Source organism: Semicossyphus pulcher, unplaced genomic scaffold, assembly GCF_022749685.1.
Source record: "Semicossyphus pulcher isolate SPU_LCO1_2020_fin unplaced genomic scaffold, fSemPul1.0.p SCAF_12, whole genome shotgun sequence".
NCBI classification, from domain to species: domain Eukaryota; kingdom Metazoa; phylum Chordata; class Actinopteri; order Labriformes; family Labridae; genus Semicossyphus; species Semicossyphus pulcher.
In genome coordinates this window covers 19,090,967-19,204,695 of record NW_027211626.1, presented here as the reverse complement: position 1 = coordinate 19,204,695, position 113,729 = coordinate 19,090,967, and the positions used below count along the sequence as shown (strand labels likewise).

The following is a 113,729-nucleotide window of genomic DNA, read 5'->3' as shown; positions in this document are numbered from 1 at the left end:
AAAACAAAGGTCAAAATTTATAAATAAATGTGTGTAATGTTTTTTTACTTTTAGCCACATAGTGCCGCTCACCAAGCCAATAAATATTCAACACCGACATAATTATTTCCCATGAAAGTGCTTAAATAAGCAAAACCATACAAACATTTTTCCCCACATAAGACCAGACCTTAAAATAGACGCTTCCTCTGCTGGGCGTGTGCGTCCAGTATGGAGTACACTCGAGTTTCCAGGCCAGGCGGGGGGTCACGGGGCACAAGGGTGACAGAGAGGAGGACACCTGCCCCAGGAACATATGGGCAACCATGTTATGATGAGATGGGATGCGACAGTCAGTAAGATCCCTGGAGATCCACCTGAGCTCGGGTCAAGCTATAGCTGTGGAGGCATCTGTGGGCAGGAAAGACCTCAGAGTCAGCTGATGCTACACAGACTTTAGACTTTAACCGAATGGACACACATTAAGTCTTGTATGTAAAGATACTGAATATGTCATCCCAATATGCTATCTATAGTTTTAACCCCTTTTAGCTGGGATGGGAGGAAAATTCATGATGTGAGGGTTTTAAAATGAAAAAGTGTAAATGAACACACTCTTAAAAATTTGCATGTATTTATTTATTTTCTTTAAAAGGGAAGCTGTTATTTTTCCCGTCCTTCAAAATGCCCCTTAACCAGCCACTATCAAATTAAAAGCTGGTCTTCAAGCAGACAAATGTAGCTTCAACATGAAAACGGAAAGTGGACCACAACAGCATCCATTACACAAAGCATGATGATATCAGGCGTTTTGCAGTTTAGAAATGTGTGTGGCTGTGTAAGGACCAGTTTCACTTTCAAAACACATTTCTGCATTCACTGTTTTTTACTACTGAAGAGAATAGTTTGAAGGTTAAATCTAGAGAAGGCAATATGATTGGATGTCCTACACCTGCATGCACTCTGCCCACCACTCCTTGTCAATTGGTATAATACTCTACAAGCTAAAGCTAGCGAGCTAGTGTCACGCGGGTCTATACGCGTCATGTGCCACTAGCTAGCTAACTTCTCCGCTAAAATGCCTAGCTTATTCACCTTGTTGCCCCAGTTTGAAGATTTGGTGTGTGGCTAGTTAGAATTGGGTTTAGCTCAGCGCCAGAGTCGCTATTTTTGTTGTTATAGTGATTATTTCCCTGGGTAGAGGGACACAGGCAATGAGGGCTTCATCTTAAACGGCTAATGCTAACATTGTTGCTGTTTAGCTAGTAGCAGTACCCTCCTTGAAGACTGCTCAACAGCAGTATCAGAAAACGAATACATTCCACTTTGCTGCTCTGCATTGCTACTCAATTAGTCTCTTTTGTCACCAAGCATGATTTTGGACCTGCACCGTCTTTACTAACCGTTAAATACTAGCACTTTAATGTAATCATAGGTTTCCAGTTATACTGTCAGGTAAATTAATGCACAGTAGAAAAATCATTGCGTTTTATGATAAGCAGCATGCTAGCTCAACAGTGTATCTGTAAGTTTCTAAGCAGCCCACGTAGCAGTTCATAAGCACTGATGACTGACCCTGTTGGCGGGACCAGTTGAACTTAATCTCCTTCCCCTCCAGCTCAGGATGACTCCTATAGAACTGAAAGATTCACACATGAACTCCACAGCATAATGTCGCCCAGATGTACCCTCCTGTTGCGGTGGAGTAAGTGCTTGTTCATGTGGCGTTACAAGAGCGAGGATGTTAGATGAAGGCAGATTTGCACTCACGGCCTGTTTGATATGCAATGAAGAGTGAACCTGCTACCCCACACGTTACATCTCAGATCATTAGTCGTCACTTTTGTCTATTTCTTATTCACTCAGGCTCCTCAGTGTGTGTGTGGAAGTGAAGCATGAAGACCGTGGGAAGACGATCAGCAGAGGGATTTTTCTTTTGCCACTGTTTGTGTGGGCATGTGGGTGTGTGATGGGAGAACTGACAGCAGAGATCAGAATGATCGTGACTTTCAATAACTGAGCCCTGAATTGCTGCGTGACGCCTGTATGTCCCTGCTTATGCAAGTGATTCAATAATTGCAGGGTTTTTTTGTTTATCAGATAAGTGGGTGTAGGAAAATGCTTGTAATTTAAACCTACGTACCCTCCCAAAGCACCTTAAGAACTAAATAAACTGACAGCTTTTCAAACTCTGGCTGCTGTGATTCAAATGTTTATTAAAAATAGAAATGTTTACTGGTTAAGTTGTCAACTACATTGATGTATCATAGTGATTCATTCCAAATTGGAGGCCCTGAATCACATAGAAATATTGACATTTCAAAAAAGCTCAAAATTGTATTCATAGATTTATTTATTTTTATTTTTTGGGGGGCTTCTTTGGGGTTACAGCTAGCTGTAAATGTAGCATGTTTATATAATCTGTACATTCACATCTGTACATACATCAAATTTCAGCATGTAAGAAATTCATTAAGAAGTAAATTCTGGATCATGTTTTAGGCGATCTGATGTAAGTCCAAAGTTGATTCTTCTTTTAGCTCTGTTATGGTCTCCACCAACTCCTGAGAAAAATACCTGGCTCTGACGCTGCTGAATGCTCTACTATGTTCCCGACAACAATGCTCCAATCCATAAATGCTTACTTAAAGTGGAAACAAGAAACTTTTCAAATGGTGTTGCTGTTGTTGGCACTTGTTTTTCCTTACAGCCAGGTTACTACCAACAACACAACATGACTATTGCTAGCTGCCTGGCTACTTTCCAAACCAAGAAACAACCCCAACTAGGAACCCCTATCTAACTGTGATATTAAAGGCATGCACTATGCAGGTTTTGGATAGATGTCTAATAAATGTCACTTCAATATCCATCTCCCACAGGGATTCACCTGATGAAGAGAGCTCCAGGACTTAAGAGGATTCCACTTTTGTCTTACCTTGGTTGATTGTTATCACTCTTCTTTTCCTTTTCTGACATCGGTCCTCTTTTTCTTTGTGCTAGTAGAGTTTCCACAGTTACTTTAGTTGTTCCACTGTTCTGCTGCCTTTAGATATCTACAGTTAGCTACCAGTTAAACCAAAAGTGATATCCTCTTCCTGTTTTCGTTGCGCAACAGATGGAGTCTTCCCAACATAATTCACCTGGTTTAAAAATAAAGATAAACTTCATGTACTATATGTTGATATTTCTAGAATGGTAAAATGGCTACATTTAAACTGCAGTTTAAACAGAAGCACTTTACGAGGTTTTGCCTTTTGTCATTCACGCCCACCTAATCCTGCTCTACTGCACTGTGTCTGACAAGGAAAGCCAAGATGTCAAACAGAGCTTTGTCCTAGGAGACTACTGCGTGTGTGCTTTCAATGTTAACTTCATAGTTTGGCACAAACTATGACCGAACCAAGTAGTTTGTGCTCCTAAACCTAAAGTACGTGGTTGATGTTGCGAGGCAGTTGTAGTTTGGTAAGGATCAGGCACAGGCGCTACTACCATCATGGTTTGGGTTAAAACGATGAGTCAACTTGGACTTTTAATGGAGCACAAAGAGTGGTTTCCAATTGGTAGGTTTGGCCTGTCTGGCATCTTAAAGCCATAAAAAAGCAAGAATAATCATAAATAATTTACATGTTGATTAGGATTACATTAACATTATGGTAGGCATTAAGCTGAGCTCACATGTAGTGAGGGTGAAGAGGGTTAGTTGCTGAGGGAATTAATGTAATCAATGAGCGCCCAAACAGGTACATCATGACGGACATGTGCGCGCATGCAGGTATGAATATAGATCAGTGGTTATTGATCCTGGTCGTCAGGATTCAGAGCCCTGCTGGTTTTTCTCCCAGTGATCCATCAGGGATTAATTAACACCTGCGATGTGAAGGGAAAACGTGCTAGTATAAGAGCATGGTTGTTGATGTACATTAGAATGACTTAAACTTTAACTGTTTGTTGAAAATAAGATACCATGGACTCACAAGTAAACGCAATTAATGGCTTATATTTGTACTTATGAATTTAAGCTATTCTAACACTAAAGACCTATGCGTTTTGAATAGACAGTTACCCATCATTTATGTGAAAAACATTTGAAACAATAAGCTTTGTTCACTTTAAGTAACCAGAGTAACTCAATCAACCCGAGTTCAACACGGGTTACCTGACCACAGACCTGCCGGTCTGAGACTAATCACTGGAGATAGAATACAAAGGCCCAAACACAATTCCACACCCACAGACTTTGAGGCTAAGTGCTTGGGTCTGTCCCACTGTCTCAATGTACTGGCCACTGATGTGGACTTTTAAACACCATTTAGCAGCCTTTCGGTGAGTCTATATGCTATGTAACCTAAATGAGAAAGGCTGGAGCTTAGGGACATTGGATGATTGATCTGAGGCATCAGCAGACACTGCAGAAAAGGATTTTATTCAGGTAAATCGTTGCACCTTTAAGAAAAACTCACTTTAGATGCACTTGATCTGGTTGGTGGCAGAGCAAACTTCCTGTTTATAAGTCCTGACTGAGGAGAGATTGACTTCACCTGTGTATTATCGACTCCAGCCAACACAGGTGTGCATATTGCTTCTCCCAGAGCTCAGAGGGATCATGGCAGACCTGAAAGATTAAACTGTTAGTTTAGTTCACAACAGAATCTGTGTTGTTTAAGAAGCTTCCTTTCTAGGCAAGAGGAGATGTCACAATGGTGCGTCCCTTTCCTCCTTTTTACACTACTTGTGGCCCTCATGAACTCGCACAATCAAGCTGAGGCCATGTCTACACGTGCACGGGAGTTTTTCCCTCCTTCTTTTCCACACAAGCAAGGCTATAAAAAATCCCCGTCCCAATGAAAACACAAAAACACAAGAGAAATGCTGTCATGAGAATGCCGCACCAACAGGCGGCGATATAACCCGGTCATGCAAAGAAAAAAAAGAAAATTGCAGCCTGTCAAAAGTCTGAAAAAATATATTGCTGGAAGTAGTGCATCCCGACGCCTCTGTTCCTCAATATAGTGGACGAGTAACTGTACATATATGTGTAAACATGTAAAAAGTTCTGTTAGCAAGGTTAGAAGCATTGCTGTTTTTGTCACACGTCTCCGTGGAAACGGAGTTTCTAAAAGTCTTCACCCTGGCTGATGTTTTACAAAAGATTCGTTTTCAGTAAAACGCTGTTTGTTTGTAGACGAAAGGCCAAAACGCAGAGAAAAAGTTACATTTTGAAAAATACCTGTGTATGTGAAGGTTGTGAATGGCCTCAGAGGGATCATGGCAGACTTTAAAGACTCCTGCAGTGGAACCACAGTTGTAAAAAGCTGCAAAGTGTGTCGTCATGTGTCAAATTTTCATGTCCAGACTTTGCCAGGAAATTTGTCCAGGGGATCATCTAGAAAGCGCCTCATGATTAGTCCTCGAAATGCTATTAAGATATCTAAAAGGGAAAAAAATGTAATTTAGTTCAGACTATTTGAATAAATAAGTAGAACAGTATTCAGTTAAGATTAAGCGTATTCCTCTTCACGTCAAGTGAGACAAGTTCCTCTTCACGTCTGTGTATTAAAAGGTCATCAGCACTCAGTGGTTTTCTTACTAATGCCTTTTGATTGTCATTGACCTACTTACACTGTAATGAGAGCTGACAGTCTCTCCCCTGTTAGTCGGACAGTGAGGTTCTCCACAGAGGATTTTTGCTCTGACAGTGACCTGAAGACTTCAGTATGAGTGTCCTTATTCTTTAAAGAATTTAACCTCAAGTCCGAGATTTCCTTACCTTCCAATAGTAAAGCTACAAAGAGCCTAGCTTGAGCAACAATTTACTCATTTAAATGCCATATATTTTGCTTTCTAATACAAAGAACTTTCAGAGAGTTTTCAGACAACTTCAAACAAAAAAAAATAAGTGAATAAATCCACTTAAAAGCCTGAACCTGCTCATACAGCGTCCAGGTGAGACGGTGCCTGTGTGCAGGCTAATGGGAGCTTCACATAAAAGCAGCTCTGCACATCTCTACTATCTGCATGATAGACACTCACTCATCCTCCCCTTCTATCATTTGGCTCTTTAGAGTGGAAATAATAGCCAAAATAAATAGCAGAGGTGTGTGAAACGACTCATTTTGTTCATCATCCTGGAATGAGACGCTGTCTGGCTAATACCATTCAGCTATATTTAGTCTCCAAGTGCTGCAGGCTGTGCTGCAGACACTTAGTGAGAATATATAGCATGCAGCATTTCATGTTTTTGGTGTCCACATAATTAACGTAACTGCATTCTTTTGTTTAGTATTTACAGACACGATGTTAAGAAATGTTTTCTGATTATCCTTCACATTATCCGAATGAAAAAAAAAGTTTGCTCAGTATAATTACATACAAATTAGAAAATTAGGTGAACACTGCAGGGCACCAGATCCTGATGTTTTCTAATTCTACACACAGTGGCTTTAATATTGAAAAAACAAACACATTTCACTCTTCATTTAAATGTTCCTGTTCTCAGTGCTGAGCTCGGTGAACTGACAGATTTGAGGTGCTTGTGAGGTTTTATTGCTTTATTGTCTGTGAATTGTGTGCTAAGACATAAACAGACAACAATCAGTGTGCCATTGTTTGTGTGTACGGTTTTATAGCTCACAAAGTCTGTCAGACTACTGAGTTTTAAAGGAGGTAATTAACACATTTCTGGAGGCTAGGTTATAGCTCCCAGTGTTTAAGCTAAACTAAACATGATCTACCTCCAGCTCTGTATTAGGGCTGCACAATATCGTGTTTTTATCTACATCCTAATATGAACATGCTCAGTACACACACCGCAAAAGACGTTACATACAAAAAAACATGCTCTTTATGTTTTCCTACTTTCCTAAAGATTCCATGTATCCATGACGACAAAGGACTCTAACTGACTTTGCATAGATATTATTTTATCATTGTAGCACTCTGTCAACACCTCGTGATGCGGTGTCAAGAGGTCATGGTCATTTATGAAGAAATGTGACAACATGGTTGCACATATCTGTGCGCCCGATCACAACTGATAACAGCCATCTAATGTGTTGATGACACCTGAATATGCTGTACAGTGTTTTGCTCCCCTATTTTTCGATGTAAAAATAGACAGAGCCTCATTCAATCAAGGTTGTGTCTGTCGTGTTACCCAGGATGCACTGCTCCCGTGGGACCAATGTAAACTTGATATAACTGATCGAAGTTATAGTCATAATAAGTAGGATTGTCCCAGAAAAATAAAATATAGACTTTTACAAATATAATATAATGTAAATCATCACTTATGGGCCTCAAGACATGTGTGTTGGTGAGTGTGTGTGCATACCCTTGTGAGACCCGTCCCTCGGTTTCGCTTTGATCAGGACATTTTCAGGAGGGGCGCTGTTATGGTTCCCTGAGCCAATCACAGCGTATAGGTGACTGTGGGAGTTGTGCAAATTAGCAACTGGGCCCCATTCAGACCGGCAAACATGGCGAAAGAGTGATGCTGTTGGCCTTCTTTCTGTTGGATAGGTAGGTGCCCCAAAACTGGGTAGGACAAGCTAACCGGCGGTTAGCATGCTAGAGCAAAGGTAACCGGCGGTTAGCATGCTAGAGCAAAGGTAATCGGCCGTTAGCATGCTAGTGCAAAAGTAATCGGCGGTTAGCATGCTAGCACAAAGGTAACCGGCGGTTAGCATGCTAGGTTACTGCGATGCTGTCAGTGGCTCAGCGGGGTGGGCGTGTTGTCGCACAAGAGAGTGAGCTTCTGGTGACAAAGAGCCCAGGAGGAGGCGCCCAGTTTGAATGTGTTGTTGACAAAATATAAGGAAAAATCCTACTTAGTATACTTTTAAAGTTTATTCATCATCATAATATCCAGCGCTGTAGTGCAATGCATATAAAGCATATTATACATTATTGATACTTAAAGCATTATTTCAGTTTAATGCTGCATTTTGTGTACATGATGCATCTATACAAGGATAAATTAGAATATATATACACAGGTCTGTCTGTCTTTCCCCTGCTTTAAGTCTCATGTCCCTTGTTTATGTCTATAGCTCAAAAGGCTCTTCATCATATGGTGTTTTTGTTTTTCACTTGCTGTTCAAAAGTTTTCTGAAATCTTCCTTACATTTCTCGTGCGCCCACACACAGAGGGTCAGCGATGGACAAATCTCAGTGGGAGCTCAAAACTTTTAGCTCTTCAACTACAACATCTAAAAACATAATACCATGCAACACACTCTGATGTTTTCCATTTGGACGTCGTGGCTCCGAGGATGCGTCCTGACAGTTTTAGATGTCAGCTTCATAGCGGTGCAGAGACGCGCTCCACGGTCAGCAGCTCGGCATAATCCTCCTCAAACCGCAGGACATCGCCAGGCACGACTGTCGGAGCTCTACCACAGTGATTCTTCTAACGCAGCGAAATCATCTGTGTTCACTGAGGCGTAAAAGAAAAAAAAACAACACAATGCCAGTGTTTCTTATAGGTCCAACATGTCAGAGTTCATTTAGCTGCCTCAGACACATATCAGCTTTTTAAAGGAACAAACAACTGTCTGATCAGCACTAGCCGCAGAAGAATCCAAGCGTATTATCACTGCGTAGTTATTGACATGATGACCTCAGCAGCAACACTTCCTTATCTCTACACAGCACGTCTTCTAAAGATTAATTACATTCTGGTGCTATTTTTCAGCTGGAAGCTACTGTGTTTAACTGTGCTAACACTGCAGCACACATCAAGGATGTTGAAAAAATCCAGACATCACAGGGCATGTTCACAAAATGTAGTAATGTGGATTATTTAGTCTGTAATGACCCTTTTATCTTAAATGAGCATGATTTTTTTTACCCCTCAGATTCTCAAGAGCTTCCAGAGTTTTTGCCTCAGGCATTAAAAGAGTGCTTTTTTTGTACAAGGCAGACTTTATTTAGACGTTTAAAGTGAGTGTACATCATGCATGTTGCAGTCAAGGCTTTGGTGGTGGTTTTTTTGTCAGGTTCATTTAAACACTTATTGTTTGACAGCTTTTATTCAACTCAGTCTCAGACTCATGCACTTGTACTTGTGCAAAATGTTAATTGTTCGTTATTACTGATGCCTTATCTTGTTGCCATCTACAAAAATGCTTCACGTTTCGGTTTTAATTTAGAGGACCCAGATGCAGACATACAAAAAAGATTTTTTCCGAACAAAAAGAAAAATGTAATGAACAAAGAGTCAAAACAAAAGGCTTACTTTGTAAAACCAGCAACCAATAATCCAAAGGAAATCAAGGGGAATCAAAAAGGTGCAAACAAGAGTTAAGCCACGATGAAAAACATTGACACGAGGAGCAAGGCTGGAAGTCTGACGAAATGTTTCACAAAGATAGACGGTTGATAGAAGGTTGATAAAAGATGAACTGGCACAGAAGGGAAGGAAAACAGAGACTAAAGCTGTGTCTGAATTCAGGGGCTGCATCCTTGAGCGGAAGGTTGCATCATTCGTAGCCTGCGTAGACCGCTAAGGTTGAACCGAAATGAGACGGTCTGGTCTACGGAGGATTTCCTGTTTGCGTCACCAGCTTTTCTCTTAGCCTTGCGTCTCCTGTCACCCAGCAACAGGTAGCTATCATAACTAACGCCACGTAACTTAACATGTTATTTTTAAGATAATCTGTTTCAAGGCCCCTTTGGTTATTTTTAACATTTGTATCGCTGGTTATTCGATTGAGTTGAAACCCCATGGATCCTTTGTGGCGCGGGAAAAGGAGGACGCATTATCTGAAGGACCCCATATATGAAGGAGCCTTCGAAATGGGACAGGCTTGAATGCGCCGCTGTGACAAATACGGCCTTCGACGATGCAGCCCATGAACTGGAACACAGCTTATATATACCGGGTAATCAGACACAGGAGAGACTAACAAGACACAGGTGAAAACAATAAGTGCGAGGCACACAATCAAAAAGGCGGGAAAATGTATTGGAGGAAGGAAGTGAGCAACACAAGGCTTGTAAATTACAAAATAAAACAGGAAATGATTACTGAGCAACGAAAAACATAACTAAAAAACTAACTCATGACAGCTTCATATTTTCTAAACGTATCATGTCAAATTCTTATCTGTAAAATAACTGCTTACTATAGCCGTGACTATTTTCTAAAATGTTACTTTCTTTATTCTCCCATCAGAATTACCAGCTGTATTTGAGACGTCTGTAGGCGTTCCCTATTGTTCATCATCTTCTCCAGACACTCTTTTTCTAAGTCTGATTGTTTTTCCAGCCTTAAGATTGCAAACATATGGATACGAACGTGTGCACTATGCATTTGCACATTGCCATCATTGTGTCATTTGGACAAACACCATAACACCTACACAATACGCGTTATTATAGCGTGACAGCAATGAACCCACACACATTCCAACACACGCATCATCACCTGAAAGATAATTAGACACATGCACACAGTCTGTTTATGTTAAATATGAGGTGTTTATACAATGGGCAATCTACTGTTATTTTCAATCTTATAAGCTCCACTTCCCCTTCACTTTCTCTTCCTGCGCTTCATCTTTAAGAATGTTTTTTTTAAATCCGTTCTCCTTGTGGCAGAGGAGCAAATCAAAACAAGAAAAAAGTCTTTATTCTTTTGCTGCTAATCATTTTTCATTTATTCTGACACATCATTAATCTTTTGTCAAACTCACGAATAACGCCTCTGATCTCTGTTCTTATCTCTTTTAAAACAAGCTTCTGTTTTGAAAGAACATCTACGAGAAGTGATGAGTGATTTTTCTCCACCAGTCACAGTCAAGACCAGGGGGTATACTATGAAGCATCGAGGTAACTTTAGGGTTAGCTTCCGGTTTTCAGTACTACTAAGGTGTTTCACTTCTTACCGAGGTAGATCACCGTGGTAACTAATGCTGAACACCTAACCTGGATTAAGTTCTTCATATCTTTCTAATATCATAGTTTGTAAAACATGCCGATCAGCTGAGGGCAGAGTTGTCCCTATGTGTGATTGGTCATACACTGCAGACTCCGCCCCTTTTATGTGAACACGCTTCATAGTAACCATGGGTTGACTTACCGAGTTGATCACCAGCGCCGTGTGACCGCTTAGCGCAATCTCCTTTGTTAGGTCAAGTGATACCAGATAACAAAAAGACACCCTGTTGAATATGGAATTAGATTTGTGCCAAAATAATCAAACAAAACTTTTAGCTTAACAAAACTTTAGCTAACATTAATTCAATAAAAACTTACTAACCACAACAGAACAAAACTAGTAAGACGCGTTAATGATCATGCAGGACTCTCTCGTTGGTTCGTTTACGTGTCTCCGTTGGCGCCAGAACTTGGTGCACTGCTGAACAACTTCCGGGGCACTGAGTGAGCTCTCCAGCTATGGAGCTGTCACTCAAAAACTCATTAGCCAATGGGGATGCACCCCTTAAAGAATCCGCCCGACCGAGAGGTTTGTGCCAAAACTCCAAACAAAAAATCAGGGAGCGCAAACGAGACAGCTGGGAGCGCAACCATAAAGCCAGCAGTGAGAAAGAAACAAAGGGAATGTAAACAAAATGATATGTTATGAAAAGAGTAAAAGACCAATACTTTACACGATTACACAGATAATTTGTTTGCAAGTGATAAGTTTTAATTTTGAGATCACTTTTTTTTTGCTTGGGTGAGTTTTATTCTCGTTCAAATTCGTATTTCTGTTTGATATTTAAAAAGTTTTGTTTGATTATTTTGGCACAAATCTAATTCCATAGTTGAACACGCTTCGTAGTATCGGCCCAGGCCAGGACTCAGGCATAAAGAAGTAAAACAAACAGATGTATACATGCAGGAAAAAGGCCGAAGCAAGAACGTTTGCTCTGTATTGATGAAATATTGTATGTAGAGTGGAATCCAAATCAATGTTCTTGTATGTTCATCTAAAAAACTTTTAAAAAACGTTTGACTCATAACTTCATCTGATTTATTCTAAACTCACTTCTGGTGAGATAAAGCTCTCACCTCAAAATGTTTCAGAGGGACCAGAAATAGGTTCATCATCAACACATGGGGTGAGGTGAAGGTGTAACAACACCAGGAGAAAGTCTGTCAGGGTAACAATGAAAGACATACAGTATGCCCGCACCTTAATGGTATAATGGTGGGTAAATTTAGAATATGCATTTTAATTGACACTGTATGAAAATATGTGTTAGATTTAACAATAAGCTTAACTGAACCTGTGAGCGCTCAGTGTTGATACTAATCTATACAGCTCTGAAAGAGATTGACTCCAATCTGCTATTACTGTTGGTTACCTTTGTTTTTTGCAGACAAGTTTGAACCATATTTACAAACAGTATTATTACCTTTAAAAGTGTATATTGTGAACATGTGTCAAAAAGTTATTTACCAGCAGATGTGAACAAACACCAGAATGTATCTGGAGTCATGTTTCTGGCCACTTAATGTTTGAAAGTCCAATATTCACTCTCCTTTTGGCTCTGTTTTTGGTCTCCACCGACACCTGAAGCTATGGTAGCATTCTTTTTGTCTTCTAAACGTTTTACTGTATTCAACAGATATTGGCTAACTTTGTCTGACTGCTACTTTGTTCTGGCCAAGTAGAGTAAAGTAGGTTTATTGGCGCCTTTTCCTCTGAAAACAGTCACCTGCTACTTAAAACAATGATAAAAAATGTGGGTCAGTAAAGCAAAATAATATTTAGAAGATGCTGAAATGCTCTGAAAAGCAGAGCCAGACTGCAGATCTGAGTGACAATTCAGTTTTTTGTCTATTATTAAGACTGATCTCCTTTCAAATACACAAAGTCCTTTGATCCATTGTTAACCCAAACAAGACTAGGTCAAAACTTAGTATGTGACCACATCAGGTCAAGGTGCACTTTTCACTGCGGACGCAGGTGACGACAGCAGACGAGCAGCGGAGGAGCAACCCCGCCAACTCCCCGAACAAAGTATCCAGAGCCGTATATTCTGTGGAAGATTAATGAATGAAACAAGCAGAATCACCACGGAGAAGCAAAAACAATTTAAATTGTTTGCCTATAAATTGAGGCCCCCTTTACCTTGAAGATTAACAAAAAGTAACCATTAAAAGAATGACATTACACTGCTTCAGTGTGCAGAGAAACATTCAATTCCAGGTAACTCCTTCCTTCTCCACCGTGTGGTGCTATTCTCCTCCATCTTCAGTCATGTTCAAACAACCTCTGTTCTACAAACCTCCTGCTGTGTGTTTCACACTGAAGTGAATCCCCCTGCTGATGTTGAAATTTTTTCTCTCTGCATATCAGGACTCAAAAGATGCTTAGCTCGATCTGAAGTCAGCACGGTGTCCTTTCCATTACAAAGCAGGAGAATCAGGAGCTGGGCCTGTAAGGACAGGTCTCTGGAGTGGACACGCAGCTTTCCTGTAGAGATGACAGATCGTTTTGGCTCAACACTCCCCCCGTGTAGCAGCGACTCACTTTGATGTTGTGTTTATGTCACTGCAAGAGAGCACAAAAAGCATAAAAGTGAGTGTGTGTGCACATTCGTTGGAAAGGAGCAGGAACACAAATGGCACAAAGGCAGGATTTAACTCTGTTGTCTTGCATTTTGGGGGCTACAATTTCTTCCCTGACATATAAGCATGACATTTAATGTGACATTTAATCAGTAACCCTTAGCCTCAACCTAACATGAGCTAAATTCAAACAGGAGCCAGCAACCTGGATAGCTATAAATGGCGACTGACCTGAAACAACTCTAATTCTTCACAAGGCATTGCATTCCCATGAAGTTTATTCAAGAACACACATCAGCAGTTTCTTCTTGTCCACACAGTCACTAGCTGCGTAATATCTATTTATCTTATTCATCAGAATGTGACTGCAGCTAACAGACTGAGGGAGTGGAAGAGGCAGGAGGATCATGCCAGGACTCCAGATGCAGCAGGAAGACGTATGCAAATGCTGTGAACAGGATCCTTTCATTAGAGCGGACCAACATAATTTACTGCTTTACTGACATCTAGTGGTGACCAGTATGAACTGCAGGCAGGGACACCAGTTTCTTTACCTCCAGATGTCTAAGTTTTACAAGTAACATGCGTTGAACAGGGGATATTACAGTGGAAACAGTGTAGTATTTTGCTGATTCACTTGGCCACACAATAATGTTCAAGCACAGAGGTTACTGTCTGTAGAGGAGAGCAACAGCCTGCTTCCTCTGGCCTGTTTAATGCAGTGGAGATCTTGAGTATGCTCACTGATGTAGGCTGGGCCTCATCTGCTGTAAGGGGTTGAACTCTATGTGGTTTACCTTTTTAAAAACTTGTTTTTCATAGTGTCTTTTTTGTTGCTGTATGTATAGAAAGTTTCTTGTTGCGTGTGGTTGGAAGTGTTTGTATGTACACTTTATGCTGCACCAGAATTGAATTTGAACTGGTTATAGCTGACTTTGTGACGAGCTTGACAGTCTGAAGGAGGTAGGGTATAACATGTTCAGGTTCCCGGACCATTATAATGTATATAGGCCTTTCTTAAACCAGCCCCCACACCCTCCCCCTACACATTTCCACTCTGGCCACATTGAGTGACATCCCAAACCACTGATTGTGAGTGGGTTGTTCGACCATCCAACAGCGAGTCTGCACCAATGACTGTATATATAGATGGAAGATGTGCCTCCATCTGCTCTCATTGTATGAAATTGATGTCAAATTAGCCCCTGCGATAGGCGCTGCCATCTTGTGATGGTAATGTCATTTGGAGCCCAAGCTGCGCAGTAGAGATCGGCAGGTGGAGCAGCTGTAGCTACTTCCGCTAACCAAAACACACAACTTACAGATAAAAACAGTAAGGATCCTGTACGACTACATATTTAACAGCAGAACAGCTTCTTGTGTTGGTCTGAAGCAGACGTTCACAGATGTGGAAACTTCAATGACTGTAGTGATTGTTTTAGTTACATTTTTTCTACTCTACTAATCCCGAACAGATCGGCTGCAGGAATTTTGTTCATCATGGGAGATGCTCTGGGAATGGAAATCTGTGTGATTAATTACCCATACACATTTAAACTGCTTATAAAAATAAAGACATTATTAGCAGAATAAAAAAATTTACATCTAAAAGTTTATATTCAGGATGTCACAAATCCCTTTCTAGTCTAGAAAACGGTACACGATTTCATGTGATTGTCAAGTGCTGTATATTTACTGGGTCTTAGAAACAAAGGAGCTAATTAACATAAGAGATGTTTAAAAAAAAAAAAAGAAGCTTAGGAGGACGTTTTTGTTTTCATTATGGAGAGGGATGTTAATTAAGTCTGTTCTTAGTCTTATTCAGCCCACTATTATGTTTGTGACATTAAACCATGGCTACATGAAGTTTCTGTTTCTAACGGAGTGAGGGGAGTTCATCCCAAAGCTTGCTGCTGTATCCAATCCCCAAGGACAGGCTGAACAACACGTTTTCAGATTGGCAGGGTTTGAGACGTCAGCAACCAAATGAGCCAAACCCGTTAATGGACAGGGTGACACTATGCATATCATTTATGTGCAACCTATGGCAACCACTTTGGTGATGTGTGAGACATCACCAGTGAGGTCTCAATGTCATCTCAAAAAGTTTATGAATCGGACCCATGCTAGGCTTACAGGTTCAATTCCCCGACTAGAAGAGAGAACTGGAAAGCTCTAAAGCTCAGAGGCGAGCTGTTTGGAGCTTCTGCTCTGGCTGCTGGAGGTCAGTTGGTCTACAGGGGAATCCCCCGACAAATGCCTTGAGGTCAGTTGGTATGGAGGGGAATCCCCACACTGACAGGTTGAGGTAGACTGCCTTGAGGTCAGTTGGTCTACTGGAAACCCCCACACTTACTGCTTAGGTCAGTTGGTCTGCAGGGGAATCCCCACACTGACAGCTTGAGGTCAGTTGGCCTACAGGGGAATCCCCACACTGACTGGAGATTGCAGGGGAATCCCCCAACGACTGCCTTGAGGTCAGTTGGTCTGCAGGGGAATCCCCAGACTGACTGCTTGAGTCTGCAGGGGAATCCCCACACTGACTGCTTGGGGTCGGTTGGTCTGCAGGGGAATCCCCCGATGATTGCTTTGAGGTCAGTTGGTCTGCAGGGAATCCCCCGATGATTGCTTTGAGGTCAGTTGGTCTGCAGGGGAATCCCCCGATGACTGCCTTGAGGTCAGATGGTCTGCAGGGGAATCCCCCAACGACTGCCTTGAGGTCAGTTGGTCTGCAGGGGAATCCCCCGATGACTGGCTTGAGGTCAGTTGGTCTGCAGGGGAATCCCCACACTGACTGGAGTCTGCAGGGGAATCCCCCAATGACTGCTTGAGGTCAGTTGGTCTGCAGGGGAATCCCCACACTGACTGGAGTCTGCAGGGGAATCCCCCAATGACTGCTTGAGGTCAGTTGGCCTACAGGGGAAATCCCCACACTGACTGCTTGAGGTCAGTTGGTCTGCAGGGGAAACCCCTCACTGACTGGAGTCTGCAGGGGAATCCCCCGACGACTGCCTTGAGGTCAGTTGGTCTGCAGGGGAATCCCCACTCTGACTGCTTGAGGTCAGTTGGTCTGCAGGGGAATCCCCGACGACTGCCTTGAGGTCAGTTGGTCTGCAGGGGAATCCCCCGATGACTGGCTTGAGGTCAGTTGGTCTGCAGGGGAAACCCCTCACTGACTGGAGTCTGCAGGGGAATCCCCCGATGATTGCTTTGAGGTCAGTTGGTCTGCAGGGGAATCCCCCAACGACTGCTTGAGGTCAGTTGGCCTACAGGGGAATCCCCACACTGTCTGGCTTGAGGTCAGTTGGTCTGCAGGGGAATCCCCACACTGTCTGGCTTGAAGTCAGTTGGTCTACAGGGGAATCCCCCGATGATTGCTTTGAGGTCAGTTGGTCTACAGGGGAATCCCCCGATGATTGCTTTGAGGTCAGTTGGTCTGCAGGGGAATCCCCCGATGATTGCTTTGAGGTCAGTTGGTCTACAGGGGAATCCCCCGATGATTGCTTTGAGGTCAGTTGGTCTGCAGGGGAATCCCCCGATGACTGCCTTGAGGTCAGATGGTCTGCAGGGGAATCCCCACTCTGACTGCCTGAGGTCAGTTGGTCTGCAGGGGAAACCCCTCACTGACTGGAGTCTGCAGGGGAATCCCCCGACGACTGCCTTGAAGTCAGTTGGTCTGCAGGGGAATCCCCCGATGACTGGCTTGAGGTCAGTTGGTCTGCAGGGGAATCCCCACACTGACTGGAGTCTGCAGGGGAATCCCCCGATGACTGCCTTGAGGTCAGATGGTCTGCAGGGGAATCCCCCAACGACTGCTTGAGGTCAGTTGGCCTACAGGGGAACCCCCACACTGACTGCTTTGAGGTCAGTTGGTCTGCAGGGGAATCCCCCAACGACTGCTTGAGGTCAGTTGGCCTACAGGGGAATCCCCACACTGTCTGGCTTGAGGTCAGTTGGTCTGCAGGGGAATCCCCCGATGACTGCCTTGAGGTCAGATGGTCTGCAGGGGAATCCCCCAACGACTGCCTTGAGGTCAGTTGGTCTGCAGGGGAATCCCCCGATGACTGGCTTGAGGTCAGTTGGTCTGCAGGGGAATCCCCACACTGACTGGAGTCTGCAGGGGAATCCCCCAATGACTGCTTGAGGTCAGTTGGTCTGCAGGGGAATCCCCACACTGACTGGAGTCTGCAGGGGAATCCCCCAATGACTGCTTGAGGTCAGTTGGCCTACAGGGGAAATCCCCACACTGACTGCTTGAGGTCAGTTGGTCTGCAGGGGAAACCCCTCACTGACTGGAGTCTGCAGGGGAATCCCCCGACGACTGCCTTGAGGTCAGTTGGTCTGCAGGGGAATCCCCACTCTGACTGCTTGAGGTCAGTTGGTCTGCAGGGGAATCCCCGACGACTGCCTTGAGGTCAGTTGGTCTGCAGGGGAATCCCCCGATGACTGGCTTGAGGTCAGTTGGTCTGCAGGGGAAACCCCTCACTGACTGGAGTCTGCAGGGGAATCCCCCGATGATTGCTTTGAGGTCAGTTGGTCTGCAGGGGAATCCCCCAACGACTGCTTGAGGTCAGTTGGCCTACAGGGGAATCCCCACACTGTCTGGCTTGAGGTCAGTTGGTCTGCAGGGGAATCCCCACACTGTCTGGCTTGAAGTCAGTTGGTCTACAGGGGAATCCCCCGATGATTGCTTTGAGGTCAGTTGGTCTACAGGGGAATCCCCCGATGATTGCTTTGAGGTCAGTTGGTCTGCAGGGGAATCCCCCGATGATTGCTTTGAGGTCAGTTGGTCTACAGGGGAATCCCCCGATGATTGCTTTGAGGTCAGTTGGTCTGCAGGGGAATCCCCCGATGACTGCCTTGAGGTCAGATGGTCTGCAGGGGAATCCCCACTCTGACTGCCTGAGGTCAGTTGGTCTGCAGGGGAAACCCCTCACTGACTGGAGTCTGCAGGGGAATCCCCCGACGACTGCCTTGAAGTCAGTTGGTCTGCAGGGGAATCCCCCGATGACTGGCTTGAGGTCAGTTGGTCTGCAGGGGAATCCCCACACTGACTGGAGTCTGCAGGGGAATCCCCCGATGACTGCCTTGAGGTCAGATGGTCTGCAGGGGAATCCCCCAACGACTGCTTGAGGTCAGTTGGCCTACAGGGGAACCCCCACACTGACTGCCTTGAGGTCAGTTGGTCTGCAGGGGAATCCCCACACTGACTGCTTGAGGTCAGTTGGTCTGCAGGGGAATCCCCACACTGACTGGCTTGAGGTCAGTTGGTCTACAGGGGAATCCCCCGATGACTGCCTTGAGGTCAGTTGGTCTACAGGGGAATCCCCACACTGACTGGCTTGAGGTCAGTTGGTCTGCAGGGGAATCCCCACACTGACTGGAGTCTGCAGGGGAATCCCCCGATGACTGGCTTGAGGTCAGTTGGTCTGCAGGGGAAACCCCTCACTGACTGGAGTCTGCAGGGGAATCCCCCGATGATTGCTTTGAGGTCAGTTGGTCTGCAGGGGAATCCCCCAACGACTGCTTGAGGTCAGTTGGCCTACAGGGGAATCCCCACACTGTCTGGCTTGAGGTCAGTTGGTCTGCAGGGGAATCCCCACACTGTCTGGCTTGAAGTCAGTTGGTCTACAGGGGAATCCCCCGATGATTGCTTTGAGGTCAGTTGGTCTGCAGGGGAATCCCCCGATGATTGCTTTGAGGTCAGTTGGTCTACAGGGGAATCCCCCGATGATTGCTTTGAGGTCAGTTGGTCTGCAGGGGAATCCCCCGATGACTGCCTTGAGGTCAGATGGTCTGCAGGGGAATCCCCACTCTGACTGCCTGAGGTCAGTTGGTCTGCAGGGGAAACCCCTCACTGACTGGAGTCTGCAGGGGAATCCCCCGACGACTGCCTTGAGGTCAGTTGGTCTGCAGGGGAATCCCCCGATGACTGGCTTGAGGTCAGTTGGTCTGCAGGGGAAACCCCTCACTGACTGGAGTCTGCAGGGGAATCCCCCGATGATTGCTTTGAGGTCAGTTGGTCTGCAGGGGAATCCCCCAACGACTGCTTGAGGTCAGTTGGCCTACAGGGGAATCCCCACACTGTCTGGCTTGAGGTCAGTTGGTCTGCAGGGGAATCCCCACACTGTCTGGCTTGAAGTCAGTTGGTCTACAGGGGAATCCCCCGATGATTGCTTTGAGGTCAGTTGGTCTACAGGGGAATCCCCCGATGATTGCTTTGAGGTCAGTTGGTCTGCAGGGGAATCCCCCGATGATTGCTTTGAGGTCAGTTGGTCTACAGGGGAATCCCCCGATGATTGCTTTGAGGTCAGTTGGTCTGCAGGGGAATCCCCCGATGACTGCCTTGAGGTCAGATGGTCTGCAGGGGAATCCCCACTCTGACTGCCTGAGGTCAGTTGGTCTGCAGGGGAAACCCCTCACTGACTGGAGTCTGCAGGGGAATCCCCCGACGACTGCCTTGAAGTCAGTTGGTCTGCAGGGGAATCCCCCGATGACTGGCTTGAGGTCAGTTGGTCTGCAGGGGAATCCCCACACTGACTGGAGTCTGCAGGGGAATCCCCCGATGACTGCCTTGAGGTCAGATGGTCTGCAGGGGAATCCCCCAACGACTGCTTGAGGTCAGTTGGCCTACAGGGGAACCCCCACACTGACTGCTTTGAGGTCAGTTGGTCTGCAGGGGAATCCCCCAACGACTGCTTGAGGTCAGTTGGCCTACAGGGGAATCCCCACACTGTCTGGCTTGAGGTCAGTTGGTCTGCAGGGGAATCCCCCGATGACTGCCTTGAGGTCAGATGGTCTGCAGGGGAATCCCCCAACGACTGCCTTGAGGTCAGTTGGTCTGCAGGGGAATCCCCCGATGACTGGCTTGAGGTCAGTTGGTCTGCAGGGGAATCCCCACACTGACTGGAGTCTGCAGGGGAATCCCCCAATGACTGCTTGAGGTCAGTTGGTCTGCAGGGGAATCCCCACACTGACTGGAGTCTGCAGGGGAATCCCCCAATGACTGCTTGAGGTCAGTTGGCCTACAGGGGAAATCCCCACACTGACTGCTTGAGGTCAGTTGGTCTGCAGGGGAAACCCCTCACTGACTGGAGTCTGCAGGGGAATCCCCCGACGACTGCCTTGAGGTCAGTTGGTCTGCAGGGGAATCCCCACTCTGACTGCTTGAGGTCAGTTGGTCTGCAGGGGAATCCCCGACGACTGCCTTGAGGTCAGTTGGTCTGCAGGGGAATCCCCCGATGACTGGCTTGAGGTCAGTTGGTCTGCAGGGGAAACCCCTCACTGACTGGAGTCTGCAGGGGAATCCCCCGATGATTGCTTTGAGGTCAGTTGGTCTGCAGGGGAATCCCCCAACGACTGCTTGAGGTCAGTTGGCCTACAGGGGAATCCCCACACTGTCTGGCTTGAGGTCAGTTGGTCTGCAGGGGAATCCCCACACTGTCTGGCTTGAAGTCAGTTGGTCTACAGGGGAATCCCCCGATGATTGCTTTGAGGTCAGTTGGTCTACAGGGGAATCCCCCGATGATTGCTTTGAGGTCAGTTGGTCTGCAGGGGAATCCCCCGATGATTGCTTTGAGGTCAGTTGGTCTACAGGGGAATCCCCCGATGATTGCTTTGAGGTCAGTTGGTCTGCAGGGGAATCCCCCGATGACTGCCTTGAGGTCAGATGGTCTGCAGGGGAATCCCCACTCTGACTGCCTGAGGTCAGTTGGTCTGCAGGGGAAACCCCTCACTGACTGGAGTCTGCAGGGGAATCCCCCGACGACTGCCTTGAAGTCAGTTGGTCTGCAGGGGAATCCCCCGATGACTGGCTTGAGGTCAGTTGGTCTGCAGGGGAATCCCCACACTGACTGGAGTCTGCAGGGGAATCCCCCGATGACTGCCTTGAGGTCAGATGGTCTGCAGGGGAATCCCCCAACGACTGCTTGAGGTCAGTTGGCCTACAGGGGAACCCCCACACTGACTGCCTTGAGGTCAGTTGGTCTGCAGGGGAATCCCCACACTGACTGCTTGAGGTCAGTTGGTCTGCAGGGGAATCCCCACACTGACTGGCTTGAGGTCAGTTGGTCTACAGGGGAATCCCCCGATGACTGCCTTGAGGTCAGTTGGTCTACAGGGGAATCCCCACACTGACTGGCTTGAGGTCAGTTGGTCTGCAGGGGAATCCCCACACTGACTGGAGTCTGCAGGGGAATCCCCCGATGACTGGCTTGAGGTCAGTTGGTCTGCAGGGGAAACCCCTCACTGACTGGAGTCTGCAGGGGAATCCCCCGATGATTGCTTTGAGGTCAGTTGGTCTGCAGGGGAATCCCCCAACGACTGCTTGAGGTCAGTTGGCCTACAGGGGAATCCCCACACTGTCTGGCTTGAGGTCAGTTGGTCTGCAGGGGAATCCCCACACTGTCTGGCTTGAAGTCAGTTGGTCTACAGGGGAATCCCCCGATGATTGCTTTGAGGTCAGTTGGTCTGCAGGGGAATCCCCCGATGATTGCTTTGAGGTCAGTTGGTCTACAGGGGAATCCCCCGATGATTGCTTTGAGGTCAGTTGGTCTGCAGGGGAATCCCCCGATGACTGCCTTGAGGTCAGATGGTCTGCAGGGGAATCCCCACTCTGACTGCCTGAGGTCAGTTGGTCTGCAGGGGAAACCCCTCACTGACTGGAGTCTGCAGGGGAATCCCCCGACGACTGCCTTGAAGTCAGTTGGTCTGCAGGGGAATCCCCCGATGACTGGCTTGAGGTCAGTTGGTCTGCAGGGGAATCCCCACACTGACTGGAGTCTGCAGGGGAATCCCCCGATGACTGCCTTGAGGTCAGATGGTCTGCAGGGGAATCCCCCAACGACTGCTTGAGGTCAGTTGGCCTACAGGGGAACCCCCACACTGACTGCCTTGAGGTCAGTTGGTCTGCAGGGGAATCCCCACACTGACTGCTTGAGGTCAGTTGGTCTGCAGGGGAATCCCCACACTGACTGGCTTGAGGTCAGTTGGTCTACAGGGGAATCCCCCGATGACTGCCTTGAGGTCAGTTGGTCTACAGGGGAATCCCCACACTGACTGGCTTGAGGTCAGTTGGTCTGCAGGGGAATCCCCACACTGACTGGAGTCTGCAGGGGAATCCCCCGATGACTGGCTTGAGGTCAGTTGGTCTGCAGGGGAATCCCCACACTGACTGGAGTCTGCAGGGGAATCCCCCAACGACTGCTTGAGGTCAGTTGGTCTGCAGGGGAAACCCCTCACTGACTGGAGTCTGCAGGGGAATCCCCCGATGATTGCTTTGAGGTCAGTTGGTCTGCAGGGGAATCCCCCAACGACTGCTTGAGGTCAGTTGGCCTACAGGGGAATCCCCACACTGTCTGGCTTGAGGTCAGTTGGTCTGCAGGGGAATCCCCACACTGTCTGGCTTGAAGTCAGTTGGTCTACAGGGGAATCCCCCGATGATTGCTTTGAGGTCAGTTGGTCTGCAGGGGAATCCCCCGATGATTGCTTTGAGGTCAGTTGGTCTACAGGGGAATCCCCCGATGATTGCTTTGAGGTCAGTTGGTCTGCAGGGGAATCCCCCGATGACTGCCTTGAGGTCAGATGGTCTGCAGGGGAATCCCCACTCTGACTGCCTGAGGTCAGTTGGTCTGCAGGGGAAACCCCTCACTGACTGGAGTCTGCAGGGGAATCCCCCGACGACTGCCTTGAAGTCAGTTGGTCTGCAGGGGAATCCCCCGATGACTGGCTTGAGGTCAGTTGGTCTGCAGGGGAATCCCCACACTGACTGGAGTCTGCAGGGGAATCCCCCGATGACTGCCTTGAGGTCAGATGGTCTGCAGGGGAATCCCCCAACGACTGCTTGAGGTCAGTTGGCCTACAGGGGAACCCCCACACTGACTGCCTTGAGGTCAGTTGGTCTGCAGGGGAATCCCCACACTGACTGCTTGAGGTCAGTTGGTCTGCAGGGGAATCCCCACACTGACTGGCTTGAGGTCAGTTGGTCTACAGGGGAATCCCCCGATGACTGCCTTGAGGTCAGTTGGTCTACAGGGGAATCCCCACACTGACTGGCTTGAGGTCAGTTGGTCTGCAGGGGAATCCCCACACTGACTGGAGTCTGCAGGGGAATCCCCCGATGACTGGCTTGAGGTCAGTTGGTCTGCAGGGGAATCCCCACACTGACTGGAGTCTGCAGGGGAATCCCCAAACGACTGCCTTGAGGTCAGTTGGTCTGCAGGGGAATCCCCACTCTGACTGCTTGAGGTCAGTTGGTCTGCAGGGGAATACCCCGACGACTGCCTTGAGGTCAGTTGGTCTGCGGGGGAATCCTGCTTGAAGCAGCTGACCTCAAGTTAGCCAGAGTAGAGGCACCGGCTGGCTCAATTCGGTGCCCCTTTTCCAGCTGACCTCAAGCAGCCGGAGCAGAAGCTCCAACCAGTCCTTCATCTCAAAAAGTTTAGAAATAGGACCCCTGTTGGGATTACAGTTTAAATTCTCCGACCAGAGGAGAGAGCTGGACAGTTCTGAAGCTCAGAGGAGAGCTGGGTGGAGCTTCTGGATTCAAGAATTAGATCCACCTTAAAATGAATATTTTGAGACAAACAGTTGCCTTGAAAGTAGGTTTTAACTCATCAAATACAGTAGCTTGATTAGTGGCTGTTTGCTTAAGTAAGTTTACAAAATGCAACATATATGCCATGTGTTTTAAAGCATCACTTTATTCATTGATATGACTTAATCTTTAAAGAAAACCAAACTCACATTTCTTAGACTTTGGTCATTTTTCTACAGTGATTTCTTGTTTTCACATTATAAGGTCCACTGAGGATGCATTTTATTCTGTTTGCGTGTTAAGAGTAGAAATCAACAATTACAAAACTAATCTTATGTTTGGATCATACTTCTTCTTCTGTAGGGGTTAAAGGTCAGAACCAAACGAAAGCAGCTGTCCCTCTCAGAAGCAGCATCCACTGTGTTTGACCCTACATGGGCACCTAAGTGAACCGTATATAAGTGAGTAAAACCCTCTTTGAGCCATTTAAAGATGCCGTTGCCGTGCTAATGACAACTTTTCTTGTTTCTTTGTGAATTATAATTCCAGAAATTTTCTAATTCTTCCCTCCTCATTCTGTCTGCAAAACACTACAAGCACTTATTGTTATTGATCTAACACATTATGAACTCACCCAGTAGGCCCACAGCAGTCAGAAATCTTCATAACTGCCCCTGTGAGACATCATACCGACAGGCCTACTTCATTTATTTGGACATGAAATCTATGTTTCGTTAAGTGATGCAATGCCAAATTGAGGTTTAAAACACAACACACTCTTTCAACTAAGAATTATTAACAACAGTTTTGCTTCCGCACTTTTAAGGAGGTGCGAAACTTTATTTATTCGTCATCTATTGTTCTTTACTGAATTACACTGTCTACTTTTACACTAAACAATGGGTTTGTCCAACATTATGAAGAAAGGAAGTGTTCTGGGGTTTGAGCCATTATTCAAGAGCAAAATCACAGTTAATGTGGGATAAATCATTAAAGCCCTGGAAAATGAAACTTGAATTAATCATAAGACAAACAGTCTCATAAAAACATGATATTGCCATTGACAAATTAAGAAGGTTTCCACATCTGCTCCCCAGATGTAAAGGTGAGTTAAGGTGGATTTTGGATTTTGCTTTTCCCAAATCGCACGCTGTGAAAAACAAAAGTGTCAATATAAAGAAAAAATGCAGGAAATGTTAAGAAGCTTAAGTCTTAATGTTTGTCACAGGCTTCCTGTGATGTTTGGGATTAGTGTCCATGAGTGTGTCCCCACATGTTGCCAGGAGAGCTGATCAACAGAAGGCTTATTAGACTCGGTGCAATTACCAGGTTTAATCTGTAGCCACTGAGTGAAAATCATGACAAGTTTGTGCCTAAATGAGGAGCCACTTTATGTCCTCAAGGTGCTCCTTTAAAGATTTTCTCTCCTTTTCAGCTGGAAATAGTTTTAGCCTCAGAATCAACATACAGTCTAATGTATGCACTATGAACTTTTTGGCTGTTTGTCAGTATTTATAAAGGGGAGGGTTTTTTTGCCAGCAGAATCCAGTATATATGTTGGATCATATCCTAGCCGACACAAGAGGGCAGCATAAACACAAAATTAATGAATATAATAATTAAGAAAGTCAAATACAAATACTGTTGGGTTTCATGCAAGCAGTGTTAGCCAATAGAGAAATAAATGTAATGCATAGTTGAACTACAGTTCTTACTAGCTTGCTGGTAGTTCACTACGTTTATTTCTTACCAGATAAACTTGTTTAATTACCTTTTGCCTTTTTTTATGTAGTTATCTACTGAAACTAAAACTCCAAAAACAAACTCCGCCCCCTTTTCTTTCATTCTGACTGCTTTGAAGACGAGCCCAGGGAATTATGCAACCATCATAAGTATTGATAACTACGGAAGCCCTAAGCAGACATGCATCCATACATTTTATTTACTCCCTTTTCCTCTGATAGAGAATCATTTCCAATTGTGTTCTCGAGATCTTGACTTAATGATCTCATTATCTCAGAAAAGCAAAGCTTTTTTCCTCCTGATAATGGGATAGTTTTAAGGCGATCTAGAAACCAAAACAATAGGCTGGTCTCTGCGATATTACAGACCACGACTTGCCATGCTGCCATTGCCCACACTAATAAGGTAAGTTAAGCCTGTTTCTATGTTTGTTTTGTGCTTTTGCAACTCTGGGGATACGAGTTATGACGTTATGGTGGTGTAAGTGAAACAAAAACAAATTAATAAGTCAAGATCTCAAGAAAACAACAGGAAATAACTGGTTATCACTGAAAAACAGAGGACATAAAATGTATGGATGCATGTCATCTTCGGGCTTCTGTAGTTGAAGGCCGATAAAGGGGCAGCTGTGGCTTAGTCTGTCGTTTCTCAAGTGAAAGGTGGGGGTTCGATCCCTGACTGCTGCAGTCACATGTCAAAGTGTCCTTGGGCAACACACTGAACCCCAAATCCTGGTGGCATAGCCATCGGTTATGAATGGCAACAGGTCTGATTGGAGATTGGCACTTAGGCCTTTGCCATCAGTGTGTGAATGGGTGTGTGAATGTGACATGTAGTGTAAAAGAAGTTATGAGTGGTCGCAAGACTAGAAAAGCGCTATATAAGTACAGTCCATTTAAGTACAGTCCATTTACCAATTATCAGAGAAGTTATTGCAAGCTATTTTAGAAGTTAGGTGGTTAACTAAGTAATCCTGCTTGGTGCTTTAACCAAACATGGGCACCAGTTTCTGTAAGGCTGATGTCTGACTAATAGACACTATCTACAAAACCAAAGCTGATATTCCTAATTTTTTTTATAAACTCAGTTTTGCAGCATCTTTTGTTGCCATGTGACTCTTTTGTATTCATTGTTATAATTTCATATTGCATGCTTAATAGATTTAGCTGTTGTTATCCAAACTAAATTCCTCCATAGAGAAGCTTGGCTGTTGTTTCACGTCTTGTAGTCTGCTGTAACAAATGTATGCTTTGAATGTAGCTCCTCAGACTCTATCCCTTAAAGGCTTAATGGTAAATATAGTGAAGAAACTTTTAAATTAAAAAAAAAAACATAAAAAAAAAAAAAAAAGATGTTTCATTGAGAGAAATTAAGTTTGAAATGACCTGAAGTTCAGTTTTATTGAACTTTGGTGTGTCCTGGTTTAGCCTACATACATATCACGTAATAGCTGATTACCACAGCAGATCCATCCCAGCATTAATGTGTCTCATGTACAGTATGTGCTTACTTTATCACCTTTTTCACTCCAGTCTGAATACAACACCCATGAAGTCTTAATATTATATCCATTTTCTGAATTGATTAACCTATTATATACAATAGAAATTATGAAATATATCACATATTCTGGCTGCTTGAGTTCAGATAAATCCGTGCCAGTCAGTAAACCTTCCCTTCAAACCCTATTTTGTACATGTGCGCAGTGTTGTTATTGATCACTGTGTAAATTGCATCACTTGTTGTTTTTCAGCTGTAAGGGAATCACTCACTGCAGGATCAATGAAGTAATTATAATGCTCATGCAGCACTTTCAACCAGTGATAATCACAGCCACTGTGGTTATCAAAGCATGTGTGTGTGTGACGGGGTTTCCCTCGGCAAACAGCAGGGATCAGAGGATTATCGTGCCTCCCTGTGTCTCTGGTCATCTCTCTGTCTGTCTCGCGCCGCGGATTACTTTTATCTACAAGGTAATCAGGGCTTTACGCTTGTCTGGCAGGACTACAACTCCCATAGCTACACACAGGATATATCAACAGTACACAGCCTCATACAGTCCACTGTGGTGTTGACTCAAAGCTTTTAAACAGACACAGAGGGAGGCATGAGAGATAAAGCCGAAAGAATGGGATTTCAACAGGAACGTTTTTGTACAAATAATTCTCTTATCACTCGAGAAACAATCTGAAACCTGAATGAGATTTCCTGCTCTGACCTTCCATGTGCTTTCACTTACAGCTGCTCCCGGCATGTGGATAAGACAATCCAGGTATAGGATGTATATGTAACACATTTTAGAGATAGGAAGTAATAAAAGGGAGAAGTCAGAGGTACATTTTTCTGCAGTGAAATAAGTAACTGTTAAATGGGATTGGTTTTCCTACTGCCTGTAAAGGAACAAAAATAACGTAAGCAGGGCTGCAGCTGCTATAGAATGCACGCAGGTCACGTTCCTGGCAGTGTTGGGAATTTAGCGGGCTGCAGAAAAAGATTAAACAAGTATTAATATACCATATATGTGATGGTGACATCATTTGGAGCCAGAGCTGCGCAGTAGAGATCGGCGGGTGGAGCCGCTATAGCCACTTCTGCTTAGACTTAGACTTAGACTTAGACTCAACTTTATTGATCCCTTTGGGATGACTCCCTCTGGGAAATTCAGTCTCCAGCAGCTTATACAGTACAATACAATAGGAAAGAATCAGCACACAGAGGGTAAAAAATAAAGATCAAAATATATATATCTATCAATATATATATATATATATAAAAAAGTACAAAATTAGATAACAAAATATATAAAATATACACTCTTAGAAAATATACAAGTAAACAGTGGGTAATTGACCTGGTATTTAGTTCGATTAAACTAAATTAGGTTATTGCACTGTGGTGAGAGATTATTGCACATTGACAGATTTTTATTGCACATATGACCCTTTGAGAAATAAATAAATATTACTATTGAATAAAAGAAGATAACTACTATTAACTTTGTGAGGTGAATTAGTGGCTACCGCTTGTGAGAGAGTCTGTCCCTGTTACCTCCTCCCCCTAAGTGAGGAGTTGTACAGCCTGATGGCATGAGGGACAAAGGAGTTCTTCAGTCGGTTAGTCCTGCACTTTGGAAGGAGCAGTCTCTCACTGAACAGGCTCCTCTGGTTGCTGATGACGGTGTGCAGAGGGTGGCTGGCATTGTCCATAATGTCCAACAGTTTGTTTAGTGTCCTTGTCTCTGCCACCGTCACCAGAGGGTCCAGCTTCATGCCGATCACAGAGCCGGCTCGCCTGATCAGTTTATCCAGTCTGGATGTGTCCTTCTTGGATGTGCTGCCTCCCCAGCACACTACAGTGTAAAAGAGGACACTGGCAACCACAGACTGGTAAAACATCCGCAGCAGTTTGCTGCAGATGTTAAAAGACCGCAGTCTCCTTAGGAAGTACATCCTGCCTTGTGTCTTCCTGTACAGGTGGCTGGTGTGTGTTGACCAGTCCAGTTTGTTGTCCAGACACAGCCCGAGGTATTTGTAGGAGTCCACACTCTCCACCTCAGCTCCCTCTAGTAGGACTGGTCTCGGCTTCGGTCTGGACCTCCCAAAGTCTATGACCAGCTCCTTTGTCTTAGAGGTGTTGAGCTCTAGGTGGTTTGTGCGGCACCAAGCAGCAAAGTCCCCCACCAGACTCCGATACTCCTCCTCTCTGTCGTCCCTGATGCATCCAACGATGGCTGTGTCATCGGCGTACTTCTGTATGTGACACAGCTCTGAGTTGTGACAGAAGTCCGAGGTGTACAGGGTGAAGAGAAGAGGGGCCAGCACTGTGCCCTGGGGGGCTCCAGTGCTGCTGACCACAGTGTCAGACGTGGTGTCCTTCAGCCTGACGTACTGTGGCCTGTCGGTGAGGTAGTTGGATATCCAGGCCACCAGGTGGGGGTCCACTCCCATCCGGTTCAATTTATCTCGAAGCATAGGGGGGTGAATGGTATTAAAGGCGCTGGAGAAGTCCAAGAAGAGAATCCTCGCTGTGCCTCTTCCCTTATCCAGATGGGAGTGGACTCGGTGTAGTAGGTAGAGGATGGCATCCTCCACACCAACACCTGGCTGGTAGGCAAACTGCAGGCTGTCCTGGGCGTGCTGCACCTGGGGTCTGAGGAGGCTGAGGAAGAGCCGCGGAGGGAGGTGCTGTGGTGTCTGGGGGGAGGTGTGTTGTGGGAAGAAGGAGAGATGGCTGCTACCCAAAACACACACTTAACTTAATGAAAAAACAGCAAGGATCCCGCACGTCGCCGTGTTTAACAGCAGAACAGCTTCTTGTGTTGGTCTGAAGCAGACGTTCACAGATTTCTTCAGTGACTGTAGTGATTGTTTTAGTCACGGCACTCGATATGTTTTGGCTTCACTTTGAGGGGAGCTGTCATGTTGTCCATCTTATTATACAGTCTGGTTTGAATCTTAAAATTTGGCATTTGTTAGGCAAATAAAAAATGAATCTGGAGGCTTTGAGAATATATTTAGACCATAATCAAGGATTTTTTTGAAGACTTTGAACACTTTGATATATAAATATTATAAATGTGATTTGTTTTCATTAAGTTTTAAACACTAAGCTAAGAACATTTTATATATTTTAGTGTATGCCTAACAAAATTGTCTTAACTAGGCTCTGCTCTGGGACCATGACCTCATGATCTCAGGCTGATTTATAAGTCTACAACAGGTGGGAGGTACTTAATAAGATTTCAAATGTACAATAGGTAAATGTAGCTCAGCTTAAGTTCAGGCAGGATGACTGTTTCATTCTCGTAAAACTCATGTAGAAAGACGGCTGGCAAGATCAGCCCAACTGAATCCGCAGTCCAGACATGTACCCAGCCGTCATGCTCAATTGCCGCAAAGCAGTTTGTCCGCTGATTTTGCAACATCACGATAGAGACGAAATAGAAAAACACATACAACAGTAATTTTCATATCGTTTTAAGATATATATTGTCATATCGCCCAGCCCTGAAGACAAGTTAATAAAAGTTTTGGTTGACTTATAAACCCCACCCAGTTTAATCAATGCTGCTGACCTGCAAATGACCAAAGATGTAAAGATGTCATCCTTAGAAACAGAAGGGCTTTTCTGAACTGAGCATCTTTTTTCTTCAGCGGCTGAATTGTAAATAAAACATGAGATCGTGAGAGGCAAATTTAACTGTAAATTTAGCAAAGTGTGAGTTTGCTAAAGCAACAGTGACCTATCTTGGCAAGGTTGTAGGCCATGGTGAGGTTCGTCCAGTGCAGGCTAAGGTAGAGGCCATCGATAAATATCCTGTGCCGACATCCAAAAAACAACTGATGCGGTTTCTAGGGTTAGTGGGATATTACTGAAGTTTTTGCCCAAATTTTTCCACTGCGGTTTGGGCACTTAAGTTCTTCTAAGTGTATGTGGGTCCATCAGTGCCAGTGACTATTTACAAAGATCATAATCCCTTAACATTCTTGTCCAGTATGCAGAATGCTAACCAAAGACTTATGCGTTGGATACTGTTTCTTCAGCCTTACACACTTGATGTGAGACATATTAAAGGTTGTAAAAATGGGGGGGGGGGGGGGTGACAGCCACAGGCCTTGGGGCAGTCTGTGTCTGTTTTCTGCCTCTGCTTTCTCCTTGCAGTCTTCCTGATTGTCTGGCTCCTCCCACCTCGTTGAGGGATTGATCTCACCTGCTGTGGTCCATAAAAGCTTGGGGAAGATGGCTCTCTCTTGCTCCCTACTGGAAGGCTGGTGCCTTTGAGGCACCCACCTTAGTTTTTTGTTTGGTTTTGATTGGGTTTTGTGAGCCTTGGTTTCTTCTTACATTTATTGGTTAGCTAATAGTTGAATTAACATTTTCATTTGTTGATTTAACCTTTATAAACCATTTGTTAGTTTAAACGCTGTTACTGTGTGGACCTCCCTCCTTTGTTATGCTCTTCAGCGAGCTGGGCATAACAATGAATGCACTGGAACATTTAAAAGATACATACATTTCAAACAAAGAATAAAAAAAACCTTTAATCCAGAGACATGTTGGACCTAAACAGGAAGCCCGTTTTTATACAATAAATTCAAAAAATGTGGAAGGATATAAAATATATATAAAGGATATAAAGTCCATTTATTTTTATTTCCACATATTTTAACAGGCTACTATGCTGCAGAAAGCGATTAAAAATACCATGTGATGATTAAAAACTATAATATTTCATTGATGACCCCATCATTTAGTCTCTCCTTGGAAAGAGGAAAAAGCAGCAGCAGTCTGGTTTAACAGTCTGTGCAGCTTTATCTCCTCACTAAGCCACACATGCTCATAAATAATGTAATAAACATTTATGTCACATGTGCTGGATTAATATCTCTTTGGTGCTACTGTCATCTATCGTCGGCTGTGTCGTTACATCTCTCTCATAAATGTGTCTATAACTGAGAAATAGTGGGTTCACGCTGCGTTGTTAAATGTTACACTGCAAATCAAAGGGAACCCACTCTTATGTCGACCTTTATATCTGTGTTGTGCTCGTGCAGACTGAACACATCTGATCGCTCTGGGTGCACATTTAACATCACATGGTATGCTTACCTCTTCCAGGAAAGATGTGTGGAATACAGAGTGAAATGCACAACTTGGCCACCAGGTGTCACTAAAACTCTCTCCCTCAACACTCTTCACATTACAGCAATAAAGAATAACAGTTGGCATTAAATGTGATTTACTAATTTGACCTCTTGACTCACTATCTTACAAACTCCTCTTTTTTCTTTCAGTTTTTTCCCCCTGGAAAAATCCACTGTCAGTAACAGCTGGTGTTCTCTGTAATTGAAAGAAGCGATAATATTTGAAATTGGCGCCATAGCTGTGGAGAAAGTTGTACAAACAGCTCGAGGTTTCACCCATTCTACATTCCTACAACACCCAGCGTGCATTGCACCCCTCCCTCTGACAGCAACGGCTCAGCAAAGCTGAAATGAAATACCGTTTTCGCTGCAGGCAACGGCTCAGAGCGGTACAGGATCCGAAATATGACGAGAATATACCGGTGGATCGTCTAAAAAATCTTCAGGTCTGCAGTCTACATTTCAAACCTGACGAGATTTTGAACAAGACATGACATCAGAGGCAAGCATCCTAGATTGAGGAAGTGTAGTTGAGCAAGCTCCCTGGCTTTCCAGGGCTCACTGGAGAAGCGGATAGCGTCCTCCAAAGGCACAGAGCGAAATTGCATTTTTCTCTTCCATAATGACATTAGCTCCCCATAATAGCATGATAGGACTGAGGCTGAAATCGACGAACTAGCCCTTAAAGATTTAGGGGACTGCAAAGGTCTTCATACTGTCCTAAATAAACATTACGCCATTTTGATTATGAACTTTATTTATCTTTTGACATGAAAGCAAAGTCGCATGATAGAGAAATTAAAGCATTTTTATTTTCCATGATTTCACATCATTAAGTTTCAATCAGTTAAGGCAAGTTTTCCTTTTTCATATAAAAAAGTTCACACTACTGAAGGCATATTGAGAATGGAGTTATATAAAAATAAGCAATAAGCCAGTTTTAATGTAGAGTTCTGCAAATTCATGTTGCTCAGCAGACACACACACACATATTAGTAATCCCTAGAATCATAAGTAATGATGATATTACATCCATTATAATTTGGTTTAACTGTTTTACAATGAATGCAAAAACAAAGCGCAGCTTTACCTCGAGTACAAGTCATTGTGTCGGATAATGTAGTTTATGTGTGTTGATATCTTTGAGATTTTAAATGTTGTAATAGTCTTTCCAGATTGTGTGATGCTTCTTTTTGTTTAATGTTTCTTCTTAAGAAAAAAAAAAAATTTTTATGTAACATTTTGGTGTTTTAGTGCTGACTTGGAGAAACTCATAGTCACATTAACTCTTTCACCACGTTTGCACTTCTTTATCAGACACAAACTTTCCGTGAGGCTCTGTGGCTCCGGTAGGCAGCAGCGCCAGATAGACCGGAGTGACGGCGCCCTCCTCTGGTGACTTGGGGGCTTTTGGACCTGCCATGTCTGTGCGTACCCAGCCTGGACAGCAGGCGTTCAGCAAGATCTGTAAAAATAAGGATGCAGCAAAAATATGTAAGTAGAGATGCTTTCACTGGAAAAAAAACCCTGAACAGTTGTTATATAAATATTTTTTAGTAATTACCCCGTCATTTGGTCTTTCCTTGGACAGTTTACGAGCCAAGATCATTGACAGGGTCTGAAGACAAAAACACAGACGTGCATATGTATAATCAATGTCATCATAGAGGGAAATATTAGAGAAGCATTGGAATCAGAGTTGTTCAAACATTTAGTTCACTAATTTTGATAGACGACGACAACTAGATCTCACCAGATTTCCTCTGCTTTGTTTTTTACATTTTAAGTAATAAATGTAACTACTCAGTACTGCGCACTTGTTCTTGATCTTCACTGATTTAAAGTGTGAGAGACGGACTAATGGGTAATACCGTCAGTCCAGTTTTTGAGATTCCGTACGCCGTGTCAGGCCAGCCGTCCTTCTTGTGCCCGCCATTCTGTGCCCCGTCGATGAATCGCTGCATCAGTCCTGACAGCTCCTCCTCAGTGATGTCCTTGCTCCGGAAACGCGCCTGCAAAGCCGGGCTGCACTGGTTCAAAGCGCGGACGCTGACGAAGCTGGATACGTTCACCACACGACCTTAAACACAAACATACACAGGATGTTTGAAGCTGGTCACTGCTAACTCTTTGTGTGTGTCTCTCTCACAAGGACTAAACGCAAGTTGGTTGTGAGGTTGGTCTGTATCCAACAACATATCATGAAAATGTGATATATTTTGTGCCAACTTTCGTAAGATCAAAAAATTTTAAAACATGGCATATGAACCGTCACCAATTAAAATGAATCAACTACTCAAAAAAACAGAATCTGAAACTTTTTCTGAATCAAACCCAAAAAACTGAATTTGGAACGCTGAGTGGAACAAACACTGGTGAAGTCTGCCAACTTCTTAAAAACTGTAAATTAGGTTGTGTGTTGAGCTGTTCATTAAGATATTCAATCTAGATCTGCGTCTTTACCTCCAGCTTTGATGAGCGGCAGGAAGTGAGTCAACATGTCTTTGGTGGCAAAGTAGTTTGTCTTCAGAGTCACCTCGGCCTGTTCTCCAAATGGAGCCGTGTCTGCCACTGTAGAGAGAATGAAAGAGACAGAGAGAGAGCGAGATAACATTGGTCATGCTATATTTAACTCTCAATACTGTCATTTTATTACATTTCTTGTCCCAGTGAGCAGGTCAGTCAATTAGGGATAAAAGAAAAGACTACAATTATTGCACTGTGGATTAAGAACATGACACGTAATATAATTAACTGCACTTTTTTGGTGTACCATTGATGATTTAAATTTTTGAGTGTGTCTGTAAATGCAAGTCAAGGGCTTCTTTTTAAGTGTTAAAGCAGACATATTTTTTTTTACCCTTTTCCAAAACAACCTCGGCAGCTGAGAGCCTTTCCACTGCTCAGGTCACTAATTAAAGCTTTAATGCTTTGGTGGCCTTGATATTATTGTTATTAGACATTTTTATTTACATATGTGTACATTGCCATCCATAACTTGTGAGGACACTGTGGAAGTATGGTCACATCTCTACCAGATAACTAGGGTAAATATATATATGTATGGTAAATATGATGGAATAATTGAATTTAAAAAATGTGATGAAAATAAATTATCTTTATTTTTAACCAAAAATATTTATTTTGATAGCCAAAATTGTGCAACCTTATCTTACTAAAAATTCTCTGACTATTAATAATAATATTATCATGAGTCCCATTATACTCATGTAGGATTTGAATGACAATACTACAAGGCATAAGAATGCTGCTTCTCGTGGCGTAGTAGTCATAGTAGTTATTCTAACATTATTGTTGCGTGTATGGATTCAGTGTAATATAACATATAGATAGACAACTGTATACATACCTTTGAAAGCTATCCCTGCATTATTGACGAGGATGTCCACTCCTCCATACTTCTCTGTAAAGTAGGTAGCAGCGGTCTTGATGCTGTTCAGGTCGTTGATGTCCAGCTGGTGAAAGTTGGCCTTCATTCCCTCTGAGGCCAGAGACTCCACCGCTGCCTGACCACGGCCGCTGCAGGAACAGTGAAAAGTTCAACTTTATTCTCAATTTGTCTTTGTTCCCATAAGAAACTCATATGTTGAACTTATGGCCCTGAGAGTGTTTCTTTGATTTATAAATCTTCAGTTATTGCTTCTTTATCAACCCAAATTAACTTGATAATAAAATTATTGTTGAATAAATTTCTTTTGATCAAATAATTGATTATAGACGAATCGTGGCAGTTCAAAAATACTCTGACAACGTAAAAACTGCTATAATGATTACACATGAGATTATTCTTTGTAAACATTGGGTGTGTTCTCAGTACACAATGGCAGGAGATCACATCACATGTTAAAAGATCACATGACAAGATAATTTTCGATGTTTGGCATGTGTGCACACTGCCCACTTTTTGTTCACGTTTGTTTGTCTTGCATAATCATTTCAGGAAGAAATGTTGCATTAATAATACCTTGCTTGGAATCTTGAAAAATCCTTAAAAAGTGTTTGAGAAAAGGGATTTAATCAAAAGCTGAAGTCAAATATATTCAGCGACATGAGACAGCGATGAGATCCTTGTCAGTGACATTATGGTCCAACTGTGAAATGATCATGCAACATGTCGAGACTTAATGAATCAGCCTGGTCCAGGTGTTTCCAGGTGAGGTACCTACACATCTCTGGCGGTGAGGTAAACCTCTCCTTGGAACTGCTTGCAGAGTGCCTGGACGATGGCCAGACCGATGCCCTTGTTACTGCCCGTTACCACGGCTACCTTGGTAGACATGTCTGTCCAACCAGAGAGAGACAAATTAAATAATCATAAACAGTACAAAAAATGGACTCTTTAAGTCCTAAAGACACTTTAAATATGAAAACACACACACGGCTGTCAGTCCTGAGAAGCGAGGGACTTTAATTATAAACTGAAGAAAGAATCGGGCCATCAAGTCCCAAAAAAAACAGATTAGATTTGCTGAGTCATGGTGCCAATTTCTGAGGGAGAACTGTGAGGTTGTCCAATAACTTGTTCATAAATCCATTAAATTCTTAACTAGAATAAATAATCCAAACGAGGATTTCTCATAAAAACAGAAACTTTTAAAAAAAAACTTTGATTTCATTAAAAGTAGTAGCATAATCCCGATTGTCTTATGATACAGTAAAGAACAAACTTTAAAGTGTTAAATTATTACATGTATGCACAGTTTTAACTTAATAATTAAAATAAAATGCCCAAAAGCATAAATGTGCACAGTCATACTACTAGCACGTGAATAACCGTTAACCTTACCTTTAGCCCAGATGCAAACTTGATAACTGTTCGATATAAACTGCTACAAGAATGTATGCGCTGAGAATATTGCAACTAGGGGGTTAAAACTACCTCATGTAACACGCAATTCAAAACATTAGATCGTAAGTTTTAGTTTCTACTTCATGATGCATTTTAGAAATGACAAAGACCTTTCGCCTGGTTTCATATCATTGTTTTTGCGTTACATAACCCTAACTGGCTATTTTGTGAATAACTCAGTGAGTTGACCGAGCCCATTGTTAAACAAATGAAGAAATACACAATGTTATGTTAGTAAGCTGCTAACTATCTCACTGAAAGGTGATACAAGCTTCTTACTTCAAACTGCTCTTTTCGCGTTGAGTGAACCTGCCGTGGTGGAGCTGCAGAGAGGAGTGAGTCGTTGCCAAGGAAAATGGGAGGAAATAGGGGACAGAAGATTGAGGTTTGCGGCGCAGCGTCAATGCGCATACCCGGAAAAACAAGGAGACCACGTGGGTTTGAGTCTCAAACCCACTTTGAGAACTGGACAGGGATCCGCGCATAGGATCAAGATTTGATTCAGATGAGATTAATGTCCAGGTATAATATTTGGTGTATTACAGTCTATATATTTATGTATGTATGTAACCGTAATTTAGCTTAATTGGTATCTTAATATTGGCGTTCTCTGTGATGCACGGTGTATGATGGGTATGCTTTAGTGTTAAATACTGTATACAGGGCAGACAGGGTATGTTTGTTACACTCTTATTAACTACTATAAATTACCTACATGCTTAAGTAAATAACTTTGAAATTTAAGATTTGGTTATATGTTTGAACTGGCATTTTTTTTTATTGGTCAGCAGAAGTAAACTAAAAACAGTACGATTGATCTTGAGGAAACTACAATTTCAGCTATATAATACTAAATGCAGTGTAATGCAATAAGCAATGAAACAAATCCTTCCTTGCCGAAGGTTGTAATGTTATGGTTTATAGAAACATTTAAAGAGAAATGTAATTTCAACTTTATTGGACATTTATGTCTCCAGTTTTAGTGCTTTTTCAGTTATATTGCCTTAGATTGAGCGATGTTTCTATATATGTGCAAAAGCAATTCTTATGAATTGTAAGCAGATAAGTGTTAGTTTAGGTAGGATCTCTCTAAGTTACTTTTCTCTGGTGATATTTATAGTTATTGTGTTTGGGAAGCAAGTTTGGGATTTAATTTATGTCAATGTACAACCTCAGAAAGGGACCAGATGTTGTTTAGAGTGGTTACTTTGCCAGCTGTAGATCACGTGTTTAGGCATCCCTTAGGTTGTCTTTTGGCTGTGTTAAACTGTGTTAATGTGTGTGTTTACCACAATCTGTTATAGGTCAAGGAGGTTTCATGAGGGGTCGCAGCCATCGAGCTGGGCGAGCTTTGAGGAAGAGGAGGCAGAAACAACAAAGCATTGTCCAGACAGGTATAAATTAATTTACAGTTTTTTTGTCGCTGTTTGATCAAAGACAGGCCTCTCTTCTGGCATCTCACATCACCGTCTGTTTCTCTCTTTCTCTCTTCAGTCTCTCTGTGTCACCAGCCGCAGTATGTGAGGCTCATGAAGTTCCTTCACAAACAGGGATTCACATCAACGCTGCTGCAGCCAGCGCTCTTCACTGGTATGACACTACCTACTCAATCTTAAACCTTATGAAATACTGGCTTAGGTTTTTCTTTGCCTTCACACAAACAGTGTGTCAATGTTAGATCAGCTTCAAAGCACGTGAGTAGCATTTCCCCGCAATCTAAGTCTTCTTGAGATCTTCGTGTAGACTGTTGTTTTTTTCAGTTCTGATGTTTACACATTTAGTTTCTTTACAACTGAGGTGCAGACTTTAAAGTTTGTTTGTGTGTGCATGTGTCCACTCATAATCCAGACACAGGCAGAGGACTGCAAGCTCTCAAGACTATTAAGGTAATTCTGCAAACACGTATTAGTGTATATTGTTGAATAAGCTAATAAAGTTATGCATACAGTTTCTAAAGCTAGTCAATCCAATTTCTGTCAGAAAACAAAGTCAACAAACGGCTTTGCTAAGATTTGTAAATACGTGTAAATGCATCTGTTATTAACACCATGATATCTTTAAGGCTTATGGCAAAATAATTTACTCAGAACTTTGAACTATTCATGTCTTTCAATCCAAATTTCAAATGGTGTTAAAATCATTCTCATTGTCTCTGTTGCCCTGTCAGCCTGGTCAGCTGATCATTTCTCTGCCAGAGTCGTGTCTCCTCACAACCTCAACTGTCCTGGATAGCTACCTTGGACAGTATATCAAAAAGTAAACACAAACACACATACAATCACTTCCCAATGAGACACTTCAAAATATCAGAAATTAACATGTCAGATTTTCCATGGCCATAAAAAGGCACTACAACAGCCCTGCAAAAGCTTATAATCCTTTAAAGCTTAAAGCAAGGGCCGAGGATCTAAAGAGCAGACTAGCACTTACCCAGATGTCATAATTTTTGCCGTCTCAGTTGGAAGCCCCGCCTCTCTCCGCTGTTGGCTCTCTGTGTCTTCCTGGTCTGTGAGCAGCATCGAGGGAAGGCCTCAGATTGGTTCCCCTACATCGACGTGCTCCCCACAGCTTACACCTGCCCCGCCTATTACACAGATGATGTCATGGCTGTTCTGCCAACCAGCGTCCGGAGACGGGCTTTGGAGCAGAGGGAGGCAGTGCGAGAGATCCACTCCGTTAATCAAGACTTTTTCAGGTGAGTCCTGCACACAGGACTGTGAAACGAGTTTTTCAGGTCAGATGTGAGGATGTGTTCGGACGAGTTTCACTATGGGTAGATTTGCAGATTTGGTGACACACAGAGGTTTTGCAATAAGATGACATTCTTTTTTGTTCCTCATTCCCAAACCTGGTGATTGAAATTCACCTCAATAAACATATTATTCTTCAAAAGTCACCCCATCAGTCTTCCCTTTTTAAAATGTGCATAACATGCAAGATTTAAGGTCTTTATTTTTCATTCAGATCCCTGCAGCCAATCCTGAGTCGCCCTGTTGAGGAGGTGCTGACATATGAAGCATTGAGGTACATATACATGCAAAAACATTCACGCACTACGGTTTACATCACCTTTTCCATCATTTTGGCAGCTGTGCAAATATTTTTCATTTAGAAAAAATGAATGAAATAAGATAAAGAAGTAAGAATTTATAATAAAAATCTTTTGTTGGACTATTTGTCAGCCAGGTTGTTCAGCTGTTATTCTCCCTTCCTTCAGGTGGGCATGGTGTAGTGTCAACACACGCTCCGTCTTCATGTCCCACCCATCCAACAACTTCCTGTCTGGACAGGATGTTTATGCTTTAGCTCCTTTTCTGGACCTGCTGAACCACCGCCCCGACGTACAGGTAGGCTTTGACACATCAATATTTAACTAAATGTGAAAACACTGAATAGACAAAATAAATAGACATTGAAACTTATACTATTTAACAGAATTTTTGACTCTCTCTTTAAAAATATGTTTATGTCCACAGGTGAAAGCGAGTTTCAATGAGGTGACAAGATGTTATGAAATCAGGAGCATTTCTGGAACACTGCGCTACCAGCAGGCTTTTATAAACTATGGTTCCCATGATAATCAGCGCCTGATGCTGGAGTACGGATTTGCCGCCTCAGGAAACCCACACAGCGTGGTCTATGTGGATACAGGTGAGCTACTGCAGGAAATAGGAAATTTATTTCAAACATGTCAATAGAGAAATTAACATACAAAAAACAGGCAGGACAAGACAGGCAGAAATAAGTAATATTTACAAACAATGGAAAGTATAATGCAAAGTAAGAAAATAATAATATTTGTCAAACACTTATTACAGTTGTAGTTTTTCTTGAACTGCTTAGGCTGTATGAACAGTTAAAGCTCCTGTGAGGAACATTCTGTTTGTGCTATTTTAGCGCCCCCTGTGGACAAAGCCGTACCTCTTAGCTCTTTGCTGATTTTGTCCTGTACATGCTTATGTGGTGGTTTTTAACAAAAAAAATGAATTCTGATAATTCCTTTATCAGTCATATGTTTTAATCACTTTAAATTTTTGCCCTGCAAAATGTAAACAAAGGCAGCATGCAGTTAATCACTTCGCTTGACACCTACCCCCGCCAGCAGCTTCAGGCAATAACTATATAGAAACAATCAATGTTGTCTCTGATGGTCTGGTTTTCTTTTGTAGGTCATATAGAGTAATCCGAATTAATTTCAGTCTGTTTCATAACCAGCGAAAAACTCCTCACAGGAGCTTTAATGACATTAAAATTGAACAATCTTGGTCTAGTATTTTATGAAAACCTAATGAAATTGAAAATGGTACATGTATACATTTAATTTGTTTGAGTGAACCAGAAAAATGTTACAACAAAAGTATTATTTTAAAAAATGCATCCCTTATTTCCTAATGCAAAAAAACATACCTTTCAATTGATAGTGTAACCTTTTATTGTGCAGCTTTGTAAGTTTGTACTTCTGTGTTTCTGGTCCCTCAGATCTTCTCTGTGATGTCTTAAAAGGCGACAGGAGTTTGGATCAGAAGATCAAGTTTCTTAGGGAAAACAACTTCCTTCAGTAAGACTTCCATTTGTTCACTGTCGTTCCTTTTTTGTATTATATGGTTTGTCTGTAAATGCTGGTCATAGCTGTACTAGATAATATTATTATTATAGTGTTATAGTTGAACCATGAGCGGTGTTATTTGTGGAACTTGTTCTGTCTTGACCAGATTCTTAGCAGTTTCCTCCTGTGTTGGTTTTACGCACAGATTGATTAATTTAAACATAGAGAAACTTCATTTTATTGCATACAGGGACTAATACAAATTAAAATAATAATAACCACTTCTTCAGCTTTTTGCCTATTCCCTTTTCTCCCTTGCAGAAATCTCACTGTTTCCAATGAAGGTCCCAGTTGGAGGCTGATGACAGCTCTCAGACTCTTGTCTCTGCCTCAAACACTGTAGTAAGACCATGCACATGTCTTTATGTGTTCATGTGTGTATACAGGAAGCTTTATTCTGTTGAAAAATCTCCCTTTGTGTCCGGTGTTCACAGTGTATATGGATTTAAATGATTGATTAAATGTGTGTTTGTTTTCATAGTCCCCAATGGAGGGCAGTGTTGCTCGGCCAGGCGGTGTGTGAAGAGAGAGAGGAGTGGAGCATCCGGACTGCTATGACTCTCTGTCAGCGTCTGCTACAAGACACACACAGAGCTCTGGATAAGGTGTGTGTAAGTGCAAACACTCACTCACTCTTCCAGCAATGTAACACATGACCTGACTTTTTTAATTGGCCCCATGTGTGTTCAGATGTCCCACGTCCTCCAGCAGTGTGACCAGTCAGTCAGGGAGCAGATGGATGTGGTCCACTCTCTGCGACAGGAGGAGAGATGCATCCTGGGAAGTTGTCTTGAGGCACTAGGAGGAATGCAGATACAACCAGACGAACTGTTGCCGAGCCAATCTGATGTTGACGCTGCGAGCTGATGTCTGACTGGTGAACTGGCCTGCCAGTTGGAAGAAGAAGCAAGGTTATTGGCTGAACTGGTGACACTGGACAGTCTCCATGTTTCACTTCTGCTTGTTGACCAGTTTGAGCGACAATGGCTGATGAAGGCAGCAGGGTTGTCTTACATCCTGTAAGCACAGGGTCACAGGTTTGAGTCCAGGTATGCTGAATGAGCATCTGCACTGTTATAATGGCCGACATCAGCACCGTCAGTTGAGCAAAGTAAGGGTCAAAGACACTGCCTACTACTATTTAGACTTGTCAGTAAGGACAGAGAATTGTCATCCATCTTCAGATTCATCTTATCCTGTTTAGGGTCGTAGGGGGGCTAGAGCCAATCTCAGCTGTCATTGGGCGAGAGGCGGAGTACACCCTGGACCAGGCAACCTTTCACACGCACAGTCACACCTCTGGGCAATTTTAGAGTGACTGATTAACCTGACAAGCATGTCTTTGGACTGTGGGAGGAATAAAGACCCCCTATATCCGAACCTGGATTCAAACCAGGAACCGTCTAGCTGCTAGGTGACAATATCAACCACTGCACCACTAGGCAGCCCATATTTTATTTAATTCAGTATAATTATCTTCTTTTAAATAAACTTTTATTTCTGTTAGTAGACTCTTTAACAGCACACTTGTCTGGGTACAATTTGTATTAAAAGACATGTATAGTTTATTACTGTTGTAAACTTGTAAAACACACCTCACTATGTGTGGCCTCTCATGTTCAGAGTCGTATTTAAAAGTTTCAGTTGTTCAAACCAAAATAAAAACGGTCAAAGTTTCTGATCCTCTCCATTCAGAAGACAAACACCACAACATTAGACAAGATGACAGCCACATAATTTTCACTTCCTGTTTACATTGTAATGTGGAAGACTAAGTGTAAAAAAAACAATATAAGATTTTACACCAGAAACAATTCCTGAAGAAATCACCAGAATTGCCTTCATAGAAATGTGTCTTTATTGAGTCAAATAAAACTTTATGGATTCTGGGGGAAAAAACACATTGAATAAAAGAAGGGATCAGGCCAGCTTCATTGGAATGTAGATGTGTAGCACGATAGCCACATAAAAAAAAACACAAAAAAAAGGACTCCTTGTTCAAGTTAAAGGTTGTTACTCAGCCTGTTTTTAACAAGCACTGTTCATGCTTTTACTATTTCACAATAAAGTAGCCATCCAAATAAATCCTTTTCACTTTTTTGCAAGAAGAGTGGTGGTTTATTTTTCCTTAATAGAAATAAAAAAAGTTGTAACACATTCTGAAATTAAACCATAGGTGTTAATATGAATGTGTTTATCTCAGTGTTAGCCCACAGAGGCTGTAGGTTCATGGTGTTTGCTGCCTCAGCTTCACGAGGCGTGCTGTGATAGTTTTCAGGTCCCTTTAAGCATTAAACAAGAAGACGCATTCACTGTTTGTAAATGTTCACTTGCTATTTTGTCTTTTAATGTCTCAGTTTTTTGTTCAGAGTTGAACGATCGCCTTTTTCTTCTGCTGACGCTGGACAGTCTCCATGGCAACTGTAGCTTCATAGAGAGGAACCGCCTCCTCAGGCTGAGGTCTGGAGGGACAGATTGAAACCAAACAGACCAATATATTACATTTTAAAAGGTAATACAAGAATTAATGTGTCTTGAAACAGTGGGCTCTATTCATTTGTGTGCTTGCAGTTTGGATAGAGCTGGTGTGTCTGCAGTGACAAATGTACATAACGGTGTTAAACCTCCAAAACTCCACAATGAACTGGTCTTAATATCAGGTTTAGAGTTCAGGGGGCACTATTGTCAGGGATAATAATAATTAACTTTAACTGTTATCTCTTATAAGGTTGGGAATATGCTTGAAATTGAATATGGTTCCAAAAATACTTGAATTTAGTGATAGATTTGATTTAAAAGAGTAAAATAATCATGATCAAATCATACAATATGACCCTTTAAATCAAGGTAAATAAGAACAGCGAGTAAAATTAACACAGTGACATTTTACATGGACCGTTGTTGGTATAAAAGTATTGTAAATTTGAGAATTGCCTTTGCATTTTTTGTAACAATTTAGTTGTGATGATAACGGCTAAAAGAATCCACTCTTTAAAAGCTGCATTAACCTTATACCGGGCACTAAAAGAGAACATGGAAGTGGATCTTTAAATCAATACTTTGCAGATACAAAATGATACAAAATTCAGTTTTTTTATTGTACAGTTTCCTACCAATGATGCATTTAAAGCTTTCATTAAAGGGATAGTTTGGTAAGTTTGAAATGGGGTTGTATGAGATACTTATTAATACTAAGTGTACTACATACAGTAGATGCTGGTCAGCTCTACCTGTGTATTGAGAAACCGGCCGGTGCGTCAGCATGAAAGCTAGACTATATGCTGCTGCAAATAGGGTCACTTTCACACGTAATTTATCCACTTAGGGACGTCCCACCTAAAAATCAATAGTGGTTTCAATTGTACGCTATATTTGAAGTTCTTTCCGAGCTTTACTTTTCAGTAAGAACGGCTCTTTATTTGGCACTACATTGAGTGGACCACAACACATCTGTTACTACGCCTGCAGCGTACCGTTAGCCGCTGATCACCTGTTTGGGCCCGAGAGCGGCGTAGCTGGGTCAGATAGCAGTTACTCAAGCTAAGACGGCTAAATGGCTAAAATTGATTTCGCCTAACCTTTACAGAAGGAAGCATTTCTACCAAGAAAAACTGAACTGTATTACTTAACTCTACCCACTGTAGACTTAATCCAACTGACCCCTACAGCCCCACTGAGTGGTTGTTGTGTGGCGTGAGTTACCTGAGAACTCCAGTTGACATCTTCTCCACAATGTCCTTCAGAATATCTGACAACAGGCTGTTAAGAAGAAATAATCTGTGTGTTCGTGTGATTACGTTTCAGATTACAAGCTGTGAGCACAGGATACGGAGGTATCGCCCTTGCTGAGCCGATGAAGCCGTCCACACTTCGTGGTTGAGGAAAGTCACAGAGGCGGATTTTAAGTGCAGTAATCTGCAATCTGGAGGATCCAGCTGCGAAAGAATACAAATACACACGGCGAGGATAAAGCTGACATGCAGACTGAGCAGGTTTATCTTTACTTTGAAGATTCAAATTATCCCTCCGCTCTTTGCAGCACACTTGTCGTGCAGCAACAATAAAAGCCCTTCAGGCAGCATGAAATGATGTGTTCAGAATCTTGCTCAAGCTTCCAAGATGGACGAGTGAAAATCCAGCGTGTACCTGGTTTTGTTCCCATCTTCCCTGCTGTGCTGAGATATTTTAGGTACTCATGTATGTATCGATTAATAGCTTCGACATAATATATTCCAAATAGTCTTAATGGAGGCACTCAAAACCAAAAAATGTCCATATACATGTATTGTAATGTGGGGGTGAATGCTTATTTGTGGCTGTGTCAGCCCTTGTAAAAGACTGATGACCTGTGCAGGTTGTCAGCTAGGATCAGCTCAAGCAGATAAAGTAATCACTATATGACGTAGCTTCCATTTCTGACACTGACTCACCTGCAGGTCTTTGTGGGACGTGACCCAGTGCCCCCCCACTCCCAGCACGCTGATGATGTCATGTTTGTGTGGGAGGAGCTTCATCTCCTCTGAAGACTCCTCCTCTTGCAGGCGCACTGCGGACAAACATACAATGAAGAAAACGTTAAGATAACAAATTAAAGAGCTCGTTGAAGTTTCATTCAGCAGCCCGAGGGCACGCTGACAGACTTCTACAACCATCGAAGGTCATTAGCGTTAATGGTATGAATAAATCACAGAATCAGACGCAGAAATACATATTTACCTCCAGAGTCTATGATTATATCCACTCCCAGTCCTCCTGTCTCCTCCAAAACCACTGACAGCAGGTCTGATGAGTCTTTATACAATGGGATAACCTTGGCTTTAAACACAAAGACACAGCAACATGATATCATGGCTCAATCAGGTTCATAATACTACACATAAATGTAAAAATCTGCTAATGAATTCCAGCCTCAACACAAGTTTACAAATCTACTCCAATATTCACAAAATGTTGAAGCTTATTAGAGGTGCAGTGGTTGCCATTTCAATGTTATCCACATGGTGGCAGCAGGTGTTAATCAAGATGTTTCTACAGTTAACATTTATATAGAAAGGGTCTTTAGAATGTAATGTGAACTATGAGACTAAATGTGTAAAAAGTAATTATGAAAACAATACAATCAGATGTATAATAAACAAAGCAATTACTATACAGCTCATATTGATTGATCAGAAAGCTATTTACTGCAGGAACGAGAAGACGTGCAAGGAAGCCAGCATGCAGTGAGTTAGAAAGATGGAAAGAAAAGATCTCACCGACTAAAGGGTCCTGAACACCTGAAGAAAACAAGAAAGGAAGGAGAGAGCACGAAGATGAAGAAAAACGTAGAAAAAGAAAAAAAGATACAAGAGGAGCAAGAGCATATAATTAAAGACTTTGTAGAAAATAAATCATTTGACAGACACTCCATGAAGATTGGGACTGAAACTTTAAATTACAGACACTGAAAGATTGAGAAAAGCTTTGAAAGTTGACAGCACACTTTTCAAATGTATACATACCTACGCTGGGTCGAAGCTGCTCCAAGAATGTGTGTGTTTGCGGCGTGTGTGATGTCGTCATCACCTTCCCTCCGTGGTAACAAGCCAACTGGATGCACATGAGGCCAAAAGACTGAGCGGGGAGAGGAGACAGGAAGGTTACAGTTTGTATCTTTCTGAGATTGTTTAAAACCACACTGTGTTATTTAATTCTATTCTTTGATGTCGTTACACACACTGGCTCCGTCCATGACCAGGAGTGTGTGTCCAGCTGCCATGCGAGCATGTGTGTGTAGAGCAGTGTAAGCGCAGAGGCCGTCACGCAGCGCTCCTGCCACACACACCGAGCTGAGCTTCTCTGGCTTCTGGACTGCAGAACAGAAACACAAACACATGTATATGGGAGCTGGTTAAAACTTAAAACAAACATGACCATGTTATTTCTTTTCTTTTGCAAGCTTTAAAATGAGGTCAGACAGAAACTAGGTTAAAGAGGGATGTGGTCTGCACACCTCAGGTGCTTTTACACTGCTCTGCTCCTTTCAAACAGCACCACTGTATTTTTAGTGTTTGAAGTGTATCAGTTGCAGATAAAAGGCTGACAGAACACTTCAGAAAACTACTGTGCCTGCTGTCCTTTAGCGCAGAGTGGAGAACAGTTTGATCTTTTAGATGTGAACTGGACTGGCTTTTCTGTCAGCTGACACAATACAGCAAGATATTGTGAAGTCCAAGAACCAAGATTAAATGTGCAAAAGTGATCATTGGGAAACATCTGTTGACTGTATGAACATTTTCCTTTGAAGTAAATGATGTGACCTGTGTTTGTGTACAGCATATTACCTAATAAATGTTCATCGATGTCAATGACATCACAGAGTCCAGAGCAGGGAGAGTCCAGAGGCAGAATCCCTGGAAAGAGAAGGTTAATGAGCGAACGTCTTCTTTAGATATATAGTTCATAATATATTATAAGGAAGGGCAATGTAGACAACTGGCAACGTGGTAAAACTTCTATAAATTCCATTGATGTCAAAAGTTTTTTGGTTTTACAAGAATACGGTCTAATAACGTTACATATTTTGTCAAATTTGATGCATCTATTGAGAAATGAGACGGGGAAATCATAGAATCAAAACTTTTTCACAATGCAATATTATGCAGAGGCAATAAAAGGTCACATAGACAGATTATATGAGTGGAAAGACTCATTTTGAAAGGATTTATAATCTGGATTTAAAAGGATACATATGGACAAATGTCTGAATTAAGGACATTGGGCTTATACAATAAGTACCGTCTAAGCTCAGCATATTGAGTCTTTTAAGACGTAGGTGCTCTGTCTTGTTTCTTTCTCTTTTATAATTTATGGACCAGCTCTGTGACCTTATGGTTTGCATGTATGCTCAATGAGAAACACTTAAAATAACAAAAATGTCTGAAACAATAACAGGGAACAATTAATTACATTAATTGAAATGAATCAGATGTATATAAATGTCCCACCTACAACCTCATCCTCCGGCTGGAAGAAAGAGACCTTCTCACCCACTGCAGGCAAAAAAACAAACAAACACATAAATAAGTAAGACTGGTGTTGTCTATGTAGGAAATTATCCAATTCAAATGTGTTTTCTTTTAAAGAATCATGTAGCATCACAGATTACTGTGTTTACAACCTTGCAGGACGACCCCGGCCACCTCTCTGCCAACAGGAATTAAATCTCTCAGGATCCCAATGTCTCCGAGCAGCTGGAGCAGCAGAGAGAGAAGTCATCAATTATTACTGCATTCACATAATGAGGTGATGTATGTCAAACTGCATCATGTAAAGGCACATGTAAAAGAGATTTAACAACTCCTGTGAATCCCTATACATTACTTGATTGATTAAAAGGTGAGTCTTCAATATTAGCAACAATAGAAAGTGAAGGTGTCTGTCCTACTGTCTTTTTCTTATCAGGTAACAGTCATGCTCACGTTACTTTTCACAACAACCTTGATTGAAGTACCTTGAGATCCAGAGGGCTGAGTCCACATGCTTTGACCTGCACTCTCACCTGATCACTGCCTAAAGAATCTGGAAGACTCTGGAGAGAAACGAATAGGACACAAATACCACACAAAGAAATAGTATTTCAAATCATTGCAATCAGGCAAAGACAGTTTAACATAAGCTGCACAGACAAAGGCATATGGATGCATTTGATGCCTGAGATCAGAAGCAATCATTCAGCACTCCTTACCACTGTTATGCACAAAGACTACAAAAACACTGGTATTAATTCTTTGTAAAAAATTCTTTGATTAGTTTTTTGAAGAGTAGTCAAGATTCTGGACACATTTGATCTCTGCTCCATAAAATGATGTCTGCAGGTGGAGCCAGAGATTCACGCATGAGCATTATTCTACATTTGCTTTTATCTTATCTGGTTCCATATAATGTGGCTTCTAATGACAAACTCCCGTAAGCCCGCAATCACCTTAACATTTAATGAAATGATAAAAACACAAACCACAAACTCACCGTTTCCTGAATAACGAACTTGGGCTCAGCATCACTGACACCAACTCGGCAGTACAAACCTTTCATTCTCTTATACCTTAAATGTATACAAGGAGGCAGCTAAAATATCACTAAATATTAAACTTAAGCTTTACAGTTATCCTATCCATACATTACTTATTTAATTTCTTCTGTAGAAGAAACGATATTGCAGCTTTTCTGTTGCTGCTACTAGCTTGAGTCAGCTGACCTCTTCTTCTTCGTTGTTTACAATAATTACTTCCTGTTTTGACATATAGAGAACACCGTCCCCTACTGGATGTTATGATCACCACACATTATAATACCGTTCAACAATTACAGAAAAAGCAGCCCCTCATCAAATAATCTGAAGTAGAACTTTAATGTAAATTGAGGTTGGTCACATTTGAATTATAAACACCCTTTTCCGGAATTAAACAAAATTTAAGATAACTTTCATTCACACTGGAAAAACTGGCCATCATGAGCTCAGTTATGTGCCTGTTGACAGTGTCTAGATTAAAAGTAAGGTGTTATTCAAAACGTTCCCTCTGTTTGTCTAAATATTGAAAGGCCCCACCGATAGATGAATTACTTAATAATACTAATGTATATTTGCGCAAAGTCTTTCCTTCTTTAACTTTTGGCTTACCCATTTAAAAGATAATTTTTTAAAAAGAGATGTTTTGATTTTAAAGTGGATGTTATATATACAGTATCTTATTATGCATATGTCTGCTGTGTCATTTTTATGTGGCAAACAATAACGTTTACTATATTATAGTTGTATTACTCTTTTAAATGTAATTTAATTTATTTCTCTATAGTCTTGTCTTGTGCACCAATAGAATTTGCTGTCTTCATCCCAACCGTCTTAATTTTGGTAGCAGTTCTTAATTTAAAAGTAAAATACATATATATTATTTCGCTTTTTCTATATAATATCCTCGGATAACTTTAATCTGGTGGCTGCATCCTTGATGAAAGTTGTAATATTCTGATAGACATGCATGTTAGAATAGTTTACATACATGCTGATTTTGAGTATTATTGAAGAAACATTTTATTTTTTTTCTAATAAACAGCAGCCGGCGGGAGCGCAACTAATCCTTTTACCTCACAGCGTTCCTGTCATCCTGCAAACGAACGGCTCGTAAATTCTCGCGAGGTTGCATCGATGTTATTAAAGGTACTGTGACATCTCGCGATATGTCAGTAGCGTTACCCCATTTTCCAGCTGTCCCTCAGTCGGTCGGGATTTCGGAACCACGGGAGAATCGCCGGAAAGGGCTTAGTGATAAAACAGCACATTTTGAGAGTAGATACTAGATTTTATTTTTAAATAAAGACACAACGAGCTACTTTATCCAGGATTTCACGATGGAAACTGAACTATGAGGTAAGGGCAGAGTGTAGTGTGTGTGGTGTGAAAGAATGTCCCTGAGCGGGCTGACGAGCTGACGTTAGCTTCTCTCTGTTAGCCTGCTAGCTGCTAGCTGCTTTGATATATACGTTAATGCGGCTAGTTGGTCATTTTGAGCCGCGGTAGCTTGCTTATGTCAGCCTCTCAGTGTGATAATGGCCTGTCTAGGATGTGTCTTACAGTGGTGGTGTAACAAGACCAGGGCGACATGAAACTGGAAAGATGCATCCAGCGGCTACTATCAGTTAGCCAGTATGCTAATGTTAAATCACTGCATCTGCCCTGCCAGCCTGTGACCTGACGTTCACATTGACTGGTGATGCTCGTGCTTAACCTTGCCTAGCCAGTATCCAGGTCGGTACATAGGAAGACGATGAATCAACAAGGGTGATGACAGTGCTAGGGCAGACAGCGACTATCAGGGTGGAGGTCTTCTTGGTTAGCTAGCGTTTGCTAATAATAATCCTGATGTCAATCACAGGTGCACACTGTACCACCTGTACAGTCAAAACAAACCTCTGTGTGCTCTCGTATTAGATCGAAACTTAAAACTGCTTGAGGTTGTTGAGCAATGCACATCGGCGAGTCCATGGAAATATTGCAGGAAGTGATGCTGAATTGACAAACAGACCTTTCCTGTTGCTGTAATCGCGCTTTCCAGAGAAGTAGGCTGAGTTATTCAGCATTGGAGAATGTACATCAGCGTTTTAAATCACCAGACTCACCAGGCTGCATAATGCTAGTTCCCATGGTAACGTGGATGCTGACAGGTCCTCGTAAAGGTGGGGACTCATGTACAGTTAGTTAAAGGTGTAAACAGTTGACACATTGATCTGTTGTTTTACAAACTTTATGAAATTAGTTCTAAAGTGATTTCCTTGAGGACCTCCTCCAGATGTCACACCCACAAATAATACAGCAGCTGTTTTGCACGAGTCTGGGAAATTTCCGGGGTTCTTCAAAGGGATAATTATTTTAGAGCTAAAACAATTCATTGACTAATATGTTAGTTTGTCAACAAAATATTTTGATAATTGATAAGTTGTTGCAGTTTTTACTCAAGCACATATGGCAACTGTTTGATGACTGATGGATCCAATGTGAATACTGTTTTGCTTTTCTGTGTTTGGTATATATTTTAATTAATATCTCTGGTTTTGGGACTGGGGGTCAGACAAAACAAGACATTTGGAAAATGTTTCCCCGTGCTTTCAAGACATTTGATTGGCAATTTTTCTTAATGTAAAAAGATATTAGTTGCAGTTCTAATCTATTCATTTCTGTTTTTATTTGTCTTTATTTTTTTTGTCTTGCAAAGAATGCAGTAAGCAATGTTGTAGTCTGTTTTAGTTTCATTAAGGTATAATGATCAGCAACAATCGAGTTTCTGTAATACTGACTTGAGAGACAGAATTGCTCCTAATGGGTATATCAGTGTGGTTCATTTCTATTATTTTAGATATAGAGTAGGATAATTATGATGTTTCACCACTGATATATTTTGTGTCTGGTCTGCTTTATAGGAGGAACTATTCTCGATTATTCCCGCCTGTTTCCAGATGGGCTGCACATTTCTAGACAGACTGATTAAGGGAATATTGCCTTCATTAGGTGTTCATATACAAGGTTGCAGATCAACTCGAAATGAAGTTCTTCACTGTAGTTTTAAGCCGACTTTGATTTGAGATTTAAGTTGTCTTATATCTTTTTACGTTGCTGGGGAGAGGGACATCTGGGTCACCTTGCTGAGTCTGCTGCCACCCCGACCCGGCCCCGGATAAGCAGAAGATAATGGATGGATTGATATATCTTTTTAAGTTGAAAGGAACCCTCAGAATACTTACTCACTACTGGCGCGTGTAAACAATGAATGTTGTTAATAACATTAATCGATCATTAACTGTGTGAGACACCTCATGATACTATCTGACTTCAATACACCACCTCATCATCTGCGTCGTCAATTTTCCCCGTCCTGAAAATATTCGTATGAATTTGTTGGGAGTGTGCTCACCGGTGCACATGTTTTTTGGTAAAGTTTGTTTTTAATAGATCACAGATTTTACCTGGAAAGTTGCCTATGACTCTTAGGCCTCTGTTTTGTGCATACGCAAAAGTTGGTCTATGAAAGCTGACTGATAAACTGGAACTGTATTTAGATATTTGAACATTGAGCACTTCTAGTGAATTGGTCTATAATCTAAACAACCAAGGTGGTGCCTGGTGTTTCTAGTTCTTTATTGTATCTTACTGTGTTAAAATTTGAGAGTCTATATATAGGGTAAGACACAGTTACCCTCTGATCGCTTTAAATACACTGATATAACCTGTGAATTTAAGACTGCACATAGCGATATTTAAAACCTTATGAGGCCTTGAGTGAAGATAATCTGATTTTAGATTTGTTGAAAGTTTAGGACCTAGGCCTACTTGTTTCTCAGTTTGTAGGTTGATATAACATGCTTTTTGTTGGTTCAGTACTTTATGATTGGATTGAATCACTGGTTCATGGGCCAAAAGTCCTCTTGTTAGCCCTGAAAACCTAACTTATTCATGAATGCAAAGCATCACAGAGCAGTTGTTCATACATGTCTAAAATTTGAGTGGTATTTATTATTTTTCCTGGCAATGTCGACTCAAGACAAAGTTTGTGATACCAGACTCAATCACTTTATGTTCACTAATTTGGCAAATATATTGACTTAAATGATCTTTATCTAAATCATCATTATCAGCTGAAAAAACATAGAATAGGCTTGTGTTTGTTAGTGTCTTATGTATTGTACATTTGTACAAGCAGTACAAATACTTGGCTTTCCTGCACCACAAGTTGGTGTGATGACAAACTGTTCGTTTTATTAAAAAAAAAAAAAAAAGCTTTTATCATTTTTATCATAACAAAACTTCCCTCTGCTCGTTTGTTCTGTCACCATGACAACCTGAGGACAGTTCACTTTCGTGTGCAGAGACAAGGTCAAGATTATTTGGCGGCATCTCTAACCGTATTATCTGAAATAGTTTGAACCTTCGCTGTGAGTTACATCCAGCAGGTTTTCTATTGCAAAATGGCAGAGAAGAGCTACTCCACTGTCTCTTCAGACACCAACCTCCAGGTCATCAGAGGCAGCCAGTTCTCCTCCACGTCTTTGGACTACGTTGTTGAGGACTTAGTCGGAAAAGGCGCTTTGTGTGTCAAGTCAGCCTCCGATGAAATGGTTTAATCCACCTGTTCTAGCTCAGTGGTTAAAAGTCCACAAAAGCCAATGTCAGTGTCTGAGGAGGGTGAGTGAGGGTGAATTGGTCCACATCAAGCCTCTGAAAATAAGAAAGAGGTGATGAAGTGTCTCACAGCCGCAACAGAAGGCCCGACATCGGCTCCCCTGCACGGGAAAAGTGGAGGATTTGTAGAAAGAGGCTCTACAGTGAAATTTCCAAGGGCAGCAAAAGTGAACCAGAGATAACCTCTCCAGTAAGAAAGAGGCGGAGGATGACCCCGGATACAGATTAGAAAGACACAGAGCTACCAAGCACCTCTAAAGGGGGCACTTCTACTGTCATCCAGGTCAGACCTGAAAAGCCAGAAGAGAAGACCTCAAGGTCACAGAGTGACATCAGAACCTCCGACAGCACAGCAAGTGAGATCAAGTTGAAGGAGGACAGGAGGGAGACAAACACTGTTACTAAGATCTGGATCATTGGATCGAGTTACATCAGGCGAGGGGAGGAAGCAGCGGGTGAGAAGTTCTGCGAGAATTTTGGACTCCAGGCTGAAGTTCAGTGGTTTGGCAAAGGATGCATGCACTGGAGTGATGTCCTTCCCTGTTTCTATTAAGAGACATCCACACAAAGTCCCCCAGATATTTTAGCTGTCCATGCTGGTGGCAACGATCTGAGACTGATTTTTAGTATTTAAGATCACTGGAAGCTTAATGATGTCTCTTGTTCTGTGGGGCTGCTATATTGTATATTCTAGAAATATAGATAATATTCATTGTTAAAAACATTGGTTAGCAAGGAAGTACATTGAATGTGTGATGGAAAAGCAGCTTTACCAGAACAAATCTTTGGCAGTATCTGAAACACTGTCTTCTGCCACTCTACTAAGTTAGCTAGCTTAAGAAGGAGTTTTGTTCCCGATTGTTACTGAATGAAACCAGTAGCTCATTTAACTTAAAATTGAATGAAGAGATGCAAGTGCATTATAAAGTGAATTTCCCCCAATGGGGGATCAATAAACTCTATCTTAGCTTAACTGCTTAAAACAAATGAACTTAAGCTGAAGCTATCTGTTGCAGTCAGCTTATGAAATTGCTGGTGAGGTACTTCCTTACTTGTGCATTTTGGTCTTTTATTTTCAATGTATTTTAGGAATTTTTATGTTGTGTTAGCAAAGTAGGCTAATTTTTCTATGGTAATAAACTGTTAATTCTATTGAACAATAAAACATAGCTTTTCAAGGTGGACCCCAATAAAATAAAATCAAACTAGATTATTAAGATACAAAATTGTGATATGTACACAAGTGAGATAAAGCCATTCAGAGGTTTAAAAAGAAAACTGTTCAAACACAGACAGAAGAATAAGTTAGAAAAATGTTGGATAAAATGATCAGAATGAGAGGAAAATACAACAAGGTGCAAAATCAGTGGCATTAAATGGAAAAAGAGAGATTCAAGATGCATTTCATGTGATTAAAGGTCAACAAGACACGACCTGAAGTATAAAGTGAATGTCAGGTTCTTACAGGTGTTTGCACTTACCTCAATCAATTAACAGCACAGTGCACCTCAGTACCAATGAAAAGGTATTGAAGTATTCTTATTTCATGAAATTAATTATCATCAGTTTTATTTTACGTTGTGTTGACTGTTTAAAAAAGAAGTTCTGTATTCCCCCGACAAGAATCAGGGTCACTGAACTAGTCGTGTCTTTTTGTTGTCTTACGGATAGCATGAACGGACAAATTTGCTGCTCCAAATACTGCATGTTCAAGGTTAAACAAGAGGTCACATAAGTAGTGCATTTATATTCCTCGTCGTATGGGCAAGAACGCGACTGTATGAGCCTTAAATTATAACCAATGCTGTGCTTTAGTTATGACAAGGTCTTGCTATCGGTCAGTGCTAGCATTAGCTAGCTACGGCTGCTGACGAGCATGCTGGTTCAGAGGGATGGGAGGAATGGTGTAACACAGGAGGAGCTGATGGAGAGACTGCAGCAGTAATCCTGTCCGTGTATCTGTGCTGGGTTGGTGGGTGGGTGGGTGTCCTGTCAGCTCTCAGGCCTCACCCCTTGACATCAATGTGATAAGAATGTGTTTCGAGAGAGAGAGAGAGATGCAGAGCTTAGGGTCAGTGTCAGAGGGTGTGTTGAGAGAGCCAGTGTTTCTTTAGTGTGTGTGTGTGAGAAAGCAGGAGCATGTGAACGTGTGTGTGTGTGTGTGTGTGTGTGTTTTGAGGCAGAGGGTGTGTTAAATTTAATGCATGCGTTTTGAGTGTGTGGGAGTATAAGTGTGAGAATGCTGATGAGAAGAGACTGCAGTTTTTAACATCATCATAATCATTGTTTAATCAGCAACACAGGAAGCAGTCAACAAATGGATACATGGTCATAAAATTGGGGCGAAATGTAATCTTGTTTTTTTAATTAAGACTTATTCACTCCTCATTTCATGCCCTACTTCAAACGATTGAGGATTGATGTTTGGGTGCATTTCTAGATCAACTTGGATGTTTGATGTTGCCTTTCTCTTATTCCTGTAGCTAACTTGCTAAATGCTAAATGCCATGTTCACTTCCTGTAAGGGGGTCATTGGGCGTGGCTGATAGCAGAAGAAGCTTAAATATTTTCCTCTATGAAAGCAGAAGCAAAAGCCTATGAGTGTTGCCAATCTCCATACAAGGAATAAACATTTTGGGGGGTCCTGTTGCAGACGGACCTCACATAACAAGAATTGTTATCATTTACAAAGCTGTACCTTGATGGACCAAGCAATGTGCAGCTGTCCTAAATGAATACATATGAGAGGGTAAAGGGCAGTAATGGAGGGGGTCATCATGACAATGAGGGGGTGGGAGAAAGGGAGAGGAGAGTCTGAACGCTAATCTGTAACATGTTCTGAGGCTGCCCTCGGCGTGTTTGTGTGTGTGAGGGGCTTAAAGTGGCATCTGCCACAAGCCTTGATAGCAGACCAACACTCCAGTTACTTCCCAGTGCTCCAATTATACAAACTAATCCCACAAACACAATACATGTACACAGGGAGCAGAAAGTACACCTATGACAAAGGAAATAGATGTTCAACGGCTGCAACAAATAGCTACCAAATTTACAGGAAGATCACTTCAACTATTTCCCAGTTTGGGATGAGTAAAGTACACGTGTTCATCTATGAATGTATCCATCCATCCAAGATTGGAATAAATTTGCTGCTCTATTTATAATTTCTAATAAATTGCCAAAGATGTTGAAAAGAGGGAGGGAGTGGATTTAGCTTGTAATGCAGGGTGTGATGATTCCTGCAATGAGTTTGCTTCTGTCAGATGTGTAATGATAAACTGGTGCCCTTAAACAAATGTCACTTTGACTCACAAGCAGCTCTGGACAGAGCTCTGGCAACCTGACATGACCTTAGTACACTTCGGCAGCATGGGGAGTAGTACAACTCTTGTTCCACTTCATATAATCTACCTGTTAGGGGTGGGACAAAATATCGATATGGCGATATATTGTTGTTTGGGCAATTATCAGCAGGCTGGCGCCAAATATTTTAATTTATAAATATACGGCACTCTTAAAAGAGTTTGTGATTTGGACCTGCCAAACTTCATGACTCCTTGGGATGGAGCTTATGACATAAATGAGGGAAATTAATTGCTGAAATCGCAGAATTGCTGTATCGTGATATTATCGTTGTCGTGGGCCACGTATCGTATTGTACCATGAGTTTATCAGAGTCTTGAATAACGCTCTGCTGTCAGGCGGGCATTTAAATGTTTCCAGCGGACTACTTAATTGGTTCTTCATACCAAGTCTCCTTCATTTTTAACTATTTTGATGTTGTTGAATCCGAAGAAGGATTTTAATCATCAGAGAAACTAGCTGAGCTAATGTTAGCGTCCCCTGAAGCACCACCGGAGAGCATTGCAGAAAGACCGATCGATTCTAAATTGAAACAGCTTTATTCAATATTTACACTGGTTTTTATTACTGGGTCTGCTTGTTTTAGAGAGGAGGTGACCTCAGCGGATAATTCGGCTTCCAGGAAAATCTTGGCGTGTGTTTTGTAGAGTAAAAAAGCCTGGGTCGGTAGAAGTAGTTGTCCAGTTTGATCGCTAAGAGCAGACAAAATTCTACTGTAGTCACTCAACTGCCTCAATGTTTTCTCAGTGGCAGCCGCGAAAGTGTGTGTGTGTGTGTGTGTGAGTGTATTTGTGCAGGGTGGGCTTTGTTCGTCTGACCTAGTTAAGCTGGTTACTTTGTCCTCTCGCTCTGATGATAATGAGACACACATACACACACGACTACACCCTTCAAAAGGCCAAGGACAATTCCTACTGGAGAAATAGTCTCAGTAAAAATGCCTTAACCATGAGTAACTCTTTCTAGGAACAGACATTTCAGCTGATTTTTATTATGGTTTGAGCTGCACTAGTATGGACTGAAATCACCTCTAGAATAGTATGTTGTTGGGTCAAGTCTCAGAAGTGTATCTGCATCAAATAAAACCAACTCTTCATGGCCAGATCTCATAGACCACGTGACATGTGTGGACAGACCCTGTAGCAAGAGTTCTCCTAATCCCTTAGGAAGAGCACCAGATTTTTGTTTACATCACACTGGGGAGAAAAAAAGAGTCATCAACTAAAACACAGACTCAGACACCCTCACTAAGTCCTCGTCTGATGCAATGTGTGTCAGATTGTTATTATGGGTTGTCTGCCGGTCACAGGGATGCAGGGGAGGGAGGCAGGTCTGGATCTGATTAACATACCTCTGCTAGGAGGACAGCGCTATCAACACGCATATATGGATTTGTTATTGTGAGGTTGTAGGTCACTGTGTGAAACAGATGATACAATTTAAATATAGAAATGAACCTTGAATATCATATAGCCTGAAAGAAATACCGATGTTTTCACAGACAGAGAGTCGAAAACTGGTGATCTGTGTGGTCAGCTCCCAAGTGAGATTGTGTGTAAATGAGAGTGTGTGAAGCACAGTGGGGTTGAAAACAGGCGGGTATGCTTAGGCAGTCTGCCCTGCATAAATAAAGGTCTGCTGCCCTGTTGACATGCACGAGCATGGCTGACACGGCCCAGTCCCCCGTCGGCTGGCACCAGTGTACAGCAGCAGATTGATGCAGAGCTCTTTGGCACTTTTTTTGGGGCATTTAAAAACCTGCTTATTAAGACCTACTGTGTTTATATTAGTTCTGTTATTATTTAAGCTCTGAAACCGTTGTGGCTCTTTGGGCTGGAGGCCGAATGGAAATGCACAACTTCAGCATCAGAGGGAAGCAGAGTGGAAAATTAGCCCTGTGGTGCTAAAATAATCACATGCATGCATCATTAAATTAACAGTAGCTAATTATACCATGATTATCGACTATATAATAATAAAGAAGTTAAAACATATGATCAAACAGATTAACATAAAAATGTCCTTCACAGGCTCCGGTGTCTTGCTGGTAAATTACATACTGCTGTAAAGCATCTAGTTGGATGGCCGACCTGTGTGACAGAAGCCAGCCCCTTCAGCAGTGAAATGTTTTAATATGAAGTGAAATCACTAAATAATTTGTGATATTGCTGCATTATTGAGCAGTTGAATACTCACTGAGGTGGGATGAGGTTATCAGATAAACTCTTAATCTGTTTTTTTTTTTATGTTTCGTTTCAGGTGTTTTGTAGTGCAGACGACTGAGTGAACCATGGCGCAGTTCCCCACCACATTCACAGGTCAGTATGTGTGTGTAACTTGCATGAAAGATATAAATATGTGTTAAATGTTGATGTTCACAAGTCGCTGATGGAGCGAGATTGCAGGAAGACTGCTGGCAAGTCAGATTGTTTCTCAAATTAGATCTTTAAGACAAACTGTCCACACTGTTATTAACAAGTAATCAGATTAGATGAACAGCCTATGTGCATGGGCTGCTGCGGTAATGATGTCGGCGTCAGTTACTACGTAAGCTGGTGATGCAGCTTTCCAACACAGAAACATGAGAAATGGAGATCCGTCACCACAGACAGACTCCGCTCAGCCGCTCTGACGTCTCTCTAAATTTTACATATTTGTGTGACATCTTCAAAGTGACACAAAAGAGACTCTGAAATCTGATTTGTGCCACCAGAACGTACTCAGACTCATCTATAGAAATGCCATTGGAATCTCATTTTAACCTACTTCCTAATTCGACGTGGATCCGACTTGTTCAGTGGTTTTTGCCATCCAGACGTTTTAAAATACCTCTGGATAAATACATTCTAAATATAAAAAAACTAGAGCGGGCAGTCTAACAAGGCCCTAGAATCCCCACAAGATGATTTGTCAATCTAATAACGTCAGAATCATAGAATTGCTTCAGGAAAGAGGCAGAATAAAGTCGTGTGATAACAAGAACTAGCTGCAAACTTGCAGCGTCTAAAACGTAATCCCCCCAAATCAGTGGATTTTAAAGTTACCAAAACACACTGACAACTTGAGCTGATGCAGCAGATATCAGAGCAACAATTTATTCAGCGATGTCAGACAGAGAGTGGAGGCAGACAGGCAGATCTCCCATCAGTAGGACCACAAACAGATGGAGACAAAGGCTCCAGAATGCTTAAAAACAACACAGTGTGAGATTTGTCAGACTGTTAACAGACGGAGAGAAATATCTCTGTTCAGTTACAAACACCTGAGACTAAATTTAGTTAGGACTGAAATCCAGTCCAGAGAATAACTTGTCAAAATGTTGATACAGCCAATATCTATTAGACGAAATGACTATTTAGACTGTTACTGTAGACTGATTTCCATAATTCTGTCTGTAAAAACTTGGCAGCAAAAACATCCAGGCTACATACTGTAGGCTACGACAGATAAAAACTCAGCTTCACCAAAAATCGTTGTAAGGGAAACATCGTTTCTGTCAGCATCAACTGTTCTTCTTTCAAGAAGAGTCAGCATGACTCACTTAAAGTGCCAGGAAACAGTAGAGGAAGATGTTGGATTAAAAGGGAAGTACTGCTCTTTTAGATTACTGACTAACTCTTCCATGCAGCAAAGTGACAGCTGACCCACTACTAGAGAAAATACACTAAAAGATGATTGTGTTTATTATCTACTTGGTTTGTTGCTTCTTGTTGTAGTGGAGAGAGTCCATCTGTTGGTGTTGACAATATTCACATTATCGAACTTGACTGGCAAGACTTAAAACTAGGGATCGACCGATTATCGGCCGGGCCGATATTCGGCATTTTGACGCATATTGGCATCAGCCTTTTTTTTTCTTTTTTTTTTTAAATCCGACGGCCGATAAGAGTGCAGAGTGCTCACACACACGGTGGAGAGGAGAAAAAGTTCATTTCTTTGCAAATTTTATTTAACTTTGTTTTATTTACTTAAAACTTCAGGAAGTTATTTATTTATTTAAATTTTCAGTTCACTTGATAAGAGATGCTGCTGACCCTGGGAACTCCCTGCGCTTTTTGTTTGTTTGTTTAATAAACATATGCATAAAGGCATTTAAACAAAGTTAAGTGTTGGAGTTTGTATTATTCAAAATTTTGACGTTAATATTTTCACTTTTACTGCAAATGAATATCGGCTTCAAATATCGGTTATCGGCCCTGAAAAAACCATATCGGTCTATCTCTACTTAAAACTCTGGGTAATATTACACATGATGGGTTGTAATGATTTTAACCAAAAGTCAAGGAAAAGATCGCCTTATAACAGCTCAGAGTTTTATGACCAGCCTACACCAAACAATCGAGATGATGATGATTACTTATGAGGAAGGCCACTGACAGACCAATATAGCTCATTTGAACTAGTGCTTTTGGCTCCTTGTTTGTGGGACCCTCTTATTGTCAAACCCAAATCAAACAAGTGAAAAGTTCTGCAGATTTTTACAGACAGACCTCAGTTTTAAAAATAACCTCCTGGATTAATAACTTTACTCTGCTCCTTCACGTCTGCCCCAATGTCAGCTGGATGCTACAAAAACCAGCCAGAATCTGCCACAAAGACTGCCCCGAAAAGCTTCTGCACATGAAACAGTAATGCCAGGTCTGCTCTGGTGGACTTACCTGTACAGTGAATGATTCTTTTCAATTCACAAGTGACTGACTTTGACTCATCATTCTCTGAGTGAACCGTCTTTTTAGGGAGTCACTTTATCGGAATCTTCAAACAAGAAGTGAAACTCATGACTAACACATTCTTTTCATGCCGCTCCTTTTGACTCCACCGTCTGTGGACGACTTTGTCATGGCCTTCTGCTTTGGTGTCTAATATGTAACTGTGTGTGTGTGTGTGTGTGTGTGTGTGTGTGTGTGTGTGTGTGTGTGTGTGTGTGTGTGTGTGTGTGTGTGTGTGTGTGTGTGTGTGTGTGTGTGTGTGTGTGTGTGTGTGTGTGTGTGTGTGTGTTTGTTTCTCTTGCGGGTTAGGTCCAGATGTGTTTCTGATCTCAGTGGATGAGAGAGCCAAACATGATCAGCAGTTTCACAGCCTCTCTCCCACTGCCGGAGGTTACATCACAGGTAACAGTCTCTCTTCACTTTTATTTTTAAAAATGTTCGCCCTCAAACATATTAGTGCTGGTATTTTTTGGCATTAAACATCTGTACGTGAGTCAGGATAAGTAAGGTGTCAATCGACAATTATGTCCATTATGGCCACTTGTTTGTTATTGTAATTCTGCTCTCGATCAATTAAATACACATTTCTGCAGATTCATTTTTTTGTCCGATTGTTTATTAATTGATAAATAAGCTTTACTATAGGAATAAATAAGCTTTACTATCTTCAAGGAACTAAATGGTTCCTGTGGCCCATTGTTGTCTGCGTCTCCACAGCGGGCGGTATCATCATTTGTGTGACACTACAGTTAGCCTGTTAGCATGGAGGAGAGCATGGCCTGCACCTCGTCGTCGGTCCATCCGTCGTAGGCTGTCTTCTCCGACTCCATCTCAAAGCACAGTGATAACAGTGAGCTTGCAGCTGCAGTTTAAACATGGCGGGTGAAATAAAACGCTGGGAGTACCCGCCCCGCCCTGAAAGTTCCTGGACCTTTGGAAAGTACTACCCCCCAAGCAGGGAGCTTTCAGGGCGTAACTAAATGAACTTAAGTACCTAGTTCCTGCAAAGGAAACGCACAGTTCCTCAGAAAGTTCCTAGTTCGTGGGGAAGTTCCTGCTGTTGAAAAGCATCTATTGACGAGGAGAATGTGAGAAGATTTCTGTAAATGTCCTCAGAATGAAACTTGGCTCTCTCCACGTGGTCGAAAGTGGCCATACTTTATGATCTGTGAACATCATGTATTTCTATTTTTCTGTCAAGGCGATCAAGCCAGGAACTTCTTCCTTCAATCAGGACTGCCCCCTCCTATCCTCGCCCAAATCTGGTGAGTCACATACCCAGGAAGTTACTTCCAGCTCACAGACACTTCAATCACTTAAAGTTTCCATCTATTTAGTATTCTATTCTATTCTCGTAATTTCTTCTTCAGGAAGCGTAGCATCAATGTTTGTCTCTGTGTCTCTTTAAGGGCCCTGGCTGATATGAATAGTGATGGCCGTATGGACATCCACGAGTTCTCCATCGCCATGAAACTCATCAAACTGAAACTCCAGGGTCACCCTCTGCCCCCTGCGCTTCCTCCCAGTATGAAACAACCCCCTCTGCCTTTACCCCCACAGACCGGCTTTGGTAAGACACAGGCAAAAACCCGCACAATGATCTGTGAATGTGAAACTATTATTGTATGTTTGTGGACGTGTTTAGTGAAGGATTTTCCTTGTATGCAATTTAAGGTTGACTAGATGAAGACCGTCTTCTTCTTCTTTCTGCTGCTTTGCAGGAGACTCACAGCTGCCAGTTTAATGTAGCAACATAGATCTAATCTTTTGTTCTCGCTCCATGTGATGTCAGCTGTTCTCAAGCTTTCTCACTTCTTTCTGACCCTGAAAAAAGCGGTAGTAAAACTCTGTAAACACTTGAGGAGTTCTTTCTCAAAGATCATTCTGGGTGACGGCTGCTCACTCTCCCTCTATTGCACCTTCAAGGCCAATCAATGAAGCTCTAATGCAAACACTGTCTTTATGCTGCTCTTCTGCTTACACTGTGGCTCTCACAGCCCGTTAACCATTATGAATATGTATTATAACTCTGCTCTAGAGAAATATAGATGGTAGTATGCTCTGATCTGTGTCTCTCAGGCCTCTTGAAGCACGCAAGTGAATGATAATGTCTGTATTGTATCTCTCTCCATCTCTAGGTATGCCCCCCATGGCTTCCATCTCAGCTCCTCTCTCAGCCGTGCCTCCGCTCCCCCTCCCACCGCTCCCCGTCGGGGTGTCTCCCCCGCTCGTCTCGTCGGCCCCGCCTCCCCTCCCCCAGCCCATCGCCAACGGAGCTCCCCCCACAGGCATGATGCAGCCCATCTCAGGCTTCTCCCACACAGGTAACACACAACAGGGGAAGTGGGTGTGTTGAAATGTTTGCGTTGTGTCTGTTGCTCCTGTGGGTGCAAAGGTCTCAGCTCTAAGCTTCTGTTTACACATAATTAAACCGTCATAGCTACATTGCAGACAGTTGGGTGCTGGGATTATGTATGCATGAAGGCTTAGATAGGACACTGGTTTGTCGTCGAGTTAGTACGTGTGATGTCTAACCATTAAGTAGTTGAATTATTAGACATAACACACAATGCTTTACAAAGTGTATACACTGCTTAATGCCCTCTTCCTCTTTGTCTGTCCCTCAGCTCCCTCTGTCAACAAGTCGTCTTCATTTAATCGTTCCAGTAACAAGTTACAGAAGGGGTCGTCCTTTGAAGCTGCTAGGTAGGACACGTAACCAGAAGTGTTTCCACCATTTGCCTGATATTGCATCTTTTCCTTGTTACTTTTAGCTCATAGTTAACAAGTTATTTCTCTTTAAAGTAACCGTTTTAAAGTCGTAGTTTTGTTCTCTTTGGCGGCACCTATCGCGATAAAACGGTAATTGTGAGAGCACACTTCTCAGATATCGAGACAGTGTTGCATATGTGACGTCCACGGTTGGCTACCTTTGTTAGGGTTTTAACTTGCCGACGGTCGCTTTCCTTTTTAGACTGTTTGCCTTCATCTGAGCGTCACATTTGTTTCTTTTTCTTTGGATTTTCACTTATTGTTGAAGTTGTATCTGTAGTCATCGATCTTTTCTTTGTTTGTTCAGCCATAGTAGATTATTGTTTACTCGCAACACTTGCAGAGACTGGAAAAGCAGCCGCTTAGCTCCGCCTACCCTCTCTGGCAGACCAACCACTGCTGGGTGATGGAAAGCGCGTCACTAACTGGGCGCCACTTCTTCCGTAATTCTGCAAATGTAAAGGCTTTCATCAGTGGGCCATAGGCTCAATCATATGGTGTTACCTCATTCAGTGATAGATAGTGACTTAACAGACATTTATTTAGATGAAAATCCTCCAGATTATCACTTTAAACATCTCAAAGAGCTTTGGATCATTTTAATTGTACATCCTAAATCAACAGTGCTTAATCAGCTTTGGTTGTGTCTTTTCCCAACACTCTCTGACTTATTTTCCTTTACCTGTCCCAGTGTTCAGCCCCCCCCTGATTGGGCCGTTCCTCAGTCCTCCAGGCTGAAGTACAGACAGCTTTTTAACTCCCATGACAAGATGATGAGCGGACACCTCACAGGTACTCTCACACACATCAACATGTCATGATGTCATGCCGAGTCTTTAGATCCGTCTCACTCAACATTTGACGTGTTTCTGTGTCCCAGGTCCGCAGGCTCGCACGATCCTGATGCAGTCCAGTCTTCCTCAGGGCCAGCTGGCCACGATATGGTCAGTATGTTGAAATTCAGCCATTTAATCTGTATCAAAAAAGGAGTGCATACTTATGAGTGCTTTATTCCTTAATAACAAATGTATCCCTTTTTTTCCTTTCTGTAGGAGTTTATCTGATATCGACCAGGATGGAAAGCTAACAGCTGAGGAGTTTATCTTAGCCATGCACCTCATAGATATGGCTATGTCAGGGTTACCGCTACCCCCCGTGTTACCACCGGATTACCTCCCACCCACCTTCAGGTAAGTACTGCAAATAAACAACTGGCTGACAGCAGCATGTTAGCTGTATGCATAGTTAACAGTTGAACAGCATTTGATATTTGTTGAATTTGTGAAGTTTCAGGTTAAATTAATGGTGAACTACTAACAAGTCATGTTTTCAAAAGATACATATAACCTCCTTTAATCCTTTAATGTGCGTATTGTGCTTGTAATTATGAGCTATGAACATAAATAGAAGTAATTAAATGTGTTTTCCAAATTTGTCTAGTGACGATAATGACTGTGTGATTGATAATTTGTCTGGTGTTAAAGACGTGTGTTTGTCTTGAAGGCGGGTGCGAAGTGACAGCGTTCAGTCGGACCAGAAGAGCGTCCAGGAGGAGGCAGAGGAGGAGCTGGAGAGCAGCCAGGACAAGAAACTACCAGGTGATCTCTTAATGCTCAAGCAAAGCCAGAACTCTGGTGACACTCCTGACATTTTTAACCACATATTCCATCTCTTAAATGTGAACTCATAGCCGTTACACTTTGGTTATATTAAGTCAATTTGTATCACCACAGTGACGTTTGAGGATAAGAAAAGAGAGAACTTTGAGCGGGGAAACCTGGAGCTGGAGAAGAGACGCCAGGCTCTGCAAGAGCAGCAGAGGAAAGAGCAGGAGAGGCTGGCTGCGCTGGAGAGAGAGGAGCTGGAGAGAAAGGTAGACTATAGGCCTTTCTCATTTCTCTATTTTGTGCCTCCGTGTCTCCTCGCTCCTTGCTCCTTGCTCCTCCTGCCTGTGACCGGGAAATTGATCTCAGCACGCCATCAATTCATAAAATGCATCTCAAGGAGAGAGGATCGAGGAGACTTGCCGGAGGAGCTATGAGCGAGGATACACCGGTGTATCCTTTGCGTAAGTCTTCTCGGCACCCGTGACGTAAATAGAGGTGTGAAACACAGCTGGAATATACAAACCAGGGCGGGAGCCTTTTGTTGCATATCTCTGCTCCTGGGACACCTGTTCCGTCTGAGCAGGTATTCTCCGTGGCGTGTCTCACATTTGCTATTTCTTCATCAAAACCAGAAGACAAATTGTCTCCTACAAAATAAGGACTGGTGTAGGCGTGGACTTTTTATTTTAAGTTTCCACAGCCTGATGTTCATGTATTGACTGTTTTTGAGCAGAAACAAAACATAACATTTTCGCGCGAGGCACAGCAGGTAACTCATTCATTATTTAAATCTGCAGACACGCTGTCAGGTCCAGACAGGATCTCATGTTTATTAAAGTTCTGTGTGCTGACCATCAAAGAAAGGTCGGCTGTAAATGTTTATTTCCTTATTGTTGCTGCTGGATCACACGGCTGTGTGCTCACGTACGTGCAGAAAACGGACACTGGAAAGTTAATATCTGTGGGCACGATTGTTGGTGCCCACAGATACAGTGGAACAAAATAGAGAGATGATGCAGCTGTGCCAAACATCATATTTAATTGACATCGCTTTTAAATGACGGCTCTGAAGCAGGGATGTCATGTTGTTAAATGTCTGTTGCCTCGACTCCTCTCTCCTCGTGTCTCTTCCTCACCTCCTCCGCTCGCATCTCTTGTGGGAGGGACTAAGACGCGAGGAGAGGAGTCGAGGAGGTACAAACTAAGAAATGAGAAGAGCCTTATACTGACTGTATTGATGTCTCATTTCCTCACTGTGTGCACTCAAAATTTGAATTTGACATGGCTTTATACAGTTTAACTCTACAATATTTGCATTCATATCAGCTACAGTACTTTCACTGGAAGAGCCACAGTATCCCATATCTGTGAAATGTATCAGTGAGTCATTTAAACATTAAAATGAGTTTTGAAACTGAATGAAATGAGAATGCATTTTGGTGACCAATAATAGAGGTGTTTTTTTCTGCCGCTCATTTTTGCATGCCTGTGTTTCAGGAGCGCGAGCGTATGGAGCAGGAAAGGAGGCGACAACATGAACTAGAAAAACAACTGGAGAAGCAGAGAGAGCTGGAGAGGATGAGAGAAGAGGAGCGACGCAAAGAGATAGAGAGGAGAGAGGTATGAAGGAGAAAAATGATTACCAGGTATCGTGTTTTAATTGAAGAGTTACGGTTGAACTGCTGCAGACTAATTACAACCTCTGCAGACACTAAGAGGCCTTTCACTGCGCTGCAACAGCCCTCTTTAAATCTCAACTCTTACAGTAAAGAGCCTCATTTACTCTTTCACAGCAGAAGGTATAATGAAGTGTGTAACACATGAATAGAATAATTTGTGACAACGTAGCTGCTCTTCTTTGAGCTGTAATGTTTCTTTGTGTAAATGCAGGTAGCTTTTTGACGCGTGTGCTTTGTCAATCCAGGCTGCTAAGCGTGAATTAGAGCGTCAACGTCAACTGGAGTGGGAGCGTCAACGTCGCCAGGAGCTCCTGACCCAGAGAAACCGAGAGCAGGAGAGTATAGTGCTGCTCAAAGCCAGGAAGAAGACCTTGGAGTTTGAACTGGAGGCTCTGGTAATCACACATACGTGCTCAAATCTAAACATGCAGAGTACACAACAGTCAACCAAAAGGGGGTCACAGTTTACAAAAACAAGGCTGTGACTTAAAGTCAAAGCAGAAATTCACTCAGTCACTGTATTAAAGGAAGTTACACCTTTGACAGTCAAATGAAGCATCTAGTGTGTGACATTGTTCGCTTGATAGGTTCTTCAACACGTATTGTAAACGATCTCTGTCTGTAACTTAATTCTTCGTACATCAGCAGAAATGTAATAGTATAATATTTTCCATCTCTCCTTTCCCAACCTCCAGAATGATAAGAAGTCCCAGCTGGAGGGCAAACTAAAGGATGTCCGGTTTCGTCTGTCGGCTCAGCGGAGAGAGGTGGAGCAGACCAATCAGACCCGAGAAACACGCATCGCTGAAATCACCCTCCTACAACAGCAGTTGCAGGTACACAGTAAAACACCATCAGCATATAAGCACTACTTAGAATTCTTGCAGGACAATTTTTAATACATTTGTATCTATTAAAAATGTAATTTCTGTTAATGTGACATTATGTTTGTCTGCAGGACTCCCAGCAGTGGTTGGGGAGGCTGATCCCTGATAAACAGAGTCTAAATGATCAGCTGAAGCAGGTTCAACAGAACAGTCTGCATCGTGAGTACTACATTAACTCTACTGCAACATCATGTGCATACTCTTACCGTGATGTTAGGGAGGCTCTTATTGATTAAGAGATACAGTTGATTTATCTCATTGTTTCTGATGTTTTTGCAATTTTTTGTTTGTTAATATTCGGCTTTCTTGAGCTCTTTATTCTTCATGGCATTCACATGATCTGTGATTTCTGAGCTGCAAACTACTGCTGTGAAATAACAGATGTAGTTCTGATCACAGACTCTGGAGGGTCATGTCTATTATAATCAATCCACAGAAAGAAGTCCAGTACATTTAACAAAGTGTTCATTATTATTTCAAATTACCGTATAATCCAGAATATAAGACGCAGTCTGTTTTTGGGGGAGTCCCAGAGGGAAAACAGTTTTCTGTAGTCATTTATTAATAAAAACGTGTATTATTTCAGCACTAATTCAATTTCTTAAAACACATTTTAAACACACTTTTTAAATTATAGCCTACTATCTGTTTTCACCATGTCAAGTTTGCAATCCTGCTAGCTACCGCTGCTGTAGTTGAGCTTAGCCTACGGTAACGATTGCTTTGAGGGTGGCCTCTGCACTGGCGATCGTGACAGAGCATAACGGTGACAAAGCTTTAACTCGATTATAGCACCATCGTAGCGACAACAATTCTTTGTCAGAAGGAAGAAATTTGAAACAGTTCATGCTTGTGAAAAACACCTATGACGTAAACTGAAATCCTGAGAAAACAGAGCTACTGGTTAACTTTATCTCTGATTACCACAATGTACTATGGCTTATTACATTTAATCACAAACTCATTCAATATATTTGTTATAAACGTGTGTGTGAATGTCTGTGACTTGTTACACTAACCCCATCTCGCACTGTCTGTCTGTCTGTGTGTGTGTTTAGGTGACAGTCTGTCGTCCCTGCAGAAGGCTGTGGAGCAGAAGGAGACCAGCAGACAGCAGCTCAGAGAACAGTTAGACGCCGTGGAGAGAGAAACACGGGCCAAGCTGCTGGAAATAGACGCTTTCAACACCCAGCTAAAGGTAAACAGAAAGTTCACCGCCATGTTCATACAGGACACAAGCCAAAGGTCGGGTCTTAACTTTTGCAGTAAAAGGGTAAACACTTAAGATATTATTGCGTTTATAAACTAAATGGTTAACTAACTAACATAGCAGAGCACGGCTGTATGCTGTGGACTTATTCATTTCAAATACAATATAAAAATAGCAAAATAAAATGAATTGACAATAATTCAGGACAGGCTTAATCAACAATTATTGATTGTGTTTTTCTGTTTTATTATTGTTGCTGTAAATCTTAATCTGACCGGAGGGGTGTACTACGAAGCGAGATTAGTGGGTAAGCCAGGTCTGTTGAGCCTAAAGAAAGCGTCTTCAGTGTCACAAAGCTGTCTCTCTTTTAACTTGGCTAGATCACCATGGTAACTTACTCTGTAAAGCTAACCTGGTCGGGTATGTTCTTAAAATCGGCTGTAAAGGGTCGCTCTTTCATTTATATGTCCTGATGATGTTCGCTGCGGGTAATATAGATCCTCAGCTGAGGTTATGTGTATGAGGAAACTTCTGGAACTGTAACGTTACGCATGTAAAGACACAGAGCGAAGCCGTGCAGGTACAGTAGCACACACTGTATGCATCGCATCACGGAGCCTATGCATTCAGTTAGTGATGAATATAATATGACTCTCCAGTCTCTTCTCATTTTTACCTGTTTGCTTTGGGTAAAATGAACACTCAATTTCAACAGATCATCCGTACAGTCAAAGAATGATGAGGACACAGCATCTAAAGACACTGGATCACATTTTTATGCTTGGTTCTCATTTCCTGCCAAGTCTAAAACTTTTCGCTCATCAAGGCTGTCTGACTAGGGCTGGGTATCCATAAGGATTTCTCAATTCAATTACCGTAGATTCAGATTCACAAGGTCCCGATCCGATTCGATTCAACATCAAGGGGTAAGGGGTATTTCAGTTATATTATCAATGCACCTCTAACCCGATGCATTATCAAGAATTGACCCCAAAGAATTTACATCATGTACTTTTTATTTAACATGACCACCACACAGCAGTCAAAACAATATTAATAATTGTATGAATTAGACAGCTTATTAACTTTTTTCCAGTTTCAGATTTTAGTCTGTACATCTGGCTCATGGTTTCGATTAAACGAATTGGGCTTCAACTTGCGCAGGATTTGGCCACGAGATCTCATAGCGCGAAGAACAAAACTACACGAGACCTTGAGTTATAGCAGAGTGTAACATAAACATCAGAGCAAAACTAACTTACATATTCATGGACGCACACACAATAAAAAAGAGTCCATCGGCGATCACTGACGTCTCCGTAGTTGGTGCAGTAAACAAGTCCAGGCATGTCTCCCTCACTGCCGTGTTTCAAGGGGATGCTGAGTCGTACTGCATTTAGGAGCACTTAGAAACGTTAGTGATCAGACACATTTTTCAGCATATTTTTAAAGATCGATCTCTTGATTTATTAATCGATATTGGATCATTCAAATGTGAATTGATTCGAATCGGAAAAATCGATTTTTTTAAACCCAGCCCTAAGTCTGACTGAAGCAGACGGCTGATAAACGCTCCTTTTTGTCTGAAAGAGGCGTCAAATGACCCATAAAAAGCCCTTTTTTCTGTGAGAGCCTGAAGCAGAAACCCTGAGTTAACAGGTTCATTACCACCTTTGTGACACCCGTTATCTCTAACTGGTGCTTGAGGCTTTGTTGAGCCAGCTTAAGTGAACAAAGCCTGGGTATGTTGAACTCCCTTCGTAGTATACCCCTCAGGCACTCATCACAAGTTCACAAGTGAGTTATGTCGTGTTTTCCTCCTCCATGAGACACTTCATCCAACATGCTCCAACACTGAATTATTATTTTATGGTCATACTGATGTACTGTGAGGTTTAATACATTAGGAGTGCTTTGTTAATTTAAATACATTTATCTTATTTAACAAACTAAAATATTAACAAGCTCGCTAACCCAGCAACTAATTTGCTAGTTGTCCGTTGTTGTTACTGAAAACATTGGATTGTTTTTGTGACTGTTGCTTTAAATCCTGTCCTGTCCTTTGTAACCCATCCTCACACTACTTTAATGTACTCACAATGTTAAAAGTTCATGTTAACTCAAGTGTTTTCATTATATCTGACTTCTGTATCTGTGTTTGTATTTTATGTTTGTTTGCTGTTGCTGATTACTGTGTTTTTGGAGAGAGCTAGCTGTGCACAGGAACACCGAGTGGTTTCCCAGACAGCTGCTTCATGTAGCTTTTTAAAATGCAGCCATGTATACAACAGAGAGAGGAAGATGGAGGGGAGGATTAGAGCACAGCAGTCTGTTTATGTTTGCTAGACCACTTTATGTCCATGTTTTCCTTTTCTTATTTCCTCATGGTTTTCCTCAGGACACTGTGTCAGGTCACAGAGAGGAGAATTAGCCCTGTGGTCTGTTCTGACGAGGAGGAGAGGACAGAATGAAGAGGGGGAAGGGAGGAAAGGAGATACAAAACAGGCCACGATAAATAGATTTTCTAATGGCTAATCTAATGAAGTTGTTTCTGAGTCTTATTTAAGAAAGTGATGCAAAGCCTTCGAGCAAACGACAAAGCAAGTAGAGTTTGATAGCAGCTTTCTCAGTGGGTTTAATATCTTACTAAACAGAGACATATACCACTGAGATATCAACTATATTTGACTATACTGCCGTCCACCTTCCTTTCTACACCACTTCCTCTCCCTAATCTGCTCTCGTCACGCTGCTGCACCTCCTCTGTCCTCTACGCCCTCTGGGACTCTTCGTCCTTTGCTGCTCTTTCTGCCTTTTTCGTGAATCCACTCGCTGTCCTCCTCCTCTGTGTTTTTCTTCCTGCCTTTCCACCCTGTATTTCTTGCCTCCATTTTCTTCCTACTTTTTATTCTTTGTTTAAAACACATAATGAACCCTTCCTTTCTATATTTTCTACTCCTTTTATTTATCTCCTACACTGGCCTTTTGCTCCCTTGCCCATGCCAGTCTCTGTGTGAGTTCTATGCCAACCACTGTGCCAGGATAGAAGCCCTGCGACGCCAGCTTCAGGAGGAACAGAGGGGGAGACAGGTAGAGCACACTGCCACTACTGGACTGGGGTGGTACTGCAGCTGGGATACATAATGTAATATAAAATCATATGATGAACACACTGCCTTGTATGGCAGTGCTGGAGCATATAGCCGTTTGGAGATGAGACTATTCAAGACAGGGTTATAAGTAAAACATGGAACACCCTCTTATCTGACTAACTTTCAAATATGTTAATCATCAATCTTTGCTTTCCATAACATATGCAAACCAGACTTTTAATTCACCTGGTTTGTGCAGTTATTCCTGTTTAACATGTGTAGAGCACTGTGATGCCCCCGCAAGGCAGCTAGATGTATTGCAGCCAGCTGAAGCCAGGATGGTAAAGCTGCGAACGGGTTTGAGTACTGATAGCACTCACATACTCACCGACTGATTCTTGTGTGTTGCTTTTTTTTCTAATCTTACAAGCAAGACTCAGTGACACCTCCCACAAGGAGGCACGCAATCCTCACAAACCAAGAGCAAAAACTCTGCATTTGTACCTCGTTAAAAACAGGAAGAAAAGAATGAAGGAAATATAAATGATTAAAGCGAAAAATATATTTGCAAAGTCATATTAGTGCAAATTAGGTGTACAGTTCACTGTAAAGATCTAATTTGATCCCTTCTCAAAAATTCATTATATCGACCACCATATCAGTAATCTGTGAAATCGGTATAGATATTGATCTCATAAATCCCATATAGGTCAGGCTCTACTAAATCCTCTAAATACGCCTCATTCAAAGCCGCAAAATTAGGCATGCACTGATCGATCGGACACCGATCCAAATCTGCCGATTTGGCCTCTAATTAGGGGATCGGTGATCGGCCAATCACCTTTCAAAGAGCCGATCACTCCAGCCGATAGCGTGACGTAAAATTATGAGCCACTTTCGCGCACCACACTGAGCAGATTAAGGATTCTCTTTCCGCAGTGACAGCGAAGGCAACACTCGCTTGTGCGCAATGGAAAACTTTTCTTGTCTGAGGCTGAACCTGCCCTCTGAATTACCAGCGCCACTTCAGCCAAAGTTTAGAAGTCGGGCAACATTTAGCCCAGTGAAGTGATTAGAAGTTAGCAAGATTCACTCAACGGATGCAAGCACTCGCTTTACCAGGAGGAAGTCCCGCAGCATGCTTTCCTCCTGCTCCAGAGGTGCAGCGTCACCGCTCTGTGACCCGCCGTGATCACAGATACAGACACGCTCCAAAGACGGCAGTCTGTTTAACACACTATAAAAAATAAATCGTGAATATTCACACTCTCAACCAACAGGACAGGGGTGTGAATGACTTAAAATTACTGGATCAAACTCCAGTTTTCTAATTTATCAAACCGAAGGACGACTTAATATTTTTCCATCGTTGTTAATAATAAATCTGTCATTGACGGAAGCACAATTAGATGAGATCACCCACTGCAGGCATTATACACACCTGAGCCTGTTCATCAACTGCAATGGCTAATAAACACTAAGATCATAATTTATTAATTTCTCTCTCCCTGTTATGATTTGTATATCCTTAGATAGGTTGGAAAAGTGCATTTAAATCGGTGATCAGCAGATCTCACTGTTAAAAAATAATTAATGGCCCTAAAAGTCCTGATCGGTGCATCCCTACTCTAAATACTTGAAAAACACACACTACACTGTCGTCTTTTTAATGTGCAAATTCTGCAGTATTAAGAAATAAAAGTCGAAGTACTGTATTAATACTAAAGACGCTGTTCAGGCTTATTGCATCTGTCACTAAGTAAGCTGACACCTGGGCTGTTGCCAACTTCACCCTGTTTTTGTAACACTGGCTACGCTTACAGCTCTACATTACTCATCACAGTGAGTCACAAGAGCCTCTCCTTGCATGAGTCAAGGCCTCATTGTGCTGTAAATCTCTACTAAAAGACAATGCTCTAGTCAGGGATTAAAATGTTTATTCAGTCACTTGGAAATACATTGATTGGTGCATAAATATATATCAGATCTTACTAGCAAGGCCACAACCAAGAGGACATTGAGCGCCCAGTGTCGCCATCTCTTAACTTCAGGGAGCTCTAAATTACTTGATAAAATTACTGCTGACAAATAAGTTCAACACCTTCATCAGAAAAAGGTGTGTAAGCAAAGCATTACCTGTCTGTGAGTGTGTGTGTCTGTGTCTACAGAATGGTTGATCACTTGTGTGTGTATGTATATACTGTATGTATATGTGTGTTTCAGTGCCAGGAGCAGGGACAGCTACAGGAGTGTGTGTCAGCCGTCAGGGTGTGTCTGGCTCGGCTAGACTACGTTATACAGGTCCACACTTCAACCCAGCCTCCCCCTCCTCCCCTCCCTCTTGTGCCCCTTTCTCTCTAGCCCCCCCCTTTTTTAATCTACTTCTAATCTTCTGTTCCTTCTTTCTTTTTCTTCCCCTGTGACTCTCTTTTTCCCTTCTTCTCTTCCCCACTTCTTCTCCTCCGTCAGCCAAACTGGTGTTAGCTTACTACTTAGCCAGCTGGGTAACTATGCTGCCATAGTTACACTGTACGCAGTTGTTATGCTATGCTAGCAGTCTTGCTAGTTTAGCAGATGTACTAGATTAGTTGACTATATGCTTTTGCTCTGCTAGGCTACTTTAATAAATCTCTATACTGCTGTGTAATTCTACTTCCTGTATGCTACCAGAAGATGTTTCAGCCAGACAAGTAGATTCGTATCAGGCTGTCCAAGTGTGGAAGCTTTATTTTATTTGGCTGAGTGTGTGTGTGTGTGTGTGTGTGTGTGTGTGTGTGTGTGTGTGTGTGTGTGTGTGTGTGTGTCTGTGTGTGTGAAGGACTGTACGCCTGACCTTCTGTGTTGTCTCATGTCCTCCACTTCCTGTTTCAGGTAATTTGGAGTTCTCTCTCTCTCCAGAGCTGCAGTCTTTACACCTCCGTCATCTCTTCTCTCTGATTGGTTGCTCGTTTCTGAGGTTTCCTCTCGTTGGTTGTTTGGCTGAAACACGACAGCTGCATTGTGTTGTTATAGTAACAGAGTGTGTTTCTAATGGCACAGCTGGTTGTCATGACTACACAGAACTGCCACCACTGCATCCCCTGACTCCCCCTCCTCCCCACCCCTCCCCCTTTTTTGTTCATATCTAACCCCTCCCACAAACATACTGTGCCTTGTGCAAGCTCCGCCCTATTGTCATAGCCTGTATCTTGGGCTTGGTCCCTGCCAGCCTCCGGTAGTGACAAAGCCCCCTCTCAGTGACGTCCCCATCCCATTCAAGTTTTTTTGACTGACATAAAATTCCCAACAATCTTGGTTCATTTTTTCTGCTTAACATGCCGAGATGAGTTTACAAGGATTATTTGTAGATGCATACCTCCATTTGTATGCTTGTTAGCCATCAGTTATTGTCGTCATCATTATGAGATATCCTTTTGTGTCCTAGTGGTACCAAAAAGTCGAGATGAATTTGATGTGTTCTCACAGGCTTTGAAAGTGTTACTCTGATGAAAGGCCACTTCACTGACTGGCTGGACGTCTGTCTGTTGAATGCAGCTTAAAAGTCACACTGGCGTAAATCCACAGTCACTCTTGTGACTAATGAAAAGATGGAAAGATCGGACTAGAGAGGGAACACAGTGAGAAACTGAACGGGCATACAGGTGTGATCTCTTGTCACTCACGTTATGTCTGTATAATTTTATATCACCAACACACCCAGTCAGAATGCTACGAGTCGCCTCCATTGCAATATGTGGAGATCAATAACGATTATCTTTAGCATTGAATCATGTAAGAATAAGTAACAAACTTGTCATTAAACTTAAAGTCCTTTCATACTATTACTACTAATCCTATTGAGGTAAACTATAGGCGATTGCATATTTGGTTATTGTGAAGCCAAAGTGTTTTTTGTTGCAGCCAAAGTGTTAAAGTTGCAAACCTGCAAGTGGGACAATTAGGTTACTGTAGTATACTTTTTGACTTCTCAAACAGCCAAAAATAATCACAGCTTCATGATAAAGTGTAAAACTGGCTCCTCAACAGACGATTAAATGAGCCACTTTCTAGCTAATTTGCTGTTATCATTCGTGGTGTTACAATAACAAACAATCCGAGCCGTTCTTTTATCATTGTGGCCAAAATTCACAGGCTGCCAGAAACCCACTCAACCTGTTTCACATCTGTTCAGTTGTTGGCAGAAATGAGCCTCTAATCTGCTTTGCTAGCATAAATAAACACCAACATTAGAACAGGAAATCCACAAGTCTTTTGTTTAGGAGGCATCAGTAACATTTGTATGCAGTAAAGACTTAATTGGAGACTACAGAGGTCACTTCAAAGCCAGGTTATAGACACCTAGTTTGCCATGCAGGTTGTTGAGATTAGGTCTTTAGTGCTGCACATGCAAAATGAAATAATATCAGTTTGAATTTGAATTTGATCCAACTAGTACTGTACTTTTATCTACATGTTTTTTGTTCCTTTGAACGGCTCTCTTAAAGGAACAGAGTCATAAAAAGTAGCTCTCTTTGAGAACCATCATTAGGGTCATGTATTTTTTTTATGTAGCCTTCATCACGAATCACATTTTTTTCCCGCACGGCAAACAACACCCTAGATCCTTAGACCCTAAATTCGGACACACATTTGATGAGTAAACAAGAAGTGGAAAAAAAACCACACAGATCATGCTTCCTGTCTGACCTGGTCAGTGCTCTTCAGGACACATATTAGAGGATCACATATTGGATACTATTTTTCACTTCAAAAGCAACAAGCTGCTCGTCGGAAAGAACCGACATGGTTGACACGGTTATCCGGCACAGTTGAAGGGGCGGAGCTTGCCTTGATCACATGACTAATACATATCGCTGCTACTGCTGCTGCTGCTGTTGTTGTTGTTGTTGTTTGATGTCGATGGCAACCCGTAGCAACCAGCCCTCTGATCCCACTTCCTCCTCACCGCTGTTCCTTCCTGTATCCCATGATGCTTTGCAGGAACTGAGGGAGATCCACAGCCGGCAGCAGAGGCAGAAGCAGAAGGACCTCGAGGGAGACACACTCACACTGACACACACACACTCTCACATGCACACGCCGGTCGAGAGAAAGTCTGCTGAGCTGCAGGAGAGCAGGTACAAAATATATGTACTTGTGAATTGTGGCTATAGATATATATATATATATATTTTGTATTCCATTGTTAAAAGTTTTGTTTGTAAATGATCTCATGTGCCTCTGTAACTATCATCCAGCAGGTTGTCATCATCAGAGGAGGGCGTGGCCTGGAGGGATGAAGCAGCAGACTCTGCCCCAATAGCTCCTAGCCCCCCCTCCATCTCTGCACCCCACGCCTGGCTGAACAGAGTGACTCAGGAAGAGGAGGAGAGGAAGAGGAGAGGGCTGGAGGAGGAGGAGGAGGGCAGGAAGGGAGCAGGATCACTAGAAGAGAACGAGGATGAGGGCAGAGGCAAGAAGGACATGCAGGAGAAACTGAACAAGCTGTTCAGCCAGCCGGCCGACCCCTGGACCTCATCAGGTGGGATTTGGTTGTAAGAGTGTTAGGAATGCAGGAAAGAGAGCACAAAGCAGGGATCAGTGTGTCGTGGTAAAGTGTGTGATGCCACCAGCATCCATATCTCTTTTTCACTGCATGGTACAGCGTGGCCCAACTCCCTGTGTGAAATCTAACTTTTTCCAGCTCTGTTGCGGTTTAAAGATGCTGCACCTAGAACACACAGAAAACTGTGACTCTACCAGTCCCCTGTTTTTAGATAGCCAAGCTACCATCAAAAGCAAACATATTTTGTATACTCACTCAACCCAGATTTTAACCATGTCATGTCATCAGCTAATCTCACCTACTTTCACGCGGTGCAATCTGCAGCGGAAAACCACATTTAGTTGCTTTTGTACTGACAGCGTGGCGTGTCAAGCCCTAACATGAAGTGGACATCAAGCTCTAGTCTGTATTAATAATGTTCTCTGTTTATCTACAGTTGATAAGGCTCCAGTACCCAATCTGTTTGACCAGAAGGCACCGGTCAGCAGCTTCGACCAGCAGCAGCCGCCGGTGAAGGTGGTCTACTACAGAGCTGTTTATCCATTCGACGCTCGCAGCCATGATGAGATCAGTATCGCTCCCGGAGATGTGATCATGGTACGTAGTATGCACACACACTTCGTACCCATTTGCATACAACCCGCCTTGCTACTGCAACATTCAAACATGGGATGATTATGCTGCAGAATTAGGTTGTGTGTGTACAAAGCGTGTTCGATAACTTACCTGAATAAGTCCACCTTCAGTCAGTGACCACATAAACTACACAAGGACTTAAATACATGTGGAAGTATGTCTGTAGACCTGGTGTGTGAAAAAATTTGACTGCCCCTTTGTGTGTGTTTGTATGAAAGCCATCTGTGTGTATGTGTGTCTGTTTCTCTTGGACTCCCTCCCTCTGAAGTGTGTTTGTGCGTGTGTGAGTGTGCGGTGTGTATTAACTGTTTCCTCTCTCCTCTGCTGTGCAAACTGAAGGTGAAGGGGGAATGGGTAAGTTCTTGCCCCCGCCCAGTGTTGTGCCTCCACCAATCCCAAGCCAGCACCCATTTGAGCTCTTGCTGTCATTGGTTCATCTCATGTCATCTCCGTGTTCATTCATTTACCTGTGGATGAATGTCTTTGGCTTAGTCGTTGTAATCACATCTTGCTCATGTTGTTTTGCTTGTGCTGTTTTCACAGTTATAAAGAAACGTTGTGGATGAGTTAAACTGTGTGCGTAACGCTATTCAATGTGACAGTCAGAATAATAAAGGCTAATTCACCTCAGGCTGCAGCCACACTTATAAGGTTTTCTTTTAAAACCCCTTAACGTCTTCACTACTCCAATGTTTACCTGCTACTGACCTTCTAAAATGAAAACACTGTTGACCCCAGCTTTACAGTAGACAATCTTCTTCCTGTTTACACCACACACACATGTCTGGTGTATGTAAATGGACAGGTGATATACGTTTTAGGCGTGTTATCAGAGGAGGAGATTATTCATGAACAGTGCTAAAATGTAAGGACTAAGGTTGTTGTATTTTTTATTATTTTAAAAGGCCAGTTTAAAATAGGACACAACCTCACGCTGTGTGTGTGCTGCAGGTGTGGCCGCTAAAAGTAAACACTCGCGGCACATCCCTTCCTTGAACTATCCGTTTGTGTAAGCACAGCGTTAAGCAGCACCAGAACGAGGTGCTGCTGTTACTCTCACTTATAATCCACCCCGCGTAACTGAGCCTCGATCATCCCGCCGACATAATCTGTGACGTCAGCAGCTCCGTTGCGAGGTAGCTTAAATAAGTGACAGTATCCCCGCTAACAGCGTCACCTCGTCCCTGTGCTGGTTAACGCTGGAACTACATAAACAGACCGTTCACGGAGCGGACATGCGATTTAATTTTAGTGGTCACACCTGCAGCACACACAGCCTGAGGTTGTGTGTGCCCACAGAAGGCAGGAGACATGATTTTTGGTTTAATTGACTGTCACAGGGCTGATCACGCTGATTTAACATACATTTGACCATCATCAAGGATGGTTGATGACATACCATGTTAATAACACAACTGCAGCCCACAAGTCTGTTAGTATTTGTTTTCTAAAGAACGTGTTGCTCCACCTGAACTCTCTTTCATGCAGGTGTCAGAGTGTGAATCAAGAGTGATACAAGTAGGAGGGGTTTTGTTTTACTATAAGTAAATCGAGTTAAGTCCCAAATAATAAAAAGTGTGATTGTTAATTGTTTATATAAACATGAAAACACACTGCGTTTATCTGCTATAATTTCCTGTATTTTTAATATTGCAGAACAAAAAGATATCGCAATGTATGTTTTTTTCCAATATCGTTCAGCCCTACTTTAAAATGAAGATGTATAAGTGTGGACGTAGCCTCAGGCTGCTTTGCGGAAAATATTAAACATATTTTTGTTACCATTATTTTCTCCCTCAATAAACTCTTACATCAGTTAGATAAGACAGCTCAGCTGGCTGTTTTTAAATACATTACATCCCAGGACCCGGTCACTCGCCACTCTCAGTTGGCCTTTAACACATTGACTGTGCCCTTGCTACATTTTATAACAAAAGGACATAATGGACAACTTTGTGGGCTAAAAGAAATAAAAATTCATGTTCTTTCATTTAATAGAGGAGTGTACAGCAGCAGGTTAATCATCAAGTTATTTATAGAAGTTGAATTATTGAGTTAGACAGCTTGTTATTTAAACTGAGCCTTGTTGGCATGATAGAAACAAGACACCCACTAGAACCAGACCACGACATTAATCATCTACTAATTTGTTAATTCTACCTCCTGGATTTCAACTCTGAACAGCTGCTGCTGCTGCTGCTGATGTTTACACCACTGCTCTGTTCTGCCATGACTCTGACCACAAACACACATTGACTTTATCTTAACCCCGCCCCTCTGCTCTCATAGGTGGATGAATCTCAAACAGGGGAACCCGGTTGGCTGGGAGGAGAGCTCAGGGGGCGAACTGGTTGGTTTCCAGCCAATTACGCGGAACGCATTCCCGACAGCGAAGCGCCGGTCAGCCTTCGTGCAACCGCTTCAGTCACACCCCCCTCAGCTCAGCAGCCAATGTCCACACCTCCCCCAGCGCCCGGACACACTTCCTCCTCCACATCCTCCGCCAACAGCAACTGGGCCGATTTTAGCACCACGTAAGTCCTGCTTGTGTCCATAGTAACAGAACCAGAACTAACACGATTCATTCATGATGTTGTTGCTGTTCCAATTAAACTATTTTCTCCATTTTTAAACACATAGTTTTCTACCACATTTCTGTTTGTAAAGTATGTGTCATCTCGATGCGTATATTTCCAGTTGGCCCTCCAACACAGCCAGTCAGTCGGACAGCGAGGGATGGGACGCATGGCCGACCTCTTCAGCCAGTCAGAACCCCTCGCTCAGCGTTCCCTCAGCACAGCTACGACAACGCTCCGCCTTCACACCTGCTACAATGACGACAGGCTCCTCTCCCTCTCCTGTGCTCGGACAGGTAGGAACACAAAGAAAATGTTATCCGTATTTAACAGGAGCAAAGGTGGATTAACATCTGAATTAAATGGTGATAATGACCTTTATTCTCTGTCTGTCAGGGGGAGAAGGTGGAGGGTCTTCAGGCTCAGGCTTTGTATCCTTGGAGGGCGAAGAAGGACAACCACCTCAACTTCAACAAAAACGAGGTACATGAGCATTCTCCCAGATAGATGTACATCATAATATTTAAACTTTTATCTGCGTCAGTCAAATTATATTTTTGTTTAACTGAATAAAACTTAGAGCATAATTTTTATTTGTCATGCAGATAATAACCGTATTGGAGCAGCAGGACATGTGGTGGTTAGGGGAGCTGCAGACCGGACAGAGAGGCTGGTTCCCCAAAAGTTACGTTAAGCTCATCTCCGCCACCATGACGGCCCCTGTTGCTATCGCAGCACGCAGCAAAAACACTAGGTATGTTACGTCATTAATAATTGGGTATGTTAGTCTTGAGTTTTTAGTGGTTGGGTCTGTCCAATGGGAAATACTATCACCCAAAGTTTACTGACAAAACTTAAAAACAAGATAATACTACTTTTATTACTAAATTAATGTTTGAAAATTGCACAAATGTATTTTATCTCCAGTTTAAGGTTTTTTTCCTTCCTTGTCTCTTGTAGTGAGTCTGGAGCATCAGACAGCCCACCCAATGGAAAACGCCCCTCCCCTTCCCCAACGAAACCCTCTGATTCTGGAGAAGGTAACATTCGCAAACATGTAAATACACATTCTTATAAGAAGTCGAATGATCATTATCATTGAGTCCGTCCACATGCATCTTCGCAGAGTACTTAGCTATGTACACCTACGAGAGCAGCGAACAGGGGGACCTCAGTTTCCAGCAAGGAGATGTCGTCATGGTGACCAGGAAAGAAGGGGATTGGTGGACGGGCATGGTCGGGGGAAAGATGGGAGTCTTCCCTTCCAATTATGTGAAACCACGAGACTCGGCCTCAGAGGTGAGATGAGGATGGAGAAAAACCGTGGGTGTGTCTTTGATGTGTTTACACAATAAGAGAAATTTTTATAATGATTGTTTATTTAAAGTTTGTCTCTGTTTGTAGGCTCTGGGACCAGCAGGGAAGACCGGCAGCCTGGGAAAGAAACCAGGTGAGATTTCAGTTACTCTATAAGGCTGCTTTATTACAACAGCTGAAGTATTCTATGTAGTTTTTAGCATTTTTTACAAGTGATACAGTCTTGATTCTGTCAAATTAAAAGGCAATAGTTGTTTGACTAAAACTCAAACTGAATGATCTAAAAAAAAACTACAGATTCCAGGAGCAGAAGAACTCACTAACCACAGCTTCTTCCTCTTATTCTTCTTCTTCCTGTCTGTCCCTCCATCAGAGATCGCTCAGGTGATCGCCCCCTATAGTGCTACAGGAGCAGAGCAGCTGACGTTGGCTCCAGGACAGCTCATCCTCATTAGAAAAAAGAACCCAGGGGGCTGGTGGGAGGGAGAGCTCCAGGTACGCCAGCACAAACACCAGTATATGCAAAAAGTGTTCTTCAAGTTAACCTTGCAAAACAAGAATGTATGATAAGAATAATAATAATGACTTTGCAGAAGGACATTTACTTGATATTAAAAATATTAGTTAAGGGCTTTTTTGCCTTGACTTTATAAATATCTGATAGTTATATATGTTGGGATTTGATTATGTAGCAATATTGACCTTTATATTGCATGTCATATTTACTTTTGGGAATATAAAGTAAATTATTTGAGTTGAGAGGATTTTTGCATCACGTGAGAACATGTCCACTCTTTGACTAACAACATGATACGTTCTGATTGGTTCAGGCCCGGGGGAAAAAGCGCCAGATAGGCTGGTTTCCAGCAAACTATGTGAAGCTTCTCAGCCCCAGCACCAGCAAAACAACGCCCACGGAGCCCACCCCTCCTAAACTGGCTCCTGCCAGCACAGGTACGCTCACACTCACACAGGTGCTCTCACAAATGTATTAGAGTTTGAGTTCATTTCTTTTTGTCCCGTGTAAACGTACTGTTTGCCGTCTTGGCTCACTCATCCTTTGTGTACATGAACAAATCCATCCAGACCATCAATTCCATGTGTTAGAGCAGCTCGTAGCAAGTCACTATGGTACAGCACCAACTTGTAATACATGTACAATGAGTTTAATGTCCTGTGGCTACTTCCACGATGGACATTTTATGTGAAAGGAGCTATAAAACAGTGATGAGTGCTTTAACTTATTTTCAGTTTATTTCTCCTCTTTTGTAGGAGGCTTATATGAGAGACAGGACTTAACTCCTAGTTCTCTCTGTTTGATAAGTGCATTTGTTCACATTGAAGTCTTCTTGTTTTCTGATTCACTTTTGTTACAGCATTTTTCTGTTAATAAAAACTCATCAATTCCTACATCTGTTTCAAATTAAAAGCCCTCAAGTGTTAAAGTGGATAGAATCCTTTCATTTCTTAACAAGGCTTTTATTGTGAAACATTTTTGTGTTGAGCTACTACCACTGTTTCCATGTAGCGACTGCCCATTTAATGTTTTTGCAAAATACTCTTTTGCTCAGACACTCACAGTCTACATCCCCTAATTGTTTCATACTTGTTCTTTACCATGTATTTTAAATGATAGAATCTTTAAATGAATGAATGAGGAAGAAGCCAACAGAAACCTTTACACTGAAAATGTGACGACCTGTCCATCATGTGTGTCTCTGGCCCTGAAGCCGTGTGTCAGGTGATCGGCATGTACGACTACGTGGCCCAGAACGACGACGAGCTGGCCTTCCTGAAGGGTCAGGTGATCACGGTGCTCAACAAGGACGACTGTGATTGGTGGAAAGGAGAGCTCAACGGGAGGGAGGGTCTGTTTCCTAGCAACTACGTCAAACTCACCACAGATACAGACCCGAGCACGCAGTGTGAGTACTCGCAAACACTCATACATGATCTCACGTGAAACACAGAACACGCACACAATCTACTCAAATTAACAAATTAACATCCTGTCAATGCAAAGAGAAAGTAACGTAACACTCACAGACACAGTGAAAACGATCTCTCACTACACACATACACACACACACACCCCAGAGCCAGGTGTGGAGATGCTGTCCCTCTCTCAGTGTTTGACCCTGGATTGGTTTTGACCTTTGACCTTTCACCTTGACACTCCTTTGGGCCTCTTTGATAACCTCCCAGTCATGCAACACCTCTGGGTGGTGTTTGTGTGTGTCTGTATGGTGTGTATGTGCATGCTTGTGTGTGTGTATTTGCTCGCATTAGTGTAAAAGTGTTTCCTCCTCTTCCTGCATGTTTCCCTTCAGCATGATCCACCATAGACTTAGAGTTTGTAGAGCTGAGCGATGACACACCAATAATAAACATGGACTGTTTTAACTAATACCACAACTCAGCCAAAATGTGACTAATATAAATTAATATTAAAATTCTAATGCAGACAAACAAGGTTGATAAGTTTGGCAAATATTAATATTATTGTGGAAAATGGGTTGGAAATGGGTGATGATGTTAGGACCCGACCAGGTCATTCTTTAATGAAATTAATTATACTTCTTGTTTCACATGTATAAAGAGTTTATATTTTTTTGAAGACGAAAATTATCCACAGGAAAAAAACAAAACTTTAATGTCAGCCGTATCGTCCAGGTCGCAACAAACCATTTACGTTTTAAGGTGTTAAAAGTTAATCAGTGACAAATAAAGGGAAACATCGAAGACATTCTGGAGACTTTTTGCAACCATAAAAACTGTATGTGGTTTCCTCATTTGGCAATGGGGCACATTACTGTCCATAATCAACCGATCATTTCAATTATAAGGTATTATATATTTGTCCTAAGTGAAACTCTTAGTGAACACAACGTGACATGTTTTTAAAGTTCAGTAGCCTGGGTAATGCACGTAAAAAGGCTGCTATACGAGCATGTATAAAACAAATAAAAATCCTTGCATAAAAACTATTAATCAGTATCAATTCCATAGTTTTGAGAATCAATATATTATCTTAAAACGTATTATTCTGATACTTAATTGTACAGAGGAGCAATTCTCCCCTGGATAAAGCCTGTCAGTCAAAGCTGGTGTTCTCTGTAATCGATAGAAGCAATAATATTAAAATTAGCGCCATTTTATACATACAACTTTTTTTTAGCATATTTTTATCAAATACAGCAAGTTAGCACAGTGACTGGTGAAGTTAAGAGCTGCAGACTTTATTTCATACGTAGATAAAAAGTTGAAAATAAAAATAAATATATTTAAAATGGACTAGAACTGTAGCAGCTTATATTAGCTCAATGCAGTAAAAAGGCATTTGCTTACAAACAGACCAATAGGAAAAGAAATTGCAACACAAATATGCCAAAATATAAAGTATTCTAATGGTATTTATAGTCTAAATGATGACCACATATATACAATTTGGTTTAGTTAGCAAACACGATGACTGTCTGCAGCTCCAAGCTCAATCACACCACCTGCTGTCAGCCGTGTTGCTCGCTCTACATCCTCTATTTCTATGCCAGGTTAGACCACACCTCCACACTCTCTGTCTTGCTGCACGCTCCACCCACCTAGCACCCGATTGGTTGTTGTTGTTGTTGTTTTGTTTAGTTGTTTTTGTTGATGTTGTTGTTGTCGTCCTCTCTCTAGGATCATATCATTACCCAGAACCCCCCTCTCCTCAAAGCCCTCAAAGAGACCCACTAGGCCACTCAACCAATGGGACAGCAGCAAGAGGTCACATGACCCGGAAATGGCGACTCTCCACCAATAGAAGCCAGAGAGAGAGAGAGAGAGAGAGAGACAGACAGACAGACAGACTGTAACGTTTTAACGCCCAGTGGTGGCGAGAACTCTGTCTATGTATGGCTCTGACTCTCCAAACAGCACTGTTCAACAGGAGGGAGATCAATAGTCAGGACTCCTCTCCTCTCTCCTTTCTCCTCTTCTTCTCCTCCTTCTTTTTCTTCTTCTCCTGTTTATCAGTCGGAAAAGGTGTTTAGATAAGAAGGAAAGGAAGACAGGAGGAGATTGAGGAGAGCAAAAGAGGAGACAAGACTATTGAGCTCCTTTCTCCCAGATTGGACTGATGAACATGTTTTACCTGGATCACAGTGAAACACACACACACACAAACACATACATTAACATACACACGTACACAGCCCTATCGTAGCGTGGTGAAGTGGATAGTGGGTCATTTTGTGGCTTTATGGGAGATCCTGTCATTAGAATCAGTAGCTCAGCTCATCCCCGCTCCTTCCTGTTTTTATTAAAGTTTTATTTTTTTAACCCGGCTCCCATTGGTTCAGCAGCTTCATTCACCTGTCAGTCAAAAGCGCTGGCTCCACCCCCTTCCCCCCCTCCACTAACCGACTCCCCTCCCACAGCTTCACAGAAAAGACCCACTATCTGCTGGAGGACAAGTCTCAATGTAATAAAGTCTCCTCTCCTCTCCTCTCCTCTCCTCACCTCTCCTCACCTCTCCTCTCCTCAATGCCAAAGACTCCTCCTCCCTTCTTTCCTTTCCTCTTCTTCCCCCCCTTTCAAAAGGAGACAAAGTAACGGAGAGGAGAGGAGGCATTATTGAGATGCGTCCCAGAGCAGTTGAGTGCTAAGTTTCAACCCAGGATGCTGCTCCCTTCTATGATTTACCAGTTCAGTTCCTCGTCTTCTCCTGTGTTTCTCTGCTAGTGAAGGAAACAAGGAGGCATAGAAGTGAGCGAGCAGCTGGAATTGGGACTCAGCCTGTAGCTCAGGGCTTAAAATAGAAAGCCATGCTGTATCTGCTTAGCTTACTAGCTAACCAAATGACACACACACACACACACATACACACACACACAATGCAACATGGTACAGTTTGGAGTATGCACATGACCTTGAACAGTGTGAACACATTACACACACACGCACATATGTATATCTCACACTCAAACACAGTTACAGTGTTTTTCTCGGTAGTTTAACATTCTGAATATGTATTAACTTTAAATGATCCGTTTTATGTTCTGTTGTTGTTATTTTTGTTTACATGTTTATTGTTTTGTCTGTTGCTATGATGATCAGAAGCTGTCACACTGTTGAGGGCCAAACCCAGGATGAAACATGACACGCAGACAGATTTGGTACTAAAGGTGTAGGGGTGGAATGATTTTTCATGCTGTTGTCGGATCTTTAAATCATTCCAGGGTAAAGACTAGTTTGACAAGTTGGGATATTTGCTTACTTGGTGAGAGTTGAATGAGAAAATACATACCACTTTCTTGTCCATCAGTTGTGTGTGAGGCTAGAGCCAGGAGGTTATTAGCATACCTTAGCATGAAACTGCAAGCACCTAGAAATGGCTAGCCCTAGCATGGACTTCAAGGCCTCTAAAGTCAGCCTCTAACTCCCTGTGAGACTCCAACTTGTCGATTTGACTTTTTTTTGTGCATGGGTTGTTATTTTGGAGCTGTGTGTCCAGTTTTAATGCTAACATAAGCTAATCAACGTCTTGCTCTAGCTCCATGACCGACAGATATGAGAGTGGTGTGGACTTTATCATCTAACAGATAGTAAGAAAAATAGGCGAGAAAATACGTCAGCTCAGCTGTTTTTAGCTGTTGCTAAATTTCCAATAATAGTGATATTTTTTACTAAATTTGAGCCTTAGCGCTTTAGTTAAGTGAATGAATCATTCCAGTTAAAAACGTGGGTTGACATTTTGGGATATTTGCTTATTTTGACAAGAGTCAAATAAGAAAATTACTAACACTCTCATGTCTGTCTGCTGATTAAGACACAGAGTCATGAGATGATTAGCTTAGCTTAGCATAAATGTTTAAGCAAAGGCTTGTATGACTCTGTCTAGAGCTTTATATAAGCCTAAAACACCTTTAAAGCTTAGAATAAAAAATACCCTATAGCTAGGGTATTTTTCATTCTCTGTATGGCAGGAGAGTGGTATTGACTTCCTACATCGACAATCCGTAAGAAAGCAAATTAGCAAATTTCCAAATGAGAAATTGTCTGCTGTTTTATGTTGTTCCTCAATTTCACAAAGTAGTGATATTTTTAAGTGTTATTTAGCTTTACCTCCTTGAATTTTCCACACTGTAATGCACCTTTTTGAAAGTATTTCTAGCCCACCATACTTCATGCACAAAATAGCAGATTTTAAGTTTTGTTTCCCTCTACACTGCAGACCTCCTGCATCAAACCATGCACAATCATTTCACCCCTACAAGATATTAAGAAATACGGGACCCTGCTCTTGAGTCACTCACTGTAGCTGTATTAAACAACCAGCTCCGTTACTGTCAGTTCTAAAAGCTGTTTGAAGCTGCAGTTTTCAAATCATAAACTTAAGTAGCCAAGTAGAACCAGGAGCACATCTTGTTCAGAGTCCGTTAAAGTCACATTTTTTATCATGTCATATGTTTCCCAGGTCTGGTCCGAGGGACAGGGACAGACGAACTTACTAATAGAGAAACAGACGTCCTCAGAAAAACACTTTAAATACTTTAAATAATGCACATTACCAGTAACTGTGGGGATACATACCTCCAATGCTTTTTCCATTCACCTCATATACAGTATGTGAAGCTCAAATGTTGATGATATTGGACTGTCGTGTTCCAGGTTTGAAAAACGAACAAACGTCTTATTAGAAGTCAAAACAACATTTTGATAACTCATTAACTACTGTAAGCGTTAGCTGTTATGCTAAACCACTTGCTAGATAACATTACTGTTCAATGTTATACAACAGGGAAGGCATGAAGTCCTAGCTAACTGTAATGTAAGCTAGCTAACAGTAACATAGCCAGAAGTAGGTTCAAGCCTAATATTAGCTGTTGTGACTTAGCTGTCGGTAACTAGTGAAATATAAATGTGTTGTTTTACGTTAACATTCAACCAATTCTTAGCTAACATGACTGCCTATTAGTAACCAACAGGAAATGCAATAGCAAAGGCTAATGGTAATGTAAACTAGCTATACGTAACATAGCAAGAAATACTGTAGGTCCAAGGCTAATATTAGCTGTTGTGATTTAGCGGTCGGTATCTAGTGAATTCTAAAATATGTTGTTATGTAAGTATTCATCCACTTCTTAGCTACTATAGGAACATAGGTAATGCAAGAATTCCAAGCTAGCAGTAATGTAGCCAAAAATTGGTTGAATGCTAACGTTAGCTGTGCTAATTTAGCTGTTGCTTCCCTAGTAAGTTATTAAATCTGTTATTTTACTTTGAAGGCCTGATGTTCCTCAACGGTTACTATCAATAGATTAGTGGTTAAATAGATTTCTACGTTTATATCATTTGCAAACCTGCATCACAACAGTGCGATATTTTAACAGCATTTTGGCTAACCTCGCTGAGAACACTGCAAAAAATGGCCGCCGTGTGAATACAGTGAACTTCACATTTACAAAACCGCCCTTCTCTTTGTTCCCATAGCAACAGACTAGTATTATAGTGGTTGCCATATCAGATTTGTGTTTTTGTTTTGTTTTTCCAGATGACAGTATTGTGATTTTAATGTTTACCCTCAGAAACACAAACAATGATTAAAATGATTATTGAATCTACGCAACTTTTTATACAACAAGCAATAGAGTTGTTACTATTATTATTATTATTATGATAATTATTAACCTGCTTGGATCCCATTGGCTCCTCAAGTGTGTCAGTATTGGAGGTGAAGTCTCTGATTGGTTGATGAGTTAAAAGCCATCGGTTCTTAAACAAACAGAGGCTAGAGGCATAAAGTTGGGTGTTTAGGGTCCCCACAGGAAATGAATATGGGCGGGTTTTCAGCAGTTTTTGTTACTTTTTGAACCGATGGTGGCGACTTCAAACTCAGAGGAAGTATTTTAGGTTAGAACAAAGAGCCACCTAGACCAGAGCCATGCTTCAGCCAGCAGGATAAACATTACACTTCCTAATAATCACTGTTACCACATGCTAACGCTAACATTTGCAGCCATTTTGCCCGTTAGCATTAATTTTAAATCACGTTTACTACAAACATCTGTGTCTTTTACAGTTTTTAACAGAACACACACGCTGTGTCCTCTCTGATCTGAAGCGTGGCTCTGCTCTAGTCTGGTGTGTTTAAAAAATAAAAGCTCTGTATGATCTATACTTAATCTAATGAATGGTAATGGTTGGTGCTTTATATGGATATAAACTGCAACTCTAATGAATGGATGAATGGATTAACAGCCAGGCCAAATGTAAGTAGACTGCACTTGGTGTCAATGCGTGCATGCATGGATGAATGAGTGAGTGAGTTTTATGTTCATGAGTGGTCAGACGGAAATGCAAAGGAATGAAAAAGGATACTTGAATGAATGAATGAAATGTACAGAATGTTAGCATAGCATTGGTAGTAAAAATGTCCTGAGGTTTTATTGGTGGTGATTTTGTTGAAGCGGTGAATCTGACTGGTCCTGATGATTAAACGCTCTGAGACAGACTGCGGTTGACTGGCCTCCTTACTCTCTCATACACACGCACACGCACACACAGTCACTCAGGAAGCTTCCTGTTAAACTGCCATTTGTAATTGAAACATTGAATTTTACACATAAAGGTTGTTATAACAGGTTTTAAAACAATATTTTTGGAAATCCTCTACAATCCAATTATAATATACATTTTCACTTCATTATATACAGAACAAGATTATAAACATAACACTCCTTTTTTTAATATTTTCTGAACTGAAACAAAATTTATGTGGCCCACGATCTTTGGCATTGTCTTTTGCAGTAAAAATGCACACTTTAGAGTGGCCTTCTGTTGTGTTCAGCCTGAGGAACACCTGTTATAAACATGCTGTTAATCTTGCGAACTATAACAGATAATTTTGATAAAATTGTTATAAAATTTTAGACAAATGAGCCTTTTGTTTGTCTAAAAAAGTCATAGATCTTTGGTCGCAACTTCTGAAGAATGTGCAAAAGCTGAAGTGTTGCATTCGTTTTTTGTTTCAAACATGTATAAAGTTTGTTATATAACTCGGAAGGCTGCATTATCCATATATGAAGACCCCATCAGACACTACATACAATGTGACAGTGGTCTTTTGCAATGATGAACCCCCTGAGAAAATAACCCCCAGCTCTGCAGCTGTTATCAGCGAAAAGGCTGCGTAAACATACAAGTTCATAACAACACAACAGAAGCCAAGCCCGATTACATCTTTGTTTAATGTTGGTGCTAAGAAATTGAAATGGGATTTTTGTAATTCAAAACCTCGTACATATTAGTCACTTGAACCCCAAAATATATAAAAAATAAATAATGATGCTAAATATCTTAAATACTCGACCATCTGCAGACAAGACAGAGGCCATTTAGGAAGCTTCCTCCTTTAGGTAAACATAACAAGGACCACTGTCGTAAATATAAACCTTTAAACCTTTAGTCAAAAGACTTCTGACAGACAATAAGACAGTGTGCGACTGTAGTCCCTCTTCCTGTTTGTTGATCTCAGGTATGTATGTGGTTGGACATAAGTTAATACAGGTATAAAAGGTTACTTTTTATTTACTATTTCCATGTATGAGGATGTTTGATTGACAGCTGCATGTGTCTGTATGTGTGATGTTTGTATTTCAGGGTGCGCTGACCTCCACCTGCTGGACATGCTGAGTCCCATGGAGAGGAAGAGGCAGGGATACATCCACGAGCTGATCGTCACCGAGGAGAACTACGTCAACGACCTGCAGCTTGTTACAGAGGTAAACACACACACACTTACACAAGTAGGATTTGAGGAAGAAAAAAAGATGTTCTAGTTAAAATGGAATCATGATACCTGGGTAATACCTGTGCTTCATTATAACTGGTGAAAGTTGCACTAACTTTTTTGCATTTGTGTGTGTGTGTGTGTGTGTGTGTGTGTTCAGATCTTCCACAAACCTCTGCTGGAGTGTGAGCTGCTGACGGAGAAGGAAGTGGCCATGATCTTCGTCAACTGGAAGGAGCTCATCATGTGCAACATCAAACTGCTCAAGTAAAGACAAATAGACACTGAACACATATCAGTATCATCAGTGTGGGAAAGGTTACTTTTAAAATGTACTAGATTGCTGTTTACTAGTTAGCCTGTGACAAATGTTTTAAACAGGGCAATGAAGCTGAAAAGTCCTGAAACATAAACAAGCTAGGTGACCTTGAGTGCCATGAAAGGCGCCTTTAAATAAAATGTATTATTATTAAATTATACTGTACTCTTAGAGCTCATTTCTGATTCCACAAAGAAAATAATATAAATTTTAATAACTGAAAGGTGTTTCTGTCTAACGACATGGCCATCTACCATGGGTTGGTCAGATGATCGCATCCAGGGAAGACTCAGGTTGCCTAGAGCATCGTGCATTTATTTGATTTGCATATAAGCGACTGTACCAATTCAATTTTACCCAATACTGCTGAATTAATGGGGCCTGTCGAGACGAGAGAAGTACGACACAAGACTGCTAAGTAACAACATTTGCAAAACTGCAGTTCCTAGAATAGCCACTTGAGGCTGTTCCAAGGCGATCAATCCCCATAGATCCCCATGTTAATATGCCCAACTTTACAGCAGAAATAAACATGTTTACAGCATGGTACAAAAAATGGTTTGGTCTCTTTAGCTATTTTTTCTTCTATTAAAACTCAACTAGAGATGACCTTTTATACAACTTACCCGTAAATCCATCAAAACAGTGGTCCACTAACCAGTGGGTGATGTTACAGTGGCTACATCCACTTCTGATATACAGTCTGTGTCTGTGTCTTTCAGCAACAACATTTTTATCAGTAACTGTAATTAGAATACATATTATTCCTCATAGCTTGGATTATAATTACATTATATTGTAATTGATTTACATATAGCCGTCACATGTTTACAAGCAAACAGTGGATTTCACATTAAATGAAAACTTTTGCGTCTGATAAAAACTGCAAACCACACACTGAAAATAAACTGTCACTGACTTTCATTTGAATTTAAAGATAACATTATCCTGATTGAAGTTTTGCCTTGCAAAGCCTGGCTGCTTTGAATGATGACTGTAGCTGGAATAAACCTGTATCCTATTTTCATTCCTCACTGCCCAACCTGAATTGAGAACTGCTTTTAAAATTGACAGAAAAGTCAGTGAGGTTTGGTACTAAGCTTTCAAATACGGTAAAATAGGTGTCAGGTCAACAGGTGAACATCTTCATGTAAGCAGACCAACCTCCTCATCATGCCCCTCTCTCCCCTTGCAGGGCTCTGAGAGTGAGGAAGAAGATGTCAGGTGATCGGATGCCGGTGAAGATGATTGGTGACATCCTGACCAATCAGCTGCCACACATGCAGCCATACATCAGGTTCTGACCGTCATCTATTAATCCCATCTGTTATCAGACAGGAAGTGTGTTTTTAAACACCCCGAGTGTCAGGTGAATGTTTTCTTATCTTGAGATACATTTTTGTGTTTAGATTCTGTTCATGTCAACTGAACGGAGCCACGCTGATTCAGCAGAAAACCGACGACAATCCGGAGATCAAAGACTTTCTGAAGGTATAAATTACACACATAGCATTTTACCCTTAATGTAGGGAAGGGTTAACCCTGGTACAGTATTTTTTGAAATCTGTAATCACCAGTAAATCTTTTCAAATCTGATTTAACACAATTTTTCTCCTGCCTTCTCTCTGTATCAGAGGTTAGCCATGGATCCCAGGTGTAAGGGGATGCCTCTGTCCAGCTTCCTGCTCAAACCCATGCAGAGAGTCACACGCTACCCACTCATTATCAAGAACGTATGTACAACAAACACACACCAAACCTTCCCCATTCACATGAAAAAGTTTTAAGGACTTTTAATCATTTCAAAATGCACAATTAACGCTGTCTTATTTCCTTTTTTCTGCTTCTGACTGCAGATCTTAGAAAACACTCCAGAGTCCCATCCAGACCACAGCCACCTGAAAGCTGCTCTGGAGAAAGCCGAGGAACTCTGCTCACAGGTGACCCACACTCACACACACACACACACACACGGTCACAACATTTTTCATATGTGATATCTGCATTTCCATCTTAAAATTCAGTTAATGTCAGGTCAAGTCATACAACTTATGAAAACACACACATCTGACTATAAACTGACTGAATAAGTGTGTGTGTTTTAGGTGAATGAAGGCGTCAGGGAGAAGGAGAACTCAGATCGTCTGGAGTGGATTCAGGCTCACGTCCAGTGTGAAGGCCTGTCTGAGGTAACTGCAGCACACACACACACACACACACACACACACACACACACACACAAAAGCAAAATCAACCTTCATACAAACATGCAGATGGAAAGTGTTTCCCAAAGTAAACACTCATTTAAACAGATCCACAAATAAAAAATGACCTGTCTTTCCAAACTTTATTAGCATTGTGTACTTCACACCAGCTACACGCTCAAAATATAAACATTGACCTTGGTCGTTCCTCCAGTTTAATTAATTAAAACCCTGCGGAGTGAGTACGAAGTCCTCTATTATGTTCTCGTTGGCTGCACCTATGCAGAAAGCAGATTGTAACTTTACAGGCATTACTTTAAATGAAACATTATGAGAAAAGAAGTTTGGTGCCATGATTTGATCTGAGCTCATCTGACAACTTAATCATAATAAATCATGAAAAATCCAGAAAACAGTGAGCTCATTATCATGAGCATAGGGTTGGTTGAGTGACTTTACACACTCTTATTCATGCTTAGAAACAAAAACCAAGAACACACTCAGCCAAATATTTAAACATTAATTAATCATAAATCTTAGTCAGACAAATGATGCATCTGAAGGTGTCACTTTGTGATAATCGTCTCTCCGCCTCTCTCCTTCAGCAACTGGTGTTTAACTCGGTCACAAACTGTCTGGGTCCCAGGAAGTTCCTCCACAGCGGGAAGCTGTTCAAAGCAAAGAGCAGCAAGGAGCTCTACGGCTTCCTGTTCAACGACTTCCTGCTGCTGACACAGGTGAGCTCGCAGTCCCTCTGTCCGTCCAACTGACTGTCAGGGTTGGATTATGTACAATCATAAAATCACTTTTGCTTCACTTGCTTCACTTGCTTCTGTCTCTCTGTCCGTCTCACAGGTGACCAAACCTCTGGGCTTTTCGGGCTCTGACAAAGTCTTTTCTTCAAAAACACACCTGCAATACCGCATGTACAAGACGGTAAGGCAACACACACGTCAATACACAGATGTTAATTTGTACTTGCACTCTACTGCTGTTTCAACAGGGTCAGATCCAAAGTAAAAGTGTTACTTTTGCAGGAGGTTAAAATGTATTAGAAAATGACAAGACGAGAGAAGCTGCATTTTCACTCTGATCCATGTTTTTTCTCTTTCACACATTTAAGCTTTAAGTCTAATTGGGTACTTATAAACCATGGCCCTATTTTGGGGTCTAAATGACTTCTAAGTACAAACACTTTTGTAAAATGAATTGTCTGGCAGCAGCAGGAGCCTGGGACTCAAGGGTCTGGGACCCATGAGAAAATTATAACTGATGAGTACTAATTAAGTAGAAGCATATACTGTTGCATTGTTCGGACCTGTTTTTATATTTTGCATTGTTTTGTATTTAATATTTTATGCCTGTCATAATGCTCGGTTTTTAACTGTGTGAAGCACTTTGAATTAGGGATGCACGATATTATCGGCACGTTATCGGTATCGGCCAACACGTCGATATCTGTCGATATAATTAACCGATAAAATAATGGGCTGCTGCATACTTGATTAAATGCCCGACCTCGGCGCAATGTCCCCGACGCGAAGAAGACCTGCGTGGCGCAGCGTGATGACGTCACGTGTGTCTACCTGCAGCATGAGAGAGTTGGAAGCCAAAATGTCCGTGGTGTGGAAGTTTTTCAAAGTGTCAAAAAGATAGCAAAACTGCTATTTGCAACGACTGCTCAGCTTCGGTGGTGCGAGGAGGAGCTAAGGCAAAGTCTTTCAACACTACAAACTTGATTAACCATCTCAAGACCCGTCACCCCGACCGTTGTAACAAATGTGATAAGAGTATCACCATTATACTGTACGCTAATTCCAATACAGAAGAGAGTTGGTGATCTCTGCAATTAGGTGTGCGGGAAAAAAATGTCGGTATCGGTAATCGGCTAAATGAGTTGTAAAATATCGGCATATCAGATATCGGCAAAAAATCTAATATCGTGTATCCCTACTTTGAATTGGTCTTTTTATGAATGGTGCTTTATAAATAAACTTGCTTTGCCCTTAAAATGCTGAAGACTTTGTAAAACTGCAGATATGTACATGTATTTGCAGTGAAGTAGACGGTTTGAAGAGATGGGCTTCTAGTAAATGTGTCTCATAGTAACGGAGCGTTCTCGTCTCTTTCAGCCTATTTTCCTGAATGAAGTGTTAGTGAAGCTGCCAACAGACCCGTCAGGAGACGAACCTCTGTTCCATATCTCCCACATAGACAGAGTTTACACACTCCGAGCTGAGAGCATCAATGAAAGGTACGTGGTGGAAGACCTATTCAGATCCTTTAATTAAGTAAGAGCACCATGATAACTGTGTAGACATATTTTTTAAGTCCTGCATTCAAAACTTTGTGTAAGTAAAAGTTCTGCTTAGTGTGATGTTTTTGGATTCATATTACTGCTGCATTAATGTTATGCTGCTGCATTTAAGAGATGTACTTTTTAAGGTTGAGATCATTGTTATTCAAGAAAGTTTCTTTGCAACTATATTCTGACCCAAGTCAAGTCAAAGTACTGGAATCCCCCTCCTCTGGTGCTTTAATAAATGCACCAAGCATCATTTCACTGCTGAGTACATGATTACATTTTGAAAACAGATTTTAAGGACTTCAATTAGATTTTTACAACTTTACTTTACTTTGGCTTGATGTATCACCTCTGGTCTCAACATGTCTTTATTATCTTTTAATAAGCCTGTGCTTATTATTTGTGTGTGTTCTTGCAGGACGGCGTGGGTTCAGAAAATAAAAGCAGCTTCAGAACTCTTTATAGAGACAGAGAAGAAGAAGAGAGAGAAAGCTTATCTAGGTACCTCTGCTTTTCTTTCTTCCATCATGAATGACTTGTGAACAGTTATACATTTAAATAGTCAAACTCATTACCTACTTCATTACCAAACTTTGACGTGCTCAATAACAAGAATTAATTCCTCTGTGTATCAGTGCGGTCTCAGAGGGCCACAGGTATCGGTAGACTAATGGTCAACATTGTGGAGGGAATCGAGCTCAAACCCTGTCGCTCTCATGGTACGTACAAACTCCTGTTACTGAAGTTTGAAAAAAAGTTAACATTTATCTTGTTTTATTTTGATCCGGCACTTTCTTTAGTTTAAAAATCACCAGAATTAGGTTTATTGGAAAGAACACTTTCTCATACAAGGAATATGAAAGAGAAAAAGTAAATAACATATGAGCTAATACTATGCAATATGTGATTTAATAACAAGTTTCACCATTAACCCAATATTAATGATATATCTGTGTTTCTGCATAATACGACATGAACTATGAAAGAGTAGTTGTTCCCGCTTTAGCCGGCGTACAATTGAATTCGGGAGAATCTCATAATTGCAACATAAAAATAGCTTGTTAGCGCTATTAGCATCTCTCTTTTTAGCAACCCTGTTTCACCCAGCTTTGGGCCAGTGAGGCCGGTTTATTATGATGTTGAATGGTATGTTTTTTATATTTACCATAAATAGAAATACGGTTTGTTTTCACCTTTAGTTTAACATTGACTCTGATGAGGAAATGAAATGTGGTAGAAGAAGTTGTTTCTTTTCTTTCAGAGAACAGAGGTTATATATGCAGTGTAGAGTAATACCTGTTTGTCTGTGTTTGCAGGAAAAAGTAACCCATACTGTGAGGTAACCATGGGTTCACAGTGCCATATCACAAAAACATTACAGGTAGGACTTCAGTGTTTATAACTCTGTTTTTTAGAGATTAAAGAGAGACCCAGAGGGATTATATATCCAGTCTGGCCTGGGAACACCTCAGAATCCCCCAGGATCTATCTAATAATAACAATCTAACAATCTGATAATGTTTTATTATGTGGTAAGCATAAAGATCTACAGTTTAAGATATTTAAATATGACCTAACTCTAACAAAAAAAACAATGTATTGTAATTACTTCAATATGTGGAGCAGACCATTCATTAAGCTGCTTCTCCTATCTGTTGTCTCTCTGTAGGATACTTTGAATCCGAAGTGGAACTCCAATTGTCAGTTTTTTATAAAGGACCTTGAACAGGACGTCCTCTGTGTCACTGTGTTTGAACGAGACCAGTTCTCACCTGACGGTCAGTGAACACACCGCCTGTTCTCCATCTGGGATAAATGGCTTTCTTTTAGATTTTCATCACGCTCTCTTTACTTCCTCTCTTTCTCCCCCAGACTTCCTGGGCAGGACAGAGATCCGGTTGGCTGAAATAAAGAAGGACCAGGGCTCCAAAGGACCAATCACGAAGCGGTTGCTGCTCCACGAGGTTCCCACGGGAGAGATCGTCGTCAGGCTGGACCTCCAGCTGTTTGAAGAACCTTAAAACCCGGATGGGAGCGTGCTGGACTGGGTTGGACCAAAAAGGAAGAGAGGAGATCAGATTTGGACTCGACAGTTGGGCTGGATTAGACTGGACTGGTCTGGATTCGGGCTAGTTTAGTTTGTTAGTGCTTAGTTTATGTTGAAGGAGGGCGGTACATTCATCTGAGGTGATGCATCAGTTTACCTCAGTTTTCTGAAGGGAAAAAAATGATATTTAGAAAATTAGGAACAGCTAGGTCTCCATAGATAATGAATACAATCCTACAATTTGATGTACATCAATGCATTCAGTCTGTCTTCTCCTTTAGTTCTCATGCTAGTCAGTAAACATACATGAATTTTCCTCCTTCCAAACAGAATTGTTTGAAATCAAATAAGAGGTTATTATCTCAGTTCAGAATACATATCAAATTTAAAGGGCCAGTTCGCCGACTTTCAACCTCAGTCCTATCATGCTCTTATGGGGAGCTAATGTCATCATATTATCCGCTTCTCCAGTGGGCCCTGGAAAACCTCCTCCAGACAATGTAAAATGTGTCATCTGGCGCGGGGAGCTAGCTAAACTACACGTCCTCAGTCTAGGACGCCCGCCATCGTCAGGTTTGAAATTTTGCAATGCACGCTGGGTGTTGTAGGAATGTAGAATGGGTGAAACCACGAGCTGTTTGTACAACTTTCTCCACAGCTATGGCACCAATTTCAAATATTATTGCTTCTATCGATTACAGAGAACACCAGCTTTGACTGACAGTGGCTTTTTCCAGGGGCGAACTGCTCCTTTAAGTTATTATTATGCTACCTAAATCAGGATTTCTGCAGGTTCTAATACATCAAATGTTCCAGGTTAAATTGCCTTTGATGTTTTCATCTTGAATTTAATTTAAATGGTCTTAAAATGTAGCAGTCTTCTCTTCTGTACTGTGATGGAAGATGTAAAAGACACCCTCCAACAAGCACTTCTTAGCGTGGACATCACTGTGCTAACAGGTTAGCCAGCATATCATCAATGATCTTACTATGACAAGAAAAGAAAATCAAAGTCCCGTTTCCAGTCCAGTCCGGTCTGCTTCCTTCCTCCTTCAGCCTGGTCCACATCAGTATTTTAGTCCAGTCTGGTTCAGTTTAATCAACACTTGTCCTCTTGGAGATCAGAGCCGGGTCTTTACTGTTTCCTCCTCTTCTGCTTCATCAAACAGTCTCACAGACACTCCAGTGACAATCCCAGCCCTCATCTTAGTCCCACCGAACCCAAACCCCTGTGTGTGTGCGTGTGTGTGTGTGTAAGGGAGAGTGTGTAAGTGATTGTGTGTCTATAAGAACGTGTGAGAGAGCGAGACAAGCAGCTGGTGTGAATGTCTGTTTGTGTATGTGTCCAGGTGGACAGGCTGATTAAAGGTACTATTTCTTTTATTTTTTACGTCAAGTCTTACACTCCCTGTCAGAGTCTTAAGGTCAAGCGTTGAGGTTCTGTGCACCTAAAGGGGCTTTTTGAATTTGTGCTCTGTTTTGACCTTCACTGAACACTTGTCACATTATCTCAGAAAGTGCTACATATGTACAGGTTCAATGAGAAATGCTAACGATGCTAATAAGCTGAAGATAAAAAAGGATTTTAATCCAGTATATGACAGGTGTCCAGTGAAAAAACATTACAGACGTGTCAAGATGTCCCTTTCACATGTATCAATAATAACAATGCTGATAATAATATGGCTGAAACATGGACGCCCAGGGAACAGGTGTGACAGCTAATTTTACTGTAAAGAGGAATGTCTTAATTTTAATATTATTTTGATGTTGGACGCACACGGGGGTCGTAGTTGTAGGTGATTTTTGCCACACATCTAACCTCTGTCGTCACGTTGCTGCCGTGTGGAGCTGTCTCAGTGGCTGTCACTATGCAGGGGACGCCAACCCTCAAAGAATCAGGAGGCCCCAAGCTGGAAAGGGCCTCTCAAACACGCTAGGTACTACATACATGTACTTTAGAACACACGCTAACCCATGAGGCAGCTCAGTGTAGAGATAATTGTACCGTGCTTCGGCACACCCAGCACTTTTAAAACACACACTGTCGCTGATATTAAAGCCGGGCAGCGGACGACTTAACTGATGCTCTGATAGCGGCCATTTTGAATAGTCAAGGCAGGAAACTTGATAGTATTAAAGGGTATTATTCTTTATTCACTTATTACGTTGATGTTTAAAAATGGCAAACAAATATATAATTTCTTTTTTTAATGACTTAGTAGTTTCCCAAAAAGCCAGGCACTTTAACTTTAAGCAAACGTAACTGGAACAGAATTAAATAGACAATTGGTGCTCTAGTGATTATTTCAAGCAGCAGTATGGTGTACATGAATTAAGTCACAATTGACACACAAGTGTGCGTGTGTTTTTAATAGATTTGGACAACATTGGTGCGCTATATGCGCAGAAGATTGAGATGAGGCTTTATACACAAACAACACTTGTAAGTCGGATTAATTTGTTGTTGGTTTTAGCCTTTTTTGTGAGTTTTGTTGAGAACGAGAAAATATGATCTCACCAGTCCTCTCCTTTTAAGCTAGTTTTTGGTTAAGAGCATCAAACTTCAGATTGACATTACAGGTGTCATAATTAATTGATATCCGAGAACAAAAGGTAAAACTTATGCCTAAAGTTAGCAAAAAATTAGCTAGCTAGTTAGCTACAACCTGCTAAAGTTTTGACCTTGGCAGCTTATAATAGGTCCCAATATTTTATGTTTTTAAACAACTAAGTTGTTCTCCTTCCAGTTTAAAGGATCTCACATTTTTGTATTTGGAAGGGAGGTATTGAAAAGATACCAAATGTTTGTTTTTAGCTTTTTAAGCTTCATCTTGAGTTCTGTGCCTTCACATGGAGTAGTGATAAACACTGACTTTTTTATTTATATTTCTTTGAGCGCGCTTTCTTTTCTAATGTCACTCAATTTTTAAGCATATCAATAATGTGATTTATTTTGTCGAATTTACAAACTCAGGAGTTTCTTTGAAGGCAGCATGAATCGTCTTTCCTGACTTGAGTATTCAAAATGGCCGCTGCATTAGACAGTTGGACAGATAATGTTGTTCACGCAGCAGAGTTGTAGATATGTTCACTAGCTAGCAAATTGGCCAGGTGGTAAAAAGTAGTAGTAGTTAGTCATTTTAATTTAATGAAAAGGTTACTGAATTTTCACTGAGACGGCCAATAGATACCTTAGTGACCAGCCACTGTCCAATCAGACGTCAGCGAGGCTCAGCCAGGTGCAGCAGCTTGACTGTGGACGAAGGTGTGAACGAATGTTTGTGACTCCGCAGACTGAAGCTGATGATGATGATAATAATGAATGATTATAATGAATTTGTCTAACATCCCTATACTGTTCTCCAGACCCCCCTCCCCCCTCCACGCTGTACTGAAACTAACCTAATCCAGTTTGAACCCGTTCTTACTGTTCCAGGTTGTGTATAATACTACTGCTATCTGAGAGTTAATATATGAGCGCGACGGGGGCGATAGAGACAGCCTGCTGTTAATTATCACTGTAGAAGATGATGTACGTTGTTGTCTTTCAATGTTCAGAATAAACTTCCGTTGGACCAAGACTGCAGCTGTTGTCGGTTTCTTTAGCAAATAATACATTCCAAGCATAGACTGTATATTAGCTGTTGACGTAGCCATGGTGACGTCAATCCTTGAAGCTGGACATTTTGGCCACTCCCATTTCGTTTTTTGGGGGACAGGAGTGACCATATTTGGACAAGCGGTGGAAAACCCAGAGGTAAAGTGTAGCGAGAAGCTAGTTAGCTAACATGAAGCCTTGAAGTGAGCTAATGGCACCCATCTGTTCCTCAAATCAGCCACTCCTTAAATTATGCATGACTTTAAGCCCTAATATAATAAAAAACATACAAGTTATAGGGATCCACAGCCCGTCATGTCGTCATGCATCAAGAATTGAGCTATACAGACCAATACCTGAAAAATATGGTAATTTAATATTGGGGTATATGGGGACTGACTCACATTTGGAGCCAGCCTCAAGTGGCCATTTATGGAATTGCAGTTTTGGCATTTATGTTCATGTTTCAGCCCCGGAAGTTACAGCGAGTAAGGGCCCCAAAAATAAATCATGTTGGATTAAAGGAATAAATGATTGAGAAAAATTACATAGGGTTTTTTTTTATATCTAGTATTCCAACAATTTGTATATGCCAACTTCTGCCTACTTTATTTTATAGTCATTTTGTATGTTTTAGTAGCCGAATGCAGAAACAAACCAAGAAGCTGGTCTCCTGTTTCCATCTCTTCTTCTGATTCTGAAAAGATGCACGATCCAGGGTCACATTTGACTGACATGGCATGTGAACCCTGCAGGACACCATGGCTAAAAATGAGGCTCACTCAGGCTGCATCGAGCCACAGCAGCTTGCGTCAAGCTATAAACTTAGAAATGGCTACAGTGGTTTTGTTATCATACTCTTGTTCCAGCCTTTTTGTACAAACAGTCCCTCCTGCCACGATGAAATGCACAACGTGGGGTAAAGTTTTCAGAGCAGAGAGTAACTCCAGCTCTGTGTTGTGTTTGCACATGCAATGAAAGGGGGCGTTGTCTTTACTTGCACTACGCTCCGTCAATTGACACTAATTTAGCCACGTAAAAACCCGGAATTCCAGCCAGCGTCTCCATCAAAATAAGAGCTTCTCAAATAGAGTGATACAATATTTGGCTCTGAATTGTATTAGTAGCAGTAGAAAGCAAAATAAACTTGGAAAAGTGGTTGGCACAAATCCACAACATGACTTTAATCATTAATCTTCTAATTTGGGAAATATCTATGTACATTATAACATAGATATTAATAAATAAGGTCTTAAGCTTGAATTTGCCGCTGCTTTGAATATTTAAACATGAATAATGCCAAAGAAATATGGCAGAATAAATACTGCAATTGTTTTGCAATGTAGCCTATTTGAAAAATCCGGTTGTAACCAAAGAATAATTGAGATGTATTACCTTTTACAGTTTATAATAGCCATTATTAATAGATATGTCTTTCTGGGAGTTTCTTTGAATTATTAGTATAAACTATTATCAATGTTAATTTTCACTTAAATTCACGTTATACTTCTTCTTAGGATAGGTTGTTTTTGTTATTGTTAGGGCTTTTATTTTGGTAATCGTCACCGGAAGCGTGTTATTCTTCTGTTATACTTGATAACAGTGTTTAGGGGCTTTAACTAGAGCGCTTTATGTAACTGAAATGCTTTAAAAAGGGGACAGCTCTGTAAACTAAATGAATGTAAGCTAGCTAGAGAACGAAATCTGTCTAACACATCAGACTGATGGATGTGGATTTAATCAGTGCAGGTCGACACGGGAGAGGTTCCGTATTATCGCCGTGTTAGATTAGCTAAATAGTTATTTTCATTAAGTGCATTTTTACAATTTAATTGAATATCCCTTGGCGGGTCCAGAGCGATAAAAAGATAGTAACACTTCCATGGTGCAGGAGAGAGAGACTCAGGACATTCAGTACTTTCCCAAAACGACCCGACAGTCCTCCTCAGCGATACCAAAGACACACCAGCTAGCTAACATTTAACTATATTTCTGACAGATATATTTTTGTATTAAACAATCATGGCTGCTGCTTTGTTCAGAAGAGGAACAGGATTATGTGTAAGAGTAAGTAAACTTGTTGTTTCTATGTTAGTTAACAGTTGGATTAATTTCACCCCATGCATTAAATAATACACTTACAAAGTAATTCACAAGGTGAGTATTCCCAATGAAAATAAATGTAAAGCTCAAAAGAAAGTTTCTCTCAAAGTAAACACTGAAAAGCATAACCTTGATTGAGCTGTAAACATGTAAAGAAGTCCGTTAACATATGACATATATGACATAAATTACAGTACAGGTTAAAATTAAAAGTAAAAAAAGTATGAATTACTAAACCACCTATAGGGATATTAATGGATAAACCTAAGACAATCAATCATTTTCATGTTGCAGTCTGGTATAAAAGCTTGTTGGAATTTCTGAAAATATTCTGAAGTTTGCCATCTGCATCCTTAACCTGAATGTGTGTGTTTGTGTGTATGTATGTTTCCAGTGTATCCACAGGGAGTTGTGCAGACTTGTGTGGCGGCCGCAGACTGCTCTGTTCAGCTCCAAAGCATCAGACAGAAAACAACCACGCAGAACACACATCAGTAAGACAAACACTCCTCACAGTCTCTCGTCTCTTGTTGTAATCTGTTTATATATCAGTCATATAAGTTAGAGAAGGAGCTATAGGTGAGAAAACACATGCTCCATTGTTGAAAAGGTGACAGGAAACAAGACATTGAGATTTTACCCAAGTACCAAAGTGTCTCCAGGCAGGCCTCTGCTAAAGTAACCTTACTCCAAGATTGTTTTTTCTTCCTCTGACAGAGAAAGCCAAGCCCCAGCCAGCGTTGGATGTTGCTAAACTGCTGGAGCAACTCTTCTCCCAGCGCAGGCCGGGCACAGTGTCCCCTGTTGTTAAAGGTCAGAAGCATATTCAGGATAATAAAATTTTTCACAATAAAAAAGTACAAACCTATTTCCATATATATCTTTTCCCTGTCAACACAGGAGTGGAAGTTATTTGCAGCTGCAAGATGTGTTGCTGATTTTTTACAGGATATTTTTTTAGTGTCAAGTTCAAGAAGGTTTGAACATCATGAAAATAATGCAAAAGACTATGTTAGACTAGGGAATGTAATAAAAAGTCATACACCATTGCAAATGAGCATTCAGAGACAGTTATTTAACACCAGCTAAGTTGACCTTTTGTTTATATGGTGAATCTTTTTTCAGTGCATGTCTGTGCTTTAAGGTTTTAATTATCCCTCTCTCTATCATTCACATGCTCCTTTCCTCCTCTTCCTCTTACCTTCCTCCTACAGCTCCACCTGCCAAAGCCTCTTCCACACCTCTGTCATCTTTGTCAGCCGCTCCTGTGGAAACACTAAAAGCTGTTAAAGGTTCAGTAGAACCTGCTCCAGCTGAAGAACCAAAAACCAAAAGCACAGACTCAGGAGTCACTGCCAAAGATGAGCTCTTAGTAGAAACTATAACAGAATCACCAGTAGAAACCTGCAATTCTCCTGTGGAAACACAAACAACAAGAGCTGCAGTTGTTGAAGGTCCAGTAGAGCCAACGATAGACACCACAGTAGATGTAGCAGCTGAAACCAAAAGCACAGACTCGGGAGTGGCGGACGTTTCACACAGTCAAACAGTAGAACTATTATTAGAAACCTCAGTAGATTCACCAGCTCAAGTCATACCAACCAACAGCACCGATTCAGGTCCTTTTAACCATACACACACTGCTGCAGAAGAACCCTTAATAGAAACAATAATAGAACCATCAGTAGAGACAAGTACCTCTCCTCTGGAAACATTAGAGAATAGAGCTGCTGTTTCAGAAGGTTCAGTAGAAACCACAATAGAAACTGTAGCAGACACAGCAGCTCAAGAGGTACAAACTAATATTGCAGAAGAAGAACCCTTAATAGAAACAACCATAGAACCATCAGTAGAGGCATCTGCTCTGGAAACACAAGTAAGTAGAGCTGCTTTTGCTGACTTTCCATTAGAGCCAACAGTAGGCGCAACAGTAGATTCTCCAGCTCAAACAGTACCAACCAATTTCGCAGATCTCTCGCACTTGGCTGAAGAAGAACCCCTAATAGAAACAAAAGTAGAACCATCAGTACAGGCCAGTACCTCTCCTCTGGTAACATTAGAGGATAAATCTGCTGAAGATTCAGTAGAAGCTACAGCAGAAACCGTAGCAGATACAACAGTTCAAAGCGACAGCGACATCTCCTTTTGTGCCAAAGAAGAACATTTGATAGAAACTACAATTGAATCAGAAGTAGAGGCCAGAACATCTATTGTAAACAGTAGCACTGCTGTTTGTGAAGATACTATTGAAGCTGCTGACAACCTCTCGTCCACAGCATTAAACCCAAATGCTCAAGAATCTGCAGCCCTTACTTTGGAAAACAAAGAAGAGTCGCCAGTAGAATCATCTTCAGGAAATGTCCCTGTGGAGGCAGAAAAAATGACTCTAGAGTCTATAACTCTCCATGATGTTCAGGTTCAGGTAGAGGCTTTAAAAGCTGAAGAGCTCCTCCAAACAAATGCTTTTCTTGATGGGAAAGCAGAACAAGAACTCCAGGAGTTGTTAGTCCACACGGGGAGTGGAGCCAAAAGCAAAGCTGTAGCAGAAACTGGTGAAGAAGAGAGTGAAAACCTTAGTCAAGTTCTCTCAAATTGGGACTCCCTGTCAGAAGACCTTCAGGTGTTGGAAGGAGAAAGTGGGACGCTAGTGAAAGAGCTTCTTTGTCATGTTAATGCAGTGGTTTCCAAAGTCCCTGATCCACCTGCAGGAGCAAACGGAGACTCTATGCACACGGAGGAGAAGGGAACAGAAACCGAAACGATGACGCTGGAGTCAGTAACTCTAGCCAACGTAAAAGCTGAAGTTGGAGGTCTTGAAGCTGAAGTTCTGCAAGAAACAAGGAACGAACTGGAGAAAGAAGCTGAGGTTCTTGCAAAGGAGGAGAAGATGGAGGTAACAGCCAAAGAAGAGGAAGAAGAGGATGCTGCTTTTGATAGCACGACAGAAGCCGAACTTTTAGCACTAGATTCTATCTCTGAAGCCACCGATGCAATAGAAGCTGAGACGTCCGTTATTCTGGAGGCCATGTTCGGGTCTGAGCAAGGACCGAGGCAGCCAGCCCACACTTTACTTGTCGACCAGGAAGTGGGGCAACAGACGGAGGTGATCGGTCATGAAGCAGAAAAGGAGTCTGGACAGCAGGAAGGGAGCGTCTTGGAGGCTATGACTCTTGAGTCTGTGACTTTGGCAGAAGTTGAGGCGTCCTTGGGAACCCTGGAGAGCGAGTCTCTAAGTGAAACCACAGGTTATCTCGAGAAAGAGGCCGGCGTGCTTACTGGAGAGAAGAAGATTGAAGTAAAGGATGAAGTGATGTCTGAAGAGGCGACTGAGGATCTGAACATCGAGTCTCTGTCCCTGCCTGAGGAGGAACCTCTACAGGTGGATGCACTGATTGAGGAGCTGCTCTTTTCTGTTCCTGGGCCGATAAAAGGTGTAACAAAAGACCAGATTGATCAGGAGGCTGTAGGAGTAAATATATCAGATGGTATGTTTGACTATGATCAGTGAAAAGACATACATATGTTTGGTTTGATTCTGAGAGTTAGTTGATTTGATAGATACCAATGTTGAGCTTGTGTGTTAAGTATTCAGCTGGAGTCTTTGGGCAATTAGCCTAGCTTAGCATAAATTAGCCTAGCTTAAAATAAAGAGTGCAAGCAATGGAAAATCTTGGAAAGTCTTGATCTGTCCTACCTGCATATCTAAAGCTCACCATTTGGCACTTTATTTCTCATTCTTTGGTCCGTAAACAAACATAAAGGTAAAATTGACAGTTTGTAGTTCTTCATGAGAACTACAAACTATAGCTGCTTCCTCTTCAAGCTTCACTTGGCTTCAATGATTTACTGATGGGACATTTCTGCTTGTGTAAGAATTTACACGTTGACTGAGATTCAGAGGTGTAAGATGGTCTATTTTAAACTTTTATAGAGGGCCAAGCTAACTATTTCCAACTCATTCCAGTCTTTAAATTTAGCGAAACTTCTCCTAACTCTCCACAACAATGAAAATGTTTAAATATTCCTTAAACTCTCTGATAGGGAGTTTAGAAAAACGTGTTAATTAATGTGTTATCTTGTTTTGTTGTTGATGCCTGTAGACACTCATGTGTCATTTTTCTGGGGTTGTTGCCACAGCAGCGGTTGCCACCGGGTCAGTCAACATTGATGCGGCGGCTGTGGTGACAGACGATTTTCCAGCTTCTCCTGCTCCGAGTGAGGTGCTGCAGGGCGAGGAGACGGAGGAGGAGGGAGCTCAGACTGAAGCCTTGGGGGATGTAGGCGATGCAGGGACACACACAGGTACATTCACAGTCAGGGGTCGTATCGAAAAATTCTGCAGCACATGATTTAGGCCAGTACAAATGATCATGCCATTGTAAAAAGTAGTGTGATATTTAAGTGTGCTTTACTCAGGACACAGCTATCATCCTGTCTCAGAAGGACAAATAATGTTGGCCTTTGTAACCCTTGCTTTGCAATTTACTTCAGCATGCTTGAATCGAGTTAGGTTGACCACATCGAAAAGAAAAAGTCATTCAGTTGTTCAGAATGGGGACTCGTGTAGGGAGGTGGGCGGTCTGCCGTCACAGCCTCCACCTGGCCGAATCATCCCCCTCTTGATCTCTCTTTTACAGCTCTGCGTGTCTTTAAATCTAAACACGTCGATTGTTGAAATGTAGATAATAACATCCACTTTTAGAAAGTCTCTCCTCGAAGGAATTCATAGTGCTGCACTCACTTGTTCACACTAAACTGTCTCCAAGTGTTTTAGTCACCTTAGCCTTGCCTAACTATTCCATAAACATACTTAATTTACTTTGACTGTTACCTTTCTTTAAACTTTAATATACTGTAGTTTCTTGGCATCTATAATATAGCAATAATGTTGATTTATTTGCATAAACCTAAGATGTCATCACCAAACTGACTGAGTAGTTTTGCAGAATAGTATAATATCAGAGTTGTGTGGTGATTTGACTGTGTTTAAATAGCACTGTATTAATGTGTTTATCAGAATTAGATCCAGTACAGAGACTGTTCCTGGAGAAGATCAGAGAATACAGCAACATGCAGAGGTAAGTAAAGACAAGATGATTCCTGTTGTATTCAGTTGGAAACCCCTTTCAGAGGTCCCATGCTGCAGGAACATCCATAAACAACCAAAAGGCAGGTGGTTGACAGTAACTCAGAGGAAAGAGGGAATCAGAATCAGCTCTATTGGACAACGTTACATGTACAAGGCATTAGACCCCAGTTTAAAGTCTCAATGTTACAGACATTTGCAAAAACAGATTAAAAAGAAAGACATAACACACAAGAATACACATAGAAAGCTTAAAATGAGGAAACTAGCTAAGCAAGGAAAGGAAACATAAATATAGGAGTATTATGTACATTCAAGTTGGGATATGAAATATTTGTAGGCATAAATATACGGTAAATAAAGAAAAACATCCAATAACATGCAATATATATACATGTCAATCATTTTATTTATTATACAATAAAAATAGGGAAAATACATAGTATTGAAGTATTGAATGTATATACATGAAGTGGGTAAATATACATATTTCCCCCATGTTCTATCTGCTCTTGTCTCGTTCTCTCAGCTTGAATGCAGGACCGTTGGGGACGGAGCCAGATTTCGAAAAGAAACTTTCCGAGGAGACTGCGAAGCTCCAGAGACTTTATGGAGAAGGAGACCTGAGCAGCTTCCCTGAGTTCACCTTCACCGGTGAGAGAAATAAATCAACTCTTATGACTTTATCTGCTGCAGGTTCTGGAAGTTAACCTTCCTTTCATTTGCTTCAGAGGTACTCCAGTCAGCCAAGCAGTTAGTATTTATGAGTTGTTGAAAAGAAAAAAACTTAATCACGGCTGTTCACAGTTTCTATTCTGACAAGATTACCTTCTTATTAGTTATTATAATAACAAGTAATGCCCAAGGGATTATAAAACAATCACAGTAGTATTATTTTAGGCATATGTCAGCCGATAAGCAATGGAACTACAATACAGTTCCATTGATACATGATTTACATATACATATCAAAAGATACAGCCCTTTATTTTCTATGCAGTAGTTGTAGCACCAAGTAGAAAAGGGAAGAAACAATTAAAAAACAGATGTTCAAAACAACTGAATCCTAAATATACACAAAGTGATCATCATTAACAAGAGACATGGTAGGTTGGCTTCTTAGTGAGTTTCATATAGATGCCTATGCAAAGTGTAATACAGCTATTTTTGTGCCATATCCATTCTCAAGTACTGGTAAGTGCATATGGTTATTTCAAAATGTGATCATGTACATGATAATGCACATTATATCCTTTTATGTAAGTAGTAATGACTGTAGTTAAGTTATTTTTCAACTGCAAAATGTCTTGCTCAAACATATGACTGTCCCAATTCTTTAAGAACCAAATGTAGCAAATCCTCACGATGTATATGAACATGTATCTGATTTTGTTAACTCAAATATTGATTAGTATTGCCATGAAAAAATCCAGATGACACATTGCTTCAATAACCTTGTTTGCGAATACATTGTGAATTATAATCCAATTTCTTATGGGGATTATGAATTATATTTTTACCTCTGGAACACCATGTCCCAGCTCTACAGCACAACAGCTGATTAGCAGGCTTTCTCCACTGCACTTACTTATTTAAATATGTACAGAGACAAAATAAAAACGACTATGTTCTCACATACGTACAATTATTTCTCCCGTTTTCTGTGTAGAGCCCAAAATGGACCAGGACTCCTAATGATCCATGATGCCTACCTCCTACTCTTTATGCCCTTCTGTAACCTCTTCTCCTTCTGCCTCTCCTCTCTGACTTCCTCCTCCATTACCTCCTCATTTTACTACATGGAGGAGCAGGGAGAGGGGGCATTGGAAGTTTCTTTGGGTGATATGCCATGAAAAAAGGGAAAATCTGTTCCTGGCTGGCTGTTTGAATTGTGCAATAAAGATAGAAACACATTTATTTTATTAAAGCAGCACTTTCAAAAGCGTATGTCTTTTTTCTGTGATGTTCAGGATGTGTGTAATGAAAAGTAAACCATCATCATGAACTGTCAAGGCCTTCATGAACAGCAGGTGGAGCTGTCAGTTCAACATCTTTCTGTGCATTTATCTCTGTCAACCTCTGTCTGTTTCTAATGCCCACACTCTACCTTTTTCTGTTATCTCACCTGCATTTGCAGGCCATAAACGTCCATAAAATGCACTCTGTGTACTCTGTCTCTCTCCATCACTGCTGGCTGTGTCGTGTGGTGACAGAAGCAGTCTTTGCCAAGTCAAATCCCCCACCTCAGTCACGACTCTGTAATACAGATGGTGTGAGTCACAACCACAGA

At 41.8% G+C, this 113,729-nt stretch overlaps 4 protein-coding genes across 5 annotated transcripts; 2 read left to right on the top strand and 2 right to left on the bottom strand.

Moving 5' to 3' along the window:
- Positions 1-33,163: 33,163 nt before the first annotated feature.
- cbr1 (carbonyl reductase 1) lies at positions 33,164-37,654 on the bottom strand. Its single transcript, XM_069658298.1, has 7 exons — positions 37,574-37,654; positions 36,612-36,726; positions 35,795-35,964; positions 34,888-34,995; positions 34,296-34,504; positions 33,989-34,042; positions 33,164-33,889 (listed from the first exon to the last, which is right to left on the bottom strand). Exons 2-7 carry the CDS (start codon positions 36,722-36,724, stop codon positions 33,716-33,718), a joined length of 828 nt encoding a protein of 275 aa, XP_069514399.1. The 5' UTR covers positions 36,725-36,726; positions 37,574-37,654; the 3' UTR covers positions 33,164-33,715.
- A 78-nt stretch (positions 37,655-37,732) lies between these two features.
- On the top strand, positions 37,733-43,006 carry setd4 (SET domain containing 4). Its single transcript, XM_069658297.1, has 13 exons — positions 37,733-37,816; positions 38,599-38,688; positions 38,789-38,884; positions 39,143-39,180; positions 39,462-39,550; positions 39,753-39,989; positions 40,259-40,318; positions 40,512-40,641; positions 40,771-40,945; positions 41,774-41,852; positions 42,162-42,242; positions 42,382-42,505; positions 42,591-43,006. The coding sequence occupies exons 2-13, from the start codon at positions 38,613-38,615 to the stop codon at positions 42,765-42,767; spliced, it is 1,362 nt and encodes a 453-aa protein (XP_069514398.1). The 5' UTR covers positions 37,733-37,816; positions 38,599-38,612; the 3' UTR covers positions 42,768-43,006.
- An 879-nt stretch (positions 43,007-43,885) lies between these two features.
- cryzl1 (crystallin, zeta (quinone reductase)-like 1) lies at positions 43,886-50,138 on the bottom strand. Of its 2 annotated transcripts, XM_069658738.1 has the most exons (13): positions 49,908-50,138; positions 49,393-49,470; positions 49,060-49,132; positions 48,887-48,931; positions 48,224-48,292; positions 47,617-47,750; positions 47,402-47,513; positions 47,156-47,176; positions 46,617-46,715; positions 46,331-46,446; positions 45,730-45,835; positions 45,603-45,648; positions 43,886-44,362 (listed from the first exon to the last, which is right to left on the bottom strand). In XM_069658738.1, exons 1-13 carry the CDS (start codon positions 49,971-49,973, stop codon positions 44,266-44,268), a joined length of 1,062 nt encoding a protein of 353 aa, XP_069514839.1. In that variant the 5' UTR covers positions 49,974-50,138; the 3' UTR covers positions 43,886-44,265. The 2 variants fall into 2 exon arrangements, with proteins under 2 accessions (XP_069514839.1, XP_069514840.1); XM_069658739.1 differs by lacking the exon at positions 47,156-47,176.
- Positions 50,139-51,183: 1,045 nt separating this feature from the next.
- On the top strand, positions 51,184-104,233 carry itsn1 (intersectin 1 (SH3 domain protein)). The gene is made up of 45 exons (XM_069659208.1): positions 51,184-51,306; positions 60,232-60,290; positions 62,991-63,083; positions 63,883-63,946; positions 64,091-64,251; positions 64,820-65,005; positions 65,309-65,387; positions 66,145-66,245; positions 66,334-66,397; positions 66,506-66,643; positions 66,957-67,051; positions 67,187-67,326; positions 68,558-68,680; positions 68,985-69,134; positions 69,435-69,575; positions 69,698-69,785; positions 70,685-70,824; positions 78,909-79,045; positions 79,166-79,449; positions 79,910-80,070; positions 82,399-82,643; positions 82,807-82,981; positions 83,082-83,168; positions 83,291-83,439; positions 83,646-83,725; positions 83,812-83,984; positions 84,090-84,135; positions 84,376-84,497; positions 84,833-84,956; positions 85,733-85,927; positions 93,645-93,766; positions 93,935-94,041; positions 95,289-95,390; positions 95,503-95,584; positions 95,728-95,826; positions 95,950-96,033; positions 96,199-96,282; positions 96,903-97,034; positions 97,153-97,233; positions 98,430-98,551; positions 99,021-99,103; positions 99,238-99,321; positions 99,919-99,983; positions 100,272-100,380; positions 100,475-104,233. The coding sequence occupies exons 2-45, from the start codon at positions 60,263-60,265 to the stop codon at positions 100,621-100,623; spliced, it is 5,274 nt and encodes a 1,757-aa protein (XP_069515309.1). The 5' UTR covers positions 51,184-51,306; positions 60,232-60,262; the 3' UTR covers positions 100,624-104,233.
- Positions 104,234-113,729: the final 9,496 nt, after the last annotated feature.

What these genes read in the sequence shown, in the direction of transcription:
- cbr1 (XM_069658298.1), bottom strand. Translation starts at nt 36,724, where the DNA reads ATGTCTACCAAGGTAGCCGTGGTAACGGGCAGTAACAAGGGCATCGGT. An exon ending in TGCAGGGATAGCTTTCAAAG is followed by an intron (nt 34,996 to 35,794) that starts GTATGTATACAG and finishes TTCTCTCTACAG; the next exon opens with TGGCAGACACGGCTCCATTT. An exon ending in AGGAAAGACCAAATGACGGG is followed by an intron (nt 33,890 to 33,988) that starts GTAATTACTAAA and finishes TTATTTTTACAG; the next exon opens with ATCTTGCTGAACGCCTGCTG.
- cryzl1 (XM_069658738.1), bottom strand. Translation starts at nt 49,973, where the DNA reads ATGAAAGGTTTGTACTGCCGAGTTGGTGTCAGTGATGCTGAGCCCAAG. An exon ending in GGCCGGGGTCGTCCTGCAAG is followed by an intron (nt 48,932 to 49,059) that starts GTTGTAAACACA and finishes TTTTGCCTGCAG; the next exon opens with TGGGTGAGAAGGTCTCTTTC. An exon ending in CGTCCCACAAAGACCTGCAG is followed by an intron (nt 45,836 to 46,330) that starts GTGAGTCAGTGT and finishes ATTCTTTCGCAG; the next exon opens with CTGGATCCTCCAGATTGCAG.
- setd4 (XM_069658297.1), top strand. Translation starts at nt 38,613, where the DNA reads ATGAGGGGTCGCAGCCATCGAGCTGGGCGAGCTTTGAGGAAGAGGAGG. An exon ending in ACAAAGCATTGTCCAGACAG is followed by an intron (nt 38,689 to 38,788) that starts GTATAAATTAAT and finishes TTCTCTCTTCAG; the next exon opens with TCTCTCTGTGTCACCAGCCG. An exon ending in CTTGGACAGTATATCAAAAA is followed by an intron (nt 39,551 to 39,752) that starts GTAAACACAAAC and finishes TTGCCGTCTCAG; the next exon opens with TTGGAAGCCCCGCCTCTCTC.
- itsn1 (XM_069659208.1), top strand. Translation starts at nt 60,263, where the DNA reads ATGGCGCAGTTCCCCACCACATTCACAG. An exon ending in TGCAACATCAAACTGCTCAA is followed by an intron (nt 94,042 to 95,288) that starts GTAAAGACAAAT and finishes CTCCCCTTGCAG; the next exon opens with GGCTCTGAGAGTGAGGAAGA. An exon ending in ACCCACTCATTATCAAGAAC is followed by an intron (nt 95,827 to 95,949) that starts GTATGTACAACA and finishes TTCTGACTGCAG; the next exon opens with ATCTTAGAAAACACTCCAGA.